This window comes from Megalobrama amblycephala, linkage group LG9 (assembly GCF_018812025.1).
Source record: "Megalobrama amblycephala isolate DHTTF-2021 linkage group LG9, ASM1881202v1, whole genome shotgun sequence".
Lineage (NCBI taxonomy): Eukaryota > Metazoa > Chordata > Actinopteri > Cypriniformes > Xenocyprididae > Megalobrama > Megalobrama amblycephala.
The window spans coordinates 41,490,835-41,635,013 of NC_063052.1; the positions used below are offsets into that span (position 1 = coordinate 41,490,835).

At 36.9% G+C, this 144,179-nt stretch overlaps 6 protein-coding genes, 2 long non-coding RNA genes and 1 other non-coding gene across 16 annotated transcripts; 7 read left to right on the top strand and 2 right to left on the bottom strand.

Moving 5' to 3' along the window:
- Positions 1-2,202: 2,202 nt before the first annotated feature.
- LOC125274625 lies at positions 2,203-7,630 on the bottom strand. The gene is made up of 3 exons (XR_007186299.1): positions 7,341-7,630; positions 6,917-6,963; positions 2,203-2,432 (listed from the first exon to the last, which is right to left on the bottom strand). It is a non-coding gene; the product is annotated as an uncharacterized LOC125274625 (long non-coding RNA).
- Positions 7,631-23,447: 15,817 nt separating this feature from the next.
- On the top strand, positions 23,448-28,625 carry LOC125275957 (NADH dehydrogenase [ubiquinone] flavoprotein 1, mitochondrial). The gene is made up of 8 exons (XM_048203323.1): positions 23,448-23,645; positions 23,778-23,961; positions 25,663-25,852; positions 26,838-27,050; positions 27,140-27,306; positions 27,672-27,753; positions 27,854-27,999; positions 28,140-28,625. The coding sequence occupies exons 1-8, from the start codon at positions 23,464-23,466 to the stop codon at positions 28,215-28,217; spliced, it is 1,242 nt and encodes a 413-aa protein (XP_048059280.1). The 5' UTR covers positions 23,448-23,463; the 3' UTR covers positions 28,218-28,625.
- Positions 28,626-28,824: 199 nt separating this feature from the next.
- Positions 28,825-45,148, top strand: LOC125275958. Of its 3 annotated transcripts, none has more exons than XM_048203324.1 (10): positions 28,825-29,248; positions 30,945-31,073; positions 32,899-34,442; positions 34,731-34,921; positions 35,073-36,772; positions 39,441-39,569; positions 41,444-42,982; positions 43,324-43,515; positions 44,314-44,501; positions 44,588-45,148. In XM_048203324.1, the coding sequence occupies exons 2-3, from the start codon at positions 30,947-30,949 to the stop codon at positions 33,777-33,779; spliced, it is 1,008 nt and encodes a 335-aa protein (XP_048059281.1). In that variant the 5' UTR covers positions 28,825-29,248; positions 30,945-30,946; the 3' UTR covers positions 33,780-34,442; positions 34,731-34,921; positions 35,073-36,772; positions 39,441-39,569; positions 41,444-42,982; positions 43,324-43,515; positions 44,314-44,501; positions 44,588-45,148. The 3 variants fall into 2 exon arrangements, with proteins under 3 accessions (XP_048059281.1, XP_048059282.1, XP_048059283.1); XM_048203326.1 differs by lacking the exons at positions 28,825-29,248; positions 30,945-31,073; positions 32,899-34,442; positions 34,731-34,921; positions 35,073-36,772 and adding an exon at positions 36,782-37,441.
- A 480-nt stretch (positions 45,149-45,628) lies between these two features.
- On the bottom strand, positions 45,629-45,701 carry trnam-cau. The gene has a single exon. It is a non-coding gene; the product is annotated as a tRNA-Met (tRNA).
- A 1,761-nt stretch (positions 45,702-47,462) lies between these two features.
- On the top strand, positions 47,463-80,125 carry kmt2ba (lysine (K)-specific methyltransferase 2Ba). Of its 2 annotated transcripts, none has more exons than XM_048203327.1 (37): positions 47,463-47,833; positions 52,979-53,045; positions 54,454-55,923; positions 56,045-56,232; positions 58,120-58,227; positions 58,319-58,475; positions 59,503-59,713; positions 59,860-59,912; positions 60,185-60,430; positions 60,881-60,975; positions 62,394-62,504; positions 63,240-63,353; positions 63,513-63,659; positions 63,845-63,937; positions 64,049-64,166; positions 65,478-65,591; positions 65,677-65,864; positions 65,988-66,086; positions 66,316-66,426; positions 67,109-67,185; positions 67,650-67,750; positions 67,837-67,919; positions 67,999-68,133; positions 68,515-68,673; positions 68,776-68,893; positions 68,986-69,064; positions 70,144-70,304; positions 70,460-70,615; positions 71,960-74,411; positions 74,758-74,877; positions 74,958-75,067; positions 75,167-75,295; positions 75,398-75,650; positions 75,768-75,875; positions 76,813-76,896; positions 78,024-78,153; positions 78,286-80,125. In XM_048203327.1, exons 1-37 carry the CDS (start codon positions 47,543-47,545, stop codon positions 78,559-78,561), a joined length of 8,712 nt encoding a protein of 2,903 aa, XP_048059284.1. In that variant the 5' UTR covers positions 47,463-47,542; the 3' UTR covers positions 78,562-80,125. The 2 variants fall into 2 exon arrangements, with proteins under 2 accessions (XP_048059284.1, XP_048059285.1); XM_048203328.1 differs by having other exon boundaries at positions 67,870-67,919.
- Positions 80,126-87,045: 6,920 nt separating this feature from the next.
- On the top strand, positions 87,046-97,961 carry LOC125275961. The gene is made up of 18 exons (XM_048203331.1): positions 87,046-87,179; positions 87,291-87,356; positions 87,554-87,695; positions 87,770-87,868; positions 90,523-90,597; positions 90,707-90,763; positions 90,935-91,018; positions 91,796-91,888; positions 92,083-92,178; positions 92,275-92,367; positions 92,455-92,541; positions 95,730-95,834; positions 96,085-96,237; positions 96,345-96,452; positions 96,550-96,648; positions 96,823-96,909; positions 97,108-97,203; positions 97,328-97,961. Exons 2-18 carry the CDS (start codon positions 87,305-87,307, stop codon positions 97,395-97,397), a joined length of 1,596 nt encoding a protein of 531 aa, XP_048059288.1. The 5' UTR covers positions 87,046-87,179; positions 87,291-87,304; the 3' UTR covers positions 97,398-97,961.
- Positions 97,962-98,982: 1,021 nt separating this feature from the next.
- si:ch211-288g17.4 lies at positions 98,983-107,358 on the top strand. Of its 2 annotated transcripts, XM_048203329.1 has the most exons (18): positions 98,985-99,154; positions 99,367-99,514; positions 100,249-100,350; positions 100,520-100,606; positions 100,833-100,889; positions 101,056-101,139; positions 103,701-103,781; positions 103,957-104,052; positions 104,461-104,553; positions 104,672-104,755; positions 105,015-105,119; positions 105,354-105,506; positions 105,693-105,809; positions 106,173-106,265; positions 106,496-106,582; positions 106,747-106,833; positions 106,936-107,031; positions 107,116-107,358. In XM_048203329.1, exons 1-17 carry the CDS (start codon positions 99,106-99,108, stop codon positions 107,018-107,020), a joined length of 1,608 nt encoding a protein of 535 aa, XP_048059286.1. In that variant the 5' UTR covers positions 98,985-99,105; the 3' UTR covers positions 107,021-107,031; positions 107,116-107,358. The 2 variants fall into 2 exon arrangements, 1 of the variants encoding a protein (XP_048059286.1); XR_007186556.1 differs by lacking the exon at positions 107,116-107,358 and having other exon boundaries at positions 98,983-99,154; positions 106,496-106,637; positions 106,936-106,991.
- Positions 107,359-107,508: 150 nt separating this feature from the next.
- LOC125275962 lies at positions 107,509-127,130 on the top strand. Of its 4 annotated transcripts, XM_048203332.1 has the most exons (19): positions 107,509-107,972; positions 109,095-109,211; positions 109,322-109,387; positions 109,582-109,723; positions 109,816-109,914; positions 116,665-116,739; positions 116,847-116,903; positions 117,073-117,156; positions 118,823-118,915; positions 119,108-119,203; positions 119,295-119,387; positions 119,511-119,585; positions 123,071-123,172; positions 123,407-123,559; positions 125,568-125,687; positions 125,890-125,985; positions 126,175-126,261; positions 126,460-126,555; positions 126,676-127,130. In XM_048203332.1, the coding sequence occupies exons 3-19, from the start codon at positions 109,336-109,338 to the stop codon at positions 126,743-126,745; spliced, it is 1,590 nt and encodes a 529-aa protein (XP_048059289.1). In that variant the 5' UTR covers positions 107,509-107,972; positions 109,095-109,211; positions 109,322-109,335; the 3' UTR covers positions 126,746-127,130. The 4 variants fall into 4 exon arrangements, with proteins under 4 accessions (XP_048059289.1, XP_048059290.1, XP_048059291.1 ...); XM_048203333.1 differs by lacking the exon at positions 109,582-109,723; XM_048203334.1 differs by lacking the exons at positions 107,509-107,972; positions 109,095-109,211; positions 109,322-109,387; positions 109,582-109,723; positions 109,816-109,914 and adding an exon at positions 110,722-111,302.
- A 3,614-nt stretch (positions 127,131-130,744) lies between these two features.
- LOC125275964 lies at positions 130,745-131,752 on the top strand. Its single transcript, XR_007186557.1, has 4 exons — positions 130,745-130,797; positions 131,080-131,172; positions 131,401-131,487; positions 131,650-131,752. It is a non-coding gene; the product is annotated as an uncharacterized LOC125275964 (long non-coding RNA).
- Positions 131,753-144,179: the final 12,427 nt, after the last annotated feature.

Consider the following 144,179-nt stretch of genomic DNA (forward strand, 5'->3'; position numbering starts at 1 on the left):
ATCAGATAATATAATCAGAACCAGAGCCAGAACCAGAGGCAGAGTCAGCAGAACGCCACACACGGGCAAAACCCAAGACGCTACAGCTGGAAGGAGGAAGGTGGGAAGAGAGCGCAATTTTTAAAAATATTTGTTCTTTCTTAAAATCACTGCTTAAAGATTTTATAAAGCTCTAAATGACTGTTTTACTTACTAGGCTTTTTATTGGGTTTGTTCTCCAGTGTTCCCTTAGATTCTGTAGATGATATTGAAACTTAAGTAATTCAGTTAAGCATCAATTTACTGTTCAAATCATGATGTAAACTCATCTATCCACTTTATGAATAATATCTCTGATCATCCACTGATCTTCTCTCACCTGTGACTGTGACTGTGATCCAGATTTCTCCTTCAGAGTCCAGAACTCTGTATGTTCCAGTGTCAGAGACTGTAAAATTACTAATGGTCAGATTTCCATCTCTGTCGGTCAGTCGATCACTGCTGACCCCGTGACCTCTCGTCCACACCTCTGTCCACTCTCCTCTGGAGTTTTTCTCCACTTTATCAGCATTGATCAACAGAACATCCATCTTCAGCTGCTCTCCTGTTTTCACAGAAATCTCACCTGAGGAGAAACAAACACATTCATCCTCAATCATTATAATGGTGTCAATCAATTAAGATCATAAGCTCAGATTTCGGATCAAGGGGACCACATATAATTTAAAAATCAGCCACTGAAAACCCCAATCTTAGAGACGACTATCTGAATATTAAACAGGACGTGTCACATTCAGAGTCTCTGCTGCTACAGGCCTTTATGTAAGACCAACACAATTAAAGGAAAAGCAGAAATCTCATGATGAAGATTTGATCAGTTTTGACTTTACTATGAACATGAAGATGATACTCCAGTTCCCACTGAGCAAATTATGTCCAGAAGACGTCTTTTTGAGGTCTTGTCTCAGGTTGAAAAGACGTCCACTGAGGGGCCAGAATGAAAGTTTTTATGATGTCTTTTTTTGACGTCTTCTGGACATCCGATATAGACGAACACGCACAATCACCAAAGGAGAAAAATCACAATTTTTAAGCCACCATCGTGGAGATGAGTGTTTGTTTTAGTTGGGCTCTTGACCCTTGCCTTATTCATATTAGAGTTTGTTTGGGCAGTTAACTGAGTCATAACAGCCAGACAAGTAAAGAGAAATGATCAGGTGTTGGTTATGTTTTCACATAATCATTATTAGACCTGAATCACTGAACTCATTTAGAGCCCAATCTCTGAGTTAGATTTACATTATTGATTACAGCAGCACTGTGATTCTACAGCACAAGATCAGCTTTATCAATATAATATAAAGGATTTCACATGATAAAAAAAAATTTCTCTTAAGCACACACAGACATCAAGAATCAGCCTGTGAATCTCAATGACGGTGACAAGCAACATATTCTGATCAACAGATCAACTCTGAACATTAAAAAACAAGCTACTAAAAAGTCGCATAAACAGAACAAAATAAAATATGAGAATAAAGGAAATTACTAAGACAATTAAGCTCATAATTTATTCATGAAGCAATGCATGATGGGAGCCATGGATGAATTTTGATTGGTGGCTCCCAGAATGCACTGCAACATGCTTTTTGATGGTCACCACTGTTGAGATTCATAGGCTGATTCTTGATGTCTGTGTGTGCCTAAAATGAATGCTTTTTTTTTTTTGTTCAACACACCTTTTCTGAAATCATTTGAATCACATTGTAAAAGCTGATCTTGTGCTGTAGAATCACAGTGCTGCTGTAATCAATAATGTAAATCTAACTCAGAGATTGGGCTCTAAATGAGTTCAGTGATTCAGGTCTAATAATGATTATGTGAAAACATAACCAACACCTGATCATTTCTCTTTACTTGTCTGGCTGTTATGACTCAGTTAACTGCCCAAACAAACTCTAATATGAATAAGGCAAGGGTCAAGAGCCCAACTAAAACAAACACTCATCTCCACGATGGTGGCTTAAAAATTGTGATTTTTCTCCTTTGGTGATTGTGCGTGTTCGTCTATATCGGATGTCCAGAAGACGTCAAAAAAAGACATCATAAAAACTTTCATTCTGGCCCCTCAGTGGACGTCTTTTCAACCTGAGACAAGACCTCAAAAAGACGTCTTCTGGACGTAATTTGCTCAATGGGTTCTCTCTGATCATTATAGTAATAAATATTCAGAAAGTATTTCCCAGCATCACTGAAGATCAGATCCTTGATGATGACGTCACATGATCCTTCTCTAAACACTCGGCCATTTTCACTTTCACATTCTTTATTCTGACAAACAAGGATATCTTTTGACCTGCTTAAAACAATATCTGAAATCTCTCTGTCCTCAAATTCACATGACAGGGTGACTCTGCTTTCTGTTTGTCCTGTCACAGATGCAGGGGCGGATCCTGCAAGTACAAACAGCATAAAATTAATCCAATACAAAGAATCAATGCTGAATAAAACATGTGTTGTTTCCCTATTCATCATAAACTATTCTTATATATAAATATATATATGACTATAGTATAGTGTAAAGCAGTATCAAATGTGTCAGTGCAGCTGTGAGCATATTCATGAACAATGTTTATTAAAGCTAAAGTCCGATTTTTGGCCCTCTAGCGGTTAATAAACAGAACTGCACGAGTCTTGTGGAAGAACATTCTAGCCGGAGCTACTTTTCTCCCCCTGTGTCTCAATCAGCTCCCTAGTTCAGTAGTCAGGGCACTGACCAGGGAGTCGGCCATTTTAAGGGCTGTCTCAATTGCAGAATCCTTCCAGGGCACTGAAACGTTCGCATCGATGCTCACTATGCTCCCTTAACGGAAGTTCTGAAGCGCGAAAATTGAATCACGTGAGCCAACTCACTACACATAACGATACGCGATAGATGTTTTTAAAAATACAAACCGTTATTTTATTATATTTCAGCATAAACATACATCGCTAGACAGGTAATGAACAATCTAGCTAACATTTATAATTTATTCCCGGCTGAAATGTTGCATGTATATGTAACAAGCAAATAATGAATCATAATGTACTTTAAATAACATTACAAGTAATGTCAGAAAATATAAGCTCTGTTGTTGTTCATAAATACCAGTAGTGATGTTGTACAATGAGGACGTTGTCACGTCGCCGGAAATAGAGTCATAAGTGTCCCAATGTGTAGTGAACCAGCATCTTTTACTGTCCTTACCAGTGCCCGAATTCGTGTACACGATATACTGATTCACGAGCTCGGGAGCTAGGGAACTGATTGAGACACACCCTCCGTGTATGTATGTCTCAAGCGGCAACCTCCCCCTTTTTCTCGTGAAGCCAATACGGAAGTGACTTAAACTGCGATTCATCAACTGGCCGCTAGGGACAGGCTCCAAAAGAGAGCAGAATCTCATAGAGTCCCATGTTAAATTGGCCAAGTTTACAGCAGAAAAAAACATGTTTACAAGTTGGTTCAAATTGTGGTTTTGGTCTATACTGCTATTTTGCCCTTCATGACAACTCTGAGGGGGGTGAATTTTTTTCTAACTCATTCTTTTAAATTATATTAAGCCTTAAAGTTCTGCATAATTAAGGGCGTGGTCACTTGAGTGACAGGTAGATGCCGCTGTTGTCTGTGGGCCGTCACTCACTTTACCTCAGCTAATTCCAGCCGCTGAATTTGGCATCTCAGCCGTATTTGTGCTCGATTATTTTATACAATTATAAAATATGGCTTGCTGTATAATATTCGAGACTGATGTGTGTCTGTGTAGATGTGCATGCATGCGGAAGAAATAGAACACACGTTGTTGGATCGTGGCATTGGCTAAAAGTTTTGTTTGTGAGATTTACTACAATGACAATACCAGGAGGATATACAACTCTGACAGCACTGCTTGGATATTACAACTAAAACTGCTGCTCTATTTTGAAAAAATATGCTTTGGACACGGGCTCATTTGTTGTTTGTTTTGCAACGGACATTTATATTTTACCCAAGTGCTACAGATTGGATTCATCTCGCGATCTCTATTATAAAGGTATGAAGTCCCATTTTAATTTTCCATGTTGTTATTTGCACACCCAACACAAATTACTGGTGTTGGAGCATCTATATCTTAAAAAAACACTGTAGATTGACAGTAAACCTTTAGAACTTTCTGATGATAAAACTTATCTTCATTAATAATTTAGATAGTATCTAGATAGATAGCTCCTTTGCTTGCTAAAGGCCCTTTCACACAGGACGCGGCATGCGCTGCGCTCGCCGCTGGGTTCAGCGCAGCCCTTCAGATACAAAGCGATTTGCGCTGCGCTGGCCAGAGCACAGTAGGCGGAGTTTTCCAAACATGTAGCGGGAGTTTTATACATAGTCATTTGATTGTTGTTCCACCTTTCGGTCAGCAGTAAAGTATATGTCCCGGGCCGTGCTAACTTGTATTGTATAGCTCTGGAAATTACAACTCAGTAAATAGCTGTTCATCCATTTTGCTTTCCGATTGTTTAGATGCTCCGTTTCTATTGGCCGCGCGGGTAATCGTCACAGAGCGCAGCGGCAAAAGTTGAACTATTTTGAACTTTGACCGCGGCGTGACGCCGTCCTCGCGCGGCGCAAGCCATTGAAATGAATGGGTTTCATAGCGCAGCGCATACCGCGTCCTGTGTGAAAGGCCCTTAACATGGTCACGTCGCGCTAGGCGGGTGTGGTTTCAGCAACCAGTCACATCAGCTCAAACCACCTCCCCGCCTCTTTGCCCATTTTCAGTTATCCGGGAGTGACGTGCGGTGACGCGCAGCTAAGATGGCCGCGGCCTCATTTAAGCGTCAAAACTGCTGTTCAGAAATCTATGGGTGACGTCACGGACACGACGTCCATATTTTTTTACAGTCTATGGCAGGGATGGACAACTCCGGTCCTGGAGGGCCAGTGTCCAGCAGAGTTTAGCTCCAACCCTAATCAAACACACCTGAACCAGCTAATCAAGGTCTTTAGGATTAGTACACAGCAAAAACTGCAGTGTTAAATTAACTCTCCTGGGAGTACATGTGAGACCATACTCAAGAGTGTTAAAGTGTTAAAATAAGAGTGTTAAAAGAACACTGAAAAGTGTTAAAGTTAATGAGATAATTAAGTGATTAATTGAGTGATGATTGAGCATTATTGAAGACACCTGATGATAACAAGCAGAATCACCAAAGGAGAAAATCACAATTTTTAAGACACCATCGTGGAGATGAGGGTTTGCTTTAGTTGGGCTCTTGACCCTTGACTTTTTAAAATAATGTTTTGTTTGGGCTGCTGTAACTTGAGTTATAACAGCCAGACAAGCAAATGAGAAAAAATGATCAGGTGGTGTTGGTTATGTTTTCACATAATCATTATTTGAATCTGAATCACTGAACTCATTTAGAGCCCAATCTCTGAGTTAGATTTACATTATTGATTACAGCAGGAACTGTGATTCTACAGCACAAGATCAGCTTTATCAATATAAATCTGAAAGATTTCTTTTAAAACAGTTGTTCTGAGCAAAAAAAGAAAAATCTTTCTCTTAGGCACACACAGACATCAAGAATCAGCCTGTGAATCTCAATGACGGTGACAAGCAACATATTCTGATCAACAGATCAACTCTGAACATTAGAAAAACAAGCTACTAAAAAGTCACATAAAAACGGAACAAAATTTAAATAGTGAGAATAAAGGAAAATTACTAAGACAATTCAGCTCATAATTTATTCATGCAGCAATGCATGATGGGAGCCATGGATGAATTTTGATTGGTGGCACCCAGAATGCACTGCAACATGGTTTAATTATTCTCACCACTTGTTGAGATTCACAGGCTGATTCTTGATATCTGTGTGTGCCTAAGAGAAGGATTTTTTTTTTTTGCTCAAGAACAACTGTTTGATGAAATCCTTCAGATTATATTGATAAAGCTGATCTTGTGCTGTAGAATCACAGTGCTGCTGTAATCAATAATGTAAATCTAACTCAGAGATTGGGCTCTAAATGAGTTCAGTGATTCAGATCAAATAATGATTATGTGAAAACCATAACCAACATTACCTGATCCATTTTTTCTCTTTGTTTGTCTGGATGTTATAACTCAGTTAAAACAGCCCAAACAAAATTTTAATTTTAAAAAGTCAAGGGTCAAGAGCCCAACTAAAGCAAACCAATCATCCTCCACGATGGTGGCTTAAAAATTGTGATTTTCTCCTTTGGTGATTCTGCTTGTTATCATCAGGTGTCTTCAATAATGCTCAATCATCACTCAATTAATCACTTAATTTATCTCATTAACTTTAACACTTTTCAGTGTTCTTTTAACACTCTTATTTTAACACTTTAACACTCTTGAGTATGGTCTCACATGTACTCCCAGGAGAGTTAATTTAACACTGCAGTTTTTGCTGTGTACTAATCCTAAAGACCTTGATTAGCTGGTTCAGGTGTGTTTGATTAGGGTTGGAGCTAAACTCTGCTGGACACTGGCCCTCCAGGACCGGAGTTGTCCATCCCTGGTCTATGGCGAGTCACGCAGTTACTGTGATACTCCGCGGTGGGTCCGGTCTGAAATAATCCGAATATAAACACTTATTATAAGTGTACCATAATGATTCAGGGTAAGACAAAATCACGGTTTGGAAAATGGATTCATGTTGTACATTCTCATTATAAAATATCTGTAAAAATTTGAGCACAAAAAAAGTTACGGACAGCAGCTTTAATAAATCAACTGCATAGAAAAGTCAGTGATGAAGGTGTGTGATGATGGTGGGAAATTAAATTTCAACCAAAGTTTCTTGAGTCACATGACAGAGAAACATTAGACTAAACTCTACCTGGAACTGAAAGTCAAAATGGTTACAATTTATAAATAAAAATGATACTGACCGCTAGAATTGATGAAGCAAAACAGCAGAAGAAGAAGATTTGAAAACCTGTTGAGAAACAGAAGCGCTGGATTATTTCACAGACACAGACTCACATTACTCAAAGACATTTATAGGCCTGTTGAGATAAAATGCTTTGCTGATTGATGGTCAAATATTATTTAACTTTCTCTTTCATTCTATCTGAATATATTTAACATTTGTGGACTTTATATGTCTAATAAAAAACATCAAACTAATGATACCTGAGTAACTGAAAATGATAATCTAAACTCAAACAAAACAATAACAGGCTTTAGAAATAAAAACCATCATCATAATCACACATCTGCTGTAAACATGAGGATGCATTATTATTAGCAGGTTTAGTTTTCCACAAACAGAAACACAATAATAACACAAAAACACATAGGCTGAAAACTTACATGGTGAAAGTTCTGTGTGAGTATTATGTTCATCAGATGTCAAAACCACAACATGTTTCGCAAGATTTAAATGTAAGAAATAAAACTGAAAGTACAGTGAGCAGTGTTTTATTGTCAAGAAGCTTTATTTTGGACAGTGGAATAACAGGGAGTGTCTCCAGCTGATCCCCCTATACACAAGCTGCCACCAGGGGGCTCCCTTGATCATCACTATATAACAATTAACATTATAAGAGGACTAATGGTTGATTAAACATGATGAATGTATTTATGATTATTAATTTCCTGGATTAAACACTTCAATACACTCTAAAAAATGCTGGGTTAAAAACAACCCAAGTTGGGTTGAAAATGGACAAACCCAGCGGTTGGGTTAAATGTTTGCCCAACCTGTTGGGCAGTTTTATTTAACCAAAAAAATTGTTTAAAAATTACTGTATTTCTTGCTTAAAATGAACCCATAATATGTTGGAAATTAATATTTATTAATATGTTTAATAAACAAACATTTGAATAATACTTAAACAATAAACATTTATTAAATTGCTTATTAATAAATGCTCATCTTTTGATTATTATTGTTGCCTCTAGTAATTATGTGTCTGATTTTTAATTTCCAACCTATTTTGGGTTCATTTTAAGCCAGCTGTACAGTCATTTTTAAACAATATTTGGGTTAAATAAAACTGCCAAGCACATTGGGCAAACATTTAACCCAACCACTGGGTCAAAACAACCCAATCGCTGGGTTTGTCCATTTTCAACCCAGCATTTTTTAGAGTGTAGAATCAATAAACAGTACTGTTAATATTGTCATTAATATTAATATATATAATAATTTAATATTAATAGATATTATTTTATATCTAAAATGAATAACCTTCAAGATGGGGTTGTTTAACCCAGAAATTGGGCTAAAGTATAAAACCCAACAAGCTAGGTAAAAATAACCCATGTGTTCTGTCCAATATTTAGTGCTGGGTTGCCAAATAACCTGAATTGGGTTGTTTTTAGCCCAGCACTGTTTAGAGTGTAAAGTGTGGCACAGTGTGGCATAATTATAAAAACATAACTTCATTAACTGACTGGTTTGGTTGAGCGACTTGATTAGACCTCAGAAGACTCTGAGAGAATTATTGGTTCTCCTCTTCCCTCTCCAAGAACTGAACTCATCCAGAATGAGGAAAAGGGCCCAGGAAATCCCTTTGGATTCTTCTCATCCAGGTCACATCTGTGTCTTGTTGTTGTCATTCTGTCTGTGGAGCTTCTGTCACCAACACAAATTCCTAGTGTGTATAAAAGCAATAAATCTGATTCTGAAAACTGATAACTCAGTACAAACCAAGTGGTAAACTTTGACTAAATGTTATTTTAAATACTATATTAGTGATTTCATGACGTCTAAATATGAATCAAAAACCAGAGGAATATTACGGAGTAGAATGAGCCATTAAGGGTGCGTTCACACTTGTCATGTTTGGTTCAATTAAAACGAACCCTGGTGCGGTTGCTCGGTTAGTGCGGTTCATTTGAACATATGTGAACGCTGCCATCCGAACCCTGGTGCGCACCAAACAAGCGGACCGAGACCGCTGAAAAGATGGGTCTCGGTCCGCTTCCAAACGAACTCTGGTACGGTTCGAATGATATATGAACGCAACACGGACCAAAGACATGTAAACGAACCAAAAACAGGAAGACGGGACCCTAAAAAGGACAGAATCCTCACGCATGTCGGTTTTTCCTGTCATAGTCGCGAGTTTACACATCACAGGCATCAGACGCGCGTCTCCACGCAGCAGATCGTTTGTCTGTGACGGATGGATTCCCGCCGCTGTTTACACATTTTATAAGCTCTTCACGAGTTCCCAACTGGCCAAAATACCATCACATGCAGGCTATGCACCGCTACACACACACAACGAGCGCATTTACCTCAGCACACAGCGTTGTTTTGGATGTTCGGTAAGTTCCGTCTCAAAATAGGCAGTACGTCATAAAATCCGACCAATCAGGTTGTGAATGTGTCCCTACCCACACAGCATGGGACTCCATATAGACAGGTGTGTGTCTTTCCAAATCATGTCCAATCAGCTGAATCTACCACAGGTGGACTCCAGTCAAGCTGTAGAAACATCTCAAGGATGATCAGTGGAAACAGGAGCTTCTGAGCTCAGTTTTGAGTGATTTGAGTGACAAAGATTTCAAACAAACTTCTTTCACGGTTGTCATTATGGGGTATTGTTTGTGGAATTTTGAGGAAAATAATGAATTTGATCCATTTTGGAATAAGACTAACATAACAAAATGTGGAAAAAGTAAAGCGTTGTGAACACTTTTAGTTCTCTATTGCAAGGTTAATCATTTTCTTAATTAGCAATCAACTATAAGTATACTGTCAAAATAAAAACAACCTAATTCTGAAAAGAAACATGATATTAACATGTTTTTACTGATTTTGTAGCAGTAGTGCATCATATTCATGTTCATCAAAAGTTTACACAATAGTAGCTATGACAATTTTAGGACCTTATTATGAAAACTAACAAATGCTGGGTGTTTCTGAAACATATCAAATAGTTTGTATTATATTGGCTTTCTATTATTTCTATTCTATATGTCATTCACTGTATTGCATCAGTGAATGACATCCATCTGTGTCTCCAGTGGCTCACATTATTGACTGTTAGATGATTCATTTACAGCTGAACACAACAGAACATCTATACTCTCATGACTGAAAACATTATTTTTCTTACATTTCATCATAAACTCAGACAAGCTCAGTACCGACTTGTTTTCCATCAGTTTATTTTCATGAATTGGAATGTGTGCAAAGGATTGTGGGATTCATCCGATGTGTCCTTCAAACTCAGCCAAGGATTCTTCTGATTGAGGTGGCTTTTCCATGTCTGGTCATGGATCATGTGACAGGATGAGCCATTAGAGCCGCATGGGTCACATGATCTGAAACTACAACACAGCAGAAGTGTAATTTCTTCATTCCTCTTCTGTGTCACCAACCTTTTTAAGCCCAAGATCCCTGACCTCGACCTTTATGAAAGACAAGATCTATTGAAGAACTGATAGAAAAAGCCAAGATTGTATTTAGTATTTTTATGGCCAATTCAGATTCTGATTTATTTATTTTTACAAGCAAATTGTCTGACAGACAGACAGGCTGAATGAGATGCAAAAGTTATTAAGTAAAATATCTTTCTTCTGCCAAGTAAATCATGGACTAATTTTAATTTTAAAGTGAACTAATCCTTTGCAGACATGTCTCTCAGTGTCATGGATGGATTTACAATGGAAAACAGCAGGATCTCTTTGTCACTGGAGTATAGCTGGCGATTGTGTTTATATGTGCCGTTATCTTGGTCCCTCAAGAAGAAGATGATGTAAAAGATGCAAAAGTAAAGCAGCCAGCAGGATCAGGAGTTTGTTAGAGAGATTCCAGTCAGCACCATTCAGCTCTGAAAAACAAACAGAATTTGCTGCATTAAATCCCTGTCCACTAACACTGACTGTTCACATGTGCACTAATCATGTGGATCATTTACAATGATCAGAAGGATTTAATGGCTCTAAGTTGTTTACATGACAGGCGTAAACCTATTCACCAACATGCCATTTTCAGTATTCTGATTATTCACTAAGAATTGTGGTTATTTTTACTTCAATTATTCAAAAATCCCAATTCACAGCACAGGTGATGAACTCACATACAGCCGGAGTGTTACTATTGTAATTAAAATAAATTTAGCATAAGTTTTACTAAGATTATGGTTTCCTAACTGCTTCAATTTGATCCAGTATGGTGTTTACATGAGGTATAAGTTTAATTGCAATATTGCTTAAATCTCATTATGAGGGTGCATGTAAACATAGTCATTATCTCTTGAATAATAAAGAAATAACCTGAGTTTTAAATGTAGGCAGAAAACGTTAGGTTATAGATTTATATTTTTAATATACAGTAACTTAAAGGAATAGTTCACTCAGAAGACACATTCATCTTCAAGTTACACAGAAGAAAGTAAACATCAGTTAGAGGTTAAAATTAGCTTCTGTAAGTTGTACTTTATACAATATAAATGGTGCATAACAATAATTCAGTGTTCAAACCTTTGATTAGCAGTGTATAAAAAATACTCTGACATCAAAAAAATATTTAGCATCACTGAATCAACCTAAATACATTAATTTATACCAACAAAATGGTAAATAAATGGTAAATCTAATCAGATGAATATTGATCTTTAAGGTAACCATTTTACCACTTTTTACAGTGATGGCAACGTTTACAGTGGTTTTAAGCACATAAAATATGTTTAGCATTTAAAAGCATTTCCCCAGCCATAAATATGTGAAAAACTGAAATGTGTTACCCTCAATCTCCAGTCTGATGGGTTTGTTGAAGTGCATCTCTGGAGCGTCAGACTTTGTTCCACAGAAATAAAGACCAGAATCTGACTCTGATACTCCTGAAATAGTTAGAGAGACTCTGGTGACCCAACTGTCCGCAGTGATTTTCAGGCGAGTTTTGTTCTGATTGTAGTTGATCAGAAGTTTTCTTCCAGTTTTGTCCTTCTCTGCAGAAATCAGCAGAACGAGCTCTTCAGATCTGAGATGATACCAGGCCACTTCATATTTGTGTCTCATGCTGCAGTTCAGAGTGATGTCTTCCCCCATCTGAACTTTTAACAGATCAGAAGATACTGACGCATCTGGAGACACATTGATAAACACAGAAGCTTTAAGACCATTGATAATGATAATTTGAGGTTGACATGTTATTTTCATGAATGTTTGAAAAATAGTATATATTTACCATTGGACATGATTTGCACAATCCAATAAGAAAATACACAGAAGAAGAAAATGACTTTGTCCATTGTTTCTCGTTTGTTAACCGAGTTATCAGAGCTATTTATCTTACCAATGTGTCACTGAGTCTGTGTGCCATGCAGTTTTGCTTCCTAAAATGACTTCTCCACCCTCAAACAAAAGGATACACCCAATTCAGCCCATCATTTCATTGAACAGACATGTCAGGTGATATTATATGTATATATTTTTGTATTAAAAATTAAAGGGGGCAAGGGTGAGGTCCAAAAAAAGTGGTTTGTTGCCTGAGGGCAACACTATGAGACAAACAGAGTTAAGGCATATGTTTTCTTTGAGCCTGTGGGTTTTCCCTAAGGGATTGGCTTCTTGTTGAAAATGAAAGTAAAAGTTCTGCTGTAATCAATAATGTAAATCTAACTCAGAGATTGGACTCTAAATGAGTGATTCAGGTCAAATAATGGTTATGTGAGACCATAACCAACACCTGATCATTTCTCTTTACTTGTCTGGCTGTTATGACTCTGTTATAGTTAACAGCCCAAACAAACTCTAATATTAATAAGGCAAGGGTCAAGAGCCCAACTAAAGCAAACACTCATCTCCACGATGGTGGCTTAAAAATTGTGATTTTTCTCCTTTGGTGATCAATCATGACAATTGCTTCATGAAGCTTTGGTGCTTTATGAATCTTTTGTTTAAACTCGTCTGTTCGGCGAGCATTCATTATAAAACACTCACAGTACATTCATTTTGACAACTACACAAATATATTGAAATGTGTTCATGCACAAATACAATATTATTGCGTGAGTCGAGAGGGCATATGTGCAGTTTGTTTGCGAAAATCCTGTTAAATCAACTCTACATATGGTCCTTCTCTAAATAGTGTTAAAGTAACACTGAAGCAGAGTTAAAGTCAGTTGTAGTTTTTGTTTCTCTCTTTTCTTCAGTGATTCTGCTTGTTAACAGCAGGTGTTCATCACTAATGCTCAATCATCACCTAATTAATTGCTTAATTATCTCCTTAACTTAAACTCTGCTTCAGTGTTACTTTAACACTATTTAGAGAGGGACCATATGTACTCTGAGCAGAGTTGATTTAACTCTGAGGATTTTGCTGTGTAATAACAGACTAACGCATGCCTTATGAACAGATTATGAGGTCTGCGGAACAAAAGTAGGCGTTTCTGTATTTGTGGGTGTTTTCAAACTGGTGGGTGTTTATATGTTATGCAATGAAAATGATCCCCTTCACCCGACCCGACCCGACCCCTAAACCTTACCCACACTCTGACGTGGGCAAATCAGGTAACGCTCTCAAAAACGGCCCGCTGTCTATGGCCTCGCCCATCAATCATGTCCTGCAGAGACCTGTACTTGTACGAATGACTCCTGTATGTTACCGTAATCGTCTTTCATTACAGTCGTCATCCATCAAAACCTTTTTAGCGACACTGGTTTTCTTTTTCTCACCGTTCAGTCTGTATTTCACAGCAGCACGATGAGAAACGGCCTGGGCTGATCCAAAACAATCACAGAATATGTAGAGAGGTGGCGCCTTATTTTAAATGTATTTTTAATTAATTTCATTTATTTTTTAAATGTAACATGTTAATTAAATTAATTAATTACATTAATATATTTAAATTAATTTTAATTTATCTCGTGGCCCACCTGGAGGATTACTGAGGACCCCTAGTGGTTGGGAACCACTGCTTCAAACCTACCCAATAAACACTTTTAATATTATTAAACACTCATTCACAGTTTATTTCCAGTTTTAGAGCATTATTTTATTTTTTATTGAAAATAAACGTGAGCTCCGCAAAAGGTGGATTCAAACCCATGTTAAACGCGTTGAAATCTTGGTCTGTGATAATTGCATTTTTGAGGGCCTAAACATGCTCATATGTAAACATGTTCATTTTTGAGTGAACTAACCATTCAAGATGACGCTGAAGAGTTTTTTTCTATCCCTACACCCTTCATCCCTTCGAAGCTCTCACTCCGGAGGGTAAACCCTTTGAAGGGATCAGGGCATAGGGATGAGCCCTTCCGAATGGAATGCAGGGAAGGTAGAACAAAGGCTAAACAACACTCACCAATAAGTGTGTGTTTGAGTGAAGCTTATAGTGTCACTGATGGGCAACAGGTGTGAGTGTGTGATTAGTTCCTAGGTGGGGAATTGTGGGAAATGGAGTCCATATAATCAGAATAGAGCACAGGACAAGGACACAAAAACAATAACAATCATCACTTTAATTTATGGCCCGCAATGTCATACTTACCCTGTAACTACATGAAACAAAAGTATATTTCCCATGTATTAAAAAAATATTGCAATAGTTATTTTTACTTACAACAACTTAATCAGTGCACTTTCTCGCTAAAGTGCTCCCAAATGTAAGATTGTCTATAATAATAGTGTAAGTACCCCCTTAGTTTTAAAATACTTACAGTATAAATAATTTATTTTCCGGGTTGTTACTCTTTTATTCCCAAGACTTTACATATTGTTCCCCCTATACTTACACATACTTACTTTATAGGTGCACTGTGATTATTAAGAGTTACGCTGTAAATTCGTTGTAATCTTCGGCTGTAATCTTTCTCCCAACATTGAAAATTAATGCGAAGATTTCTTTTTCTGCCTGTGTTTAGGTGGTGCTGACAGGAACTTCTTCAACACACTCCTGATCCTGCTGATTTTCGGCTGTTTTGTTGTTTTGTAAATTCCTGCCAAAGAAAAGCAGCCATTTTCAGCATCACACTTTTGTACCTCAGTCCAGCGCAAGACTCACTACAGAACTTTTCTCAGTCTTTTCAGAAGTTGTGTTGGGTGTTTAGCTCAGTCTACTGTAAGCTCTTGCACACTCACACTTTTGGTGCTCACACAGGTTCATTTTTACGTCAGTTTGTTCCAATGAAATGTGTTCTGGGTACGGATCATATGAACAATGATATGATTTTCTGAATATATATATATATAGTCATATTGTTTGTCAAATATATAATCAACTACTTTAAATGAATAATTATATATTTCTCTATTATTTTTAATTGGATGTCATTTTTGGCAGCTCATTCACGGCAGCTATGGATGCAAGTGCCATTCTGTGAGCTATTTATTGATTTAGCATTGATTGAATTGGCTGCCCTTGTGATGATGCAAATCATAGACAGTAAAAACACAGTATGAACACAATCCAGTGGAGGCAGCTGGAGCAAGCGAACTGTTTTGGACCAAGCCACTGAACCAAGTGTGAAAGCACCTGCATATTTTTATCTTCATTTTTCTATTTTTATGTCTTTTATGTCCTATATGCTTATGTTGCACTTTTTGCACTGCTATAGCTTTATTTTTCTGAAGAAACATTCTGAATATGAAATTATGGACTTTCATTTACTGCACAAAATGAACTTAAATGACTGAAGGTACATGTCTAGTAAGTTCAGTAACTGAGATGTTTTATTTTTTTTTTTCCTTACTTGAACTATGCATCAGGTCACTACTGAAATAAAAACTTGATCTGTGATGAAACCACTATTAATGTGATGAGTATTAAAGTATGTTTGTTTGTGATTTTTACATTTCAAATTCTGGGTTTATAAGAGATGAAAGAAACCTATAAAAGTTGAATATGAAAGAAGCTTTGAGTACAGCCTCATTTATCATGTAGATTTGATTACAACGCACACACACAGACCACATCCAATAAAATGTGTATTTTCATTATGTGATTGCACATAAAAGTTTGAAGCATAAGTGATGAAACAGTACGGCTGTGACCAAACCCATCACTAGTTTAAGACTGGGAAAGGAAGTGAAGGAAACACTACTCTCTGCATTGCTCTGAAACCTGTAGTTTGATCGACACCAGTCAACAGACAGAATGGAGAAATTCATATACCTCTGTGTTTTTTCTTCCTGGAATATGCAAATAATTACCAGTGGTAAGAATACTCTTTAAACTTGTGCTTAACTCACCACTTTTCCTCAAATACTACAGTTATTTTATCAAAACAATTTCAGAGAATTGATTTATCTTTTTTTTCCAGATGATTCAGAACATGGAGTGACTCTGTTAAGAGTCCAGCTGAACAAAAGCATCAGTCTGAACTACAACATGAGCGACAGATATGAAATCGCCTGGTTTCACCAGCATTCTCAACAAATAACACAAATAATATCTGCAAAAACAAGCAGTGCAGCAGGAAAAAAACTGGTGCTGCTGTGATCTGATCAAGCCTCTTTCACTAAGCATTAAAGATGACCTTGTCTTTGTGTTTGATAAACATATTTACAATATTTTCAGGTAAGCTGGCAGACAGAGAGGACAAATGTAATTCTGTCACAGAAACGCCAGATGTTGTTGAGGTCACAGGTGAGAGCAGATGTTATTCTTGATTGTGTGTCATTTCCTCACAACTATTGATTTGTCAAGCATGTAAATCAGAATTCATTCTGCAAAATGTTTTTCTGTCTCTGTAGATGGAGTGACAGTGACGGAGCGTGTGTTGATGTTCGGTGGTGTTGGACTCGCTGCTTTTGTGTTTTTTCTGGCTACATTCATCGCAGGAGGAATCATTCACCATCACGGCTGGCAGAAAGGATGGAAAGAAGCCAAACGTGTATCTCTGATGAGTCAAAAATCAGCTAAATGACAAACTTGTGTGCTTTATTGTACAATATAACTCAATATATCCCTGTCAGTTAAATCAGCATTGCTGTAGGGAAACACATTAAAATAGGCAACTGAGATGTCTTTTTCTGTCTTGTCTGATCTTACTTTCATTATAGAGGAACTGAGATGTTTTTGTGACAAACTATCACAGCTAATACCAGCAAACTTATGCTTTAATATCAAAATGAACATTATTTGTCTGGCTATAACTTTAGACTTTATCTGGAGGAGCATTAATATGTACATATAAGTTGTTTTCAAGAGAAATTATAAATGTAAATCTCTTCTGTGGCATATAAAGCTTGATTTATTAAAAATGTCAACAGATGTCTTCAATGATAAATGTGTTGATCAAATAAACAGCAGTAAAACAAATTATATGTACATTTTCTGGCAGAAAAGCCTGATCATTACCAAAGTGAAACCTCTTGAAACTATGTTTAAAGTCAGATGTCAGATCTGTTCTTACACTTTCAGAGGAAACGTGTCACATCATTGTCGTCCAATGCAGACTAATGATTTCCTGATGATGCAACTGAACCATACAGTTACAACAAACCAACTATTGTTGACACTGAAAGGGCACTATGGGAAGAAGACAAGCTGGTGGAGGCAGTGTGATGCTTTGGGCGATGTTCTGCTGGGAAACCTTGGGTCCTGCCATCCATGTGGATGTTACTTTGACACGTACCACCTACCTGAGCATTGTTGAGACCATGTTCACCCTTTCATGGAAACAGTATTCCCTGGTGTCTGTGGCCTCTTTCAGCAGGATAATGCTCCTGACACAAAGCAAAAATGGTTCAGGAATGGTTTGAGGAGCACAACAACAAGTTTAAGGTGTTGACTTGACCTCCAAATTCCCCAGATCTCAATCCAATCGAGCATCTGTGGGATGTGCTGAACAAACAAGTCCGATCCATGGAGGCTCCACCTCACAACTTACAGGACTTAAAGGATCTGCTGCTCACATCTTGGTGCAGATCCCACAGCACACCTTCAGGGGTCTAGAGGAGTCCGTGCCTCGACGGGTCAGGGCTGTTTTGGCAGAAAAAGGGGGACCAAGACAATATTAGGAAGGTGCTCATAATGTTATGCTTGATCGGAGTAAGACTTTGACTACATGTATTTATTAATCACAATGGATCATAGGATCATGTGACATCTTCATCAAGGATCTGAAACTGAGTGATGCTGGGAAATACATTCCCAGAGTCCATTACACTGATGCCCGGACAGAAGTGGAATGACAAAACGGAAAGTGCGGACAGAGATGATGACAAACTAATGACACTGAACAACATAGTAAGTAAAACAGGAGTCAATGAGAGATTCACAAAAACATGTTTAAACAGTGAGTTTAACTTTACATTAGTTAAAGTGACCTAGATTAAAAGATCAGTGGCCGGTTGTAGTTTATGCAAGTCATACATATCCTATTTTAAGATTGGGTTATAAGTTTTCAACTCTGTTACATAAAAATTAGATTGGTCTTTGAATATGAAAAATAAGACGAATTAACTGGACAACAACAATATGGCATATCCTGCTTTTAATGCAAGTTGACATTTATTTAGTAAGCTCACTTTAAATTTCTATGTAAATGTAAACCATATTGCAACCATTTAGTGTCTCTGTATCGTGGTCTAATGATAAAATTTAAACGTCGACATGTTTTGAACTTTGAGCGGCCAAATGAAGAAATGACATTTCTTCCGGATATATTTTCATGTCAGTCACGTGACACGGTTCAGTTCTTCACCGGTAGGATGTGTGAGATCGTTTCAGTTTTTTAATCATTCTTCTTTCCTTGTCGACGCTCGCTAAACTTGCAATAATTTATGAAGTTTTGATGCCTGATCAAAAGACTCAAGCAGAACCTTTAACATGTAAGTTTTCATGGTTTAAGAATCCAGCATGGGTGCTTTTGTGTTGTTTTAGTATATAGTTTTTTCTGTGTGGAAACTAACGTTACTTCTGCTAGAGATGCGGAAATGATAATCAGCTCGTTTCTATGAATGTCTCCGTTACTGTGATGATAATGGTGGTTTTTGTTAGTGGGGTTATTAATATAATTATTAAATTATCACTGAATTTTGAAAGCCTGTTATTTGTGTATTGACTGGTTTTCAGTATCACACAGGAGGAATCATTTATAAATCCAAAGATGTGTTAAATATTCAGACTAAAGGAAAGTTGAATGTTTAGTAATATTTTATCACTCAGGAAAGTGTTTTGTCTCTGTATAAATGTGTTTTGTGATGTGTGTCTGAAATCAGCTCATGTTTCTTCATCAGGTTCAGATGGTTGAATCTTCTGCTGCTGCTGTTGTGCTTTATCAATCATATCGGTCAGTATAATATTTGTTTTTAAATTGTAACAATGTTTGATCTTCAGTTCCGGGTAGAGTTATCGTCGATTGTGTGTCGTGAGACTGTGGTTGATGATGAAAATTCCCCAGCATGTCACATTATCATACACTAAACCTCCATTTCATTCCTAGCTTTCAAAGGCCAATAAGCAATACTGTCTTTTTAGCTGAACAAGTTAACTGAAGAAAGTGAGAAGATTGTTTCATTATTTATTTTAAATGATTATATGGAGAAGGTGATCATGGCTCGAATCAACAACCTTAATCTTTCCTTTTCTGATGTTAAATATTGGAGAAACTCTTACATCATCACTTCACAATTATTGAATCCACTTGGATGTGACTAAAATAACTCCTAAATATTTCATGATGACCTTTATTACTGAGAATAGACAATAATGTGTTTTTGTTCAGTTGAATGATTTATTCTGTCTGTATTTGCAGAATCCTCCACTGTAGGAAACATCTCTATACATGTGACAGGACAAAAAGGAGAAAACGCCACCCTGACATGTGATATTGGGCCAGAGACATTTTTCTTGTTATTTTATCCACTCTGTCAAGAGACATCCCTGTCTGTGAGATGAAAAACTGTAGTGGTCGAGTGTTTAAAAAAGGATCATGTGACATCTTCATCAAGAATCTGCATCTGAGTGACGCTGGGAAATACATTCTGAGAGTTTATTATAACACTGAAGTGGAGCGACAAATCAGGACGTACCATCTTCATATTCATGGTAAAGTCAAAACTGATCAAACTAGCTTTCCGTAATTGTGTTGGTATTATCAGAGACACTGAATGTGACACGTACCGCCTGATATGGGTTTTTCCAATGGCTTGCTTTGTAATATTGGAATATAGTACCATAGTGATTCTAAATATGTGTTCACAGTCTTGATTGATTGACATAATTATAATAATGATGAATGTGTTTCTGTTTCTCCTCAGGTGAGATTTCAGTGAAAACAGGAGAGCAGCTGAAGATGGATGTTCTGTTGATCAATGCTGATAAAGTGGAGAAAAACTCCAGTGGAGAGTGGACAGAGGTGTGGACGAGAGGTCACGGGGTCAGCAGTGATCGACTGACTGACAGTGATGGAAATCTGACCATTAATAAGTTCACGGCCAGTGACACTGGAACATACAGAGTTCTGGATTCTGAAGGAGAAATCTTGATCACAGTCACAGTCACAGGTGAGAGAAGATCAAATATTTGAGCTTATTTTACAGCTGAGGTTTATTCATCATGATTTGAACAGCAAATGCAAAATGTTATGACTAATATTTCAGTATCATCTACAGAATCTGGTACACAAACAGTGGGAGAAAGCAAGGATGGCACTGAACATAGTAAGTAGGACAGAAGTCATTGAGAGCTTTACAAAATCTTTTAGTGCTTTAAAAAACAACATTTTAAAAAACTGTATTCTCTTCCCATCTTCCTTCTTCCAATTGCAGTGTTTTGGCGTGTTGGACTGCCTGTGATTCTGGCTCTGGTTCTGGTTGGTGTGACTGTCTTTGTTTTCATCAAGAAACGCCGGCGTCTTATACAACACCGTGTTTATACAACATTCCGGTGTTGTTAATCAGTCAGTCAAGTGTACGGATTGTTTTATTAAAGGGTTAGTTCACCCAAAAATGAAAATTCTGTCATTAATTACTCACCCTCATGTCGTTCCACACCCGTAAGACCTTCGTTAATCTTCAGAACACAAATTAAGGTATTTTTGATGAAATCCGATGGCTCCGTGAGACCTCCATAGCCAGCAATGACATTTCCTCTCTCAAGATCCATTAATGTACTAAAAACATATTTAAATCAGTTCATGTGAGTACAGTGGTTCAATATTAATATTATAAAGCCACGAGAATATTTTTGGTGCGCCAAAAATACAAAATAACGACTTATTTAGTGATGGCCGATTTAAAAACACTGCTTCAGGAAGCTTCGGAGCNATTATGAACATATACTGCAATATATTCCACAGCCTCTCATAATATGTGAAAATTAAAAGTAGGGTCACTTGTCCTGTTACCTCTGTGTATGTGTGTGTACATAAACCAAACATTATTCAGATATTTTTATATATTTTTACTAGTGGGTGCAGGACACTATAGTTAATTTATGAGGATAGCAGTTAAACTGTGACGCATTATACCCAAAAATTCTTCATACAGTGGAATACCAGTAAAATTGATAACAATTTGGGACCAAAAATTATTCAGACACTTTGACCTGACCATGTTTTGCTTAAGTGTTATCTGACATAATTAAGATTAATATTTCCTGACACAGTTTAACTCTGTCTGAATACATTTTGGTATATTATACACACACACACACACACACACACACACACACACACACACACACACACACACACACACGCCTCTGATGCTCACCAATGATGCATTTATTTGTTCAAAAATACAGTAGAAGCAGTAATACTTGCAAATGTTATTACAATTTAAAATATTTCCACTGAAAATTCCAGTCTTCAGTGTCACATGACCCTTCAGAAATCAAATCTAATATACTAATTTAGTGTGCAATTATTATTATTGGTGCTCAGTTATTAATAAGAGTTCTTATTATTATTCTTATCTTTTAAAAAAAACTAAATTCAGTTTTGCCATCACAGGAATTTATATAAAAATATATTAAATAAATATATTACAAATAGAAAACTATTCTTTTAAATTTCACAATATTCACAATATTACAGTTTTTACTGCATTAGAGACTTGTTTAAAAAACAATTTAAAAATCGTAATTATTCCAAACTTGACCAGTGTGTGTGTGTGTGTGTGTGTGTGTGTGTGTGTGTGTTCATATATATAATATATATATGCTTAAAGGTGCTAAAGAGGATGTTTTGTTTTATACATTTTTGCAATATTACTTGAAACTGTCTTTACTAACTGATAAAAGACTATTTATTAGGTGCACTGAAAGGAATATACATCATCTGTGCACGAGGTAGGGCCTTAAAAACATCAGCCAATCGCGTAAACGATTGTCCTTCTGGCTTGTCAGTCACTGCCGTGACGTTTCTTGTGAGAGACGTGAGCGGATTGACTCTCTGGCTTGTCAATCACTGCCATGACATTCCTTGTGTGAGACGTGCGCGGCTGCGCGCTCCAGTAACTTTCCACACTCCACAGGCGCCGCATGCGATGTTTTTGTCAGGAGACAGGAGTAACAACTGGGCCCAGTTTTTCAAAAGTAATCCACTAGGATTTTGGATAACGGATTGGATCAAATCTTGAAAATGTGTTTTTCAAAAGAAAAAACGGATTACGTAATCGGATTAGATCACGTAATCCAATCTTGGTTTTGATCCGGATCAAACCTTTAGTTTGGGTTTTTCAGAACTTTTTTGTAGGATTTGGATCACTTTGATCCAAAAAAACAGGATTATCCTGATCCCAACAGGGGGTAGGATTTCAAGGTGGATTCCAGGAGGAAAATGTAGTAAAACTTTAAAACTAGTCAAAAAATACAACATTTTTATCATGTAATATACATACACATTTTTATCTTGCTCTTGATTAGTTTAACTGTTAAAGTAATAAATTAAATGCAGACATTAGTCTACATATTTAGCCTTTCGGTAACCTACTCTAAAGTAAAAAGAAATTTTGGTGCCATAAAACAATCCCCAAACAGCTGTAAATATCCAACAAAAATATATTTAATTCAAAACCCATATTCTTTCTATCAACATGTCCCTTTAGGGCCTCCGTAGAGCACTGGAAATCCAGATTTGGTGATCCTGAAAAGTTCCTATCCGGATCAGATTGATCCAATCCGATGTTGCTTTAAAAACTGGCTCCAAAAGTAAACTGGATTACGTGATCACGGATCGCAAAAAAAGGATTACTAAATCCGGATCAATTTTATCCGGATTAAACCTTTTGAAAAACCGGGCCCTGCAGATTATGAGTTACATGCGGTGAGTCCGACATAATGAATCCACTAACACGACACAGCGTATGCCGGTGGTAAACACTCGTGTTCCAATACTCGTGCACGAGTTTTGGGAGGCGTTCCCTGGAAATTCTTACGCATGCGCTCATTTCAAAAACTCAGTAACAGTCTTTGGTTTCTCAGTCGACGAAAAGATCCTCTTTAGCACCTTTTAAAGCATTATTATTATTATTATTATTATTATTATTATTATATTATTTTTATTGTTGGTGCATGTGCTTTCCATGTTTCTCAGGCTGAAAGGTGCTCTGAAGAGAGGTGACTGGTACAAGACCAAGGAGATTCTGGATAAAGGAGTGGACTGGATCCTGAATGAGATTAAGGTCTCAGGGCTGCGAGGCCGTGGAGGTGCTGGTTTCCCAACAGGGATGAAGTGGAGCTTCATGAACAAGCCCAGTGATGGCAGGTAGGTTTATATCTCCACAAAGAAGATTTATATAACTAAGATGCACTCATACATCACAGATTGCTGCAGATGGATCCACATTTAGCTTTTGTTATTTGGATCAAATCAGGTCATTCTCTTTTTTCCGCTCAGGCCTAAATATCTGGTGGTGAATGCTGACGAAGGAGAGCCCGGTACCTGCAAGGACAGAGAGATCATGCGTAATGATCCCCATAAGCTGATTGAGGGCTGTCTGGTCGCTGGCCGAGCCATGGGAGCACGTGCGGCGTACATCTACATCCGTGGAGAGTTCTACAATGAGTCGTCCAACCTGCAGGTGAAAAACAAATATCTGCGTACCTGTGTATCCTCACATCTGTATAATAAGGATCATTTTTTAAAGGGACAAAGAAAGGAACATTGTTTATTGCTAAGCACTGTTCCAAAAAATGAGCTCCCTATGCAGGCAGCAGTTTAAGGCCTCATAATCACACTTCTGATGTGAAGACTTTCAAAAGGCCAAAAAGACAAACATCACATGTAGGAAATTCATTGTGAAAAACTTTGTGAAATAATAAATCCAAGATTTAGAACTGAAATGAATAAATAAATACTAATATCATGATTTTTATATTGCAATACTCTACTAAAGCATTTCTAATAAATAAATAAAAAAAAAAAAAACATATTTTTATTCACTTTAAACTGGTCGAAAGTGACAGTAAAGATATTTATAATGTTACAAAAGATTTCTGTTTCAAACAAATGCTGTTTTTTTTTGTTTTTTTTAATTCTCTATTCATCAAAGAATCCTGAATCCAGAAAACTGTTTTCAATATTGTTGAGCAGCAAATCAGCATATTAGAATGATTTCTGAAGGATCATGTGACACACTTTTACTGTATTTTGATCAAATAAATGCAGCCTTGGTGAGCATAAGAGGTTTATTTTAAATATTACTAAAAAATCTTTACAAATCTTACCGACCCCAAACTTTTGAAAAGTAATGTACATTATTAATATTACACTATATATTTTGATTTTATAAATAATTTAAAAAATATAACGTATTAAAGGTGATGGAGAGGATTTTTTCGTCGACTGAGAAACCAAAGACTGTTACTGAGTATTTGAAATGAGCGCATGCGTAAGAACAGCCCCCCTCCTTCACAGCTCATTTCAAAGGAACGCCTCCCAAAACTCGTGCACGAGTATTTGAACACGAGTGTTTACCACCGGCATTCGCTGTGTTGTGTTAGTGGATTCATTATGTCGGACTCACCGCAGGTAACTCATAATCTGCAGCTGTGCACGTCTCTCACAAGGAACGTCATCAAGCCAGAGGGCCAATCATCGCGTAAACGATTGGCTGATGTTTTTAAGGCCCTACCTCGTGCACAGATGATGTATATTAATATTATTCCTTTCAGTGCACCTAATAAATAGTCTTTTATCAGTTAGTAAAGACAGTTTCAAGTAATATTGCAAAAATGTATAAAACAAAACATCCTCTTTAGCACCTTTAAATCTACTTTGTTAATTTATGAATAGAATTGATTGAAATGGTGTATTTTATTAGTAGTTTATTACTGAAAGCTGCTGTCCGTGATTTTTGGCCCTCTAGCGGTTAATAGACAGAACTGCACGTGTCTTGCGGAGTAACATTCTAGCCTACGTTCGAGTCCTACCAGTCTGGTCTGAAATAGTCCAAATATAAACACTTATTATAAGTGTACCATAATGATTCAGGATAAGACAAAAACACAGTTTGGAAAATGAATTCATGTTGTATGTTCTCATTATATCATTTTTGTAAATTTTTAACACCCAAAAAGTTGCGGACTGCAGCTTTAATATCTATATGTGCTATGTTTTATTTGCTTATTAGTGTTGTTCGCATTGTCAAACGTTATCAGAATGAATTGTGAGTCAAATCCTATGTGTAAAGGGGTTCATTTCAGTAAATGTGATAAAATGCTGTACACAGTAGTTGAGGGAGTGATGTATTGACTTTGTGTTTATGTGTGGTTTCATTCAGGTGGCCATTAATGAAGCTTATGCAGCAGGGCTGATTGGCAGGAACGCATGCGGCTCAGGTTATGACTTTGACGTGTTTGTGATGCGCGGTGCGGGAGCGTACATCTGCGGAGAGGAGACGGCTCTGATTGAGTCCATCGAGGGAAAACAGGGAAAACCTCGTCTGAAACCCCCTTTCCCTGCTGATGTGGGTAAGTCAAAATTGCTTTAAAAAAATAAAAGAAATGATATTTGTTTTTTTTTTTTATATTTTATTTTGTACATGTGACTTGTGATTTTAATGTATTTTTGATACTTTTTTTTAATTTTTAAATGTATTTTATTTTGTATAAGTGGTTGTTATTTATTTATTTTTTTTTTTAATTTATTTCTAATTTATTTTATTTTGTTTACATGACCTAATATAAATGTGACTTTTATTTTATTTTATTTTGAATACATGACCTGAGATAAATGCCATCTTAATATTTATTTATACATATTAATATTCTTATTATATTATTATAGTTATTTTATTTATAAGTGACTCAGTTATGTAATGTAACCTTTATTTATTTATTTATTATTGTTATTTTATTTTAACCTGATATAAATGTGACTTGCTTTTAGTTTAGTTTAATCAATTTTTTTTTTTATTATTAAAATGCGTGACATATAATAAATGTTGTTGTTATTATTATTTTATTTTATTTTATTTTAGTGATTTTATTTATTTCATTTATAAGTGACCAGTTATAAATGTAACAGGTTTTTTTTGTTCATTTATTTTATTTTAATTTTGTTTTATTTTTAATTTATTTTATTTTGAATAGATAACCTGATATAAATATGACTTTTTTTTTTTTTTTTTTTTTAGTTTAATCAATTTTATTTTATTTTGAATATGTGACCTAAGATAAATGTTGTATTAAAATTGTGTGTGTGTGTATATATATATAATATTATTAGTTATTTTATTTTATTTTATAAGTAACCAGTTAAAGATGTAACCTTTATTTATTTTTTTATTATTTTATTTTTTACCGGATATAAATGTGACTTTTAAAAAAAATTATTTTAGTTTAATCAATTTTATTTATTTATTTATTTTTTTATACGTGACCTGAGATAAATGTTTTATTTTATTTTAGTAATTTTATTTGTTTTATTTATTAATATAGCATGTTCTTGTTGCAGGCGTGTTTGGCTGTCCAACAACCGTTGCCAACGTTGAGACTGTAGCTGTGGCACCAACCATCTGCCGTCGTGGTGGCACATGGTTTCTGAGTTTCGGTCGAGAGAGAAACTCTGGCACGAAGCTCTTCAACATTTCGGGCCATGTCAACAACCCCTGCACGGTGGAAGAAGAGATGTCCATTCCCCTTAAAGAGCTGATTGAAAGGCATGCAGGTACACCTCATACTGTCTCTACATGGACATTTTTGTTCATAGTTGAATCATGTCCAATTATTGAGCCATAATTCATATGATCTCTGCAGGTGGCGTCCGGGGTGGTTGGGATAATCTCCTGTGTGTGATTCCTGGTGGCTCTTCCACGCCCTTAATCCCACGTCATGTGTGTGACACCGTTCTCATGGATTTTGATGCCCTCATTCAGGCTCAGACGGGTCTCGGCACAGCAGCACTTATTGTCATGGATAAATCAGTGAGTCAATTTGTTAAAAAAAACAAATGGTTTAGTTTCTGTGGACACAGACCACTTTGAAACTTTTTAATTTCTCCTCTCTTCTTCACTGCAGTTTCCTATTAGCATTTTTTACAATAAGAATATTTCTAAATTGGTGAAACACAATAGGCTAGATATCTTTTTTTTTTTTACTAATCAGACATTGTACTGTCTATACTGTAGCTTAAGCATTCAACAGCATAGGATCTTTCAAATTGAACAGCACAAAAGCTCGAGACATTATCACCAAACTATCAGCATAGATGTCATTTTCATTAATAACAGATTGTATCGGCAGAGGAATTTAGTATATTATGATTAAAAGAAGTTTTGCCCCTTCACAGACTGATGTTATTCGAGCTATTGCCCGCTTGATTGAATTCTACAAGCATGAGAGCTGTGGGCAGTGCACTCCTTGCAGAGAAGGTATGATCATTTATGTCAATGCATATTTTTCTGTTTTTACCTGCGCAATATGTTTTATTACAGTGAATATTTACTAGTCTTTCTTTTCTGTGCCTCTCAGGAGTGGACTGGATGAATAAGATGATGTGGCGCTTTGTGAAAGGCGATGCACAGGCAGCAGAGATCGACATGATCTGGGAGATCAGCAAGCAGATTGAGGGCCACACCATCTGCGCCTTGGGAGATGGAGCCGCATGGCCAGTTCAGGTAAAGGCAATTTTATTTTTAATTTATTATTTATTTTTTATTTCAGTGTTAAGTTATTTTAAAATATATCACCATGATTAATCTAAACTGCTATAAATGGTTTAAATAAAACTGTTACATTTATATTTCGTTGTTCTTAGGGATTGATCCGTCACTTCCGCCCTATAATGGAGAGCAGAATCGCAGACTTCAAACAGAAACAGCAGGCGCACGCTTGAAGGCCCCCATATCTGTGTTCGTTCTTTCTCATCCCATCACTTATTTAAGCAAAACCAACATTTTCTCTCGCTCACTGATGTGGGAACTGCTGGCATCCATCTTTAGTTTCTATTACATATATCAGTGGCATCTTTGAACCTTTAAATAGTTTTAGCAGAGCCTATCCCATCATGGTGATAGACTCAACAGCATACTGAGCAGTCAGTGGATGACTTATGACACATTATAGAGTGGAAACTGTTTGAGCAGATAACATCACTCATTTACAGTAACATGTAGTGAGTACATGGTTATGGTTGATGTAATTATATTAAATCCCATTATGATGTTCAAACCGTTTTTCTCGGTAAGAAAATCTTACACTGTATAAACATTTATTTGTGAAAATAAAGAGCCTAAAACTTAAATTAGTGTTTTTTTGGATTGGTCATGAACAGAGATTGAATCGGGGAGACGAATGTAAGTTTATTTTTTCTTGGTATTCATAAAAAAATAAACGGGGAAAGGGAACATAAAGATCATAGTTTTCTCATTATGTTTGTGATGTCCCATTGTGATGTTAATGTAATTATACTTTATATAAAGTTGGTGTTCCCACCCATTTTGACCAATTAATTTCTCTGACTTTTCCAGTTGTTCACAGTTACTGTTTTTAATTATAATTTTTATCATTTCATTTAGATTGTAATGGAGGATTTTTATTGAAATCCTTGAAATTAATAATTAAAAAGATGTCTTTATTTAATGCTCAATTTTTGAGCCTCAATGCAGAACATAATCAGAAAAATTAATTAATTAATTTAAAAATAAATACATTTTCCTGGCGTTTCCATGACTGGAAACCACATGAAAGGGTTAAGTTGAAGTCAACACAAAGAATAGAAATGATGAACCAACTCACAAAACCAATACCAAGAATCAGCCAATCAACGCCACCGTTTGCTCTCGACCAACCCGGGAACATCAGATAAACGCTTCAGCTGTTGCAGCCTCGATTTTACATTTGTGCCTTTTTGTTCCGTTGTCAAAGGTAAGATAATCTGTTTCTCAGTACTTGACCGAGTTACTGTGATTGTTTTTATGGACATGATTTCGTTGAAGTAAGTTCAGTGGGTTTCCAAACGCAGCTGCTCAATCCTTCAACTGTTTTAGTATATGAATGAAGTGTGATACTGTTCAGAGCAACGATTCACAATCGTTTTTCCTTTTCAATGAATGATATCCAGCAAGTAACGAAGCGAACCGCAAGTTTTTATGACACTTGATAATTGTTTGTAAATTGCATATAGCAATATTGAAAGAGAGATGTGGGATGTTGAAGATATAGGAACTGTAAAATTTATTAGAACTTTTTTTTTTTTTGGTGACTCTTGCAAAGCCTGTGAAAAATATAATTTCTTTGCATCCCAAAATCATAAAAAATTTTTAATAAAGTAAAATAAGACTTCATATTAATCCTACATTTTATGTTTTCAGCACTATGTAGCATGTTATCCCCCTAATTCTCTTTATCATAGTTTATCTTGACTTTCTCATACTGTTATAATTTTCAGTATTTATTTTAATTACAGAAATACAGTCATTTCTAGCTGTATATCATTAAATCACTGCTTGTAAGAAAAAAAAATCCCACAAACTTTGCTCTGTTGTTCTGTCTGTGCTGCTTCAGATCCCTTTTTTTTTTTTTTTTTTTTTTTACGTGGGCCCACATGGGAAGAATGAGGCATACACACACAAAGTTTATATACCTTTTCAAGGTAAAGACTTTAAAAATTGATTAGATAATCAAATGAACAGGTTATCATAAGGTCCCATTTTTCAGTTTACATATGTACATTTCAAGATCATTTTCATCAACCTTTGTCTTCCTCAACATCTCACTATGTGATTACCTTGTGGATGCAAATTATTTTTCATTGGGAACATTTTATCTGACTCCCTAGAGACTCCCCCAAGACAAACTGACCTTGACTACAGAAAGAAGCATTATTCACCGTTTTATTTCTCACAGCATTTGGATACAGAAAGCAGATACTTGAGAAAACAGAAGGGAAAAAAAAAAAAAGGGCAAGGCAAAAAATATCTGAGTCTTTTCCAAAAACCTGTCGACTTAATATCCTTACATTGCTGTTAATATTTTCCAGGCAGTACAACTAATACTACCATGCTGTTGAAATGCTTTATTTTTTTTCAATTTACAGTGAGATTTTTTTTTTTTTTTATTATTTGTGAATTTTGGGGGGAATTTGCTTAATTGTCATAAAAATAAAGCCATAATCTAAAAATCTATGCTTTTTTTCAGTGAAATAAAACATATTTATTTATTCTTTTGATTCTGAGATGTTTAATGAGTCACCCTTTTACTTAGAATTTCATTAATATGTTTACCCATATGTTTATCAAAAACACATCAGTTTTGTGATTTAGTTTTAATTTTTAGAATGTGCTTTAAATGTTAAGCTGTCAGAAAAAAACATGCTCAATTTAGAAATCAATTTATTACATAAATCTGGATCTATGAATAGCTATTAACAGTGCAAGACTGATAATTTTTATGTTAAATGTTCTACTGTATATATTCATAATTCGTCTCAACAATAGAACTGTGAATTAACGGTATCAACACCCAGATTCCAGAAATTCAAGTATATATTTCTGACACTGGCATTATTTTTCCTATATCAGTGGTTTCTTTTTTTTTAATGTTCAGTCTTTTTATTTAAAAGAAATGAAGCCAAGCAGATCAAACAGGCGACACAGAAACTTTTCGCCAATCTTGAAAGCGAAGGACATGGCTGGAGGCTCATCTTGCACCCCTGAACAAACTTCTGAGCTGCTGGTGTCACGAGTATTTAGTGAGTATTCTGCTTCTTTTGAGTATTTAAACTATTTGTTCACAAATGGGTCAAATTTTATATCTTTAAATTTACTTTTCTCCTTACATCAAAAAGTAATCTGATTACGTTATGCATCTTACTTGGAGGGAGCATCTGAATTGGGTTTCCACAGTTTTACCTTGACAGGTTGTAGAGATCTCTGATATCAAAACACGAGGACGTGATTCCATCAAAGATACACAAAGTTCAACTGCGTTTGCAGTATTTCACATATATATATATATATATATATATATATATATATATATATATATATATATATATATATATATATATATATATATATATATGAAGACTTCAGATGCAAAAGCCTCTAAGTGCCATCTGAAATTTTCTTCTAAAATGAGCATTTTTATCAAGCTTGTATGTTTATGTTCAGTTATTTCACTTTAATGGCAATGAAAAGGACCTATTATTTGCCATTAAAGTGAAATTACTGAACCTAAACATACGAGTTTTCACATGATTTCACATAATTTTATTTATTGGTGTGTAATAATATCTTATTATCATATTATGTTTAATACAGTTAATATCTCTTCAATTTAAAACATAAATGCATGCTGTCCACAGGATATCTGGAAATCTTTTAATAAAAATAAAAATACATTTCAAATCTTGTTTTTCATGCCCTAAGAGCAATAAGAACACAGGGGAAAAAATCCTGACTGAGGTTATAATCCATGCCTGAAAGGGTTAAAGTTAAATGGCGGAAGAGTTCGACTTAAAAGGTTAGTTTACCCAAAAATGAAATTTCTGTCATTAATTATTCACCCTCAAGACGTTCCATACCCGTAAGACCTTCGTTCATCTTCGGAAACACAAATTAAGATATTTTGATGAAATACGATGGGGTTTTTTTAGTCCCCCATAGAAAGCAACATAAGACATCTTTAAAATAGTCTGCGTGACTACAGTGGTTCAACCTTAATGTTATGAAGCAACAATAATACTTATTGTGTGCAAAAACAAAAATAACGACTTTGTTCGACAATTTCTTCTCTCCTTTGTTGTTGTCCTACGCTGTTTGCGTTGTATAGACAGTATAGGCTTCTGGGTTCTACGTCAGAATGCTGACTCTGTATTGGCCGGAATTTATTAATTGGCTGGAATTTACCTGTCGCCTTTGTCTGCGGCGTTGTGTTTTTTTCTCAGCTTTGATGATATGTAGCACCACAAGTTATAGGAAATTTGATCTCTTAGCCCTACTTTTTGCTCTTATACGTCTTCGTTCCATCTCGGAATCCCACGACACACAACAAAAATACAGCACCTTCTGTTCTCCAGTTGTTGACATTGTTGAACGCCTCGTTTAAATGACGTCACTGTTGGCCAGCTTACGTCGCTTCAGAGTTCCTACTGGCAGTGTGAATGCAACCAGGAAAATGGCTCTAGGCGAACATTTAGTTCTTGGGGAACCACCTTGGTGGCTAGTTCCTATAACTAAGAGTGGAAATGAAAGCTGATGCTCTCCCATATGTTTTTCCCATCGTCTCCATGCGCGTTTATATATAAATTGCGCTAACTTATTTCGTCCATTAGATTGACAGATCTGAAAAAATAAAAACATACGTTTTCTCGCCCATAGACACTCCCCTTGAAGAAACCAGAACAGAAGTTTCTATAACTATCTGGTGCACAAGTACCAATTATGACCCACATAATGTGCCCTGCTCCCTTTGAAGTCCCAACCTCAAGGGCTCTGTCCTTCGGAGTGAGTAAGGCAATGGTATGCTCACCTCCAACCGAATTTGCCCCTAGTTAATGACATTTATTGTTTCAGGTAAAAGAATTTGTCTTCCTCTGGGCTGGATTCGCACTTTGCCCCCTGCCAATCACACATGGGTGTCAAAGGCCCTGTTTAAGTGGTCTCCAGAAATGCAGCCTGAAATGGACTATGCTAGGATAGATAGGATGTGGTGGTACCCGCCATTCCTGCCTCTTACCTTAATAGAGGAGCCAGAGATGGGATGCTACTTTGGTCACGTATTGTTTCTCTGGATGCCACGAAAGCTGTGGAACGTCAAGCTTACCTGTCCACGTTCAGACTGCGTGAAGGAAGAGCTCACGTCAGCAGGTCTGCATCAGGAGCTCAGACAGGTAGTCGACATGGAAGGGTCATACTTCATGGCAACAGAGTGTCTGGTTTGTGGGAAATGCAAGCGGAAGGTGATAAGCTGGAGTCATGATGTAGTGTCACAACTTGATATTGGTCATAGAGTCCAGTACCCTTGCATTCTTGCATCACAGATGGCATGCGACATGAAGGTCATTCACCTTAACCGTCAGAGACATCTGGGGACCAGCATCAGCCAAATCCAGAAGAAACTGGAGGAACATCACACTGAGGTATGGCTGCAAAAGACTGTACAGTATTTGACAGATTGCAAAGGCTTTGCCCATCCTGTGATGTTTCAAAGCCCACCTGCCATGCTTCCACTTCCTAAACACTGTTGGTTGAGGCAAGTGTTTGCTCTGGATGTACTTCACCGAATGAACGAGATTAAGACCAGCATAACCTCGAAGTTTGGTCGTGTGCTAAAGATGGGTTCCACCAAGAAGTTTCTCAGGAACTTCTCAGGAACTTGGGTGACCAGTGTTGCCAATGAACAAGGGCAGGTTATCACGTCGGTGATTACGGAAAAAAAAGACTCAATGCAATGATCTCAGGTGTCATAAATAGGTACAAGGAAGCTGCGGTGGCTCCTCCTGAGGTTCTGTATGTCAACAGAGACTGCTGTGGGTCCAACTTTCTTAGGAAAACATTCAAAGAGTGGAAAGACATGGAGGTCAGGTTGGACATCCCGGAATTCATGAGACGGATTGCTGCAGGCTGTACATCAGAGTTGCATCAGAGATACGCGACCTTCATGGACCGCCTAAGCCATTGTGTTTTCGAATGGGATGAGGAGGAGCTGAAGCAGCTGAAGGAGGCGAAGCGTACTGAGCTCAAGTGCGAGATCATGCAGCCTTCTGATGATGAACTAATGCATCATCTCAGCAGAAGTGAGTTAGCCCTCCATTGTAGGCAAACCACGCGTGATGCGATGGACATCGAAGAACGCATCACAAAGCTCATTCAGCTCTATGATGGTGAGGCGGGATGGGATTTGTAGGGAGTGCCGCTCTTTAGTTCCAACAGAATGGCTGAGATATGGGCTTTAGAGAAGAAACATGTGGCGTGTATAGTGGATCCTATCGGTGTACAATTGTATGAGCAAACTGGGAAACTGGTGAAGGGAGACCACCTTCTGCCAACCTACAAATGTGTCAGAGATTCCAACTCTGTTGAATCCTTCCACCAGCATCTGAACCAGTTCATTTCAGGTAAAAACATTATTGTCAGAGTAAAAAATGTAAAAACAGATTAATATTTGATTAGAAAAGGTACAAAGACGTTCAAAGACGTTTGAACAAAGACGTTCAAAGACGTTTTGAACCTGCAAAAAAAAAAAAAATTTTAAGATTTTTTTTCTTGCCCCCTAACACGAGAGTCAAATGTCGCCCATGCTTATACACATTACAAAAAATGTGAAAACATAGTTTGAAACATTCATATGCTGTGCAAAATATGAGATATAAGAGACTAATTTGTATGTATATATTTTATTTCAGGAGAGCCAACTTGTTCTACATTTTTCCAAATCTACTTGTTGGATGCATTGGAAAGGTGGAATGAAACTACTGCTGCAACCTCGGAGAGTCTGCAGCAACCTCATATTTTCTTCAGCATGATGTCAACCAGCTTGAAGAGGTGGTGTTTCAACAGAAGGTTCTGTCTAATACTAGTACAAGTAAATACACTGGTAAGATATATAAGATATATAATTTATATATATTATAATATATTATTTCCACACAATTATTGAAACATGCAGTATATGCTAGTTAAAATGAATGTTTGTTTTCCTTGTTTCTTGCTGGCCAATTTTTATTTTTAACTTCTTTGTGTTTTAGGTGAACTGATTGGGTTAGAGTACCTGTTCCGGCAGAATGGCAATGCATTCCAGGACAGAAATTTTATCATTAGACAGATGGAAACCACTGACATCCATGTGGCCAAAGCTGAGGGCTATTCTGAACAAGAGGATGTCGGAGATTGGACGATCACACAGCAATCCGCCCCATCTCTGTTAAAACATTCTCCATCAATGTATACATAATATACTTAAGCTTTCCACAATGTTTTGGTGGTATGTCAAGGATACACTTTAAAATTATTAATGTGCACCATTACAGGATAAGCAGAAGTTCCCAGTTTAAGGTGGAGGATCTCGTTGAACCCAGCACATTCTCTCTGGCGAATGAAATGATGGCTCCAGAGAAGGTTGTTTCCATAAAAGAAAAGGAGAGTATGGAGTATTATTGTGATGACGTTATTATTGTTGATGCACCACCAACAGTGAGTCGCCATTCAGTTCCTGTTCGTAACACCACACGGCAGGACCGTCCCCCCAATAATTAGAAATGGCCAAACTGTCCCCCCCAGTATTTGAAATTCTTGCACTGCTTTGCTGCACTTCATGAAGCAGGGATCTGTATGTCATAAGGATGACGAAAAGGTTTAAAAGTTCTTTTTAGTCTGGTGACTAGTCTGCCTCAGCTCTCGTCAATGTCAAAATGATTGAGATGGCCAATCAAATCAAAGTAGGCGGGGTTTACTGTTCACAGAGTCCAGAATGTGAATGTTTTAATGTTGAAAGAGAGTGAGGTAAGATGTAAATAGCTAAACATTTAATTCATGTTTTGCGATAGAAATGTTAAAAGACAGACAGTTACATCTAGTGATGCAAACTATTCAACTTTTTCTCAAATATAGAGGTTTTGTAAATATGTATTAATGTGATTCATGTAATTCCTAGCTGATTGTGATGAGATACTTTTACGTTTTTGACATATTAGGTATACAAATAAAAGTAGCCTACATGTGTGCATATTTAATGCAAATATTATTTGCAAATAGTAAAAAAAAAAAAACAATTCCCAACTAGAATTTCCTTCTTCTTCCTCCTCTTGTTTCTTTATGCTTTATAAAAAAATGGGTCCCCTCCAATGTTCAACACATGCTCCTTTCATTTTAATTTTTAATTTCATTTGAACTATTTTTGTGATTTTGATGCTTCTAATATAATTACAGCACTGCAATAAAATCATTCTTTGCATGACAATGGATCTGAACTGGTTTGTAAACATTACTCAACACTTTTACATGAACTCTGAATTTCTTCATAATTGGTTTTAGGCAAAATTATTTATTAATGCTTAAAGTGTATGATTTATTGCAATTGGAACCTTATTACAAACCCTTCTATTAATAAGCCATAAAACAAAAAACATTAACACAAAGTTTAGCCTTAAAAAAAAAGAAACTATCTTAAGCTGAAATGCAACTTTACTCACAACTGCAAGCTTATTTTTATTTATTTATTTTTTTTATTATTATTTTTTGACAAAAACTTTCGTTAATAAGCTTTTATCTGATCAAGTTCTCTTGAAATGATGAACAAATCACAAAACTTGGAAAACCATACCAAGAATCAGCCAATCAACGCCGTTTGTTCTCGACCATCTCGCTTGTTTTAACGTTGATCAGGTAAACGCTTCAGCTTTTTGCAGCCTCGATTGTACATTTGTGCCTCTTTGTCGCGTTGTCAAAGGTAAGATAATCTGTTTCTCAGTACTTGACCGAGTTACTTTGATTGTTTTTATGGACATTTTGTAGTTGAACGCAAGTAGAAACGCAATTGCTCAATCCTGCAGCTTTCAGTTATAGTCTGTATAATAATGAAGTTTGATACTGTTCAGAGCGACGAATCCCAACAGTTTTTCCTTTTCAATGAATGATATCCAGCAAGCAGCGAAGCGAACCACACGTGCATATGACTGTAGAATTTATTAGAAATGTTTTGGTGACTCTTGCAAAGCATGTCAAAAATGTAATTTCTTTGCACCCCAAAATCTTAAGAATTTTCTGCATAAAAGAAGCCTTCTTTTTAATTCTACATTAATTTATTAGAATTTTTGGGTGACTCTCGCAAAGCCTGTGAAAAAATGCCTTTTCACCACAAATTCGTAAAAAAACAAAACAAAACATTTTGCATAAAGTAAAAGAAGCCTTCATATTAATCCTACATTTTATCCCTCTATGGCATAGTGTTGTCCTCAGGCAACAAACCACTTTTTTGGGGGGCATTTTTTAAAATATAATATCACCTGACATGTGTGTTTAATGAAATGATGGACTGAAGTGGGCGTAGCCTTTTGTTTGTGTTTTATGGAGCAGTCATTTTAGGAAGCAAAGCTGCTTGGGACAGTGCCACCAATTGGTAAGATAATTAGCACTGTTTAACATGAAATATCTTTTTTTTTTTTATAAAAAAAATATGTATGCATGTGCATCAATATGTAAAGAAGTATGTTTGATTGTTAAAAGACTTACTTTGTTTTTATTTATATACTAAAACTTTTTTTTTATTTGTTTGTTGCCTCAGGGCAACACTGTGCAGTTAGAGCACTTTTGTTCAGGCAATAGGCCTTCATGCTAAAGAGTGGATGCATATTGGAACCATATGGTGCATTCAAGTCCTTCTATGAATTTTATGTTTACAAGTTCTGAAAACTCAAAAGAATGTGCATTATGTGTCTAACTGATATTTATTTTATTTATTTATTTATTTATTTTTATTATGCTGCCACAGAGAATCAAGCCTATCAGCTCATAAATTGGCTATAAATTGAGTAGTCATTTGATGTTGGTTTACAGCAGTGTTGGGGAAAGTTACTTTTAAAAGTAATGCATTACAATATTGCATTACTTAGTTACTTTTTATGAAAAGTAATGCGTTACTTTACTTTTGCATTACTTTTTTTCACCTGGGCTGGACTTGCTTATTTTTTTTTATAACGGTAAATAAGTTCTGTTTTTGGCAAATACTTTATATACTTTTTTAAATACATAAAGTATATATTTGTGTAATTTAGCAAATTTTATGATGGATATTTTCAGGGATCCCCACGCTCCCAAAAAATGGGGTGAATTTTTTTTAAGTCATGTTTTCAGCACAATGTAGCATGTTATCCCCCTAATTCTCTTTATCATAGTTTATCTTGACTTCTCATATTATTATTATTATTATTATTATTATTATTATTATAATTTTCAAATGAATTTTAATTACAGAAATAGTCATTTCTAACTGTATATCATTAGATCACTGCTTGTGAAAAGCCTAATCTTTTCCCACAAACTTTGCTCTGTTATGTAAGTGCAGCTTTAGATCCCTTTTTTTTTTAATGTGAGCCCACATGGGAAGAATGAGATGCATACAAAGTGGTATATACAGAAAAAGTTTATATACCTTATTATTCATATTTATATATCATAGAACAAAGACTTAAAAAAGTGTTTAAATAATCAAATGAACAGGTTATCATAAGGTCCCATATTTCAGTTTCAGTTTACATATGTACATTTCAAGATCATTTTCATCAACCTTGGTCTTTCTCAACATCTCACAATGTGATTACATTGTGGATGCAAATTATTTTTCATTGGGAACATTTTATCTGACTCCCTAGAGACTCCCCCAAGGCAAACTGACCTTGACTACAGAAAGAAGCATTATTCAATAATTCTTTCTGACAGCATTTGGATACAGAAAACGGATTAAACCTGAAACCATGAGAGAGATTGAGAAAGAAAACAACATACAATACAAACATACAAAAACACAAGTGAAGGGAAAAAAAGGAAGGCAAACAATTTCTGAGTCTTCTACCAAGAGCATGTCCAGTTAATATCTTTACATTGCTGTTAATAGTTTTAAAGCAGTACAACCAATACGTAGTGTATTGCTGTAGTACATGCTGTTGAAATGCTTTTTTTTTTTTTCAATTGACATTGAGAATATACGTTTTTTGTTGTTGTTGTTGTTTTTTAAGTGAAATAAAAAACTATTTTTTTTCTTTTGATTTTGAGATGTTTAGTGAGTAACCCTTTTATTTAGAATTTCATTCATATGTTTAACCTATGCTTTATGCTTTAAACATTAAGATGTCAGAAAAACAATGTGTACATCATTTATAAATCAACTTTTTTTACATAAATCTGGATCTATGAATAGCTATTAACAGTGCAAGACTATTAATTTTTATGTTAAATGTTCTACTGTATATATTCGTAATTCGTCTCAACAGTAGAACTGTGAATTAACAGTATCAACACCCAGATTCCAGAGAGTCAAGTATATATTTCTGACACTGGCAGAATTTTTCTTATATCAGTGCTTTCTTTTTATTTTAATGTTCAGTCTTTTTATTTTAAAGAAATGAAGCCAAGCAGATCATATAGGCGACACAGAAACTCTTCGCCAATCTTGAAAGCGAAGGATGTGGCTGGAGGCTCATCTTGCACCCCTGAACAAACTTCTGAGCTGCTGACATCACAAGTATTTAGTGAGTATCTTAAGGTTTTGCTTCTTTTGAGTATTTAAAATATTTGTTCACAAATGGATCAAATTCCAAACAGCATTTTTGCACCTTGGCAGAGGACGGCATTTGCTGGAACGTTCCAAACAAAAGTGAACAACTAAATCCCTTTACGAAGGGCCCTTCCTACATGCCATGGTCCTCGCAATTCATTTTAAAGCTGTATGGTGGAAATGTTGTTTTGATTTGTTATAATATTTTACACACATTTTTGTCATGCATTTCATATGGAGTTTACAAAGTTTTATAGGTAAGAAATGTGTTTAATAGTAGATACAATTAGATACAAATATCTGTAGTGTTCAAACACTGCACACTATTACAAATTAATATTTATTTTCAACTATCATCAGCAATAGGAGATTCAGTTAATGGGGTGATGGACGTCCTGCTGGGTTATCACGGTAAAGTTCAAGGTGAATATAATGAGGAAATTATAGCCGCGTTTCCACCAAAATTACCCGGAACAATTTTGTCCCAGGAACTTTCTTTTCCCCCAGACCTATTGCTAGCTGCGTTTTCATAGTGGTCTAAAGTACCGTGAAGATAGTCCGGTGATGTAGGACTGCGCGCGACTTTCCAGTTCCCTCTGGATTTCTTCCTATAAGCTCAATAAAGCCTGAACCTTGTCATCAGTTCATAGGTCGTATTTTTTAAAACTCCATTGTTGATTTGAATAGCAAACAGCTCTTATTGCACACACCGCAACAGACTTAAAAAAAAAAAACGATGGTTGAAATAAAATGCTGCATGGAGTCAACCAATCAAAATGCTGCGGGAACTCAACCAGCATGTTCAACCCCTGAGTTGAAACACACCGAGTACCACCCCAAAGTCCCTAGTTCCTGGGGAAAGTTCCTGCAGTGGAAACGCGGCTTATGTTGTCTTTCATTGCTCCCTTTGCCAAGTGTATTACAAACGGCTTCATAAGGGGCTTTAGCACCAGAGGAACCTTTTCATAGTTCCTAGAACTAATGGACGGAAGTACCCACTTTTGGGGTAACTAAATTAGCTCCTACTTCAGAGTAGAATTAAACCCAGCACAAAAGGAACTACAAGTGATCTAAATGTACGCTAATTGCAAGGTTTTTAACCAAGAATATCCAAATGCAGTGTTACGTTTTTTTAAATGAATCTTAAACATAGCGCCATGAACGTAGCCATAGAAGCTGGAATGGCATTAAAAAAGGAAAGAAAGAAAATGTTTACTTGAACGCATGCCATATGAAAGAGCACACAACATTTTTAAAAAGCCATGTAAACGCGCACAGTTTTCACCAGGATAAACATACAGGAAGCTAATGTTAACAGGATTGACCTGTCACCTTTGTCTGGGGTATTGTGATCTTTTCTCAGCCTTGATGATATGCAGTGCCTCAAGTTGTCATAGAAGAGTTTGTCTCTAAGACCTACTTTTTGCTCTTTCCATCTTATAACTTATACATCTAATGGTCTACGTTCTCCATTATCACGAATTCCACGACACACAACAAAAACACAGCACCTTCTGTTCTCCAGTTGTTAACGTTGTTGAATGCCGCATTTAAATGATGTCGCTGTGGGGCAGCTTACGTCACTTCAGAGTTCCTACTGGCAGTGCGAATGCAACCAGGAAAATGGTTCTTTAGGAACATTTAGTTCTCGGGGAACTGCCCTGTTGGCTAGCTCCTATAACTAAGTTCCTATAACTACCTGGTGCAAAAGGGGCTATTATGACCCACATGTGCCCTGCTCCCTCTGAAGTCCCAACCTCAAGGGCTCTGCCCTTCAGAGTGAGTAAGGCATTGGGATGCTCATTTCCAACCAAATTTATCCCTAGTTTATCTCATTTATTGTTTCAGGTAAAAGAATTTGTCTTCCTCCAGGCTGGATTCGCACTTTGCCCCCTGCCAATCACACATGGGTGTCAAAGGCCCTGTTTAAGTGGTCTCCAGAAATGCAGCCTGAAATGGACTATGCTAGGATAGATAGGATGTGGTGGTACCCGCCGTTCCCGCCTTTTACCTTAATAGAGGAGCCAGAGATGGGATGCTACTTTGGTCATGTATTGTTTCTCTGGATGCCACGAAAGCTGTGGAACGTCAAGCTTACCTGTCCACGTTCAGACTGCGTGAAGGAAGAGCTCACGTCAGCAGGTCTGCATCAGGAGCTCAGACAGGTAGTCGATTTGAAAGGGTCATACTTCATGGCAACAGAGTGTCTGGTTTGTGGGAAATGCAAGCGGAAGGTGATAAGCTGGAGTCATGATGTAGTGTCACAACTTGATATTGGTCATAGAGTCCAGTACCCTTGCATTCTTGCATCACAGATGGGATGCGACCTGAAGGTTGTTCACTTTAACCATCAGAGACGTCTGGGGACCAGCATCAGCCAAATCCAGAAGAAACTGGAGGAACATCACACTGAGGTATGGCTGCAAAAGACTGTACAGTATCTGACAGATTGCAAAAGCTTTGCCCATCCTGTGATGTTTCAAAGCCCACCTGCCATGCTTCCACTTCCTAAACACTGTTGGTTGAGGCAAGTGTTTGCTCTGGATGTACTTCACCGAATGAACGAGATTAAGACCAGCATAACCTCGAAGTTTGGTCGTGTGCTAAAGATGGGTTCCACCAAGAAGTTTCTCAGGAACTTGGGTGACCAGTGTTGCCAATGAACAAGGGCAGGTTATCACGTCGGTGATTACGGAAAAAAAAGACTCCGGTCTTGAAGCAATGATCTCAGGTGTCATAAATAGGTACAAGAAAGCTGCGGTGGCTCCTCCTGAGGTTCTGTATGTCAACAGAGACTGCTGCGGGTCCAACTTTCTTAGAGAACGTTCAAAGAGTGGAAAGACATGGAAGTCAGGTTGGACATCTCGGAATTCATGAGACGGATTGCTGCAGGCTGTACATCAGAGTTGCATCAGAGATACGCGACCTTCATGGACCGCCTAAGCCATTGTATTTTCGAATGGGATGAGGAGGAGCTGAAGCAGCTGAAGGAGGTGAAGCGTACCGAGCTCAAGTGCGAGATCATGCAGCCTTCTGATGATGAACTAATGCATCATCTCAGCAGAAGTGAGTTAGCCCTCCACTGTAGGCAAACCACGCGTAATGCAATGGACATCGAAGAACGCATCACAAAACTCATTCAGCTCTATGATGGTGAGGCGGGATGGGATTTGTAGGGAGTGCCGCTCTTTAGTTCCAACAGAATGGCTGAGATATGGGATTTGGAGAAGAAACATGTGGCGTGTATAGTGGATCCTATCGGTGTACAATTGTATGAGCAAACTGGGAAACTGGTGAAGGGAGACCACCTTCTGCCAACCTACAAATGTGTCAGAGATTCCAACTCTGTTAAATCCTTCCACCAGCATCTGAACCAGTTCATTTCAGGTAAAAAAATGTAGTTTAATGCAGCAAATTAATGAGATTTGATTTGAAAATGCAACACATTATTGTAATAAGCTGATCCAGCAAAAGTTGGGTATGGTATCTGATTTGATTGATCTTCCACCTTTTGAATGCAAGCTGTTTTGTAGCTCAAAATATTTATATTTTATTTGCACAATATCAAGCCTTTTAATGTCCTAACTTTTTAAATGTACTGTATTCTGGTAACTTCACAACTTTGCCTAAAAACAGTATGTTTTTATTCTTACAATGTTACAAACATTTTTGATACTGCAAAATATGAGATTTAAGAGACTAACCTGTATGTATATATTTTATTTCAGGAGAGCCAACTTGTTCTACATTTTTCCAAATCTACTTGTTGGATGCATTGGAAAGGTGGAATGAAACTACTGCTGCAACCTCGGAGAGTCTGCAGGCAACCTCATATTTTCTTCAGCATGATGTCAATCAGCTTGAAGAGGAGGTGTTTCAACAGAAGGTTCTGTCTAATACTAGTACAAGTAAATACACTGGTAAGATATATATTAATTCCACACAATTAATGAAACATGCAGTATGCTAGTTAAAGGTCCCGTTCTTCGTGATCCCATGTTTCAAACTTTAGTTAGTGTGTAATGTTGTTGTTAGAGTATAAATAAAATCTGTAAAATTTTAAAGCTCAAAGTTCAATGCCAAGCGAGATATTTTATTTAACAGAAGTCGCCTACATCGAACGGCCAGTTTGGACTACATCCCTCTACTTCCTTCTTTAATGACGTCACTAAAACAGTTTTTTGACTAACCTCCGCCCACAGGAATACACAAGAGTTGCGTTTGTAGAGTGTGTTTGTCGCCATGTCGTCGAAACGCTGTTTTCATCCCGCAGTCCAATCACCGGGTCTGATTCCGGCTCAAATTGATAGGGTAAAATTAAAGACATGTTTACAATAACACTGAGCGCGTGCATCTCCACGTTATGGTAAGAGGCGTGACCTTTCCGGGCAAGGAGCGCTAAGCTGCTGTCGAATCACAACACAGGAACCGCTGGCACAATGAGAACTCGTTACGTATTTCTGAAGGAGGGACTTCATAGAACAAGGAAGTCATCAGCCCGTCTTTATGACAGTGGAAACAGCGGTATACAGATAAGTAAATTATGTGAAAAATACTGTGTTTTTTTACACGCGAAACATGAACACATGTTATATTGCACACTATAAACACAATCAAAGCTTCAAAAAACCACGAAAAACGGGACCTTTAAAATGAATGTATGTTTTCCTTGTTTCTTGCTGGCCAATGCATTTATTTTCAGTTTCCTTGTGTTTTAGGTGAACTGATTGGGTTAGAGTACCTGTTCCGGCAGAATGGCAATGCATTCCAGGACAGAAATTTTATCATTAGACAGATGGAAACCACTGACATCCAAAGCTGAGGGCTATTCCAAACAAGAGGACATCGGGGATTGGACGATCACACAGCAATCCGCCCCATCTCTGTTAAAAGATTCTCCATCAATGTATGCATAATATACTTAAGTTTTCCACAATGTTTTGGTGGTATGTCAAGGATACACTTTAAAATTATTAATATGCACAATTACAGGATAAGCAGAAGTTCCCAGTTTAAGGTGGAGGATCTCTTTACACCCAGCACATCCTCTCTGGCGAATGAAATGACGGCTCCAGAGAAGGTTGTTTCCATAAAAGAAGAGGAGAGTATGGAGTGTGATGACAAGCCTCTCATTTCAAACTTGCCTCTAGACACTGTGATGGAAAACAACAACACAACACAACACAAGAAAAAGCCTCACCAGTACAACCTGCTCCCACTGAAACCCAGTCAGGTTCATCCTTGACTTTGCCCCTCCTGCTTTCTGGTCCTTCTCTGTCAAAACAAATGATGGTGGTTTTAACACCTTTTGTACGAAGATCAGGCGCTATCCAGTGCAGAAAGTGCAATAAAGAGAGGATAAGGTCAACTCATCGGCAGTATTATGGTAACTGGTATTGTCAGGAGACGGAAACAAAACCCTTTGCAGTGTGGAAGGCTAAACTGCTAAAGCGAGGTTATGGGAGGAAGAAGTTCTGAAGGGTGGATTCACCAATGCACATCCAGCTACAATGCTCCTTTTATTTTAATTTCATTTAATTATAAGTATATTTGTGTTTTTGATGCTTCTAACCTCAGTATAATTACAGCACTGCAGTAAAATTATTCTTTGCATGACAATGGACCTGAGCTGGTTTTTAAACATTACTCAACACTTTTACATGAACTGTGAAGCATGAATTTCTTCATAATTGGTTTTAGGCAAAATTATTTATTTTATTTATGCTTAAAGTGTATTGTATTATTATTGCAATTGGATCTTCATTATAAACCCTTCTATTAGTAAGCCATAAAAAACATTAACACAACCTTTAGACTAAAAAAAGAAACTCTTAAGCTGTGCTTAAAAGAAAGATTATGCAACATAAATTAAATGTATATCCTACTGTAGTTATAGATAGAATATTGTCTATATATCTTTAGTTTTTGCTTATTGACCTAATATCAAAAATCTATATATCAGTATATCAACCTCATCACTTATATGAAGAAGATGCTCTTTCTAATTAATTTATACAAGTTAAAACGTTGTCCTGCCCCGTGTGAGGATCGAACTCACGACCTTCAGATTATGAGACTGACGCGCTACCTACTGCGCTAACGAGGCTGTGACGACACAGCGAGCAAAGGCTTCTGGGAAAAAATATAATTACGGCTAGTTCATGGGAAATATTTAATTTAAATGATTGTGTTTGATTATTTTTTGATGATTCTTCCTTTATTTATTGTTTTTTTTTTTTTTTAAGTCTTTTGATGAAATATTGATTGGTAGTTGCCTTAGAAGTTGCCAGATAACTGTGCGGAATGCGGATGATTACGCGTTTGGCGACCCCTAGGGAGCAGTCGAGAGAGTTGCCTTAGAAGTGTTATTTGTGTGCTCTATTTGTGAGTATTTTCATTAAATTTGTAAATATTTTACTTTTTCGCAACCCCACTAGTTCACTAGTATATTTGCTAATGCAAATGACAAAAAAAAAAAAAAATAATAATAATAATTCCTTAGGCTTCAAATTATTCACATTCACAGATAATAATAATTTCTTAAATGACTTAAGAAATTAGAATTTAATAACATCATATCAAGAGAGTCAAAGAACTACTAAACAAACTACAAAACTATTAACCTTATAAAGTCTACTATATCATATCTGATACCTTAATTTATAAGGCCTCTAAACAACTTTGCTGCAAAACCTGTTGCACACAATCTACATGCCTATTATAGAGTCCTCTTAAAAAACTGTGGTTCACATGTCTTTTTGCTGTGAAATCTTTGATTTTTGAAGTAAACATGAGAATAACTTGTATATTGTTACTAATATTTCAAGGTGAATATTTACTGGAGAGGAGCGACTTAGGTTTGCTTGATTATCAATACATAATTTTTAGACAAATCGTGTTAAATGTAAGTATCAGAAATGATACAGACTTCTGAAGAATTATTATTTGTACATCTATCAATCATCACTGAATTGCATTGCATTATTATGCTTATTATTTGCACTTTATTTTATACGTATTATCTTTTTATTCTTTAAATTCCTTTTCCTGTTTTTATTTCATTTTTAATGTATTTTATATCTTTTATGTATCATCTTGATTCTGACTTTTAATGCATTTTAAATAATGCGGTAAAATTCTCTGTTTTTACTGTTATTTCTATTCCTTATATTCTATTTTTATTATTATTCTTTATGTAAAGCACTTTGAATTACCATTGTGTATGAAATGTGCTATACAAATAAAATTGCCTTGCCTTGCCTTATTATTATTATTATTATTATTATTGTGTTTTACCAAGTTTTACCCCCCCCCACAATTAAAACCACATAGCTTTTAATATAAAACCATAAGCATTTATATATATGTATATCTAGCAAGATCTATTTTTGGGACATAAAGGGTGACAACTGATATTTACGTGTATATGTAAGTAGTCTGCTATACTGTTAAACATATCATTGATTTATATTAGGAGGTATCAGAGTTTTATTTTAATTTTTGGCCATATAAATAACAGCAATTGCACCAAATTTCATATTTTTGCTCACTTTAGGCCTCTAAATACAATTATAGTTGGTTTTTTGGATCCCTCCATGGATATAAAACATAAAAACACACATGCAAACTTTCATTTAGGTCTAAGATTTATATATATATATATATATATATATATATATATATATATATATATATATATATATATATATATATATATATTGTCTAAAGGTTCAAAACTGCTTTACAGGGTTAAACTGATGAATATATATTATTTATGAGTGTTTACAGAATGCTGCTTCATTCGTTATGTTTAATGGCAAACTGCAAAAAAAAAAAGAGAAAAACTCCATCTCCCATAATGCCTTTCGTTTCCTCCGCTATCTCGCGCCTTTCCATCTTGTTCCTCTCGAGAGCTCAGCGCCGTAGTTGTTGTTGTGGTATGTAATAATGGCGGCAGCAGGAGGCGGATTACCAGCCTCGGCTGTTGTAGCAACCATAATCACCTCCGCCACCGTTCGCTGCCGTTTCCCAGGTCGGCCATGGACGTCTCGGAGCCTGTTGAGGACGGAGAAACGCTCTCATATCGGTCGGGTGAGGGCTGAAGATAGAAAAGGGCCGAGGCCCGTCGACGTTGGAACTACGCTGCGAGAGGATCCGTCACTGTCGCGCTTGCTCGGGCTGGCGGAGAAACACAGGCGCCAGCGCGAGGCGGGATTCTGCACGAGCGGGAGCGATGAGGTGAGCGATTCGCTTAGTAATACAGTAATAATAATAATGCACAGCAAGTGCATCATCAGCATGTCGCTGAGTGGCTGATGTCAGTTCCTGCAGAGATGCATACACCTGATCACAGATGCACGGTCGTGGGCTTTACAGATTACAGAGATGAAAAGTATTTAAAAAGACGCCCGTCATATGGTGGGCTTTTGCCGGGCTGTCGAGCTCACATGGCGGGTGTTTAGCTGCGGTTGACGGTGTTGCCGTGGCTACTGGGATTGTGTGTGGGTCAGTGAAGGTGTGGTGTCCGCTAATTAGTTATGAGGGAGTTTGTCTGAAGTTTTCAGCTTTGAGACTTAATTCAGTGTTGCTGGCGGGCCTGTTTGTCTTAATAGTTAATGTTGGTAACATATGTTTAAGTAGGCGTGGTGTGCATCCGGATTATGATACAGTTACTATTTATGCATTCTGCCAGGAATCGCGTTTGGATGATTAAAAATATTGCATGTTTGTAAAGAAGAAAATCCTGGATTCATTTGTACAACGTCAGGCGGTATTGTTTACAAACAAGGTAATTGATTCATAGTAATCTTGTTAATCAGATGTTAGTGCGTTGCAATTTCATTTTCATTCTGTAAAATTTCTTCAGTAAAATTAGAGCTGCTTTATTTGAGTTTTATGTACTTGAAGTGACTATCAGAGTGCTTCCATCCACGAAAACTGCTAAGCTGTTTAACCCTGCAAAGGCAGGCATGAAATAATAGTCAGAAAATCGATTTTTTTTTTTTTATGAAACAGTTTGTCGAAACTTTAGAAAACATTTTTAAAACTTCATTCTTTTTATGATATAGATAGAGTACAATATGGAGTGCTTACTCGAGGAAGACAAAAACAACACTTTTGTTCAGAGGCCCAAACTGAGCAAAATAGTTTAATTTGATGCAGATTCTGTAATTTATATACCAAAAATATGATATTCTGATAGCTTTTAATGCAAATCAATTAGATTTTTTTTTAAGACGGTATAGCAGGCTACTTTCATAAAATGCATGAAAATGTCAGTTGTCATTTTGTATCTCCCAATAATTTATCTGTAAGGTGATATTTAAATGCTTAGTTTTCATAAAAGCTCTACAGTTTTGCGATGCACTGCAATAATAATTAAGAGATCTCTAATTTGACTTGAGTAGTTCTTAGGTTGTTCATTATAGTCACTGTGTTTCTTTTAGATAAACTACCAATTTCTTATCATGATTGGCCAGTACCGATCCCGAACATTCAAGCTTGTGGTTTGTAAGATTTTTTTTTTTTTTTTTTTTTTCTTCAAATAAAGTAATACCACAGATGTTGCCTTGGTCATCTTATTTACAGCTATGTTGTAATTGTTGTTTTAATTTAGAATTAAATAAGCACAGCAAATATTCATTTTACAATGAACATTTTCAATAGGTCTTTAAAAACAGAGCTTGCACAAAACTATCCATATTATGATACTTCGGCTTAGTAAAGAGCCTACAAGACTTTTAAAACGTAACAATTGTAGGCGCTCAGTCAGTGCAGTTACATTGTTACACCAGCAGGTGGTGGCAAAGGACTGTCTTTATGAGTGAGACATCATTAAAGGTGCCCTCGAATGAAAAATTTAATTTATCTTGGCATAGTCAAATAACAAGAGTTCAGTACATGGAAATGACATACAGTGAGTCTCAAACTCCATTGTTTCCTCCTTCTTATATAAATCTCATTCGTTTAAAAGACCTCCGAAGAACAGGCGAATCTCAACACAACACCGACTGTTACGAATCAAATGTAAACAATATAACAGTATGCAATACTCACATAATCCGACGCATGCATGCCGCATGCATGATGAACACTTTGTAAAGATCCATTTGAGGGTTATATTAGCTGTGTAAAATTTGTTTATGCACTGTCCAAGGCAAGCGTGAGCTCCGTGGGCGTGGAGCAGGAGAATTAAAGGGCCAGTAGCCCTGAATCGGCTCATTTATAATGATGCCCCAAAATAGGCAGTTAAAAAAATGAATTAAAAAAAATCTATGGGGTATTTTGAGGTGAAACTTCAGACACATTCAGGGGACACCTTAGACTTATATTACATCTTTTTAAAAAAAGTTCTAGGGCACCTTTAAACTGTTCATTCAACTAATATGCTTAAAAACATTGCTTCATTCATGAGTGAAACAAAAAGTCAAAATGAATTTAACTTTGATTGCCTCTTTAAAGGCTCAATCAATGTGCAATGCATCACCTGGGTAACGCTGAAGCTGATGTTTCACTTCAATGGCATTGATTCAATGCAGTGAACTGCGCTGACACCAGTCATGGGAAATCCCCTTAAACGTTGAAAGGATACCACGACAAAGATATCGCTTTCATCTTCTGACAGCTGATGGCAAACTGATTTTTTCACAAATATATGACACAGGTAACCACTGTCGCTGTCTGCTTTGTGTGTGTGTGTGTGGAGGAACTGCCTGAGACCTGCCTCAGACACTGAGAGCAGATGACAGAGGCAACAAATCAGGTTCGTTGTATTAAATCCTTAGCCAATGTTCCTATTTCTTTAGACAGGTCTCTGCGGCACTAAAGTTTGACGTCATCGCATGTTTTGAAGGCTTAGATCACCCAAAAATGACATTTCTGTCATTAATTACTCACCCTCATGTCGTCCCAAACCCATAAGATCTTCGTTCATCTTCAGAAGACAAATAAGATATTTTTGATGAAATCTGAGGGTTTCTGATCCACACATAGGCAGCAAAGTCATTGCACCTCTTTTGAGGTCCAGAAAAGAATTAAAGACATTGTTAAAATAGCCCATGTGACTACAATGGTTCAACCTTAATACTTCTTGTGCGCAAAAACAAAAATAATGACTTTATTTAACAATTTAAACTCCTGTTTACAGTTGATGTAGTGAACACAGTCTTTAGGTCAAATTGGGATCAGTTTGTATATTAGTGGGGACTTTTTCAGAAATTCCCATAGCTAAAACAGTGAATCATACTGCAGTCAGACTCAAAGCTGAACCAGTATAGAAATCATGTTGAGCTTTGACTTCACACATTATATACTGATGCAATCCGATTCTGTGCCTTGAAATTCTGAGGTATCTGCAATCAGTCAGCTATGCAGCATCATCCTTACCTGAGAGGACAGTTGCACTTTATGGGGATATGAAAAACTGAACTTGATTTCTGAAGTCTGAATCCTTTTGACTCATGAGTAGTGGTAAGTAAGGAGCACTGAGTGGTTTATGTCAAGAGAGGCTGACATGAATTGATGTTTCTCTGTGTAGACATATTTCCCTGATGTATCTGAGAGACTGATAGATTAGATAAGGTTGAAAGTTTAAAGATTCTATTTTAAGTTTCTGAAGTATTTTGGAAAAATCCTACCTTTTCCCATATTGCTAAGTTTGCTGATGTTATGAAGTTGTTACCATTAATGTAAAGTTGATGCTCTTGGTAAAATATATTGTAACCATTCACATTTTTGGTTTAGAAAGGAGTTGCTCAGTGTTTTTATTTTTTATCTTTTTTTAAGAGCAGCATTTCATGAGGAAGCAATTTTATTCATCTTTTGAGTTAAGTTCACTGAACTATGAAAACACTAACTTTCAGAATTCTAAACTAGGGATGTGCAAAACTATTCGACTGGTTGTTTAAACGATACTGCTGCTAGTCAATGTTTTATTTTTTTGCACATTTAATGTTTTGCTTTATGTTTTGACAAAGGCTACTTTCAAATTACCATCACATTAATGTTACATTTTAAAATTAATACATTATTGTGAAAAGTGTATATCTGGAATGGAAAACAAAATGTCATTTTATTAGATTTTCCGAGAAATGTCCACTCGGAAGATGAGCAAGGTGAGGGAGTATTAAACTTTCCTGTTTTCTTCTGTCATGTCAAACTATTATATAACCATCAAGCTTGCTTATAGGCTTGTTATACTACAGGTTATAATGTGCTGACTTACAGTGGACTAACTTTGTGGAAATTTGTCTATAAAAGGCTATTAGGTTTGAACTTATTGGTCCTGCTCTGCCTATATTGATTCGGTTGATTTGAATAAATATCTATAATGGCTAACGTTGCTGATGATTATAATGCAAGGCAAGCATATCACATGTATCTGACCTATTTTTTTAGTGGCATTTAGTATGGGATTTGACTGTTCATAGATTAAGTAGTCTATTTCAAATGGATCTCATTTACAGACCGTCTCTGGGGGGTGGGCATGCTAGGTTAGACTAGTCGGTTGCAAAATTTCCATTTAAGCCTTAATGAAATTAGTAGTTACACACATCCCTATTCAAAACCGCCTCCTCGGTGGAAAAAATAGTTTATTGACATCTTGTGAATAAATTTGAGCAATGTTATATCAGTGATGCCTATTTATTTATTTTTTTGGTTCAGATTCCTGAGTGTAGCACCTACTGCTCTGCATTTTTCTGAAAAGTCCTGGCATTAGAAATAAGATACTGATGTTTATTAGTATCACTGTCTAGGATCATGTCTGTCTGACCTGCATAGTTCATTTAATTGGAATTGTTTTATAAACTTATTGCTTGTAATGATGGATCAAGAATTAACACTGGCCAATAGGGCTGGGTTAAAAATATCAATTTTTCAATTTTAATCGATTCCCATTTTGATGAACCGATAACGATTCTTAAATCTAAAGAATCAATCTTTCAGTCTAAGCGGTTTTTAGTTGATGGATGAACAAAACGTTGTAACGTGCCTCCCATCTAATAAATCGCAATAAGCTTTCTGCTTTGTTACTTTTGATATGTCTCAGATTTCAGACTCTGTCAATTTTATTAACCTAACCTTTAACCTAATTTAGTACTGTGATGAGGACTGTTCTCTTCTGTGTCAGCATTTCTCACTGCTCAGTATATTAGAGTGATGGAAAAACGTGTGTTGTGTTTGAAGCCTGGCCTTAGTATCCATGGAAAGGTTGTTTTTGTTGAATATTTGTTCTGTATTATAACAGTGTTATCAGTCAAGCAGGGATTTTGTAATGCTAGATCGTCTATTCCTACAGATATTTTATATAATTTAATGCTAAATGATTAAAATGTAAAACATGTCGTTTTGTGGTGTTATATTTTATCCATCTTTCTTTCTCAGGAAGGAGACTTCACAGGCTTTAAAGTGGACGGTCAATCGTCCTTGCGTTCTGGACAAGGTTCATCAAGTGAGTGTTTCAGCTGTTTCTATGTCTAAGCAATTTGATGACTTAAACTCTAACATTAATTTGGGCTTTGCTTTTACATGTGCTAGCTTTTATATTAAACATTGTCATTCAGACCGAAATTTTTCTACTAAAGAAAAGTATTTTTCTTGTATTCTCCTTTAAGGTTTAATTAGTGTTACCTGATCATGCAGTCATCACTATTATTATTGTATACAATATCACTTATAGGCATGTGACGTTATAAAATTTTCATGTTATGATAATTGCTGAAGCTTTTTTCATGGTACATGGTATTATCACAATATTGAAATAAGTTGTCATACTATAACGGGTTTAGTAAATGCTTTTAAAAATATTTTCCATTGTTAGTTTGTTAACTAATGAATTAACTAATGTTAACTAATAGAACTTTATTCTAAAGTGTTACTGAACAGTAATAATCAGAATGTTTTCAACAAGTATGTCTTATTTCAGAACAGTAACAATTATAAAATTGACTGTTGTTTTTTAGCTTAAATTGTTGTAATTTCTTAATGACTGAAATGTAGTGGTCATTTTACTGAAATGATGTATGCGACTGACAAATGCGTCCTCCAGAGGAGACAGCTTTCAAAATGAGACACCACTAATGAATGTGCCTTTTCATTCAGTGCTTCTCGTTCACTCGTCTGCCATGCTGCTCATGCATGTTGGGCTTGTTTACATCGGAGTGCACATGCCTCTTTGACGCAACATAATGCAGTGTTGTAAATTTTAACTGGTTGATGGAAAAGTATTCTTAAAATGCATTCTAAAAATCAGAATAATTAGTAATTAATAATTATTCACTGTATTTTAGAGTGCACACGGTAACAATACCTTGCATGTTCATTATTGTGATGTATCGTATTGCCGTATATCAGCACTTCTGATCATTTATCAGTAATATGTGATTTTTATTTTTTATTTATTGGTTAGATATTTAATTGTGCATTAATTTCTGCACATTTTTAAATTAAAAAAATATGCAAAAATCAATTATTTAATTTCTGCATATTTTTACATTTGGATTACCTGCATTCATTTTAACAGTATTATCTGAATAACACTATTAAATGTGACCTTTTATTAGATTTTGAATTCACATATGCATATACACCCTTTTGTAGCATTTTATTTTTGTGTGTTTTTAAATAAATAATAAATATTCAATAAAATACATAGATATTTATATTTTTTACACAAGTGTATAATTTTAATATTAAAATATTTAAATATCAAAATTATTATTTGAATATTCAAAATGATTCATTACATGGATGATACTCTTTTGCCTGTGTTTCAAGGTTTATTATCTAGACTATTTATTAAAAATACTAAATACTAAATGTTTTAATACTTTTTTCTTTTCTTTTTTTTTTTACTTTAGATAAAAAATCATCACTATTGGAAAAACCTGAATTGAAAGGCAGAAGGTTTTCCAGAACGGACCAAAAATCTGTGAGGCCCAAATTGGTTATTAAAATGGCAGCCAAAAAGATGACCAAAAAAGAAACAACACAAACAAAAAGGCCATCTGTGGATCAAGATGGACATTTGAAACAGGGCAGCTCAAGTAAGAGAAATGGCAGGGTACTCAGGAACCAGAGAGATGGACCATTGGCCTCCTTGCAGACTGAAAATGATGAAAATGGGGTGGATGTGGCATGTAAAGAGGAGGAGATCCCTGGAAGGTCACAGAGACGTGGTTCTAGTGCAGCACAGAGCCGGAGGAGGCAGGAAAAATTAGTGTGGACTTTAACAATGGTTAAAGGAAAAGAGCGAGCCTCCAGAGTAAAAGACACCAAAGACCAAAGAGCTTCAGCGGAATATGCTAAGACCCACAGGAACAGGGCAAAAGAAATTGCTGGTAGTGATCAGGCAGGCGCTGTATCCTCAAAACCAGTGGGCAAACAGAGAAGGGGCAGAAGGACAGAAGCAAATGAGGAGCCTCTTGAATCTCTTGGTGGAGGCGAAGGAGCATCTTTAAGCGACAGTTCATTAAGTTCTTCCAAAAAGAAGCCTTTTGTAAGGCGACGAAAGCGTATATTTGGCCGTAGAAGGTTAGTGCAACAGGAAGTGCACAGCAAAATACTTGACAGTCAAGAGCAGACCTCTAGCATGCCTAAAAAGAGACAGCGACTTGGATGTGCAGATAAATGCTCTTCACATATACTGAAACGGGTGGAGGGACAAGAACAGCCTCTTGGAGAGATGGAGAGGTCCAAATCTGCAGTCCAAGCTGAACAACCTAAACACTCCGCCAGACCAATTGTTAGCGCTCGTTCTTCCCGCGTCATCAAGATCCCAAAGAGGTTCATGGATGACGAGCGCATGTCTGCGCTCCCAGAACGAGGTTCCCCAAAGAAACCAGCTCTTTCTGAAATCTCAATGGATCTCGGCAAACCGAATACAGATCTCCAAACCCTCGATTCTGGAAGCAAACTGAAGGCTGCCCAACAACCGCTGACCCTAAACAATGATGAAAAGAGTATTTCAGAAAAGGTGCAATCTCAAGGAGTCAAGCCTATTTTGAGTTCTTCAAGGCCTTCTGGTGGTCCTCGTGGGAGGGGTGGGAGGCTCGGCCAATCCGCGGACCACTATAAGATATACTGGAAGCTGAAGAAGCTCACGGCATGCCTGGCAAAACGTAGGATGCAGCGGATTGCCAGTACTAGCTCCAGGCTAACGGAGGAAGGTGCTGAGGGAGGGACACATGATGTGCAGGAAAGGAAGTCTGATCTCAAATTGCAGGACATGTATTCTCCAGGGGTTGTGCCAAAAGTAGTCATACGTGTTGGGGAACATTCGGATCAGACACCGTTGGCATCTTTGGCGGAAGTACCTGCTAAGGAGAATGGTAGGGTTTTTGCTGTCATGTTTGAAAATTGAAATTGATGTTTTTTTCCACCTTTCCAAGTGTGTTTGTCTGTTCTTTTGTTCTCCCATTAACCTTGAGGCAAATTGCTGTATTCATTCAGTAGAGACAACTAACCTCGAGGGAACTACTGAAACGAGTGCACAAAATACCCAGATGATGGTGGAGCAAGGTAGTAGCACACACAGGATGAGTCTTTCGGGTGCCAATAAGAGGATGTTCCACCTGCTGAAGAGAGCCAGAGTCCAACTGATTAAAATTGACCAGCAGAAACAGCTCAAATCAGCTCAGGTCAGAATGTTTAACAATTTTATTACTGCAAACAGTGCATTTTTATAATGCACTGTCAAGTCAAGTCAAGTCACCTTTATTTATATAGCACTTTTTACAATGCAGATTGTGTCAAAGCAGCTTTACATTGATAACTGGTACATAATTTGGCTGCACAGCAGCTCTTAAAGAATAGTGTCAATGCAGGCAGATCAGAAGCACTGTTGAATAAATGTCAAGAATACTATTGAATATCAAATGTCAAGTGTCCCCAACTAAGCAAGCCAAAGGCAACTTAGTCTCCATTTTAACACCTATTAACAAATAGGTGTTAAAATGGAGAAAAAAAAAAACCTTGGGAGAAACCAGGCTTAGTCGGGGGCCAGTTCTCCTCTGGCGAACAGTGCTTTGTCACTGTATCTGACAAGTTCTGACAGTATTCATAAGCTGGGTGAACACAGTGTTTATTTTCGAGGACATACTTGTGTGCATTTAGGTATTTCTATCCAGCATTGTTTATGCGATATCCCAAAATGCACATAAAAATAGGTGAATGGAATACAGGAATAAATACAATTTTTAAATATTTTAAAATAGAATTTAAATTTTAATATTTCACAATAAGGATGCACAATTAATCAAATTCATATTTGCAATTACGATTACGGATGCCACTTTCGTAATCGTTCAAAGGCGTGATTACAAAAAATATCCACTTACATTATTCTGCATGCTTAAGAGTTGTGTTTAGAGCATGTTACGTTGAGAGAGGCGAATCACGACTACTTCAGAGAGTAAAAGGTCTAACCCAGCACAAAAGGAACTACCAGTGATGTAAGTGTACGCTGATTGGTCGAACGCATGTGAAACACCAGCACCTGCCATTTTTAAAAAGCCGTGTACACTGCCTATATATTTACTCCACAAACTAACTCTACAAACATGGAAAACAGTGATAGATGGACCTCTCCACCTTACGCTAAAAAGAAAATCCAGCGCGACTTTGAGCGGACCAAGTGAAACATGATAATGTATTTCTGCTCAGTTAGCGACATTGTGCATCAACTACACGGCAAAAGCTAATACGTTTTCATATAATGTCTGCTTTCTTTGTATAACAGTTCTATCTAATAACATATTAGACAGGACTGTTAAACAGTTCGTAAACTAATGAAGATGTAGAATGCGAGCACTGTGTGCTCAGGCTATTGCTAAATTGTTCTCAAAGCCGTCAAAATAAGTCACCACAACAAGCGCGGTTTACGTCATTTCAGAGTTCCTACTGGCAGTGCAAATGTAACCAGGAAAATGGCCCTAGGGAAACATTAGTTCTCGGGGAACCACCGTGGTGGCTAGTTCCTAGAACTACATGGTGCAAAAGCCCCTGTTATTATTAATAATGCTTAATGCTATAGAAAAACAATAAAACATTTTTAGGAAGAGTGTTTTCAGCTTGTTTTTTTATTTTTACATAAAATATGGCATGCAGTTGCTTCAAACAATGGTATAAAGCTATTAAAAACATCATTCAATGTAACTGTGATCATCGTAATTAATAATCGCAATTATAATTTCTAAGAAAAAAATCGACAATTATGATTTTTGTCATAATCGTGCAGCCCTATTTCACAACACTGCTGTTATTTTAAACTATTTTACTGTAAATACAACCTTAGTGAGCAAAAGAGACTTCTTTAAAAAAAAAAAAAAAAAAAAAAAACTTGGACCCAGAACTTTTGAACGATGGAGTATTTATATTGTTTGTCACCTTTGGATACCTTAGTGTGAACAATGTTTTTGAATGGTAAATGATATTTTGATCAAACATAATATACAAGTCTTTTATATCTTAAGGAATGCCACAGAAATCTGTAGAATTATACAAACAGTGATGTTTATGCTCTGCAGCTTCTGTCTGGCTCTGTGAGAGTAAGAGATGGATCAGCCGCGGTCACACAGAGAGGCAGAAAGAGGGGCAGGAGAGCAGTCTCAACTAACCCAGAGGGGGCTTCACAAGTATGCTTCAATAAAAAAACGTTGCTTTGCAGATTTTTTTTTTTTGTTGGATCATGATTTTTTTTAACACTGTGCCCTTTTAACTCTGTAGGAGCAATTGATCGGTGGTCCACGGATAAAGCATGTATGTCGAGCAGCAGCGGTGGCACTGGGACAGCCACGTGCCATGGTTCCCGACGACATTCCCAGGCTCAGCGCCCTTCCTCTGCATGAGAGAGAGGGGATCACTGCTTCACCTGCCGAAGAGGGTACACACCTCTCCTTTGCTCATTCTGTCCACATCCATTATAAGTGACATTTGCTAATATCAGGAAGATAAATGGGCTCTTTTTGGCCTGTAAATTGTGTATTTTGTTCATGTTAGTTGCAGTGTAATTGTAATACAAGTTAACCTCATTATTTGTTCACATTTGGCTTGAATGCATAAAATGTATGATTTTCTTAAAGGCATTGTTAACAAATTGCATAAAATGTTGTATGATTTTAAATATGATAAATACAACAATGAAATGCAAATATTGTAAATATAGATATTCTATAAGAAATATTCTAAAATATTTCTAAAAATATTTATCTTATACTTAATGTACAATTACTAAAAGTATCTCTCTATTTGGGCTACTTTACATTTACACTATTATTTTTTGAAACCCAACCCACCAGGATATTATTGTTTATTATTATTTATTATTTTTATTAATTTAATTTAGTATAATTGCGTGTAATAATAATGTAATTTTGCATTAAACTCTTCATTTTAACATGATATTTTGTTTAGCTGAATATTCTCATCCTTTCTGGATATGGGAACATGTAATGGTTAGACGTTTTGTAATTAAGTGAATGTGAAAATAAAATGATCCTAGAGTGTGTTGCATTCATAATGCACAACATATGCAAACTGCGTTGTGGACTATATTCAGAACACCACATGAGATGGCCTGAGGTCATTTGGAAAACTCACATAATGCACTAAAAAACAAAACAAAAATAGAAACACAAAAATGTGCAGTTTACGGTATTTTATTTTTTGATTAAAAAAAATTCCCTTATTTGAATGCCAGTATGTGATTGCAACTTAGTCATTGCAATTTCTGAAATAATTGTAACGCCTACTTGCGGCAGCAGTTCACCATTATATCTAGTTGGTGTTCACTTCTACAACATTTCTTAGTTAATCAAACCTTGACATTCCCAAAATGCCCTTATTCTTATGTTAGATGCTTTCTTTTGCCTCTGTCTCCCTCTTCCACCGGCCCCTGCTGGCTCTTCAAGATGTTGCATCTCACTCAGAACCAGAGAGTGAAGAATCTTTTGAGCCAAAGCCGACATTTAGACGCAAGTATGAAAGCGCTGCTTTTGGCTATCGGCTAAAGCGCTGCTCGCGCTGCAAGGGCTGCAATCGGCTGGAGGACTGCGGGAGGTGCGTGTTCTGTCTGGACAAGCCCAAATTTGGAGGACCCAACAAGAAACGGCAGAGCTGTGTGTAAGTGTCCAAATAGTGTTAATTACAAGGTATTAGCAAACATTTCCTGGACTTTAAAGGAATCATATCATACTTTTTTCCCCTTTTTAAAAGTGTTTTCAGTATTTGTTCCTATTTGTGGACTTGTTTTTGTAATTTTTCAACAGCTTAAAGAAGTGTTCGCTGATTGAGCAGAACAAATTGAGACGATTTAACAAAGGTACTCTACTTGCCTCTTTAAAATTAAAATCCTTTTTAATTATTCGGTATTTCCAGTCATTTGCCTCTTGCCAATGCAAATATTATAATAATAAATAAAAAGTATGTGATTCAAATATTACAATTTAAAATACTGGTACCTAACAACTTTAGCAGATGAAGTTGGCATTAAATCTACTTAGACTTGACATGCTTTTTAGGAATCTCAGTCCTGGCCTGTTGGTTATGCGTATGGATTTGATCATTTTATTTGACCACCTCTCTTTGGCGCAGTCCAGATGAAGCGGCGGCGGCCATCAGCGGCCCATGCCATGAACAGCAGCGAAGAAGAAAACGAGGAGGAAGGGGGAGATGATGCAGGACAAGCCCAGTTCAGCCCCACCAGGAGGCAGCCCAGACGACAGGTCACTCCTCAGTCCTACAGAAAACTCCTGGGGTACGACTCCTCTGACACAGAGACGAAAAGTGTCAGCTCTGAGAAGACAAAGGCCAGCGGGACTCAAAAGACTCAATCCAGTGGTATAAATTTTATGTCAACTTTTACACATACACATATAACCCATATGTTTCTGTTAATGGGTGAAGATCCTCCTTTGTGCCAGAATCCATTATCATTGAAGCATATTTTGATGGATTGTGTTAGTTTGAAATCTGTTAGATCTCTTTATTTTTCTGTTGACTTTTATGAAAAGATTTTTAATGTAGTAATGCCTGATTTAGTTCTAGAATTTTTATCTAAGATTAAATTTAAAAATTTAATTTTTTTTTTTTTTTTTTTCCTTTTATTAAAAAAAAAAAAATCTCATTCTCGCCATGAATATAGCCGAGGTAGCTCGCATGGCGTTAAATCATAAACAAACAAATACACACGACCAGCTCTTTGTTTGTATTAAGAGTTGAGATATTTTGACATGATCCTGTGAAACCAGTGTCTATGAGACTAAACTAATACTTTACACTTCTTTCCAGAAATGGCTACCTCTGTAACTGTTCCAGAAGAAGCAACAAAGCAGAAAAGGCAAGGACTTTACAGAGCGTTTTGGGCCCAACGCAGAATTGACAAGGTATGGTAACTCGGTGTCATTTTGATGATCACAAAATGGACAAATTATCTGATGATTAATCGACCTGGGCTACGTTTCTCCAAAGCATTGCAAGTCTAATAGCTTGTTTCCACTGAGCGGAAAGATACAGTACAGTACGGCACACAATTATTTCTGTTTCCATTTTCAGACGTTGTAAATGGTACCAAAATACCAACTTTTTTGGACCCTTCCATTGGGGTACCTAGCACAGTAGTCCTGTACCGCTCAGTGGAAATGAGCCGTAAGTAGATCGTAGATCCATTGCCACCAGTGGTCTCTACGATAAAATGGGCTCATGGTGCTTTTGAGAAATACAGCCCTGGAAGATATATTTTGGTCTAGGGCTACACAATTTTACTAGGGCTACCCCCCCCCCCCCCCCCAAAAAAAAAAAAAATTATTAAAAAAAGCTCCAGGCTGTGGTGTTTTGCAGGGCTGCACAAGTTGGCCACAATTATGATTTTATAAAATAATAATAATAATAGCTATTATCTGATTATTTAAATCACAGCATTTGCCATTTTCATAATCACTCTTAGCCATGTTGCGAATTTGGATTTTTGATTAATTGTTTTATTATTTTGGTCTATTACTTATATAGCTCAATCCAATTGTTGAATCACCTCTGAAATTCAATGTCATCCTCTTTAACTCTTGTCTAATTGAATGCATTTGGGATTTAATTTATGTCTTTCTCTCTTTAAAATAAAACTGCTCTTGCCTTTTCTTGGATACGGTTCTTTCTGTCTTCTCCACCGTATAACAGCATGTCCTAACCAGGTGTTACATGACAAGTTTCTGCCATCAAGTGTTTTTTTCTGTCCTTGCCTAGTCAGCGAGATTATTAAAACCCAAATGTGTGACAAAAATGTCTTGTTGCATATTGCTTTTTGTGGTTGCCACTGGTTAGGACAAAACTCAACTCTTGTCTTTGTTCTAAACACATCTGATGGTGATGGAAATGTGTCCTGCTCTCTGTTGTCTTACCCTATCATTTCCCCTCATGCTCTGTTTGGTGACGGTCCTCTTCCCGCCCGGTTTATATCGATTCTTTTTCCAGCTTGAATCCACTGTAATGCTGCTTCCCTCGTATTTCCCCAATTCTCTTGGTGTTTTTGACATTTACACAGGAGCCACTTGAACCATCTTCATCATCATCGGACCCTCCAGCACCACCCCACCATCCCTTCACCCTTACAGGAAGTCCCTCCTTCAAGCCTGAGCGCAAGCTGCTGTTGCAGCTGGAAAGGCTACCAGCCAGTGTTGTGCAAGCAGCCTTGTTGGGCTTAGCAATCCCGCATACCAAATGCGACACCATACAGTCACTGAAAGTGATGTGCGAGGTGGTGGAAGAGGAGCAAGCTTTTATTCATTGCTCCTCTCTTACTCATTCTCAGAGTTCAGCAGAGCACACGCCTTCTAGTGTCCTGACTCCGCTGGCCAATGGCTGCACCCAGAAGGGCAAGTTCTCACAGGGGACGATGAACAAAATTCGCGTGGACTTCAAGGTCAGAGCTGAGATTTCTATGAAACCAAAAGCTGTTTTATTGGATGTTTTGGATGAATGTACAGTTTTGAATTTTTTTTTTTTAGTGCTGCCAGACAATTAATCCCGATTAATCGCATCCAAAATAAAAGTTTGTTTACATATTATATACGTGTGTACTGTGTATATTTATTATGCGTATATATAAATACCCACACACATGTATATATTTAACAAAAATATATTTATATATAAAATATTTATATTTATATATAATATAAATTATATATAAATATACATTTCTTAAATACATGTGTCTGTGTATTTATATATAAATAATATACACCGTACACACGTATATAATATGTAAAAAAACTTTTTTTTTGGATGCGATTAATCGTTTGACAGCACTAAAATTTATATAAAAATAAATAAAACAATAGTATGTTTTCTTGTATGAATGGGGAAAAAAATCCTAATTGTAATTCTTATTCAAAATGTAAAATATTTGTAAATTATGTAAATTATTAATAACGTAAAATGTCTAGTTTTGGGGTGATATTTAAGCCAGAAATTTGACACCCCTTTTTTTCCCCACTTCATTTATTTAATATTTTCCAAAGAAGAAAAAAATGTTATAAAGCTGTTAGGTCCTTTTTTAAGCCCGGTTATAATTCCCAAAAGTGACTCTCGCATGTTTTTATTTTGCTGCCTCTTTAATGTTATGTTAACAACGTCTTAATGTTAATTTATGCAGGAAGACTGTCACATCCAGAATGTGTGGTTGATGGGAGGGTTGAGTATTCTCACTTCAGTTCCCATCATGCCTCAGTCTGTGTGTCTGCTCTGTGCCAGCAAAGGCCAACATGATGTAAGATCCAGCTGTCAATGCATCACTCAATACCACAGAATAATCATCCATATTCCTTCTGTCGTAACTCACAAGTACTGGGGTCAAATTTCATTATTTGCAGAAGAATAAATGTTGGTCCTTATCTAATTTTGACTTTGACTTTGATCTTTTTTCTAGATGATCTACTGTCAGATGTGCTGTGAGCCTTTTCACCGTTTCTGCCTGTCGCCAGACGACTGCCCCAAGGAGGAGAACAAGGAGAACTGGTGCTGCAGACGCTGCAAGTTCTGCCATGTTTGTGGCCGCAAGAGCAAGCAAGCAAAGGTGCGTTACGCTTCTATTTTAGTACTAATATAGAATAGTTATGGAGGTGTGTCATTACTTTTCTGTTTAATCAGGCGTACAGTTTTCACATTGTAGAAGAGAAAAATATTGTAAACATACATTGAAGGAGCTATGCAAGTACTTATTTTTGACAGCAGCGATGTTCTGTTCTTCCTCATTTTTAGCCAGTTTTGCAGTGCAAGAGTTGCATGTACTGCTACCATCCATCCTGTTTAGGACCCACATATCCCAAACCTGTAAAAATGAACACCTCGTGGGTGAGTTATCTCTCTGCCATAGGGTGATGTCCTAAAATCATCATTTTAGTTTTCACCTAGTTTGAATGATTCACCTAGTCCATCAATAAAGTGTGCTTTGTTTCTTTGCAGATTTGTATGCTGTGTATCAGGTGTAAGAGCTGCGGTGTGACTCCTGGGAAGTCCTCCGACATGTCCTGGAACCGTGAGCTGGAGCTCTGCCCTGACTGTAACAAACTCCATAGCAAAGGTTTGACAATGCAAATGTCATGTCAGATTCTAGTTCATTCTGCAGATTCAGACTATATAGGAATGAATGTTTGATCTAATCTCTTTATTCCTGTATATAAGCCATCCTTTTAGCAAAAGATTAAAGTTTCTGCTCCTTTTCAATTATTTTTAAATATATTGATAACATAATTATTGCTTATTTTCATTTAATTATATTAATTCAGTTAATTTATGAATAATATCTATAACAATAACAACAAAAACATTATTATTACTCCTGCAAATTATGTTTATATTAAAGGTGCCCAAGAATGCTTTTTCACAAGATGTAATATAAGTCTAAGGTGTCTCCTGAATGTGTCTGTGAAGTTTCAGCTCAAAATACCCCATAGATTTTTTTTAATTAATTTTTTTAACTGCCTATTTTGGGGCATCATTAACTATGCACTGATTTTTTCAGCACGCCGCCCCTTTAATTCGCGCCCCCCTTTAACTCCCTGCCACATGAGCTGTCGACTATATTACAGTGCATTTACAAAGTTCACACAGCTAATATAACCCTCAAATGGATCTTTACAAGATGTTCGTCATGCATGCTGTATGCATGCTTCGAATTATGTGAGTAAAGTATTTATTTTGATGTTTATATTTGATTCTCTGAGTTTGACAGTGCTCCGTGGCTAACGGCTAATGCTACACTGTTGGAGAGATTTATAAAGAATGAAGTTGTGTTTATGAATTATACAGACTGCAAGTGTTTAAAAATGAAAATAGCGACGGCTCTTGTCTCCGTGAATACAGTAATAAACGATGGTAACTTTAACCACATTTAACAGTACATTAGCAACATGCTAACGAAACATTTAGAAAGACAATTTAAAAATATCACTAAAAATATCATGATGTCATGGATCATGTCAGTTATTATTGCTCCATCTGCCATTTTTCGCTGTTGTTCTTGCTTACCTAGTCTGTTGATTCACCTGTGCAGATCCAGACGTTACTGGCTGCCCTTGTCTAATGCCTTTCATAATGTTGGAAACATGGGCTGGCATATGCAAATATTGGGGCGTACACCCCGACTGTTATGTAACAGTCGGTGTTATGTTGAGATCCGCGTGTTTTCCGGAAGTATTTTAAACAAATGAGATTTACATAAGAAAGAGAAAGCAATGGAGTTTGAAACTCAGTGTATGTCTTTTCCATGTACTGAACTCTTGTTATTCAGCTATGCCAAGGTAAATTCAAATTTTGAATCTAGGGCACCTTTAAATGTTTGTTTTGCATGATTATGTCTAAGAATTTTGCATTGTTTTGTGTGTTTTCTCAGGGAACTTCTGCACTGTGTGTCTGAAGTGCTTCGAGGAACATGAGTTTGACAGCAGCATGATGCAGTGTGCCCGATGTGCCCACTGGGTTCATCCCAAATGTGAGGGGCTCACAGGTAGGAAGTGTCCATTTTCAGTGCCTTGCTGATCCCACACATTGTGCCCTGTCCTGTATTTCCTTCCTGTCTTTTTCATCTTCAGATGATCTGTATGAGATCCTCTGTCGTCTGCGGGGGAAGAGCCTGGTGTTTTCCTGTGCTCCCTGCAGTAAGAAATTCCGCAGCGGATGGCAAGACGTCGTGCAGGTAGTTTTGAGGAACGGTCTAGAGAAGATCATGGATGGATTGAGGAACCATCCGACCATCTGTCACCTCCTCATGTGTGCACAGGTGAGGTTTTCAGCAATCTGTACTTAGAATATGTCCCCTTTAAGAAATAGTTTGAATGATTTATTGGTTCACCTTTCTGTAGTGTCTTTGAATCGAATGTGTTTTATGTGTGTATCTGAACAGTGTGAGGCCTGTCCAGATTTCGAGGTTGTAAAGGAACGGTCAGGCTGTTGTTTACATCTTGTTGAGAAGAAGCTGGAGAATGACCTGTACACTACACTGGTGAGATCTTTTATACATGTGAAAGAACTTTCTAAATTTCTATATCCTTAATTCTCCAATAGTATGTATAGTTTACATTCAACTTAATTCTTTCCTATGCATTTACAGGAGAACTATTGAATTAGTCAGTCTATCAATATATTTAAGTTGGAAATCACAGTTTAGAGATTTGTTATCCGTTAAATGGGTATAAATCGGTAACTAAACGTTGTTTACTCTGTCGTTTCAGAAAGCATTTCATGAGGATGTGGTGATTGTGATGGTGGAAAGGCTGAGAAAAGAAGAATATCTTCCAGTGGCGCAAAGGCCCACATACCATGCCAAGTTGTATTATATAAAGGTAATGTTTTTTTTAATTTGTTTTTCTGTAGGCCTTCAATAGCTGCTGGTGCTCACATCAGCTGTTAAAGGTGCTAAAGAGGATGTTTTGTTTTATACATTTTTGCAATATTACTTGAAACTGTCTTTACTAACTGATAAAAGACTATTTATTAGGTGCACTGAAAGGAATAATATTAATATACATCATCTGTGCACGAGGTAGGGCCTTAAAAACATCAGCCAATCGTTTACGCGATCATCGTGAAAACTATTGGCCCTCTGGCTTGTCAATCACTGCCGTGACGTTCCTTGTGAGAGACGCGCGGCTGCGCGCTCCAGTAACTTTCCACACTCCACAGGCGCCGCATGCAATGTTTTTGTCAGGAGACAGAAGTAACAACTGCAGATTATGAGTTACCTGCGGTGAGTCCGACATAATGAATCCACTAACACGTCGTGTTCCAATACTCGTGCATGAGTTTTGGGAGGCGTTCCCTCGAATTGAGCTGTGAAGGAGGGGGGTTGTTCTTACGCATGCGCTCATTTCAAAAACTCACTAACAGTGTTTGGTTTCTCAGTCAATGGAAAGATCCTCTTTAGCACCTTTAATGGACATATTAAAGCAATGCCTATTTTGGCAGTGATATTTGCAGACTGCAGTTCATTTTAATGCATATTTTGTCATTGTTCTGTCTTTGCAGCTAGTAGAACAAGTATTTAGCTGGTTCAACAGTCAGGACCCCAAAACATGGAACTCTCATATGAAAGAATTTCCAAGGTATGAACCTAATTTTTCTTCTTTTCTTTTTAAATCAATAAAGTATTCCGGGTAAAGCACAAATTGTGCTGTGTAGACTGTCGATTACCATAGAAAATAACTTTGAGTCATCCTTCAGATTGCAAAAACCAACAAATATGTGTTTACCACTATCAGAGTTTAAATGACAGTTGTTCTGTTACAACAATATTTGAAGACCCCCCTCACAATATCTACTAAAAAAAATGTTCACAGCTTTGCATAACTAGCAAGATGTATATTCGTAATAAATATAACAAAATAAGAAATGCCTTGATTTTTAGTTGTTTTAGCCTATTTTCATGCTTGTTTTGTCTTATTTTAAGTAATGAAGTCATCTTGAGGCCCCTTTGGAAGTTTGTTGAGGCCTCCTGGTTGAGAACCACTGTGCCATCTGGTTGTGATGTCTTTAAGTTGAGGTCCATTTTGCCCTTTTTGTTTCTTAGTGGTATGCTCTCAGAGGCTGTAATTCCCCCCAGCGATGAACACAGTTATGCACAATGGCTCAAACAGCAGGACCCAGAAAAATCGCACTCAAAATCTCAAGGTAAACACGTTGTGTTTTTATCGTTATGGCTCATGCTCTCTCCTTGTTTGTATCTTGTTTTGTTAATTTGTGTCCATAAACCGCAGATCTGCAGAATGTGAACTCTCAGTCTTTCGTAGATGAAAGACAGTGCTCCCTCTGCCAGCAACTTGGAGATGCCAAACCGAATGTAGGTGAAACCTCGAGCAGTTCTGTGTTCAGAGTTGAGTATTATGTTGGGCTCAACTGATTTTTATTTGTATGTGTAGGATGCTGGTAGGCTGCTGTATATTGGACAGAATGAATGGGCTCATGTAAACTGCTGCATGTGGTCGGCGGAAGTGGAGGACGTCAAAGGAGCTTTGATGCATGTCCACAGTGCCGTTGCCAGAGGGCGCTTCATGGTAATTATCATCTTATAAAGAATAGTGTCATTAGATAGAAACCGAATAAAAATTTCGAAATAAATTACAAAATAAAATTTTAAGCCCAGGGTTCAGGGTTTCCATAGCCATAAAACATTTTTTTTTAAAAATCTTTAAAAGACGGTAATGTATAGTAACATTTTTCAGTAAGGAATGGAAATTCATTATAAACTTTTGTAGTTCATATGCCTAGTTATTTATTACATAATACTATATTTTATTCTGTTTTTTGCTACATATTGTTCTTTGTGAGTCCAGTCTCTATACTGTTTTTTTTATTTTTTATTTACTTTATTGCTTTATTACTTTAATACTGTTTTATACTTTAAAAATAGTTAAACGTACCTTTTTTTTTTCCAGCGCTGTGAACGTTGTGGCCAAACAGGGGCGACTGTGGGCTGCTGTCTTACCTCATGTCAGAGTAACTACCACTTCATGTGTGCTCGTGCCAGCAACTGTGTCTTCCAGTGTGATAAGAGAGTCTACTGTTACAAACACCGTGACCTCATAGATAACAAGGTTTGTATGTTTAAGTGGATGCGTAGCAAAACTGATATTTAATGTTTCACAGTTACTGTATAATTGAAGTGAGAAGAATGTAACAAGGTTTTCTTTTTGTAGATTGAACAAGGCAATGGGTTTGAAGTTCTCAGAAGGGTCTACGTAGATTTTGATGGAATCAGTCTGCGTAGGAAGTTTCTAACAGGCTTGGAGCCAGAGTCTGTAAATGTGATGATTGGTGAGTAAACGGATATTGTTTTTTGTTTTTTTTCTGTTGGTGTATAAAAATAAAGGAGAATTCAACATTTTTTTTATGCTGTACCCATGCAGGCTCTTTACACATTCAAAAACTTGGTGTTCTGACGGAGCTGTCTGCAGATTCTGGAAAATTGTATCCAGTTGGTTACCAGTAAGTAATAAAATCACTCAACTTTTATTTGATCATTCTTTTCATTTAATACCAGTGATTATCAGTTATCAAAGCATTAGTCACATAATTCCTTTTATAATACAATTATTGTCCAAAAATAATAAAGGACATCTTTTTTTTTTCTCCAAAAGCAAGGTTTAGCGCAACTTTGATTGTTAAAGGGTTAGTTCACCAAAAAATGAAAATTCTGTCATTTATTACTCACCCTCATGCCGTTCCACACCCGTAAGACCTTCGTTAATCTTCAGAACACAAATTAAGATATTTTAGTTGAAATCCGATGGCTCAGTGAGACCTCCATAGGGAGCAATGGACACTTCCTCTTTCAAGATCCATAAAGGTACTAAAAACATATTTAAATCGGTTCATGTGAGTACAGTGGTTCAATATTAATATTATAAAGCGACGAGAATATTTTTGGAGCGCCAAAAAAAAAAAAAAAAGGACTTATTTAGTGATGGCCGATTTCAAAACACTGCTTCAGGAAGCATCGGAGCACAGTGAATCAGTGTATCGAATCTGCTGTTCGGAGCGCCAAAGTCACATGATATCAGCCGTTGGCAGTTTGACACGCGATCTGAATCATGATTCGACACACTGATTAATTTATGCTCCGATGCTTCATGAAGCAGTGTTTTGAAATCGGCCATCACTAAATAAGTCGTTATTTTGTTTTTTTGCCACACCACAAATATTCTCGTCGCTTTATAATATTAATATTGAACCACTGTACTCACATGAACTGATTTAAATATGTTTTTAGTACCTTTATGGATCTTGAGAGAGGAAGTGTCCATTGCTCCCTATGGAGGCCTCACTGAGCCATCGGATTTCAACTAAAATATTTTAATCTGTGTTCCGAAGATTAACGAAGGTCTTACGGGTGTGGAACGGCATGAAGGTGAGTAATAAATGACAGAATTTTCATTTTTGGGTGAACTAACCCTTTAACAATAAACTAGAATGAGCTTTAGATTGTACATTCACCCTCAATGGTTGTTCCAGCTTGCTGATCTTTTCCCATTGAAATCTGTACTCATAATTTGATGTGGTTTCAGATGTTCTAGATGGTATTGGAGCACTGTTGATCCTCGCAGGCGATGCCGGTACACTTGTAAAGTGACAGAAGTGCGACCTTCAACACGGTACAAACCGCCTATTTCCCTGGTGGACCAGGGAGAAAATCACACAATTGTACACAGCCCAAAAGTTCACAATGGTGTGTATTGAAGTATATATATATATCTACATGCGTATTATTTTTTTAATATTTAAGCATTTAATTTAGAGCCTGTACAGTTTGATTTGTGCCAGCATGGTGTGAAATCTTTGTTCTTTGTGTTAATGGTTCAAAATCGTATTTCTGACCTATAGATGAGGATGGCACAGACAGCGAGTCATTTTCACCTGAGCTTCCTCCCGTCACACCCTCCAAGACCAAACAAGACTCAGGGGTCGCAGGTAAGACTCCTGGGTATCTACACAGCAGGAGACCAGCAGGAGGAATGTCCAGACCATTACCTTCCCCAGGTAATATTCTTCCATCAGTTTGAAGTTCTGTTCATTTATTAAATAAATAAATCAATTTCTGTTGTCATACACTCACCCTCATGTCATTCCAAACCCATAACAAATGCATGTGAATCCAATGGGGTATATAAGTTTAAAAATTAGGAGATGAGAAAGTATCATGAATTGACAATGATTTGAAGAGTTCATTTGCAAAAACAGTTAACTCCATTTTTATGAATTCTCACAAGTTTTTTTTATTGTGCATTCCAAGTAATATCAATCAAACTGCAGTTGGGTTGTTTTGATTAAGTAATAATAGCTCTAAAAAATACAGGTAAATTAAAAAAATTATAGTTCATTGAAAGTATGTTTTTTATATATATTAAAAGTTTGTTTCTTAGCAAAAGCAGACAACTCCAACAGTCATTTTTGGCAAAAGCAGATAACTCCACATTTCATGTTTCAGAGTTAAACAAAACCCAAGTAATTGCTTTGTAATTGCATTTAAAACACACTCAAACACACGTGTGCACACAAACGCGCGCACACACACATACACACACACACACACACACACACACACACACACACACACACACACACACACACACACACACACACACAGCCATCCACTCACTGTGCACACACACACACACACTAACAAATCAGCACACAAGTACACTCACGCGCACACACACACGTGCGCACACACACACGCAAAAGAACAACCAAGGTTTAAGCATGTAAGTAATGTATGGTGTTCAAGGACTTACAGGAGTCAAAATTATAAATCCTCGATCACTTTTAGTCAGCTTTGACAAAACTTCCCTCAGCTAGCGCGTCGTTTTGAAGTGACTAGAAGCCTTGTCACCTGACCTGAATACTGTGCGCTGATTCGCTAAAACGGACTTATCGGTTTCTGTACACAAACAACAAGGGCGCTTGTCGGCCTCTGCTGTAAAACGTGATCTTGCGATGCCTGACAGTGGACAATACCGGCTTTTCTGACAAAACGGATTTAGGGTACATGACGTGCTATATATGGAGAATAATGCTCAGCACTTAGTTCATTTTTTTTAAAAGTGGCGTTTATCGGTTTTTGCAAATGAACTCTTCATTTATTGGCAAGCAACATGTGCAGCATATTCCATTCCCTCTCTTCTGATTAGGAACAGCTTAGAGCTAGAACAAATATAGCAATCCTGTGAAAAATAATAATAATTAAAAAGTTTATCAACAGAGTAATCAAATATAAAATCACACTGCATAGTCTTCCCTGTATAAATTAAATACACATTAATCCAACTAAATCTATTAAAGAACAATGAGTGATTTTCTGACTTTTGTTGTTTAACATCTCAGGAAATGCTGTTTCCACATCCCATCACATTTTGACCATCAGTGACCTTGACGAGACACGACGTGCAACGAGGAGACTTTCCACACGTAGCCGAAATGCCTCTCCTCCCCCTGTGGTACTTTCGGGCCCGATGGCTCTGCGATCAGGGGGCACGATTCACCCTAGGTCGCTTTCATTCAGCCCCCCTGTCTCACCACTTGGTGCAACCGAGAACCTCATGAGCACCACTTCACCTCGACGAAGAGGGAGGCCTCCTTCATTGTCTTCCTCTAGCAACACCTCAGGACCCTCTCCGCCACAAGCAGCTCTCCGAAGTCCCTCTTCGACCGTACCTTCATCTGTCCGCCACTCCTCAAGACTTCAACAGCCTTTCAAAACCACAACGCATAAAACTGACGAGGGGGTTCAGGAGTTCTTTGCCTTGTCAGAGCCAGAGGAGGCTGCAGGTGCCCCAAGCCACAGAATTCCCACCACATCTGACAGGTCAGATCAAGATCTGCTCTCTGCGCACTTTGATCCGGACACAGATGTGGCGGTGGCCTCAGTGTTGAATGCAAAGCTTGAATTTGATGAGTCTTTGCTCAATGAAAATGTGGCTCTGGATTGTGACCCTCAAGGTAGTGAGGCAGATGTAGAAGAAGGAGCCTGCAAATACATCACTGGCAGGAATGACCTGTCATCCTCTGTGACTTCAGAGATGCAGATGGAAACAGATGATGAAGTTGCTGACCATTATCTAAATTTCTCTCGCACAGTTGTGGTCCGTGAGCCTGCCAAAGACACTACACAGGCAGGTCTTGCTGTCCTTTCTAACTCAGGGTCCATCTCACAGCTGGATGGAGCTGACAATGACTCGGAGAGCGATACAGGTGAAGCCAACGCAGATGATGATACTCAGGAAGTAGGGAGTAGTTTTTGTAGTCAGGATACTGAGCCATTAAAACACACTGGTCCAAACAAGGGCAGAACCCTTGACGACGGGCAGCTAGTTTGCACACAAACATCAATTGCAAATCCATGTACAGCAGATTCTGTTGATCAGAATGCTCAGCCAGAGACTCAAAACATCGACCAGGTTTGTGAAGAACAGGAAATAGGTACTTTACAAGAGAGCGGAAAATTGCTTGTTGACTGTAGCACTGACATATACAACCAAGAAGAAGCATCCTTCACAGAAGGACTGAAAGCAACAACCCCCATCCTTTACAAAGGCGGTGATCTTGTGACAAGCCAAGAAGTAGTCTTGATGGAAAATGAATCAACAGAGGGCTCGCAAGAAGTGTTCTTGGACCACACCAGTGGGAATTTTATATCCGCTGTTGACGGCAGAGTTTTGGACTTGACAGAAAACGCTGCTGGTCCTGAGGGGGCAAGTGATTCCTCACCAATAAACAAGGATGAATCTGTTTTAAAGAGAGGTTTGTCACCTATTGAGAATTCGGCAGCAGCCATGCCAGTGAGTGGTACTAGAACAATTCGTGTTGTTGCAGCAGCTACGCCCACAAAAAGACGTTATGTGACCATACAACCTGGTTCCAAACCAAAAACTCTTCAGATGGCAATACCTCCTGCCACCTCTCTGCCACTCTCCATGCCCGTAAGTGTTGTCTCGTCTTCTCCCACTATTTCTGTTGCGCCGCAAGGAACTCTGCTTACTCATGCCCCGGTTGTATTAAATGGTTTCGGAGCTCTGCCGAAGGAAGCCACAAAAGGTCGTACGATTGCCATACGCATTGCCACTCCAAAACAAGTGACGGAGCAGTCTCTGCTCCAGTGTTTGCCCGGTACACCCACTACACCTCAGGTTCTTCTGGTCAACCGTGCTGGACAGATTCTAGTGAAAAACCCGCAGACTAATACCTACCAAATGCCTAGTGCTAATTCCCCCTCGTATACCCAAATCAGCCAGATTGCAAAGATAATCCACAGTAGTAACGTTCTCCAGCGACCTGTCCCTAAGGTCACGGTGATACCAGTGCCGCAGGTTCAGGCTAGTCTAGGTAAAACAACTCCAACGCGTATCATATCTTACAGCAGTAGCAATGGAGCAACACCGTCAACCCAGGTTCTTATCAGGAGGATTCCTCAGAGTTATCCTGGAAGCCAATTACACAGTATCAGTCCACCAATAGAAAGAGCTGACTTGATTTCTGAAAGTGGGCAGAAGGAAATGGCCCAGGCGATAATTGACAAAGCAATGGCAAGTCACCGCGAAATGGCAAGTCCCACTGGCGTGAACCCCTCTCAGCTCCACCTTGATAAACGCCTCTCTCCTGAGTCGAAGGAATCATCAACTGGGATTCGTCTTCGGACTCAACCCAACATCTTGTCCCACTCCAGACCTCAAGTCAAGATCAAGAGAGCGTCTTCATTAACTAATCGAATTGGTGTGAAAAGATGCAGGACTGACTTCTTGGATCAAATGGATCCTTGTTTCCAGGATGACCACAGCAGGTATGGACAAATGTTTAGTCAAATCGGTCAGGATGGTTTTACTGTTGGATTTACTGTTTTTTTAGCATGCAAACAGTGCATCAGATATTACGCTATCATTTTTTGCAATAAAAAGTTATAGTAAGTGCTGAGAAAAAGGATTTTCTGTATTTTTGCATATACATGCATTACACTGAATATCATCAGATCTTCAACCAAAACATATGAATGCATATGCATTTCATGAAGAAAAAAAAATTCATTAAGACCGATAAAAATGTCATTGACCATCCCAACTGGATGTTCTTGTTAATTTATTTCTAATTTCATCATGTAATACTAATCATGTTATTTTTCTAATATTTAGATCAATTCGGGTTAGAATAAAGGCCCCTAGTGTAAAGGATGTGCTCGACTTTGATGACCCTGATGTTGGATCTCTTGACCAGCCGAAGAATGATGAATCTAAGGTTGCCGAACAAGAGAGGTCAGTACTGAGACTTAAAAATCACATTTAGTCATGTTTTACCTCACAAAATCACAATATTTTCCTTTTTTTCTTTTTAGAACTAGTCCAAATAATTTGGCGGCGCAGGAAAATGACATGCGAGACGGTGGTAAATCTCAGTGTATGAGCTCTAAACATAGCGATTCCGCTGACTGGGCCCCATATGCAGGTTAATATAGCGTTACCTTAGACACATTTGTTGTAGTTGCTCACACTAATTCGGTGAATAGTTTCATGAAAAGTTTATTTGCATGTGTAATTGTTTCAGGTTGGAGTTCAGATGAGGACTCTCCATCACCTGGCAAGCAGGATAAATGTGCCAGTCAGTATCAGCCCCACCTGCGTTTCCAAATCACCAGTGAGGATGGTTTTAGCGTAGAAGCCGACAACATGGATGGTCAGTTTCGAGAAATATTGTTCTAATACCATGAAAAAACCAATTGGGTTTATTCTGATAATAATTTTGGCACATTATAATACATCTACTGTGTTTCTTCAGTGGCGTGGACGGCAGTAATGGATGGTGTCCAGGAGGCACGGATACGCTGTCGGCTGGAGCAGTTGCCCATCAGCAGGGTAAGCGGTGCCAGGGTGCTGGGTGTCCTCCATGATGCTGTGCTCTTCCTGCTGGAGCAGCTGCAAGGTGCTTCCCTCTGCCAGAAACACCACTTCCGTTTCCACCAACATGAAGTGCCAGAAGAGGTGCTGCCAATCAACCCCAGTGGCTGTGCCCGCGCAGAGGTCTATGTGCGGTAAGTATCAGTAAAGTCTATCTGAACTCAAGTAGCCTTTGTCACATGTGACTGAGTTACTTCATTTGTTCATTTTCAAGGTTGGAAATCAAAAATTGCCTTTCCTTTACTCTCTAGAAAATCTACCTTTGATATGTTCAATTTTCTGGCGTCACAACATCGGCAGCTTCCTGAGTCTAGGCCATGTGATGATGAAGAGGATGATGTTATGCTCAAATCCAGCAGGTTAGATGCTCAGCAACATGTGAATAAAATATGTGAGCAGTATCATGTGACTATAATACACCTCCATTCAAAAGTTTGGGGTCGGTAAGATTTTTTTTTTGTTTTTGAAAAGTCTCTTGCTTATGAAGCCTGCATTCATTTGATCAAAAATACAGTAAAAACAGTAATATTCTGAAACATTATTGCAATCTAAAATAACTATTTTCTATTTGAATATATTTGGAAATGTAATATTCATTTGATGGTTGAATTTTCAGCAGCCATTACTCCCGCCTCAGTGTCTCATGATCCTTCAGAAATCATCCTAATATGCTGATTTGATGCTCAATTAGTATAATTTTTTTTTTCAGGATTCTTAATTAAAAGTTCAAAAGAATAGCATTTATTTGAAATAGAAATCTTTTGTAACATTATACAAAATCTCTTTATATCTCTTTACTTCACCTTCCAGCAATTCTTCTCATCCTTGCTGAATAAAAGTATTCATTTAAATGATTAAAAATGTCAATAATAAAAAAAATCTTACATACACAACTTTTGAGTGGTAGTATATCATGGTTTCCAATAAAACATTAATCAGCAAAAACTGTTTTCATCATTAAAAATAATAAATATTTTTTTCAGCATATTAGAATGATTTCTGAAGGACTCTGAAGACTGGAGTAATGATGCTGAAAATTCATCTTTGCCATCACAGGAATAAATTACAATTTAAATTTCAATAATATTTCAATATTACTGTTTTTCCTGTATTTTTGAGCAAATAAATGCCTTTGTGAGTGCGAGACTTCTTTCAGAAATATTAAATAATCGTACCGACTGAAACATTTTGAACGGGTAGTGTATATGTATGGGTGTATATATGCATGTATATATCTCATGAGTGTATATATATATATATATATATATTCATTCTTTTATTTTAACTTTCCTGTAGACGAGCGACAAGTACGGAGTTGCCAGTGGCTATGAGGTTCAGACACTTGGAGAAAACCTCCAAAGAGGCTGTGGGAGTTTACAGGTAATTCCTTCCTGAGTGATGCAGCACAAAAACTAGCTGTGTAAAATCTCTAATAACCAATCCCATGCCAATAAAAGAGATTTGGTCTTTAAAGAACAATAATGTTAATTTTGTCAGCTATTTTTTAATTTAGTCTTTTTAGTTTTTATCATATTTAGTCAACCTTGTCCTGTTTTTGTTTTGTCAAGTTTTAGTCGACTGAATGTCTTGGCATTTTAGTTATTTTGTTAAAAATTATAATCACAACCATTGTTGTCACTTGAGAAATTTACATTTCATCATAATTATTGCACTTTCACCTAGAAGCACAAATCAAGAAAATGTTGGTTTATTTTATCTCATCTTGTTTCCTAATTTATTTATAGGCTATTTATCATATAAAAGAACACTGTCTCTACATTATGAAAACTGGCAAAACCATAAACTTCTCTCTAAAATTAAAACGTTGAAATTCCTAATAGTAATTCCAAATGGCATTAAAGTTTTTCTATTAAAACGGCAGCAAAAAAGACTTCACACAGAGGTTGTGTAAGTGCATTTATTCCGCATCCACAATTGCAAACAATATTGTCGAGATTTATTACAGTTCATTACTAAAAAGGTTTGATTACACAGATTTAGTAGGAGCAAACAACTTAAGCGGCTCGTGAAAGAACCCAGACTGGCTGAATGACACATTCATTTAAGCAGAATGTCTCAATGAAGATCGATAAACTCCAGCTTTCTCTTTTGTTTGTGTTATTAGATCATCAGCAATTTATTCTCAGTGTAGAAAGAGCATGTGTGCTTGGTTGCCAGATTGAGAAGATTAAATAAAACAATGGGTAGAAAATGTATCCTTTTAAGTAGAAAACTCTGATTGGGGGATTTAAAATCTTGACATCTGGCAACTGTAAACATAAAATTTTGCAGCCTCTTTTTTTTTTGACAAAAATTGAGATTTAACAAAGGTTTTTGTTTTTTCTTCATTTTAGTCATTTTTTTTCATCAACGATATTGCATGTTTAATGATGTTGGTGACATTAAATAAAACAAAGGTTGTTGATGAATGTTTTTTGTCATAGATTTCGTGTTAAACGAAATTAACACTATATAAAAAGTAATCATTTTCTTTGTTTCCATGAAAGATCTGCTATACATGGTCGAGGTCTTTTCTGCAAGAGGAACATCGAGGCTGGGGAGATGGTGATCGAGTATGCTGGCAATGTCATTCGCTCAGTTCTCACAGACAAAAGGGAGAAATACTATGACAGCAAGGTAAATCTGATTTCTCCCAGTAGCATGCACTTTTCTTAAAATCCATTTATCCTTTTGCAGTTTTCATCAGGCTTATCTTATATAACTATTTTTTTCCTCTACTGTCTATTTCCTTCCTCTGTCTCCTCAAAGGGCATCGGCTGCTACATGTTTCGCATTGACGACTTTGATGTGGTAGACGCCACCATGCATGGAAACGCGGCACGGTTTATCAATCACTCCTGTGACCCTAACTGTTACTCGAGAGTCATCAATGTGGAGAACCAGAAGCACATCGTTATTTTTGCCCTGCGGAAGATTTACCGCGGAGAGGAGCTCACCTACGACTACAAGTTCCCAATTGAAGATGCAAACAACAAATTGCATTGTAATTGCGGGGCCCGGCGCTGCCGACGCTTCCTGAACTAAGGTCGTTGTGGTTTACTCTGGCACATGGGTGGGAAAAGGAGGTTTGTGAGGGGATATTTTGGTATGGGTGGCTATTTTTGAAGGAAGACACTCATTACAGGTGCTTAAGGGTACGGCGATGAAGGAAACGCCATATTGATATTGATTGGCCAGGTGTGTAACGTTTTTAGACCACCAGCACATCTTGATTGGTTATCTCATATGAGCTATATTTCCTACCCCAAAATTCGACAACCTGGAAAGTCCTGGACTGGATAAGGCAGATGATCGCTTTGATTTAACAATTAACCTCAAACAAATACCCTTTACTTAAATACTTCACCTGTCCTTATGCTACTTATTTCCCAGCATGCCTTTCAAATCTTGCCACTGGTGACTGGTAATGCAGTAGATCTATTCTGGAAGGATCTTTTAGCTGTCAGAACTAATGTACAGAGGTTTTCATAGTGGAAGATACCCTAAAGTTTGAAAGGGTGTGATTATTTTTGCTACTGAATCAGAGGAGTTCCTGTGATGGGTCGTCCTCAACAGCACCTTAATAATCTTTGCTCTTTTTTTCCCCCCAGAAATGTTAGCATTGTATATATTCTCCTTAACAGATGTACAATCTTGCCACACAATGTAGTTTGTAAACAGGGCGCTTGTATGTTTCCAGAACATTTACATTTGTATATTTCAGTGTTTTTACATGGGTGCAAATGAATGCCTCACTTAGAACACGCTTATTTTTAAAAAAAAAAAAAAAAAAATGAAACAAAACAAATTCCCTTGACTGCAACATTAATTTAAGTTAGAGTACCTTTGCTCTGAATGCATATACAGACAGTTTTGCAGCATTCTGGGTCATGTATACATTACCTTTCTTCATAAGACTTCACCCAAAGCCCAATTTTTGATAAATTAGTTTTAAGAACCCACTGTTTTTATGTGCTTTTATATCTCAAGGCCAGTCTGTTGGGGGTTTGTTGTAATATTATCTATATTAGGATTACTTGTGCAGTGTTAAACGTTCAAAAAAATCCCATCCTGATCATAACACGCACAAATATTAATGGAAAATACGAAACCATACTTATGAATGGCGGGTTTAGCTTGAAACAGCCGACTTGCTTCTAATAGCCATGTGTTTCTTTCGATACCTTTGCTCATGCAGCACGTTTAGGCCAACTCTTGTCTCCATTTCAGTCGACTACCTCAGTAGCTCAGTAAACCAGTGACAGCTAGTGAAGTTACAGTGCAAACAATAGTAAAAATTATGCTGGGATAATCCCGCACTAGCTTTGATTTTATGCAACGTGACTGTAGGGGTTGTTTGTTTCATTTGTTTGTTTTTCCAGTGAATTCCTGGATCCCTCTTCCCTTGTGCTTTTGTACAGAATTGAAGTGTGCTTATTAAAAATGAAGACTGAGGCTTGATTCCATCACTGAACGTGAACCAACTCAAAGTGAAACTTTGTGCATAGTTGTATACAAGAATTTCTAAATCTGTTAAATTTTTCTACGCACTTTTTTTTTTATTTATGATGTTCTGTACGTAATAAAGATACAAAGATATTTGAACGGAGTACATTCTTGAATTTTTTTTTCCTCTAAATATTTGAAGTTGACATGAAAATTAAATTGATCAGGTTTACTTTATTACAGCATGTTCCTCCTCTTTTACAAGATGTAATATAAGTCTCTGGTATCTGTGAAGTTTCAGCTCAAAATACCCCACAGATCATTTATTATAGCTTGTCAAATTTGCCCCTATTTAGGTGTGAGCAAAAACACGCCCTTTTTGAGTGTCCCTTTAAATGTAAATGAGCTGCTTCTCTCAGCCCCCTTTCCAAAATAAGGCGGAGCTTTAACAGCTTGCGCTTTGGTTGCTCAACAACAACAAAGCTGGAGAATCTCACGCAGCCAAAATGATGATTGTCAGTAACGGTGTTCAGCCTTACATTGTTCAAACCAGAATGACGACACTGATGGAGAGACTCAGGAAGAAGTTACAACTTTTAGAATGCAACTGGTTGTTTCTGAATGGTTAGTGAATATATTTATGTAGCCGCGGCTCATCTGGATGGGCAGGTGGGGCAGGCAGAGCCCCACCAAAATAAAATGAGAAAATAATCCATATTACATATAAAACAACACAATTATTACAAATTATGACATTAAAAAGAGCGCAAGTGACGCGTATTTCTTAAGGAACACTGCCCAACAGCGACACCCGCAGGTAAAGTTACACAAAGGAGTCATGCCTCCATAGACATCATATATGCCTCCCTTTCCTCTCATAGACAACCATATAAAATCATCAGACCCCCGGCGTGCGGTGGGTTTTGTGGGGGGTAATTGAGAACGAATGGGGGAAAGTCACGTGAGAGGAGGCAATGTCTCCATCGCGCTGTCATTGGATGTAATTGGTTATGATTGGATATGATTGGTTTGTGCGATAAATCCTGCCTCTTGTTGACGTGCGCGTTCCGCGAGTCAGTTTGACTGAACAAATAATGGCGTCAATCGGAAGACTAATTGAAAAGTAAGTAAACAGATCACCCAGTTAGATATCACTGCTTTATGTCACGTCAAAATCAAACTTGAAATGGACTGAAAGCATGATGACTGCGGGGTTTTTTAGTGCAATCAGCTTGGTGAAATTAAAAATACAATTCGTGTCTGTGACAGACGGTGTTTACGGAGCATGACTGATGATCCAAATATCCTAGATTGACAATTAAAAAGAAAAACCGCAATACACAAATGAAATACATTGTTTAAATTATTATTGCATTCAGTTATTATTTTGGAATGAATGTAGAAATGCTTAAAACACTAACTTGATGAGATTGACTTGTAATGTTCATTTAACAAGGAAGATGTGTCAACTTTAAGAGTAAAGGTGCGTTCACGCGGCCTCGTAATTCCTGTAGTTACGAGATTCCTGCTTGTAAAAAGCATTCACGTCCTCGTAGAGCTCGTAGTTACAGCTTGTAAGCTGGGAGTTTTCTGAAAGCTCCCACATGTACCACGTGGCCGCTGTACCACCTGACCGCTGTAGATTAATTTAGGCGTTGATAGTGGTGCCATGGAAACGCATAATTCCCAGTCCAAGGACCAAAAGGACGTGAACAGCTCCGAATATAACGTCACGTGTTGTCATTTCAAGAATCCGGTAAATACAAGGTGACGTGAACGCAGCATTATGCACACGAATTTACATTGATTCATAAAAAAAAAAAATGTGCCTCTTCATTTCAGAACACCACTGCACGCCACTGATTAAGTCTGTCAATCATCAGTAGAGCGCCACCCTCAGGCTGAATAACGCAAGGACAGGACATTAAAATTCTGACAAAAGTGTTGAGCGATTAGGATATAAAGCTTACAAAATGTTTAACATAAACTAGCGCCAAGACCAGAATCTACGTAAATTTATGGCCAGGAGCCGCTAATGTTACTGCATTTATGTAGTTGCTGTAGTTGATTCAACTCATCGACTAGCATGTGTTGTCGTGTTGTCATGTTAAAGGGTTAGTTCACCCAAAAATGAAAATAATGTCATTTATTTCTCACCCTCACACCATTCCAAACCCGTAAGACCTTCGTTAATCTTCGGAACACAGATTAAGATATTTTTGTTGAAATCCGATGGCTCCGTGAGGCCTGCATAGCCAGCAATGACATTTCCTCTCTCAAGATCCATTAATGTACTAAAAACATATTTAAATCAGTTCGTGTGAGTACAGTGGTTCGATATTAATATTACAAAGCGACGAGAATATTTTTGGTGCACCAAAAAAAAACAAAATAATAACTTATATAGTGATGACACTGCTTCTTGAAGCTTCGGAGCGTTATTAATCTTTTGTGACAAATCATGATTCGGATCACGTGTTAAACCGCCAAACTGCTGAAATCACGTTGCTTTGGCGCTCCGAACCGCTCATTTGATACGCTGATTCATAATGCTCCGAAGCTTCATGAAGCAGTGTTTTGAAATCGGTCATCACTATATAAGTGTTTTTTTTTTTTTGCCGCACCAAAAATATTCTCGTCGCTTTATAATATTAATATTGAACCACTGTACTCCCATGAACTGATTTAAATATGTTTTTAGTACATTAATGGATCTTGAGAGAGGAAATATCATTGCTGGCTATGAAGGCCTCACAGAGCCATCGGATTTCAAATAAAATATCTTAATTTGTGTTCTGAAGATGAACGAAGGTCTTAAGGGTGTAGAACGACATGAGGGTGAGTAATAAATGACAGAATTCTCATTTTTGGGTGAACTAACCCTTTAATCTTTTGTGCAAATCCGGTGTTGAATTGACCCTCGTTTGTGAAGCAGTCCGACGTAAATTATAACAACACTCTACTACCCCTCAGGTGCTCTTCGGTCATTTCTGACCGAAGAATTTTGCGTTTTGAATTATTAAAAATCACTGCTTCATCGGAACGTTACGAAACTTGGGGACTTTTGTGGCATTTGGGGTGTGAACACACAAAAAAATTGACGACATGATTCGAGCATGCTAAGTGGTCGTGAAAAAAATAGTAACACTGGTGTTCTTCGGTCAAAAATGACCAGCCCATAGAGAATGAATGGGAAATTTACAAAAAAAAAAAATTTTCATGAATTTTTGTCTGTACAATCTACAAATCGGCCACGATTCTGAAAAAAAGTACACAGCAGTAAAGGGGTGACACTCTAGAACATCAAGAGTGTGATTTAGACACACCCACTCACACACAAGCGCACACACACACACTTACACACACACACACCCCCTATAGACCACTGTCTGTAACACAGAGAAAAGTTTTAATAATATGTGAAATCTATTCAATAATTCAGTTATAATGCAGGAAAAGCTCACAGAATTGAAGAAGTGACACTCTAAAACATCAAAAGTGTGATTTAGACACACCCACTCACACACAAGCGCACACACACACACTTACACACACACACCCCCCCAATAAACCACTGTCTGTAACACAGAGAAAAGTTTTAATAATATGTGAAATCTATTCAATAATTCAGTTATAATGCAGGAAAAGCTCACAGAATTGAAGAAGTGACACTCTAAAACATCAAAAGTGTGATTTAGACACACCCACTCACACACAAGCGCACACACACACACTTACACACACACACACCCCCTATAGACCACTGTCTGTAACACAGAGAAAAGTTTTAATAATATGTGAAATCTATTCAATAATTCAGTTATAATGCAGGAAAAGCTCACAGCATTGAAGAAGTGACACTCTAAAACATCAAGAGTGGAATAAACACACCCACTCTCATGCACACACACACACACACACACACACACACACACACACACATGATATTCCTTTGGTACAATATAAAATAATAAAAAAATCTTAATTTTGAATATTTAAAAAACTGTAGCTTCATCAAAATGGGTTGAAACTTGGTGACTTTTATGTCAATTGGTGTGCGAACACAGAAAAAAAAAATAAGGGCATGATTGGAAAAGTCTAAGTGGTCGTAAAAAATGACCGACCATAGGAAATCAATAGGAAATTGCCAAAAACACAAAAACTCAAAGAATTTTGGTGTGTACAATCTACAAATCGGCCACAATTCTGAAAAAAAGTACACAGCTGTAAAGGGATGACACTTTAAAACATCAAGAGTGTGATTTAGACACACCCACTCACACACAAGCGCACACACACACACTTACACACATCATACCCACTATACACAGACACACATGAAATGTGCACATGGAAATACAGGCTTGTTCCTTTGTATGGTTCTGAGAATTTTTTATTTTATTTTTTGCACGTGGCATTATTTTATGAATTCTAAATAAAAAAATGGGTAACAAAATGCTTCTTTGTGTTCTCTTTCTAACACAATGTTTAGGTTTGACTGTAATCATAAATCAAACACTAACACTTTGATTCAATATTTCTTACAAAAATATATCTAAAACTTGATAAGAAATAGTCTTTGAGATTGTCTTAATATATATTCATATCCTCAACCTAAAAAAATGAGGAAAATATGTCCAGGGATTCACTTGGGATTCACATTTCTTTCAGTACAGCTCTATGAAGACATCTAGTGTTCACAGGGCATTAATGCACATAATTGCTATATGCTGCCAGCAGGGGGCGCTAAAAAAAATATAAAAAAAAATAATTTAAAAAGCCAAGACCCTGAAATAAACTGAAATACAGCAGTATTCAAAAAATAGTGAAAAAATATTAGGAAAAAAATTTTTTGTATTATTTTCAATGGGAAAAATTGATCATAATTATTGCATAAATATAAATTAATATCATGAAATTCTCTCAAAATACAAAATAAAAAAGTAAAAATATTATTGAACAAAAATAAATTACATTGGTTTTGCTGAGGGATAAAAAAATTAAATTTTAGGGCTCCGGTCACTTTTGACCGCGAAGAACACCAGTGTGATTCCTGAATGTGGAGCACCTGAGGGCTACAACTCTTCCTCCTTCCTAAAACAGCCCAACATGGTCTATCCCCCTTCTTTTGCATATTCCGAGGAGCAGGGTTTATGAAAATGTTGGGGTTAGTTATGTCACCAACCCAGGAAGAAGCTCGTTTGTAGTCCCTACCAGCTTTTTGTTGTAGTCCTTAAAGGTGCCCAAGAATGCTTTTTCACAAGATGTAATATAAATCTAAGGTGTCTCATGAATGTGTCTGTGAAGTTTCAGCTCAAAATACCCCATAGATTTTTTTAAATACATTTTTTTAACTGCCTATTTTGGGGCATCATTAACTATGCACTGATTTACACTCGGCGCCGCCCCTTTAAATGCTCACGCTCCCTGCCAAACGAGCTCTCGACTATATTACAGTGCATTTACAAAGTTCACACAGCTAATATAACCCTCAAATGGATCTTTACAAGATGTTCGTCATGCATGCTGTATGCATGCTTCGAATTATGTGAGTAAAGTATTTATTTGGATGTTAATGTTTTATTTTGAGTGAATTTGAGGCTATATGCTCTGTGGCTAACGGCTAATGCTACACTGTTGGAGAGATTTATAAAGAATGAAGTTGTGTTTATGCATTATACAGACCGCAAGTGTTTAAAAATGAAAATAGCGACGGCTCTTGTCTCCGTGAATACAGTAAGAAACGATGTAACTTCAACCACATTTAACAGTACATTAGCAACATGCTAACAAAACATTTAGAAAGACAATTTACAAATATCAGTAAAAATATCATGTTATCATGGATCATGTCAGTTATTATCGCTCCATCTGCCATATTTCGCTGTTGTTCTTGCTTACCTAGTCTGATGCTTCATCTGTGCACAGATCCAGACGTTACTGGCTTGTGTAATCCCTTAAACATGGGCTGGCATTATGCAAATATTGGGGCGTACACCCCGACTGTTACGTAACAGTCGGTGTTATGTTGAGATTCGCCTGTTTTTCGGAGGTCGTTTAAACAAATGAGATTTATATAAGAAGGAGGAAACAATGGAGTTTGAGACTCACTGTATGTCATTTCCATGTACTAAACTCTTGTTATTTAACTATGCCGAGGTAAATTCAATTTTTGAATCTAGGGCACCTTTAAAAAGCGATTTCTGTAAATGAAAATATCTCCCTTTGCATTGGACTTTGAGGATCATAAATTTGCAGATGTTGTTTATGCTCAAACAGCAACATTACACACTAACTAAAGTTAACAAAAGTGAAATCGTAATCAAGGACCCCTTTAAATTTGGAGGAAAAAAACTCAGAAGTCAAAAGATATAATATTTATTAAAAGGAAATATATGTAATTTAATTACATGTACATTAAAATATGTTTTATTACTCATTCATTATCAACCTATATGCTATTTGACAGGAATCATTTCATTTTTATATTTGTATATAATTTTCAAATATTTCTGTTTATTTCCCTTAATAATAAGACAGATGACTTAACCAGGGTTATTATCGTTAACTAAAACTAAAACCAAAACCATAAAAAATTGTTACTTGAAATAAAGTTAACTGTAATAAAATGAAATATAAAAAAAGCAAACATTTTATTTCACCTAGCTGCCAAGGCAACATTTCTTAGTTTTTGTTTAGTTGAAGTACTAGTAATATTTCTAAAACTAAACTAAAACCTAACACTTAATAAAACTATATATACATATTAAAAATGACAAAAACAACCAATTACTAAATCAAAATAATAACAAATTCTATAATAGTATATTGATGATACTTAAATATCACTGAATGCAGCATCATCTTGTCCATGCTAAACTAATCTTTAACTATATTACAATTTAATTACATGCACATTATTATTTATTAATAATAAAGATTTCACCCTAGTAAATGTACTTTTTTTCCAATTTAGTCTGAGGAAATTTAACCTGAATTGACACCATCAGTAAGAACCAATGGACAAACCACTCAAATATTAACAGATAAATGTTTGTTTTGTCCCACATTGCTACCCATCTGCCCTTCTGTACGCTCAGTGCTGAAAGGTACACACGTTTGCTCTCCTGTGGACGGTTGACCAAGTAATGACCCATATAAGCAAGAGTCAGACAGTGAAGTATATTTAGTACACACACAGACTTGCGGATCAAAAAGTAAGTGTTTGTCTCTTCTGTTGTCAATAATATTCAGTACAAACTAGACATCCATTGATTTTCTTCCCTAATGGCTTGTTTAGTACTTAGATTTTTTTTACTCTCTTTTAGCACAAGACGCAAACATGATTAAAGTTTTGGCTGTTGTAAGTTTAACTGCATTTCTCAGCTGCTATGGTATGTTTTTTCCTCTCTTTGTGGTCCAACAATTAAAACAAACCTTTAATCTTGAATAGCCAAAAACAGCATTTATGTGATAGCCATAATAATAATATTGTTCTGGACATACTGACAACAATTCACATTGTCTTTTGTGGTAGTAATACTTTTTTTGAGTTTCTCTGTAGTTGTTAATGATTCTGTCTTTGTTGAAGGCGTGCACAGCGCTGAACTATCATATAATGACTTAAGTGAACAAATCGTCAACTCTGGGACTGTAGTCTTTTTAGACTTCCTGGAGAAAGTCAGAAATGCTACAGAGAAAATAGTGAAAGATGATCAGTTCAGAAAAACTAGGTAAGACCAGCTATGGATGATATACCTTAAACTTCCTGATCATAACCTTTTTTTTCTTTTTCTTTCTTTTACAGGATCACTGTCCAAAGACTCGTAAAAAACTTAAATGATTTTGCTAAACCAATGAAAAATGCTGAGAGTGGGAGTCAGGATAATTCAACTATATCACTACAGTAAGTCTGTCCAACGGTCACAAATACTGTGTAATGATATTAACTTTATGTTTATTCTAAGCACAAGTCATGAATATAAATCACAAATTAACATGTTCAAAGTTCAAAGTTTACATGATTCTTAATACTGTGTGTCGTTACCTGGGTGTTTTGTGATTGATGTTAATGAGTCAGTTAAACTGCCTGTACTTCATAAAAGGTCTGCATCTTCTGCATATTTGAACCTCTTCCAACAGTGACTGTATGATTTTGAGATCCATCTTTTAACACTGAGGACTCATACACAACTGTTACAAAATGTGCAAATGTTCATTGATGTTCAAGAAGGCAACACAGGGGTGTAAACTTTTAAACAGAACGATTGGTGTGAATTTCTCATGCTTTGTTTAATGTTCTTTTTTGTTGTTTAGGATGGCCCAAGCTTAAGATGATATATACTTGTTTCATATTTAATTAAGTCAGATTTATTTATATATAGTGCTTGAAAGATTGTCTCAAAGCAACTTCACATTTTAATAAACAGGAAAATAAGAATGTGAACATACACTGTAAAAGTAATATGCTCTATATACTCAATAAAATTGTGGCAACAGATTACAAGCAATATTATTAATTAAATTCAACATATAAGCATTAAGTTGAAATTAATCAAATGAGTTCCTTAAAAGTCAACCATTTAAAATGTGTAAAATTGGAAAACACCATTACAAAAACCACAAACGGACATAAAAAGCAAAGTCAAACTTCCCAACTAAATGAAACACTGATCACCATAATGGTGATCAAACATTTTCAATAAAATCAACATCAACATCTAAACCTCAGTTCATTCTTGTGTTTCTCTTTCCTTCAGTGATTCTGCTTGTTATCAGCAGGTGTCTTCAATGTTGGCAATAAAAAATAAAGAGTTCTTAATTCATCTTTGACGTCTGTCTGTTATTGAGATATTTTTGTTTAAATTTTACCTGTTTTAAATGGTTGACATTTAAGGAATTAATTTGATTAATTCTATTAAAATAATTATATTATAATAAATCTATAAATCTATTATAAATAATTAATTCTATTTGTTGAATTTAATTAATAGTATTGCTTGTAATTGGTTGCCAAAATTTTATGGAGTAGATACAACGTATTACTTTTTACATTGTAAAGTTAGTCTATTATGAAACAAATAGTGATGAAAACCAAAATATTAAATGTCACAGATGTATATTTACTGAGTAACCCACTATTTTGTAGAGAGGGGTCAAAATGACAATTTTCACCTGAGATTTGGAGCCAATTTACAGGGGTGTAAAAATGACTTTAAAAAGATGGCAGCATCATTATTTTATTTTTACACAGATATTGGTAGGTCTGGTTGACTTTAGCGATCTTTGTTTCATTATATGCCAACAGTGACCATTCAAAAATGGCAAAAAGCACTTCTTGTGTTTTTTGCCTCAAGTTTGCATGCCTGTAATTCAAGAAGTATTAAAGATATCTTAAAATCTTTTTAGATTCTGGTTCTTAAAAAAAACTTTCCTTTTGGTATCTTCATGTTAAAGGCCCTCAGTGGTTCAATCCCAGAGATATGGAGATCTTAAAGGTGCTAAAGAGGATGTTTTGTTTTATACATTTTTGCAATATTACTTGAAACTATCTTTACTAACGGATAAAAGACTATTTATTAGGTGCACTGAAAGTAATAATATTAATATACATCATCTGTGCACGAGGTAGGGCCTTAAAAACATCAGCCAATCGTTTACGCGATCATGCCCTCTGGCTTGTCAATCACTGCCGTGACGTTCCTTGTGAGAGACGAGCGCGGCTGCGCTCTCCAGTAACTTTCCACACTCCACAGGTGCCGCATGCAGTGTTTTTGTCAGGAGACAGGAGTAACAACTGCAGATTATGAGTTACCTGCTGTGAGTCCGACATAATGAATCCAAAAAACACGACACAGCGAATGCCGGTGGTAAACACTTGTGTTCCAATACGAGTGTTTACGAGTTTTGGGAGGCGTTCCTTTGAAGTGAGCTGTGAAGGAGGGGGGCTGTTCTTACGCATGCGCTCATTTGAAAAACTCAGCAACAGTCTTTGGATTCTCAGTCGACGAAAAAATCCTCTTTAGCACCTTTAATGAGGCTCCATGAGTAAACTGGTAAATTGTACATATTTTCAGTGGTCAAAAAACAGATCTGGGTCACTTTGCATACAGCTGATAATTCTTTTATTTTAAAGATGAATGTCTGAAGAACAAATAATGTTGAAACTAGAAATGTATCTCATGTTTTTCTATCATCTCAATTGCATAACATACCTGTCTGAGTGTCATAAATATTCCTTTTCCAAAGTTTGCATGCCTGTAACTCTACAAGTATTTAAGATATCTTAATATCCTTCTAGATTCTCATTCTTAATAAAATTTCCTTTTGAAACCTTCATTTCAAGGCCATATAGTTCAGTCCCATAGATATGGGGATCTCAAAGCAGCTCCATATTAAAATTGTTGAATTTTTAGAATGATTTTTACCACCTCATGGTTATAGTTATCATTCTTGGTGTGAACAGGCCAATATAAAGAACAAATTTGTCTTATTTTATTTATGGAGGATTTTTGATGATTTAAAAATATATATTTATATTGCCTGTTCTCTGTTTCACAGGAGATTTTTTTCGTTCATGGCTGATGCTCCAGTTGGGGCAACGATCAGGGAGATCTCTGACAAGTTTTTCTTTCCGTAAGAGCTTTATTATCCTTACTCGTTCTTAAAACATTAAATTATCTCGTTTAATTCAGAAAAGTTCTCTGAAACCCAACATAATACTCGGGAATGTGCTCTTCTACAGGTATATGAACAGTTACCGTCAGAGCTTTAAAAACGAGACGATGGTGGAGATCTGGAAGTAAGCATGTTCATTGAGAGTGGAGAACACAAGATCCAGTGTTCCTTTGTCAAAGTTCTTGTCTAAGATGTGTTTGTGCACTCAACATAATGATCTTATAAATCCACAATCCACGCCATGTACCTTTCAGGTTTTGCTCTTAACTTGATTTATTCATCTGACTTCTTACAGAGAAATGGAGTCATACTATCTTCCAGGAGCTCCTCCAATCTACAGTAAACCCATGGAGTTCTGCAGTTACCTTCTGGGCAAGGCGTAAGACCTCACTCTAACTTCATTTGAACTTATTTAATGCTGTATTTAAAACATTATTAGCAATAAGCTATGAGCAGATTCTACAGAGCCCCTAAAGGGATATTGTTAAGGAAAAATTATGAGATTGGAAGAATGGTTTTGTGTTCTCTCGCAAATGTTTTGCGTTCTCCCGAGAAACTTTCGTTTGCTTCCAAAGAACACAAAAGTTTTGCAAGCAGATGCAAAGTTTCTTGAGAGAATGCAAAGGTTTTGTGACCGAACGCAAAATTCCTTGGGAGAATGAAAACATTTTGCGAGGGAACTCAAAGGTTTTGCAAACAAATACAAAGTTTCTCAAGGGGGAAAAAAGTTTCTCGTGGTAGCACAAAGGATTTTCTCGAATGATAAGTTTCTCGGGGGAACATAAAACTTTTGCACAAAGTTTCTCAGGGGAAAGGGAAACTTTTGCGAGGGAATGCGAAGGTTTTGCGACGGAACGAAAAGTTTTTGGGGGAATGCAAAGGTTTTACGAGCGAACGCAAAGTTTCTCGAGGGAATACAAGTGTTTTGCGAGTGAAAGCAAAGTTTCTTGGGGGAATACAAAACCTTTGCGAGGGAACGCAAAAGCATTGACACATTTTTTCCTCCAATATAATTTTTTTCCCTCACCATATCCATTTAGGGGCTCCGTAAATTCTGTGATGATTAGTAAAACGTGCGTTTTACAAAATAATTTTACTTGTAGTTTTACAGTGTTGTGTATTAAAAAGTGACATTCTGTATTTTGACATCTAAAAGGGTGGTGGGATCCCAGCTGGTGAACATGATTGGAGCTGGGGTGGAGACTGTTTCAGACATTGGAATAATAAACTTTAACCAACTTCATGAGGAGTAAGAGCTGTTTTAAAACCATGCTGTTACAGCAAATAGAGACTATACTGGATTAATGATGCAATAAAATAGATGCATTTTATATTATTGTCCTCCACACTTAAGTGTTGGGCTAAAATGCACACATAAGCCCATGACAAAAATGATTACATTTCATAAAGTGTCATTTTAACTATTCGTTGTCTCCTCCGAAGAGTGCAGGTGGTTATGGATCAGATTAGACAGAAAGCCTTTGAAATTTCAATTTTGGAAAGGCAAAAAGAGAAGAATGATTTCCTTATATCATTAAGGTAAGAACCTTTGCTAATGTTAATGACAAACTTCAGTATTGTAGGCTACTTAATGACATCTCTAAATAACCATTTTTATTTTCTGTGTTTTTCGAGAACTGCATCTGGACTGATTGTTTTTTACTGGGATAAAGTTTTGGAACACACTGGAAGTCCGTTGTTCTATGCGATATACTTGGATTCTATGAAGTAAGATTATGATATAATGCAAAAAAAGAAAAGAAAAAAATGTATTTAATCAGCAAATATTGATTAACTGAATTTTTTATGTTACAGGCAATGGGCAGAGCTGATTGAGTTGAGAAACACAAGTGAAAAGTATCATGTGCTTTTAGACCCGGATACAAGGAATTGTTTATTGAAGTAAGGAAGATAGATACTCAACTCATTTAAACCACTACATAATTAATACCTAGGCATTTCTCATATTTTCACGCTACTAAAACTAAATTTCATAATTATCATTAGCACCACTTTAACTGTCACGATCCTTCTATTGTGTTTCCCTGAGAAATATAGTTTTTCCTCCCACCTCATGTCTTTTCCATCAAAAAAGTTTTGTGAGCGTACGCAAAGTTTCTCGGGGGAATGTGAAAATTTAGCGAGTGAAAGTAAAGTTTTTTTGGAGGAATGCCATACTTTTGAGAGAGAATGCAAACGTTTTGCAAGTGAGCACAAAAGGATTTAAATAATATAATTTTTTTTATTATTTAAATACAGTGGGTACGGAAAGTATTCAGACCCCCTTAAATTTTTCACTCTTTGTTATATTGCAGCCATTTGCTATAATCGTTATATTGCAGCCATTTGCTTTAATCATTTTTTTTTCCTCATTAATGTACACACAGCACCCCATATTGACAGAAAAACACAGAATTGTTGACATTTTTGCAGATTTATTAAAAAAGAAAAACTGAAATATCACATGGTCCTAAGTATTCAGACCCTTTGCTCAGTATTTAGTAGAAGCACCCTTTTGATCTAATACAGCCATGAGTCTTTTTGGGAAAGATGCAACAAGTTTTTCACACCTGGATTTGGGGATCCTCTGCCATTCCTCCTTGCAGATCCTCTCCAGTTCTGTCAGGTTGGATGGTAAACGTTGGTGGACAGCCATTTTTAGGTCTCTCCAGAGATGCTCAATTGGGTTTAAGTCAGGGCTCTTCAGGGCCATTCAAGAACAGTCACAGAGTTGTTGTGAAGCCACTCCTTCGTTATTTTAGCTGTGTGCTTAGGGTCATTGTCTTGTTGGAAGGTAAACCTTCCGCCCAATCTAAGGTCCTGAGCACTCTGGAGAAGGTTTTCGTCCAGGATATCCCTGTACTTTGCCGCATTCATCTTTCCCTTGATTGCAACCAGTCGTCCTGTCCCTGCAGCTGAAAAACACCCCCACAGCATGATGCTGCCACCACCATGCTTCACTGCTGGGACTGTATTGGACAGGTGATGAGCAGTGCCTGGTTTTCTCCACACATACCGCTTAGAATTAGGGCCAAAAACTTCTATCTTGGTCTCATCAGACAAGAGAATCTTATTTCTCACCATCTTGGAGTCCTTCAGGTGTTTTTTAGCAAACTCCATGCGGGCTTTCATGTGTCTTGCACTGAGGAGAGGCTTCCGTCGGGCCACTCTGCCATAAAGCCCCGACTGGTGGAGGGCTGCAGTGATGGTTGACTTTCTACAACTTTCTCCCATCTCCCGATTGCATCTCTGGAGCTCAGCCACAGTGATCTTTGGGTTCTTCTTTACCTCTCTCACCAAGGCTCTTCTCCCCCGATAGCTCAGTTTGGCTGAACAGCCAGCTCTAGGAAGGGTTCTGGTCGTCCCAAACGTCTTCCATTTAAGGATTATGGAGGCCACTGTGCTCTTAGGAACCTTAAATGCAGCAGAATTTTTTTTGTAACCTTGGCCAGATCTGTGCCTTGCCACAATTCTGTCTCTGAGCTCTTCAGGCAGTTCCTTTGACCTCATGATTCTCATTTGCTCTGACATGCACTGTGAGCTGTAAGGTCTTATATAGACAGGTGTGTGGCTTTCCTAATCAAGTCAAATCAGTATAATCAAACACAGCTGGACTCAAATGAAGGTGTAGAACCATCTCAAGGATGATCAGAAGAAATGGACAGCACCTGAGTTAAATATACGAGTGTCACAGCAAAGGGTCTGAATACTTAGGACCATGTGATATTTCAGTTTTCTTTTTTAATAAATCTGCAAAAATGTCAACAATTCTGTGTTTTTCTGTCAATATGGGGTGCTGTGTGTACATTAATGAGGAAAAAAAATTAACTTAAATGATTTTAGTAAATGTCTGCAATATAACAAAGAGTGAAAAATTCAAGGGGGTCTGAATACTTTCCGTACCCACTGTATAATAGGGCAGAGGTGTCAAACCCTCTTGGAGGACCACTGTCTCTTGGGTTTATTTAGGGACCGTTTCTTAATGTGTTCATAAGCGATCTTGCGTCTTTGTGTTCTCGTTCTACACCATGATCAACCGTCAAAGTTAAATTCCAATACTCAAGAACGCAAGTACAGAGGATGCATGAAAGTACCCGGATGTGTTCTTGATATGGAGGATGCATCGAATGCAGACTTGAGAGAATCGAACATTTAAAAATCCCAGAAGACACTGCGGGCAGACAACATACTTTAAACTTCTCGTTCTCACTTAAGAGATTCCCGTTACAAGCTTGCAAATACGTGACGTCTCGTGAAAGTAAACATTTGTCCACTTGATTTGCTTAATTTTAATCAAGTAATAAAGATCTGAAGAAAGACTGAATTGTTTTTATTATCATATTAAAAAGAATCTTAACATTGACAAAGCATAGGTAACATTAAACATCCATACCCATTTTCACAAATACACTAAAATATCAAATTATATGAAAATAAATGTCTATAATAATAATGAGAAAGAACTGTTTTCATAGGTTATGACATTTGTTTGTGATGTTATGTTGTATTTATTGTGCATTGGACGCTACTTCTAATAAGCTGAGACGGTCAGTTGAGCAACAAGATCGCAGTACCTCTCAATTCTCACAAGGATGCGCTCTGTGTCCTCCTGAGTTCGTTCTTTCAAGGTTTCCTGGCAAGACCAGTCTCCACAAGAACACAAGTCCATTCTTTGCATTCTTAGAATTGAGAAAGTGCCAGGGTTTAGCTCCAACCCTAAATAAACACACCTGAACCAGCTAATCAAGCTCTTCCAGGCAGGTATTTTGGAGCTGGTTGGAGCTACACTCTACAGGACAGTAGCCCTCCAGGAGTGGAGTTTGACACTTGTTATTCAGAGCTTCTGTAGAAGACTCCACTAAGTCACTAATTCCAGTATAACTTGAGTAAAAGTCTAAACCCTGGTTTGACAGACAAGGCTTAAGCCTAGTCCCAGACTAAAAGTAGTCAAAAAGATACTTAAGTACAGTAACTAATTACATTTACTCAAATAAATTTACCCAAGAAGCCATGGTTTACAGTGAATTTAGTAGAGTTATGGGCTGTTGTTAGGTAGGAAGCTTGTAACTGATTCCATTTTTCTTTTCTAGTTGGACTGAACGTCATTTTGATAAATTTATTGACGCCTTGGCCCTGGAATATTATAGTCGTGGAAATGAAGCTATTGGTTTGGACAGATTCAATCAGTCTAACTGGTAAATGGACATCTGCACTGCATGAAATTAATTGAACATAATTTACAATAAATGAATATGTAACTATGTATCTGATACTTTAGATTTTATTTGTAAAGAGCTTAAGGAAATAGCAGTTCTTGATTCAAAAGTTGTTCAAGTATTGTTTCAGATATGAGTGAAACATAAACATGTAGATAAACTTCATAAACATCTGTCATAAACATCGGTAAAAAAAAGATCCCTCCATTTTGTTCTGCACATTTCACAGGGCTATTGTCAAAAGCACTGTTGTTTGCTCTCTTCCTGTTTATAAACAAATGTCTGAAGTCAGCTTTGGGATTACTGAGATCAACAGGTTTCTTCACAGAGTTAATCACATAACCCTTATTCTTGAAGGGAACGATGCATCACCCACTTTCAGGTCAGGAACAAGAAACATTGCTCCTATTTAATTATATCACATTGAAATAATATGTAAATCTTAAAATAGTAATACATTGTTTTTATTTGTTGTTCTCTGTCTTGCAGACAGACCTTCTTGGAGGGCATTATTAGGGGAATTTTGGAACTGCTTAGTCCAGTCATTGAAGAGGAGAAATCCAAAAGTGAAGATAATCAACTGTTACTGCCTTTGCGGTAAGACAATGTGAAAAAGAAGCCTAATGGTTTGTGCTCTGTATGTAATGCATATATAATATATTCCTCTTCATTAATTGTCCTTTGTTTGCTATAGTGTAATTAGGAATGTGGTCCTCTATATGTGGAGCTTTTTTCTCTTCATCATTGATGAATTCGGAGATTTTGATCATGCTGAACACCAGCAATCACTGAAGTAAGAAATGTACAGTATTTTTATCCTCTTTAATGTGGGGAGTTTGGAAATCTGGTAAAGATTCTGATTCTGAGATGTTTTGTTGACTGAAATTTAGCATGTTATGATTTTTGTTAGTTTATGAAATGAGTGATCAAATAATAAATAAGAAATTATATAACTTATATTTGACAGTGAACTGAACCGTGTGAGGAGCGACTTCATTAATGAGCTGTTGAAAAGTAAAGCATTTACTCGAGAGCAGCTTGAAGATGCACCAAAGTAAGAGGAAAGATGTTATTTTAGGAACAATGATATATTTATGAATGCTTTGCTCTAAATCTGAAAATATAAATATGTAGATTCATGTATTCTCTTCATTCCCCTTTTTGATTTAATGATTTCAGCTTTGTTTGACCTTTTTGAAATCAGTTCATGTTTGAAGCTTTCTTTTTGCTTTTTGGTGTTTGAATCATAAAGGAACTTCATTCAAGCCATTCATCAGATCCTGGAGAAACTGAAGCAATATACTGACCTGGTTGATGGCTTTGATGAAAAGATTGATCCAACTGCTTTGTAAGATTTATAATTTTCTTACCATATTTGTGTTTGAACAGAAGCCATATAGATATTAATTTATATTGCAGGTACCACTGATGTCAAGTACAGTCTAGCTTCACAATTTTTATTTTTCCCTCAGAGCCTTCGAGAGGTCACTTCATCGCACAAACAAAATGTTTCATGAAGTCTGGGATCTCCTGTTGGAGTAAACTCTCTCTATGAAGGAAAAGTCAGGATTGCATGGAGGCTTGTTTCCACCATGAAAAAAAAAATGTAATTGTGACTTTTTATCTGACTCTTTTTTTTAGCACTTGCGAGTTTAAACCTCACAATTTTGACTTTTTTTCTCAGAATTAGGAGATAAAAACTTGCAATTGTGAGTTAAAATCCGAATTGTGAGATATAAACTCGCAATTCTAAGTAAAAAAGTCAGCTCACAATTCTGACATTTTCTGGCAATTGCATGTTTATATCTCGTAATTCTGACTTTATATTGCAATTGTGAGTTTATATCATGCAATTCTGAGAGAAAAGTAAGAATTGTGAGATAAAAAGTCGCAATTATTTTTAAATTTTTATTCTGTGGCGGCAACAAGCTTTTTTTCTGATTGCAACTGCTGCCAAAGTAGGATTATACCAGCAATGTATTAATATTAACATGCTGTTATTGAGATGAAACAATACTACAATAATTACATTAGTAAATATGGAGTAAAATAAGTTTGTTACACTGTTAACTTAGTTTTTACAGTTTTAATAAAACTGTCTATTTAGATTTGTTTTATGTCTTTTTTGTTATCACATTAATTAAAAAAGCTTAATATCAACTATATCTACTATGTCAACTATATCTGGATCTATTTTCATGTGTTAACAAAAGTGCAAATTAGTGCAAATGCTGGTTGGTAGCATTTTACTGACTCTAAAAACTGCTGTTGCCTGGAGAAATATTGAGCACACATAACCATGGACTTTCACACTGACCTACATTATTAGTGAAGTGCATTGAACTGATGGCCTACATTCAATTTAATATTGACAGATTGCATTTCTTGCACAAAACATTCATCAGCCCTTGCAATCTGACATTGTCAGAACCATATTTTCTGTCAAATATTCATACTGTTTATTATATATATGGTTACACTTTATTTTGATAGTTCACTTTATACATTTTAACTATAAGTATCTTTGACGTGTCAACTAACTCCCATTAGAGTATTAGTAAACTGTTAGGTTAGGGTTAGTGGAATAAAGGCCAATTCACACTGCACCGACAGATGCCGACATAGGGCAACAGATACTTTGTCGGGTTTTGTCGGGATCTGTTGCCATCTGTCGGAGCTTGTTTTCACCAATTGAACTTGCTGAATCAGTGTTAGAATGTCTGTAATCTGCTGAATGTCGCCGTTGGTCTGAGTCTGTTGGTGCAGTGTAAAATGTTGACATGAAAGTTACTTATAGTCAATGTCTGTTGGAGGACCATCAAAATAAAGTGTTAGCAGATATTAAAGAGAGTCTATTAATACTCTGTCTGGTAGTTAACAGGTAGTTGCAAAGTTATTTATAGTTAGTAGAATGTCTAAAGTGGAATATTGAAATAAAGGTTTGGGTCAGGTTGAAGAGGGCCTGATCAAAAACTTCAACCTGACCCAAACCTGATGTTGATAAACTTTCAAATAAACATGTACTGTCTGCTCTACTGTGACCTTACGCTCTCTTCAGAGAAGAGTTTACATTGAATCGATTCCCATGATTGCAAGGTAAATTCAGTAGGTTTGTGCACAGATGAAAGTTCATCAATGGAGATAAAGTTCAATCTAGGTTTTGACTCTGACGTTAACGGACAGTCTACAGTGGACATGTTGTGATCTTTTTCTCTTATTCAGTTTTTTGTTCGGAGAAAGAAACAGCAATATGTATAAGTCACTGTCCATCTTAATCTTAGCTGTTCTTCTTTCTAAAGGTAAGCAAATGTTCTTTTATGTTTTACAATTCATTGTAATCAGGTGGTATTTGATCTCTTATTAGACACAGCGGCTCTCTTAAAAGAGTGGCAATCTTAATCTCACAATGTTTTTTTTTTTTTTTGTGCTGTGGTCATATCGAGCACTTGAAAAAGTCATTGAATGTTACTATTGCTTATTATAATTTAGTTGATTCTGATTTCTTATACAGGTGTGGAGAGTGTGAGACTAACAGATGAAGACTATGAAATGGCAGACAAACTCTTCGCATTGGGAGCTGAAGGATTTTTGAAATACTTGGACAATTTAAAAAAGGCAGCAGAGGTGGTTGTGAAAGAAAATAAGATCATCAAAAAAGGGTAAAACCAGAGATGTATGAAGCAGGGTTATTATGTTTATGAAAATATTTATTATTAAAAACATTTCTGTTAATTGAAATAAAGCTGGAATAAAATAAAATATAAATATTAGAAAAATTAGAAATGTTGCCTTGCAATAAACTGAAATAAGTTTAAAATTATTAACTACATATAAATAAAAACTAAAAAAAAATTAAAAAATAAACCTAAATAGCAATATTTAAAAAAAAACTATCTAAAATGTAGCATAAATAGCATTTAATAATTATTGCTATTTTCACTTAGTGTAAATAGCATCTATTGCTATTTGCACCGCTGCACTAAATTGATTAATAAAAACTAAAATTAAATAAAAAATTAAGCATAAACAGCATTATAAAATGACAAAAGCACATCACGAAATTACTATAAATTAAACTATAAAAATTAAAACTAAAAACTCAAAATAAAAGCTAATTTATAATATAAATAAAACTAATATGAATACTAAAATAATGGGAGGATGTACAGTTAAAATGCACTGTAAGAAAATAAATTGTTTACAGACATTTTCTTCAACTCTAAAACAACACAATGCAATGCTTAATATAAAATCCATGAAAACACCTGTGACAAATCAATACGGAAAATTTCTTCACATTAATGTGTTACATTAGACCATGTTTTACAGACTTTTCTTAGACCCTGGAGTGGAAATTCAGTACCTTCTAACATAACCCTTGTTTGTTGTACAGAACTGAGATGCAAGACTTGTGGATTTCTCTGAAGGATATGGTCGAGAGGATCGCTGCTGAGGAAAGAGTTAAAGGACAAGATAAATTCATTGTGTCGCTGCAGTAAGTAGAAGTAGACAGTTTGCATTTTATAATTATATACTGAACTTGAAATGCTGATTAATAAGGCTGAATATGAAGATTTAAGGAACACTTATATTTTCTATTACTGAACTATTTCAAACCATCCTGATAACATCTGTTTTTTTTTTCCCTTATATGTGTTTATCAGCATTTTTCACAGACTGGGTAGGCTTTATGGAGAGGGTCTGTTTCGCCTGTTATCAGCATATCCTAGAGACAGTAATGGGATTTCTCGGTATGAGGGCCATTTGGCCAATTAACATATATTATTATATTATATATTTTTTTTTATTTTTAAAACATGCAAACAATGCAAAGAAATTAATGCAAAGCATGCTGATAATGAATGGGGTTGAATGTGTCTGATGTTGCTGAATTTATTTTTATTAAAAATAAACTTGAGTAAATGTCCTGACTCGTGTCTCAAAAGCCTCATTAATATGGCTCTGATCTTCTTACAGAGAATTAAGCGTCTTCAAAGGGATCATCAAAAAGGAGACATTGGTGGATCTCTGGAAGTAAGCATGTTTTTTTTGTCTGCAAGTCAATTGAAAATATTTGATAAAAAGATGTGTCCACTGAACAGTTCAAATCGACCACCTCTAACATGCAGATCAACCTTCTCAAGATTTATTTTCAATCATTGATAACTCGAACATAGCTCATCAGTTTTGTTTAATGCAGATATGTGGAGTCACGCTACCTTCCAGGAGCTCCACCAATCTACAGCGATCCCGTGGGGTTCCTCGGTCATCTTCTGTCCAAGATGTATGACCTCAAGCTTCTTTCACACTCTTTTTTGAAATTAGGGCTGCACGATATATCGCATGAGATTGTCACGCGCATTTCGTCAGTAAAGCCGGTTCCCTGATTACCGCTAAATCGCCATCACCTGCTTTCAAATGGAGTGGAGATTTAGCGGTAATCAGGGAACCGTATGGTGGCCCAGTAGTGCACAACACAACGAAATTAAAAAAGCAAACAAGTTCACAACACAACGAAATCGAGCCACAACGCAGCGGAATAAAGCCACAACACAACGGAATCGAGCCACAACACAACGGAATAAAGCCACAACACAACGGAATCGAGCCACAACACGGAATCAAGCCACAACACAACGGAATAAAGCCACAACACAACGGAATCGAGCCACAACACAACGGAAATGCTCCCGACCACTAGGGGGCTCTCAGAGCTCGGTAAAGTTAGTTTTCCTTGCCACTGTTCTATAGAGTCGGCGGTAATATCGATACCACAATTAATTTAAACAGTATGTAACCACCGTATATCGACATGAAATATTAATTCAATATCACCTACGTGCAAAATAGCTTCATATTTATACTTGTGAATGATTTGACGCGCTACCACGGCGCATGACGAAAGGAACGTCTGCCAATCCCACCAAGTGGTTAAAACGTATAATTTGTATTCATTAAAATTACTTTTAACATTTAAAAATAGACATATTCAAATTCCAAAGCTTGCCAACAGGAACTAACAACATTTGGAATTTGAACATGTCTGTTTTTAAATGTTAAAAGTAATTTTAATGAATACAAATTATACGTTTTAACCACTTGGTGGAATTGGTGGATGTTCCCTTTATCATGCGCCGTGGTATCGCGTCAAATCATTCACAAGTATAAATATGAAGCTATTGTGAACGTAGTTGATTTTTAATTAATATTTCATGTCGATATACAATGCTTACATACTTAAAACTGATCATGGTATTGATATCTTTGTAAAACTGTCGACTTTATAGAACAGTGGCAGGGAATAGTAATATTACCGAGCTCTAAGAGCCCCCTAGTGGTCGGGAGCATTTCCGTTGTGTTGTGGCTTGATTTCATTGTGTTGTGGCTTGTTTCCGTTGTGTTGTGGCTTTATTCCGTTGTGTTGTGGCTTTATTTCATTGTGCTGTGAACTTATGTTTGCTTTTTTAATTTCATTGTGTTGTGCACTACTGGGCCACCGTAGAACCGGCTTTACTGACGAAATGCGCGTGACAATCTCATGCAATATATCGTGCAGCCCTAAATGAAATAATATACATTATATGACAAAAAATACATTATGTTGCGAAATTAAACTAAGGTATAACGATCAGGCATAACATTATGACCACTGACAGGTGAAGTTAATAATGCTGATTATCTCTTCATCACTGCAGCTGTTAGTGAGTGGGATATATGAGGCAGCAAATGAACATTTTGTCCTCAAAGTCGATGTGTAAGAAGCAAGAAAAATGGGCAAGCGTAAGGATTTGAGTGAGTTTAACAAGGGTCAAATTGTGATGGCTAGACGACTGGGTCAGAACATCTCCAAAACTGCAGCTCTTGTGGGGTGTTCCTGGTCTGCAGTGGTCAAAAGTGGTCCAAGGAAGGAACAGTGGTGAACCGGTGACAGGGTCATGGGCGGCCAAGGCTCATTGATTCACGTGGGGAGCGAAGGCTGGCCCATGTGGTCCGATCCAACAGACGAGCTACTGTAGGTCAAATTGCTCAAGAAGTTAATGCTGGTTCTGATAGAAAGGTGTCAGAATACACAGTGCATCGCAGTTTGTTGCGTATGGGGCTACATAGCTGCAGACCAGTCAGGATGCCCATGCTGACCCCTGTCCACCGCCGAAAGCATCAACAGTGGACACGTGAGCATCAGAACTGGACATCTTGGTGCCAGATACCACAGCACACCTTCAGGGGTCTAGTGGAGTCCATGCCTCTACGGGTCTGGGCTGTTTTCGCAGCAAAAGGGGGAATACAATATTAGGAAGGTGGTCATAATGTTATGCCTGATCGGCGTATATACTATATTTGTGTAATATGTTTGTCTAAAATTTAAAAAAAAAACATTATATATTGAAATGTCTTCACCTGAACTTTGAATTTTTTTTTTTTACTATTTTTTGAATAAGCACATTTACTAATACATTATTAGTTTCAAAAGTTGTATTTGGTAATAGTTAATGGATGTGAAATAACAAAGAACAATTGTGTTTTTAACTAATGTTGACAGATTTATAGGTTGCACTTTACTTACGTGTTCTTACAGTTTATGTACCTAAGAAAATACTGGGTAATATAAGGTAACTACAGGGGTTAAGTTTAAGGGTAGGTTCAGGGTTAATACCTAGTTATTACCCAGTTACTGTAATTATTGTAATAAGTATTGTATGTGCATGCGGAACATCTATGCTACCGATTAATAAATACTGTAATTGCTCATTTTTAACAAATGTTGACTAATCAAACCTGATTGTAAAGCGTTACCAACAAGTTATTTTTCATGTTGACAGGAAATTGTTTTCTTTGTTGTAACAGGATCACACATCCTCGTGTGGTTGAACTTCTAAAAGTTGTTTCAGAAGTTGGAAAGATTGACATCAATCAACTTTTTGACGAGTAAGACAGGTTTTGTTATGCATTGCTTTGTTACAGCACACTAAATCAGAGACACTTCTGTCATTTAAATTGTTTCTTTCATGCAGGTCCTTTTTCCTGTAGAGTAAAATGCACTCGGATGACAAATATAGATTTTTTTGTAGTTCATCATTTAATTCTCAATAATATTTTTTAGTGTACAAAAGGCTATACATCTGGTCAAAGAGAAGGCCATGGAAATTTCCACCTTAGAGAGGCAGACAGAGAAGGATGAGTTTCTAATAACATTGAGGTAAGGACATTCATTAAGAGCAAGACTATATTTGTGTGTGTTTATATGTTCTATATAAGAAATCCCTACAATTGTTATACCAGACATCTTTGTCCTTGGGATATTTTTTGGTCCCCATGACAAAAACAGCTTATAAATCATACAGAATTATATTTTTTGAAAATGTTCTGAAAGTTTTCTGTGAGGGTTGTGTTTAGGGTTAGGGTTAGGGGATAGAATATACAGTTTGTACAGTATAAAAACATCTATGGAGAGCACTCGTATGGAAACCCAACATGTCTTCGTATTATTTATATAGAAAATAATTTATTTACATATATTTTGTTCTCATATTTATCGTTGAGCTGTTAAGTTGTATGTTTGTTAATAATAGTTATTGTAAAATGTGACCTGTCTGTAATTTCACAGAACTGCCTCTGGAGTTCTTGCATTTTACTGGGATAAACTTTTGGAATACACTGAGAGCCAGCCATTCCATAACAAGTATTTAGATGCTGTACGGTAAGACTGTGATCATATTAGTATATCTGATACAGGGTAGTCTTAAATAAAACAAAATGTGAATTGATAAATAATTGTATAATATAATAAACAGAGTTTTGAGTCGTTTGTGTTGCAGGAAATGGAAGGAGTTAAGAGTGTTGAAAGACACTAAAAAATATCACATGATTACTAACCCAGAGACAGGACTTCAAGCCTGGACGTAAGAAAATATTACATGTATAATTTTTGTAATTTCAGTTCAGTTGCAATACCATTTTACAACTGTTTGGTGCCTGCTAAGAAAAAAACACATGAAAAGTCTCAGGATTTCAGGAAGTTGAGTTTGGGTTATGAGCTTTTCTCTGTAAAGAGAAAACTGTATCAGAGCAATGGCACTGTTTTTGTGACTGCTGTCATAAAAGTTGTAATAACTATGTAATAATAGTTGTAATAACTATGACAAACTCCTCTTTATCTAGTTGGGCAGATGAGCGTTTTGGCGATCTTTTTGACAATGCTGCACTTGAATATGATCGATGGGGTAACGGGATTTTTGGAGATGACAGATTCAATCAATCCAATTGGTTAGTATCTGTACTTTTCATTCAATGCACACTGTACATAATAAATGACTGTAAATGAATGACTAATAACTTACTGAGACCACAGACCTCAAGGCATGATTCAAGTAAATATGCATGGACTAAAATCCATTAATCATTTATAATGCTGTTACGCTCATTGTGTGGTTATGAATGTGTTGCATTACAGTTTAATAGTCTGTTTGAATATAGATGCATAAATGTATGATTTCACAGGGCCATTATGAAGATGGCGACAGTATATCCTCTTCCAATTTATGAAAGATTGTCTGAAAGTGGCCTTGGGATATCTGAAGTCAATGATTTTTTTATCAACACTGATGACACACTCAATGAGTTAGTAGGCGAGGACATCTTGTACAGTTTGAAGTAAGAACACACGTGTTTGAACTGTTAGATCAATATGTTATAGAGACCCATATACAAAAATATTTGAGCATATTGCACCTGTACAAATATAATAATGTACAGATAAACTAATCTTACAAATATATGATGAGTCATCATTATCATTTGATCATAAATGCAATACTTTCCTTTTCTGTCATCTTCCAGGGGTGTGCTTAATGAATTATGGAATATTATTAGCAATGAAATTTTGCATGTCTCCATAAACAAGAAAAACCAAATGACATCAGATGTGGAATATGAGGACCCACTGCGACATTTACGGTAAGATATGTAAAGCCCTGATGTTTGTTTGTTTGTATATGCTTAACTGTTTACTTGATTCCTCTGAGATGCCAAAACAATTTATGAAGAATTTGTATGAAAACATTATTTTGATGGTCCACTTTAGACATTCTACTGACTATAAGTAACTTTGCAACTACATGCCAACTTAATCTGCTAACCCAAACCCTAACACCCTAACCTAACAGTCTACTGATACTCTAACGAGAGTTATTTGACATGTAGTAGCAAAGTTACTTATAGTTGGAAGAATGTCTAAAGTGGACAACTGAAATAAAGTGTAGCCATTTGTTCTAATATAAAACTGATCACAACAACTTTCACTCTTGATGTTCGCAACAGCAAAATTAAAGCAACATGCTTTGACATCTGGGACAGAGTTCTCATAGAGATCAACAGAAATATCAATAATGATGGACTTGAACAATCAGCAAGGTAAAGCGTGAATATTTTTGTGTTCAATCAACCTGAATGAAAATCCTGAATGCTAATACATTTCCAGACAACACATTATGACACTGCAGCAAGTTGTGATTTTTTTCTTTGTTTTTAAATGTCCTGACATTGAGGATTTTACAACACTTTTGAACATTTAACCTCAGACTATATGATAATAAAGAGAGATCGTTAAATCGTTAAACAAATTTTTACCTCACATTTCATAGGCACTGGGATGAAGTGAGGAGCATTTTCATTAAAGAATTAACTGACAGTGGAAAATTAACTCAACAGAAGCTTGATGGAGCACGAAAGTAAGGAAAGAATCTTCAGTTAAAAAAAATTGGCAGCTGCACATGTCGGCTACATGTATGTGTTTTAGAAATGTCTGAAAATTGTATTATTATTGTATTACTATTACAATTATGCTGTAAATTAACAAACTAAACATTATTTTGTTTTCTTCATGGTTATAAAGAACCTTTAGTAGTTTCACACAAATGGTCTTGGAGAAATATGTAAAAAAGGTTGATGGTCTGGAGGAAAGGATCAGTGCTTCCACTGAGTAAGAACTTATGCTTCATTTCAAAAGTTCTGAAATATTTAATTCCAAAATTAGTTATGAAAATATTCTATCATATATAATATATCCATGTTGTTCTTTCAGAACTCTTGGCAAACTGATGCTGAAGACTTTTTCTGCCACAAATACTGTCCTGGTTAATACTCTGGGTTTTCTGCTGTCTGATTAATCTCTCTCAAGGTAAGGAGTAAATTCTGTTCTAAATGCTTCTGCCGTTCTGTGTCCCATTATTAATCCTTGCACCTTTCCCTCTTCTTTTTCTAGTATAATTGCCAGTGCTCAATTTCTGAAGTTGTTGACTGAATGCTAATAGTGAAGACCCGACCCTAACCCTTTTCTGGTGCTTTCTGTCATTTTGCTGAAATCAACCCTGATGAAATCTGACCTGAGAGCCTCTCTTTGATTGTGAGGATCTGATGCTGGTTCTCAGATGTGTTGACAAGATTTTGACTGGTTTAGATACTGCTGACCAGATTATATATTTCAAAATAAAAATAATTAACTACATATATTTCATTTGATTATATGACTTTTATTTATTTATTTATTTTTTAAATGTAATCAGAATGAAGTTCTAGTCCACTGAAGCACCATGCAAAGATGCTGGCATAAGATGGCAGCAGTGAGTCTGAGAAAGTGGCTAATATCTGTTTGTGGATCTACCAAGTCAGCAAAAAAGGAAAAAAGCAACATGCATCAACACTTGACTGCCCTTGGTTGTACTTTTGAGTGTACATTTAATCTTTTTTAGTTGTTATGAGACAAATTATATAAAGGGGGGAAAGCTAGTTCATTTCACCTTCATCTTATTTCATGAGCCACCATCAACCAGCAGAGGACGCTGAAATTCTGCTTCCACAACCTGCACTACATGGACATGAACCAGAACCACATTCTTTTTCCGCCATTATAGACACAAATGAAAAATCATGCCGTCCGACCTTATCTGTTTTAGTCAGAGGATATGATTTGTAATATTGTTTTATTTTGATGTTGGCTTTAGATCTGTGTGGCTGGATTTCTGAGTAAAATGACAGACACTTGAAGCTCCCAAGCAGCAGAAGCTGTCAATCTGGAGCTTTCTATTGCATCAGCTCACCTCTGTTTGCAGTACTGTCACGGTGACTAATTTGTTTGGAGACCAAGGGGAAGTAGAAGTGGCGAGAAAATGAGCATTAAGGCAACAAAAGATAGAAAAACAAACCCAAACTAACTCAAATTCATCATCTAACCTAACTAATGAAAAAAAAAAAAAAATCTAAACTGTACAAATTTATGACACTGAGCAAAAGGGCAGATTAACAAGTAACACAGATGCAAATGAACAGAAATGCCAAGACTTCCTGCTATGCTTTGCATTCATCCTGTCATGCTTTTAAATGCTGGGGGTAGACAGGAAAGCTTGCCACATTTTAATATCTCGTACATAATACAACTATATAGACATTAAAAAACTATTAAAAATGACAAAAACAGCCAATTACTAATTCAAAATAATAAAAACTATAGGCTAATAGTACACAGCAAAATCACCAGAGTTAAAACAACTCTGCTCGGAGTACATATGGTCCCTCTCTAAATAGTGTTAAAGTAACGCTGAAGCAGAGTTAAAGTTAATGAGATAATTAAGCGATTAATTAAGTGATGAATGAGCATTATTGATGAACACCTGCTGTTAACAAGCAGAATCACTGAAGAAAAGATAATCCTCCTCTGCTGAGATATTGAGAGATATAATGTCTTTTATCTTCAGGTGATTTCATCTAAAACTGTGGCTTAAGTCAGGCTGAAGTTTTTTTCATTGATTCTGCTTGTTAACAGAAGGTGTTCATCACTAACGTTCAATCATCACTTAATTAATCGCTTACTTATCTCATTAACTTTAACTCTGCTTCAGTGTTACTTTAACACTATTTAGAGAGGGACCATATGTTCTCCGAGTAGAGTTGATTTAACTCTGGTGATTTTGCTGTGTATATCGATGATACTAAAATATCACTGAATGCAGCATCATCTTGTCCATGCTAAACTAATCTTTAACTATATTACAATTTAATTACATGCACATTATTATTTATTAATAATAAACATTTCACCCTGGTAAATGTACTTTTTTTTGTCCAATTTTGTCTGAGGAAATTTAACCTGAATTGACACCATCAGTAAGAACCAATGAACAAACCACTCAAATATTAACAGATAAATGTTTGTTTTGTCCCCATCTGACCTTCTGCCCTGCTCAGTGCTGAAAAGTACACACATTTGCTCTCCTGTGGACGGTTGACCAAGTAATGACCCATATAAGCAAGAGTCAGACAGTGAAGAATATTTAGTACACACACAGACTCACGGATCAAAAAGTAAGTGTTTGTCTCTTCTGTTGTCAGTAATATTCAGTACAAACTAGACATCGATTGATTTTCTTCCTTAATGGCTTGTTTAGTGCTTAAATTTTTTTACTCTCTTTTAGCACAAGACGCAAACATGATTAAAGTTTTGGCTGTTGTAAGTTTATCTGCATTTCTCAGCTGCTATGGTACGTTCTTTCCTCTCTTTGTGGTCCAACAATTAAAACAAACCTTTAATCTTGAATAGACAAATGCAGCATTTATGTGATAGCCATAATAATAATGTTCTGGACATATTGACAACTATTGACATTGTCTTTTGTGGTAGTAATACTTTTTTTGAGTTTCTCTGTAGTTGTTAATGATTCTGTCTTTGTTGAAGGCGTGCAGAGCGTTGAACTATCATATGATGACTTAAATGAACAAATCGTCAACTCTGGGATTGTAGTCTTTTTAGACTTCCTGGAGAAAGTCAGAAACGCTACAGAGAAAATAGTGAAAGATGATCAGTTCAGAAAAACTAGGCAAGACCAACAATGGATAATGTAACTTAAAGTGACTGCTACTGAATTGTAATTTCAGCAGCTTCGTGATCATAACCATTTTGTTTTTACAGGATCAATGTCCAAAGACTCATGAAATCATTAAGAGAGTTTGCAAAACCAATAAAAAATGCTGAGAGTGGGAGTCAGGATAATTCAGCTATATCACCACAGTAAGTATGTCCAACGGTCACAAATACTGTGTAATGATAATAACATATTGTTTATTCTAAGTCATGAATACAAATCACAAATGAACAAGTTCAAAAGTTTACATATACGCTCAATTCTTAATACTGCGTGTCGTTGATGTTTTGTGATCAATGTTAGTTGAAAGGTAGTCCTTTGTCCTGAGCAGTTAAACTGCCTGTATTTCAGAAAAGGTCCTGCACATTCTTTGTTTTTTTTTTCCCCCCTGCATCTTCTGCATATTTGAACCCGTTCCAACAGTGATTGTATGGTTTTTAGATCCATCTTTTAACACTGAGAACTCATACACAACTGTTACAAAAGGTGCAAATGGTCATTGATGTTCAAGAACGCAACACGGGGGGTGTAAACTTTTTTGTGTTGATTGTGTTTGGTGATTGGTGTTTTGTTTGGTACTGCCCTTAAGAAGCTTCAGACGATATTTACTTGTTTCTCATTTACCATATTTAATTAAGTCTAGGGCTGTCAAATGATTAATCACGATTAATCACATACAAAATAAAAGTTTGAGTTTGCATAATATATGTGTGAGTAATGTGTGTAAATAATATGTATATATAAATACACACAAATTAATGTATATATTTAAGAGAAATATGTTATTTATGTACAAAAAAATTTATTTATATATAACATAAATTATATAAAAATATAAATAAATAAATATACTTGTAAATATTTCTCAAATATATACATGGATGTGTTTGTATTTATATATACATAATAATTACACACAGTACACCCACATATATTAGGCAAACTCAAACTTTTATTTTGTATGCGATTAATCATGATTAATCATTTGACAGTCCTAATTAAGTCATATTTATTTATATCCATCCATCCATCCATCCATCCATCCATTTTCCTAGTGATATTCACACTCATTTGCAAGGTCCACTTCATTCACACTTTGATGTGGCTCAGGTTTTACACTGGATGCCCTTTCTGACACAACCCAGCACTGAGAGTGCTGGGACACATTCACACTATCCTATGAAAATTTGGCATTTCCGATTCACCTAACCTGCATGACTTTGGACTGTGGGGGAAACCGGAGCACCCGAGGACCTGTGTAAAATGTTAAATTGTATGAGATGTACTCTAATATTTCTGAACATCTATTTTAAATTCCCAGTGATCCTCCCCCAATCTTTATCTTCATGTGTGCACGCCATATCTTTTTCCCAAATTATCTTAACTGGAGAACTAATCTGACCCATCTGGCCCATCTGACAAATAAGTAAGGAATAATATTTAGATGCCTTGTGGCTAGTACCTTCAGTACTTCTGGATCATCTTGAAAATGTTTTTACCCCTGGGAGCATATGAGGGGGAGGTAAAGATACTTGTGAGTATATGTCTCATCTGTAGATATCTCCTGAACTGATCGTTAGACAAGATGATTTTTTGTTTGTCTCTCCAAAGATATTAAAGGGTTAGTTCACCCAAAAATGAAAATTCTGTCATTTATTACTTGCTCTCATGCCGTTCCACACCCGTAAGACCTTCATTAATCTTCAGAACACAAAGATATTAAAGGGCATATTGCAGGTTAGAGCTTTAGTGATTCAATGTGTAGAAAAATAATGTATGAAATAGATTTTCTTGAAAAAACACGCATAAATACGCTACATAGGCTTCTGGAGTCGTTTTTTGTGAGAGAATTTTACTTCCGCATCTGAAAAATGCCAAATCGGACGTGACGTCACTGAAGGGAACGCGATCAATATAAACTATAGGAAAACAATGGATCGCAATGACAGTTCGGATGCTGAGGAAATTGTAAATGCTTATTTATACTCGTATAACTAATCACAGCCATACAATTAGCCTGCTATGTGGTCAAGAGAGCAGGGACAGGCCAGAATTAGACAGAATAACGGTCAAAAGAGACAAATTGAGCTGTTGTGTGAGAAGCAGTGGAGAACAGGACAGAGACCGGTGTTAGCTTATAGATATAACGTTAACGACATGTGCTCAGATCACAATATTGTACAGATTATTATCATGAATCAGGCAATAGCAAAGCTATTGGTCATCTAGGAGTAGGCCTAACTGATTACTATAACAGAAACGAATAACTTTGATCAAGCGTATGTCACACGCGTTAATATCCGTCCACACTAACGTTACGTGATATAGACGTTTCTCATCACGACTGATTTGGTAGTTAGCAAATGTAATAATCAAACACAAAACTTAAAATGTGCACCGTAACTGCATCTCTGACGGATCCGTGATCATGTCTCCCGCCGGCGGCCAAACATATAGTGTTAACTTACTGTATGTAGGCTATTTCATGTTATCCTTTATTCATTAATTCTGTGTTATGAGTTTATTCCGTGCCCATTCACTGATTGTGTGAGGATGTATGACGCCGTGATTATGTAGTTGTGTGAACTTGAATGTATATATAAGTTTACATACATGGCATGCATGAAATTGGAGTATTTACATTACCAGCACATCATTCAAAACTGTTTTGTGTGAGTGTGAGACTGTATGCATGTGTACATAATTTGTATTCATCAGTGTTGAAATTGATTCAAGTAAAAACGGTGAAGAAGCATAGCGTGTGTAAGTTTATTCATTTAATATAATCATTTACAGAAGTATTACAATGTTGAACTCCATCATATCGCCAGGATGATAATCCTCCAGTCTAAAATGAACGCGTTTTTCGACGCAGATGCAGAAGTGAAGTCCCGTCTCTTCACCTGCACAAAACAAACCCCGGCACAGAAGATAGCAGCGTAGTTTTTCTTGTTAGTAAACCTCTGTACTCGATGCCCTGACAGGCTGAAGTTTGTGCAACCTCCACAAACACAATAATTTACCATTACGATGATAAATAGAATACAAAAACTACCGAAAACACACTGATTCACAGCCGCTGTTGCTAAATACCAGTATATTCTGCACTGAATCAACACAGAGCAGGGCTGCCAACTTTTGAGTTAAGCTTAGAGTGAGATTTTGGGGGCGGGGCTTTGGTTGGGGTGAGGGGCTTATGGAGGGGCGTGGCTTTCTTTTGTACTGTTTTTCTTTATGATAAAGTTATTTAAAATAACTGCTCAGTGCTGCAAAACAGACAACTCTGCTAATGCTAACTTAATTCTATATAAACTATTAGGGGTGTGACAAGACAGGTATCTCACGAGACGAGACTCGAGATTGAGTTCACGAGACGAGACAAGATGGCGAAATACACGACTAGAAAAAATATTCTGCAGGTGTATTTGAAATGTTTTAACTAATCATCTTGTAATGAATGTCATTTCAGTTCTACTTTCTGACTATGAATTATCATATGCAGTAAAAGACAACAATACTCAAGTACTGTAAAAGGTTTTGCCACAAACTCAACTGACTGACTTCTCTTCTGTATGATTTCAGTCTCTTCAGACCTTACTGTACATGATTTATGATTTTTCTACAACTTTTGACCTCCTAACTGAACTCCTTTCCACAAACTGATCATAGAAATAAAACAGTATAAATAAAAATGTTAACACTTTACAATAAGGTCTCATTTATTAACATTAATGTATTAACCAACATCAACTAACAATGAGCAATATATTTGCTACAGTATTTATTAATCTTTGTTTATGTTAGTTAAATAAATAAAATAGTCATTCATTGTTAGTTCATGATAGTTCAAAGTGCATTAACTAATGTTAACAAATGAAACCTTATTGTTTGTGCTTAATGAGATTAAGAGAAAACTGTTATTCATTTTTATGGTAACACTTTACAATAGATGCAACCTTAATAGTCTCTCAATATTCAAAGTGCAAATAAGACCAATTTTTCTTTGATACAGAGCTAAGAGATGGTTACAACTACACTGCCCAGCCTTAAATAGCTTTCATATTGAGAGATATCTGTATTCGTCATGGAGCCGCTTTCAAATGCGGGGTATTGAAATCGCGTTTGAACGCGCGCTCGCGTTTACTTTCACTTTCGTGATCGCGCGTAACTCTGTAAATATGGAGCGGCGGCGACCGTTATCCAACTGAATTAAATGGTTTTTTTTTTATTTAAATACAAAGCAAAATGATAGTGGAGGCGTAATGTAAACGTAGCGGTGGCATATTCTTTCCTAATCATCCTAACACTCTGTCATGGCAACATCACAGACTACTTTTCGCCTCGACGAGAAATCTCGTCACAATTTAGTCTCGCTCGTCACTCCCCTATAAACTATGTAACAGCATATTAGGCCTATTAGTTACTAGTCTAAACTGGGCGGAGACACGGAGCGCCCTGTAACTCACTGACCTGCCTGCGTTCACAATTCACACGGTACAGATGGGAGGGAGAACAGAAGACACAGTTTATGGGAATAAATTGTGTATTTCCCTCACAATTGTCACAAAAAACTCACTGTACACTGTCTGTCTGGTCTCTCTGCGCGTTGCTTTGCGAGATCATGTGGCGCGATTTTTTTTCCCTCACTGCTGCACGAGTCTGCGTGAGAATATGGGGGTGGTATGGAGTCAAATTAATGCCTTAAAGTTTTGCACAAAAATAAAGTTTTGCAAAACACAAAAAAGAATTGAGCAATAAAAAAATGTTTTGCAAACAAAAATAAAGAATTGCAAAGGAAAAATAAAGTATTGAGCGGAAAAAAATAAGTTTTGCAAACAAAAATAATAAATTGCAAAATAAAATAAAGTAGTGCAAAAATAAAAATATAATCAATTACAAAAATCAATGACAGCTGTAATCCTATTTTATCTTTGCCACATATTTTTCATGCTCAAACCTACTAAATCATTTGCAACGCTCATTTTTATCTGCGTTTCAGTCAAGCGTGCGCTCACGATACCGGTTTTCTTTTGCGCTGCACTTTTCTGTGCGGTTCTCTTTATGGCACTGGTTTGACGTGGGGGTGGAGTCAAGAAACGGGGGCACACCCCCGCGAAATGCATTGGAGGGGAACGTAATCGGCGACAGGTGAAATAATTCTTTGACATGGTTAAAAATAATGAATGGTTTGTTTTTGTTGGTTTGTTTAGCATATGTTGTCGCCGATTACGACCCCCTCCAATGCATTTCTTATAGTAATATGACCCGCCTGTATCCACTTTTGTGTCCTTAAACATTCGTTTTTGGGGGTCGACAGCTTATAAAAACTTATTTCTGGGTTTTTTAGCTTGTTAGCTGTACACCTTGACACACAGCACCTTTTAGGCATTGTTCTGTTTTTTGTAATGAGTCAGAAAAGACAAGAAGGCAGCCTGGAGACAGTTGGATTGTTCAATAAATGCACTCTGCCTGCGTCTCAATGTGCATACTATCCATCCTAAATAGTATGTGACACTAGTAATATTCAATACTATTTAGGGTGGATAGGGTGGATAGTATGCACATTGGGATGCAGGGTCTGTCTCTATGCTTGATCTGTTCTGTTGCGATCTGCGTCTCCTGCCGATGACGTGTTTCGCGGGGGCGTGCCCCCGTTTCTTGACTCCACCCCCACGTCAAACCAGTGCCATAAAGAGAACCGCACAGAAAAGTGCAGCGCAAAAGAAAACCGGTATCGTGAGCGCACGCTTGACTGAAACGCAGATAAAAATGAGCGTTGCAAATGATTTAGTAGGTTTGAGCATGAAAAATATGTGGCAAAGATAAAATAGGATTACAGCTGTCATTGATTTTTGTAATTGATTATATTTTTATTTTTGCACTACGTTATTTTATTTTGCAATTTATTATTTTTGTTTGCAAAACTTACTTTTTTCTGCTCAATACTTTATTTTTCCTTTGCAATTCTTTATTTTTGTTTGCAAAACATTTTTTTATTGCTCAATTCTTTTTTTTGTTTTGCAAAACTTTATTTTTGTGCAAAACTTTAAGGCATTAATTTGACTCCATAGGGTGTGGCGTGAGAGCGTGAGAATTGGGTCAATTGCGTGAGTCTCACGCTGAATGCGTGAGAGTTGGCAGCTATGCAGAGCTCTGCGAACATCTCCCTGTAGTGACGTAAAATGACGCGACGCTGAAAAAAAGCGGTTTTTACAGAGACCGTCACTTTATCTACTAAATTAATGCCCTTATGTCTCGCAAAACATTTTTAAACCCTGCAGTACCTTTTTATATGGTATTTTTGTACAAGGTTATATATTCATCTCGAAAAAAAATGTTAAACCTGCAATATGCACTTTAAGATATTAATATTATAATGATTCATTTATGCTCCGATGCTTCCTGAAGCAGTGTTTTGAAATCGTCCATCACTAAATAAGTCGTTATTTCGTTTTTTTGGCTCTCCAAAAATATTCTCGTTGCTTTATAATATTAATATTGAACCTCTGTACTCACATGAACCGATTTAAATATGTTTTTAGTACCTTTATGGATCTTGAGAGAGGAAATATCATTGCTTCCTATATGCAGGCCTCACGGAGCCATCGGATTTCAACTAAAGTATCTTAATTTGTGTTCTGAAGATTAACAAAGGTCTTACGGGTTTGGAACGGCATGAGGGTGAGTAATAAATGACAGAATTTTCATTTTTGGGTGAACTAACCCTTTAATGCATCATCCTCATGAGGAGTTAGAATGATTTTACCACCTCATGGTTAGAGTTAGTTATCATTCTTGATGTGAACAGGTTAAAATTATTAGATAAAGAACAAATTTGTCTTATTTTATTTATGGAGGATTTTTGGTGATTATATTGCCTGTTCTCTGTTTCACAGGAGATTTTTTTCGTTCATGGCTGATGCTCCAGTTGGGGCAACGATCAAGGAGATCTCTGACAAGTTTTTCTTTCCGTAAGAGCTTTATTATCTTTACACATTCTTAAGACACTATCTTGTTTACTTCTGACAAGTTCTCTGAAACCCAATATAATACCCATGAATGTGCTCTTCTTCTACAGGTATATGAACAGTTACCGTCAGAGCTTTAAAAACCTGACGATGGTGGAGATCTGGAAGTAAGCATGTGTTCATAGAGAGTGGAGAACACAAGATCCAGTGTTCCTTTGTCAAAGTTCTTGTCTAAGATGTGTGCACTCAACATAATGACCTTATAAAACCACCATCCACGCCATGTACCTTTCAGGTTTTGCTCTTAACTTGATTTATTCATCTGACTTCTTACAGAGAAATGGAGTCATTCTATCCTCCAGGAGCTCCTCCAATCTACAGTAAACCCATGGAGTTCTTCAGTTACCTTCTGGGCAAGGCGTAAGACCTCACTCTAACTTCATTTGAACTTATTTAATGCTGTATTTAAAACATTATTAGCAATAAGCTATGAGCAGATTCTACAGAGTCCCTAAAGAAACATGGTGAAGGAATAAAGTGCATCCAGAAAGTATTCACAGCGCTTCACTTTTTCCACATTTGGTTATGTTACAGCCTTATTTTGTTATGGTACAGCCTTATTTCAAAATGGATTAAATTCATTTTCCTCAAAATTCTACAAACAATACCCCATAATGACAATGTGAAAGAAGTTTGTTTGAAATCTTTGCAAAAAAAGTGAAAAAATCACATGTATATAAGTATTCACAACCATACCATGACATTCAAAATTGAGCTCAGGTGCATCCTGTTTCCACTGATCATCCTTGAGATGTTTCTACAACTTCACTGGAGTCTACCTGTGGTAAATTCAGTTGATTGGACATGATTTGGAAAGGCACACACCTGTCTATATAAGGTCCCACGGTTAACAGTGCATGTCAGAGCACAAACCAAGCTATGAAGTCCAAGGAATTGTCTGTAGACCCGAGACCGCCATATATTTATATTAAATGTATCAAGTCTTTATAGTAAAACTGAGGTCAAAAACTGAGGCGTGAGTTCTAGACTGTTTTAATAATGTAGCCTATATTCAAGTTAATTACATTTTACATTACAAACAGTAACTTTGAAGTAATGTAAACAACGCCCTATAGGAAGCAATTTTACAGGATTATTCTGATATCGTTGCTTGTTTCTTGGCCAGTTGTATTGTAGCCTACGTTTTATCGCATCGATTAGCCTATACAATGGAGGGGGAGGGGGGGAGGGGGCACCGTATGTGACTCGTTGAAGTCGCTATCTGATTGCCTAATCCTAACCTCACCCCTAATCCTAAACCTACTAATAATAGGGGGTAATAATTTGGCAGGGGTAGGAATTCGGCACCACACCTGGCCACGACCTGTCCCCGAGAAATTTTGCATTTGTTTGGTTTCTCAAGGGCATGCAAAGTTTCTCGGTGGGAATACAAAACTTTTGCAAGGGAACACAAAGGTTTTGCAAGCAAACGCTAAGTTTCTTGAGGTAACGCATAGTTTTTGCAAGGGAAAGCAAAGAAACGCAAACGCATTGACATATATTTTTTCCTCCCATCTCACCATAGCTGCGTCTGAAATTGCATACTGTCTGAATAGGTACTGCATTTGAATTTAAATTTACTTCACGACCTTTGGAAAAAATATGTAGTATGAATGCATGTAGCATGAATGAAATCCGGACGTACTGTATCCGCCATGTTGTTACTGTCACATGACCTACCAGCATCAATTACGTCCCTTCAACTCCATTCATAAATCCTCTCCCGTGGCCTCATGGGATAGTAAAGTGTCCATCGTATGCGCACTTCAGAATCTCTTCGGAAGTAGTAGGTCATCCAGGTACTTTTCGCTTATGTTTTTCGAATACTATATGAATTCAGACATACTACTCTGTTCGCATACTGTTTTTCTTGTACTATAGAGAAGTATTCGATTTTGGATGCAGCACATTTCCCTAGGGGCTTTGTAAGATTCTGTGATTTAAACATGCATTTTACAAAATAATTTTACTTGTTTAAAAGTGTACTGTATTAAAAAGTGGCATTCTGTATTTTGACATCTAAAAGGGTGGTGGGATCCCAGCTGTTGAACATGATCGAAGCTGGGGTGGATACTGTTTCGAACATTGGAAAAATAGACTTTAACCAACTTCATGAGGAGTAAGAGCTGTTTTAAAACCATGCTGTTATAGCAAATAGAAACTATACTGGATTAATGATGCAATAAAATGGATGCATTTTGTATTATTGACCTCCAAACTTAAGTGTTGGGCTAAAATGCACACATAAGCCCATAACAAAAATGATTTCATAAAGCATCATTTCATAAACCACTTGTCGTTTTCTCCGTAGAGTGCAGATGGTTATGGATCAGATTAGAAAGAAAGCCTTTGAAATTTCAATTTTGGAAAGGCAAAAAGAGAAGAATGATTTCCTTATATCATTAAGGTAAGAACCTTTGCTAATATTAATTACAAACTTCAATATTTTACTTTATGACACATCCTAATAACATTTTTCTTTTCTGTGTGTTTCCTAGAACTGCATCTGGACTGATTGTTTTTTACTGGGATAAAGTTTTAGAACACACTGAAAGTCCATCATTCCATGCGAAATACTTAGATTCTAATAAGTAAGATACAATGATGTATATATTTGTATTTAATAGACAATATTGATTGTGTAGTTTAAAGACAGGTTGAGAAAATAAAGTAAAATGAGCATTTAAAAAATAACTTCATTTTGTGTGTTACAGGCAATGGGAAGGGCTGGTGAGAAACGCACTGGCAAATGGTGAAAATCAGTGGCTAGTGGAGAATTTTTTTAAATGGTAGGCTATGCTGGGTGGTGCATCATGTGTAAAAAAAAAAAAAAAGTGCCCGATGCAGACACATTGAATGGGTTTATAGCTAATAAGAGAGTCACTTGCATTCTCTCTAGACAGTTTACTCACTTACTCATAACATAGTAACACAGCAAAAAGTAGGCTATTTCTAATGTGTTGGACCTTTTATTTAGAGTAGCCTTTACCTGTTGAGACGTGCCTTTACAAGCAACCGTAAAACCAGAGCTTTTGTGCAAAAGGTGCGTTTAAAAAATATGATGTATTTTTGTAAGTCCGCTAGGTACCACTAGTGTCACAGAAACAACAAACTTTACCTTTAAAGGTGCCCTAGAATCAAAAATTGAATTTACCTTGGCATAGTTGAATAACAAGAGTTCAGTACATGGAAATGACATACAGTGAGTTTCAAACACCATTGTTTCCTCAATGGATATGCCAGCTCATGTTCAAGGGGGGGCAGGGAGCATGAGATTTAAAGGGGCCACGCGCTGAATCAGTGCATAGTTAATGATGCCCCAAAATAGGCAGTTAAAAAAATTAATTAAAAAAAATCTATGGGGTATTTTGAGCTGAAACTTCACAGACACATTCAGGGGACACCTTAGACTTATATTACATCTTGTAAAAACTGGTTCTAGGGCACCTTTAAATGTATCAGTTTAGGACACATTGAGATCTAAATCAGAGACGACAAATAAGAAACACCATGGCGTCAACTTAAATGTAGGCTTGTGCCAGAAGTACTTTTTAAATTAATAATTAACAATAAGTATTATATAATTAGTAGGTATAACCTATTATAAATAACTAAAATGTAATTATAATGAATATAAGTGGCCTATAATATCAGTTTTACTCCCACCTCATGTCTTTTCCATCACAAAAGTTTTGCCAGCGAATGCAAAGTGAAAGAAGGTTAAAGTAAAAGTAAAATAAAGAGTTAAAGTTTTTTTTTTTTCAGTGAAAAGCAATACTTTTGTAGGCAAACACAAAAATACTTGAATATAATTTTTAAATAAATTTTTTAAACCATGTTCATTTAGGGAAACCATTACTATGTCCATTTAATTGACTATAGGGAAACTTGCATTTGGGTTAGTTCATCCAAAATGAAAATTTGAATACTTTGTTCATCTTCGTAACACAAATTAAGATATTTCTGATGAAATCCATGAGCTTTCTGGCCTCCGATAGACTGAAATTGCCACTTTCAAAGAAAGGTAAATTTGAATACTTTGTTCATCTTCGGAACACAAATTAAGATATTTCTGATGAAATCCATGAGCTTTCTGCCACTTTCAAAGAAAGGTAGTGAAGACGTTGTTAAAATAGTCCATGTGACTACAGTGGTTCAACTCTAATGTTATGAAGTGATGAGACTACTTTTTGTGTGCAAAAAACAAACAAAAATAATGACTTTATTAAACAATTTCTTCTCTTCCATGTCAGTCTCCTATGCTGTCCACATAGTAAACAGTGCAGCACGTCAGAACCAGTGATGGGTAGTAACGCGTTACTGTAACGCAGTTACTTTTGACAGTAACTAATACTGTAACGCATTACTTTTTAAATAAATTAACTCTGTTACCGTTACCATGGTGCGTTGTACGTTACCTTTTTTAAATTAACTAATTTTGGCTGAAGTGTAGCCTACAGCATAACCTGTTTACAGCAGCGACGCACTGTAGGATTGGTGGATGCCACGAAGACGCACTGTGGCCGTGTTTCCATTTATTCAAGTATGTGCGGCAGTCATGGCGAGTCAAGGCGAGAGCAAGACTTGTTTCTCTAAGTGGAAAATGCTCATTATTTCACTTTAGTTGAGCATAAAGACAAAAACCTTTTAGTCAAATGTAAGCTGTGTCTTTCTGGTTCGAAGGTCCTATCTACTGCGATAAACATGTGACATGCTGGATCGAAAATATGTGAAATACGTTTTTCTAGTCGACTAGTTGTTCATTTAAGCCATTAGTTGACTAATCACATTTATATTCATTTAATTTCTTAAATACTGGAGAGAATAAACTAATAATGAGTGTTTATGTAATGCTATGCACTCAAGCGCACGCATAACGCTTGCCATAAAGAACCGGCAAAAGTAATGATTATGAATATGACAAAAAACAACAAGGAGACATTTTAATTGTTTATTAATAAAGTAATGTTTTCTGAATCAGTGTCGGCTGCAAAGATTAAATTGACATTGCTGACTCTCATCATCTCCGCATGTACTGGACGCGCCTAGAGAGAAAATGCACATTTCATTCAGATTACATAATCAGAGTAATAAGAGAATCTTTTCGTTTTTAATTATTTCGTTTTAAAGTACAAATTTCAAGCTTTCTATAGATATATTTCTCATGTCTGCGAGGCAAGCAGCCTATACTCTGAGTTTCGGTTCATTTAGCCTATAAGTCGCGCTCCAGTTCACGCCCCAGTGATCCCGCGCATCCATGATTATATTGCCTGCTATATTTGCTTCTTATTTATTAAATCCAGGCAATTGGTTGATGAAACATTGATTAAAATTAAGATACAATTTTTACAAAACGAAATTCACTTTAAAGAGAGGCTTTCTATAAAACAAAACTTAATGAAGTGGTCAAAATCATGTCTGACCCACTCCATGACTCCCGATATATTGCGCATCTTATGAGTCAGATCAAGAATTATTTATTCTTAGACTTATATTTAATATTGGGGGCATTCAAGTTATTTGACATTTTAATTTTTTAAAGTAACGCAATAGTTACTTTCCCTGGTAATTAGTTAATTTTATAATGATGTAACTCAGTTACTAACTCCATTACTATTCGTGAGAAGTAACTAGTAACTATAACTAATTACTTTTTTAAAGTAACGTGCCCAACACTGGTCAGAACCCTGGCTCAGTATTGGCCAACGCTGTTCACGTGAGCTGTGATGCTGACGCAGAACCCGGAAGTGCTGAACTGTGTTTACAACATCAACTGTGTAGGAGACTGACATGGAAGTAAAGAAATTGTTGAATAAAGTCGTAATTTTTGTTTGTTTTTTGAGCACAAAAAGTATTCTCGTCGCTTTATAACATTAAGGTTGAACCACTGTAATCACATGGACTATTTTAACAATGACGATGTCTTTAATACTTTTCTGGGCCTTCAAAGAGGTCGTTGTGTTGCAGTCTATCAGAGGCCAGATAGCACACGGATTTTATCAAAAATATCTTAATTTGTGTTCCGAAGATGAACAAAGTTCTTACGGGTGTGAAACGACATGAGGGTGAGTAATAAATGACAGAATTTTAATTTTTGGGTGAACTAACCCTTTAATCATTCTTTTAACTAAATAAATATTTATAGTGTGATAAGACGTTTATTATATTATTATTGTTTATTAATCATAACCAGTCAGAATCAAGGGCCAGAACAAACAGTGTTATAGTTTTATGTTTACTGTGCCTTGTAACTGATTCTAATTTTATTTTCTAGGTGGACTGAATTTCATTTTGGTAAATTCATTGAATTGGCCCTGGATTATTATAGTCATGGAAATGAAGTTCTTGGTTTGGACAGATTCAATCAGTCTAACTGGTAAATAGACATCTACACTACATGAAATTAATCAGACATTATTTATGATTAATGAATATGTAACCATGTATCTGATAATTAAAAAGTTGTTCATGTGTTGTTTCAGATGTGAATGACACGTAAACATGTAGATAGACTTCTTAAACATCTGTCAGATTTTAATGCCTAAAGCGATATTAATGACTAATTAAAGGGGGAAAAAATTATCCCTCCTTTGTTCTGCACATTTCACAGGGCTATTGGCAAAAGTGCTGTTGTTTACTCTCTTCCTGTTTATGAAAAACTATCTGAAGTCGGCTTTGGGTTTACTGAGATCAGCAGGTTTCTTCACAGAGTTAATAATATAACCCTTATTCGTGATGGGAGAAATCCATTGAAACCTTACAGGTAAGGAACATGAAACATTGCTCCGATTTAATTATATCACATTGAATGAATATGTAAATTTTAAAATAGTAAGCAGGGCCGCATTAAGTCTACAAGGGGCCCCTGGGCTTTACCTCTTGAGGGGGCCCTTCATCCACCAGAACTATTACCTACATTCACTCAATCTTCTTAATCACAAAGTTATCAGCCTTTTATTTTGCATGAATAAATGCCATTACCAAAACATACGAACCTATAGGTCTGTCATAATATATAAATATTACTGCATGAACTACATATTGGCACATAGTCTGAACTATTTGTATAGGCTACTCATTTCGAAGGCTGCATCCTCCGGGGGTCGCATTTGAAGGCTGTATACGTCATTAAGGCCGGCTCATTTAAGAAAAACAACCGTTGGATTGCAAAGTAAGAAAGAAAATACAGCATTTTGCACCTCACGAGGAATAACCATCAATTTTATTATGGTTACTTTTCTTAAATAAGACATCCTTAATGATGTATGCAGCCTTCAAATGCGAGCTCCGGAGTACGCAGCCTCTGAAATGAGACTCAGCTAGTGATTCGAACACTAACGAACAGTAACAAAAGGCGTCAGTTTTACCATTTCAATTCCAGCGTGAGTCCTTGTCTTTTGGAAGTGCATGCAAAGTGGATTTGCTTTCACACCGTAAAGATGTCATGTCAACATGTCAACAACACAAACCAAACTCTTCCAGTCTCAACTTTTTGAAGTCTCAGTCTTCCAGTCTCAGTGTTTGAAGGCGGGTCAAAATAGTTGTTGTTCGTGAGCAACCTGCTGCCATTACACAATTTTTTACATTGTTATGTAGGTTTGTAACAGGAAGTGAGACTGGAATTGCTGAAGACTCATTTCGGCAGTTCAGAATCAATTCATTCTTTAAGGCAAAAATTATTTTTTTATCCTGCACTTTGATCTTTAAAACAATGTGACAAAAACACACGTAAGTTCGACCCAAATGTTTAATGTCATGATTGTTACCATCTATTTGCATTAGTTTATATCCAGCTGGTCGCTTTAATCGATTCATTATGCAGCAAAGTTGCATAATTAAAACTAGTGTTTTGAGGAAGCAAACTGTATCGTTATGCAGCAGACATATGTAAACAAATCAGAAATGCATTCAATTTCAGTTCTCTTTTATCATCACAATACAATACAAATCTTATTTAAATAATAATCAGTGTTCTAAAATGGAAGCAAATAAAGTGTAAAATGGAAGCAAATAACAGTTAAAAAAAACACCGAGCTCTCAGCGCTTGAGCGTGAAAAAGACGCTCAGCGCCTCGTTACGCTCCTGGCGTTTAAAAAACGCCATTGAAAACAATTGAAAAAGTACGCTAGCAGCTGGAAAAAACGCTTTGGTGGACACACGGCCTAAGCATGACTGTTTGGATTTATATGAAATGGTAACACTTTATAATAAGATTCCATCTGTAAGGTTAATAAAAGTATTGTTCATTGTTAATTTCAGACGTGCAGAACCGTTGCGCTCGCGTCTTGCAGCATCTCGCGCATGACATGGTGTTCTAAAGCCATGAATCAGTTCAGCCAAGTTAAAATCAGTTAAAAAAAGTTTTAAAAAGCGTCTTGATACCTTGCGGTTTCCCCCATTCCTCTGCTCGCGTCTCGCGTTTTTCAAAGCAAAAACGCGTTCTGTGTGAACGAGTCCTATGAGTGTACGCACACAGGCAGCGCCACTCTGTCCGCGTTGTCCAGATACCGATACTGTGAGTTGCTTGCTGCTAGACGCGGCGCGTCTTGATGCACTTCACGCGCAGGAATTGAAACACCCGCACATGTATTCAAAGCAAAGCGATGTTAAAGGGACAGTCATCACATTATAAAATGCGGTTATATTTTTTCCGGCATCACCGGGGCCCTCCCTCAGCCCGGGGGCCCTGGGCTTAAGCCCAGGTAAGCCCGAGCATTAATGCGGCCCAGATAGTAAGACATTGTTTTTATTTTTTGTTCTCTGTCTTACAGATGGACCAACTTGGAGAAGGACCTACCTGTCATCTTGGAAATGTTCTCTCGGATGCATTTAGTCATTGAAGAGGACTACACCAATAACAAACATAATAATAAAATTGTACTGCCTTTACGGTAAGAGAATGTTAAAAAAAAAAAAAAAAAAAAATTTAATGAAAATAAATTTTAACCAGTAAAACAGAGAATAAATTCTCTTGTTATATGATCACCTTTCAGTAAAGATATTCTTGATACATTTATCTATCTATGCTTTTTGCTCTGTATGTAAGGCATATATAATATATTCCTCTTCATAATCATCCTTTGTTTGCTATAGTGTAATTAGGAATGTGTTCCTCTATGTGTGGATCGTTTTTCTCTTCGTTGAAGGATTCAGAGATTTTGATCATGCTGAACACCAGCAATCAGTGAAGTAAGAAATGTACAGTATTTTTATCCTCTTTATATATCCAGTGTGAGGAGGTTGGAAATCTGGTAAAGACACTGTCTGATTCTGAGACACTTTGTTGGCTGAAATGTAGCATGTTCTTGAGTATGGTTTTTGTTTATGAAGTGAGCAATCAAATAATAAATAAGAAACTGTATAACTTATATTTGACAGTGAACTGAACCGTGTGAGGAGCGACTTCATTAATGAGCTGTTGAAAAGTAAAGCATTTACTCGAGAGCAGCTTGAAGAAGCACCAAAGTAAGAGGAAAGATGTTATTTTGGGAACAATGATATATTTCTGAATGCTTTGCTCTAAATCTTAAAATATAAATATGTAGAGACACATACTCTCTTAATTCCCCTTTTTGATTTAATGATTTCAGCTTTGTTTGACCTTTTGGAAATCAGTTCATGTTTGAAGCTTTCTTTTTGTTTTTTGGTGTTTGAATCATAAAGGAACTTAATTCAAGCCATTCATCAGATCCTGGAGAAACTGAAGCAATATACTGACCTGGTTGATGGCTTTGATGAAATTATTGATCCAACTGTTTTGTAAGATTTATCATTTTCTTACCATTGCATTTGAACAAAGCCATATAAATATCAGTTTATATTGCAAGTGCCACTGATGTGAAGTACAGTCTAGCTTGACAATTTTTATTTTTCCCTCAGAGCCTTCAAGAGGTCACTGCATCGCACAAACAAAATGTTTCATGAAGTCTGGGATTTTCTGTTGGAGTAAACTCTCTATTAAGGAAATGCATGGATTGCATGGAGGCTTAACATTCCACCACGGGAAAAAAAAAAAATATAATTGCGACATTTTATCTTGCAAGTTTACATCTCACAAAACATTTTTTAAAACCCACAATTCTGAGAAATAAAGTAAGAATTGTGAGATATAAACTCACAATTCTAAGAAAAATGTCAGCTCACAATTCTGATATTTTCTCGCAATTGTCTGTTTATATCTCACAATTCTGACTTTATAACTTGCAATTGCGAATTTATATCATGTAAAATAAGAATTGTGAGTCGCAGTTACCCTTTTTATTTCATATGATTGCAACTGCTGCCAATAAGCAGGATTATACCAGCAATGTATTAACATTACCTGCTGTTATTGAGCTGGATGCTTGGATAATTACATCAGTAAATACTGAGTAAAACAAGTTTGTTCCACTGTAAATTTACAGTTTATTTAGATTTGTTTTACATATGTTTTTTTTTTTTTTTTTTTGCAGCTTAACATATTAATTAAAAGTTGAATATCTTGACATCAACAACATCTGGATCTATTTTCAAGTGTTAACACTTAGCAAGTGCAAATGAAATAAAAATGATAATTACTCATCAGAAATGTGTCTCTGCAATGTGTGAGTATGAAATAATAAAACAACAACAAAAGCAACAAAATTGATTTTATACTGGTAAATATTCATGAGTACTTTTTTTACACATCAAAATGATTTTATGTGACATAATTTTATGTAAAAAAAATAATAATCAAAAGTTAGGCAAATTGATCTTAGAAATGATACATCTTAATCAGCTCTATTTTATCAGTATGTAAAAATACAGGGTTATAAACAATATTATCACTAGTGGTAATAATATGTTTTAGAAGGAGCATCCTGGTTGGCAGCAATTTACTGACCCTAAAAACTGCTGTTGATTGAAGAAATATTGATCATAAGCACACATAACTATGAACTTTCACACTGATCTACATTATTGGTGAAGTGCTTTGAAGTGATGACCTACATTCAATTTAATATTGACAGATTGCATTTCTTGCACAAAACATTCATCAGCCCTTGCAATCTGACATTGTCAGAACCATATTTACTGTCAAATATTCATACAGTTTACTATATGGTTACAATTTATTTCAATACTTTATACATCCTACTAACTATAAGTAACTTTACAACTACATGTCAACTAACTCTCATTATAGAGTATCAGTAGACTGTTTGGCAATAAGTTGGCACGTACTTGGAAAGTTACTTAGGCCCTGTTTACACCTAGTATTTAGATGCGTTTTGGTCGATCGGATCACAAGTGGATGATGCTAAATACAGGAAAATATTTTAAGACCACTTTTGACCACTTCTAGAGGTAGTCAAAAATGCATTCGGCCAGATTGCTTTCATTGTGGAAATGCTCATTTAGTCGAATGTGTTCGAACAGCCACTAAAGACCACCTACTCACCACCTACTAACCTAATGTATAAACATTATGGGAAGTGTGCTAGCCGGACAGGATTTAAACTTTGTTGGCTGAAGACCCAAGTTTGGTTTGAAGATGAATAACCACAATGTTTGAACAGTTCAAATCCACCACCTCTAACATGTAGATCAACCCTCTCAAGATTTATTTTCAATCATTGATAACTCAAACATAGCTCATCAGTTTTGTTTAATGCAGATATGTGGAGTACACCAATATACAGCGATCCCGTGGGGTTCCTTGTTCACCTTCTCTCCGAGATGTATGCAAGTTTCTTTTAAAATCTTTCTTTCCCATTTGATTAAAAAATTCTTATGATTCTAAATTAAAGTAAGGTATAATTATGTATAATATTTTTGTTTAATATGTAAAAAAAAAATCTATATTGAAATGTCTTTAACTGAACTGTGAATTTTTATAAAATAAATATATAACATCTATATTAAATTTATATACACGAACCCAATTCCAAAAAAGTTGGGACACTGTACAAATTGTGAATAAAAAAGGAATGCAATAATTTACAAATCTCATAAACTTATCTTTTATTCACAATAGAATATAGATAACATATCAAATGTTGAAAGTGAGACATTTTGAAATGTCATGCCAAATATTGGCTCATTTTGGATTTCATGAGAGCTACACATTCCAAAAAAGTTGGGACAGGTAGCAATAAGAGGCCAGAAAAGTTAAATGTACATATAAGGAACAGCTGGAGGACCAATTTGCAACTTATTAGGTCAATTGGCAACATGATTGGGTATAAAAAGAGCCTCTCAGAGTGGCAGTGTCTCTCAGAAGTCAAGATGGGCAGAGGATCACCAGGATCACCAGTTCCCCCAATGCTGCGGCGAAAAATAGTGGAGCAATATCAGAAAGGAGTTTCTCAGAGAAAAATTGCAAAGAGTTTGAAGATATCATCATCTACAGTGTATAATATCATTCAAAGATTCAGAGAATCTGGAACAATCTCTGTGCGTAAGGATCAAGGCCGGAAAACCATACTGGATGCCCGTGATCTTCGGGCCCTTAGACGGCACTGCATCACATACAGGAATGCTACTGCAATGGAAATCACAACATGGGCTCAGGAATACTTCTCTTCGCCTCTCTGTGCTCATAGATAGCTTTCTTTTCAGAGAGCTCCACTGAAAAGACTCCGGCTTTTCAGTGGAGTGGTTCCCACCTCAGTAGGGAGCAAGGACACTCACGACCCTGCTTCGAGGTGATAACTTTGCTGGCGCTGTGGAGATGGTTCCACAAGCTCAGAGCGAGTCAGGCTTCTACAGCCGTTATTTCCTCATCCCCAAGAAGGATGGCGGCCTTAAGCCCATCCTCGATCTCAAGGACCTGAATCGCCCCCTTATGAAACGGACGTTCAGGATGACTACTCTTGGAACGCCTGAATTCAGTGATTTGGAGTGGTGCTCCAATACTTTTGGCAGTATAGTGTATGTTTGAGCCCCTGATTAGGGTAACACCGCCCTTATACTTGGTCCCTCTAGGCCCTTATTAGTGCTTAAGGCAAGTTATCACACATTCAGACGTTCCTCAATCATAGCACGGCGCGATTGAAATGATTCCCCACCACGCCTAGTAATGCAGTACGAGTATCGAAAGGGAACGTACTCTGTTACTAACACAACCTCGGTTCTCTGAGATACGGTAACGAGTACTGTATTGCAGGCCATGCTATGTCGCTGCACAACTCAGAGTCATCGCTTCAGTCGAATTAACCTGAGGATCTTATGCCAGAATGCCCGCTTATATAGCCAATGACCCCGTCCATGGACACAATGGACATAAGAAAATATTACATGTATAGTTTTTGTCATTTCAATTCAGTTGTAATAACATTTTACAGCTGTTTGGTGCCTGCTAAGAAAAAACACATGAAAAGTCTCAGGATTTCAGGAAGTTGAGTTTGGGTTATGAGCTTTTCTCTGTAAATATCATCACAGTCGAACCAAGAACTGTATCAAAGCAATGGCACTGCTGTCACAAAAGTTATAATAACTATGTAATAATAGTTGTAATAACTATGACTAATTCCTTTATCTAGTTGGGCAGATGAGTGTTTTGGTGATCTTTTTGCACTTGAATATGATCAATGGGGTAACAGAATTTTTTTAGTATGACAGTACTTTTCATTCAATGCACACAATAAATGACATGATTCAAGTAAATATGCATGGACTAAAATCCATTAATCATTCATAATGCTGTTACGCTTATTGTGTGGTTATGAATGTGTTGCATTACAGTTTAATAGTCTGTTTGAGTATCCTTTGAATATAGATGCATAAATGTATGTCCATTCAGTCTGTTCTTTTATTTCACAGGGCCATTATGAAGATAAGACAGTATACCCTCTTCCAATTTATTGATGATTCATCATTATCATTTGATCATAAATTCAATCCTCTTCTGTTGTCTTCCAGGAGTGTGCTTAGTGAATTATGAAATATTTTTAGCAATGAAATTTTGCATGTCTCCATAAACAAGAAAAACCAAATGACATCAGATGTGTAATATGAGGATCCACTGTGACATTTACGGTAAGATATGTAAAGCCCTGATGTTTGTTTGTATGTATATGCTTAACTGTTTACTTGGTTCCTCTAAGAATCCAAAACAATTTATGAACAATTTGTTTGAAATCATTATTTCGATGGCCCACCTAACAGTCTACTGCTACTCTAATGAGAGTTAGTTGAATGTAGTAGCAAAGTTACTTATAGTTGATAGAATGTCTAAAGTGGACCATCGAAATAAAGTGTAGCCATTTGTTCTAATATAAAACTGATCACAGCAACTTTTACTCTTGATGTTCGCAACAGCAAAATTAAAGCAACATGCTTTGACATCTGGGACAGAGTTCTCATAGAGATCAACAGAAATATCAATAATGATGGACTTGAACAATCAGCAAGGTAAAGCGTGAATATTTTTGTGTTCAAACAACCTGAATGAACATCCTGAATGCTAATACATTTCCAGACAACGTTATGACACTGCAGCAAGTTGTAATTTTTTTCTTTGTTTTTAAATCTCCCAACATTGAGGATTTTACAACACCTGTGAACATTTAACCTCAGTCTATGCGATAATAAAGAGAGATCGTTAAATCGTCAAACAAATTTTTACCTCACATTTCATAGGCACTGGGATGAAGTGAGGAGCATTTTCATTAAAGAATTAACTGACAGTGGAAAATTAACTCAACAGAAGCTTGATGGAGCACGAAAGTAAGGAAAGAATCTTCAGTTAAAAAAAATTGGCAGCTGCACATGTCGGCTACATGTGTGTTTTAGAAATGTCTGAAAATTGTATTATTATTGTATTACTATTACAATTATGCTGTAAATTAACAAACTAAACATTATTTTGTTTTCTTCATGGTTATAAAGAACCTTTAGTAGTTTCACACAAATGGTCTTGGACAAATATGTAAAAATGGTTGATGGTCTGGAGGAAAGGATCAGTGCTTCCACTGAGTAAGAACTTATGCTTCATTTCAAAAGTTCTGAAATATTTAATTCCAAAATTAGTTATGAAAATATACTATAAAATATCAAAATAGCTTAAAATCTAGAAATTTAAATAGCTAACATATCCATGTTGTTCTTTCAGAACTCTCGGCAAACTGATGCTGAAGACTTTTTCTGCCAAAAATACTGTCCTGGTTAATACCAAAGACTATAGAATAACACAAGACATGTCATTCGTATTGTTTTGAATGGGAGAAAGTGTAACGCACAATATGGCGGAATAAGTCCCGCCTTCAAAATAAGAGCCAATCGCCGACTGGTAAAGTCATCGCGTCACTGCAGCGCACTGGTTTCTATAGAAACAGTCAGACGCGCGCCTCAGAAATGACGCACAAAAGACGCGCATTTAGGTCTGCGCATGCGCATTAGCTTGATCTAGCCTAAAAAAATACAGTTTTTTGTCATGATTCGAGCGTTTGGAAAAAAAAAAAATGAGACAGTTGTTGTCAGATTTCATTGGTGATTTCAAATATGAAATTTAATCGAAAGCTTTAAATCAAACAGCTTTGGAGAATTTGATGTTTCCCCATTCAAAGAGATAGGAGCTGCATGGATGCCCAGGATGCCCGAGAGGCGTTTCAAAGATGGCCGCTGAGTGAAATGACTTGTCTTAAAGGGACTTTGTTAATACTCTGGGTTTTCTGCTGTCTGATTAATCTCTCTCAAGGCAAGGAGTAAATTCGGTTCTAAATGCTTCTGCCATTCTGTGTCCCATTATTAATCCTTGCACCTTTCCCTCTTCTCTTTCTAGTATAATTGCCAGTGCTCAATTCCTTAAGTTGTTGACTGAATGCTAATAGTGAAGACCCGACCTTACCCCTTTTCTGGTGCTTTCTGTCATTTTGCTGAAATCAACCCTGATGAAATCTGACCTGAGAGCCTCTCTTTCATTGTGAGGATCTGATGCTGGTTCTCAGATGTGTTGACAAGGTTTTGACTGGTTTAGATACTGCTGGCCAGATTATATATTTCAAAATAAAAATATTTAACTACATATGTTTCATTTGATTATATGACTTTTATTTATTTATTTATTTATTTATTAAATGTAATCAGAATGAAGTTCTAGTCCACTGAAGCACCATGCAAAGATGCTGGCATAAGATGGCAGCAGTGAGTCTGAGAAAGTGGATAATATCTGTTTGTGGATCTGCCAAGTCAGCAAAAAAGGAAAAAAGCATCATGCATCAACACTTGAATGCCCTTGGTTGTTGCCATCTTCATCTTATTTCATGAGCCACCATCAACCAGCAGAGGACGCTGAAATTCTGCTTCCACAACCTGCACTACATGGACATGAACCAGAACCACATTCTTTTTCCGCCATTATAGACAGAAATGAAAAATCATGCCGTCCGACTTTATCTGTTTTAGTCAGAGGATATGATTTGTAATATTGTTTTATTTTGATGTTGGCTTTAGATCTGTGTGGCTGGATTTCTGAGTAAAATTACAGACACTTGAAGCTCCCAAGCAGCAGAAGCTGTCAATCTGGAGCTTTCTATTGCATCAGCTCACCTCTGTTTGCAGTACTGTCACGGTGACTGATTTGTTTGGAGACCAAGGGGAAGTAGAAGTGGCGAGAAAATGAGCATTAAGGCAACAAAAACAAACCCAAACTAACTCAAGTTCACCATCTAACCTAACTAATAATAAAAAAATCTAAACTGTACAAATTTATGACACTGAGCAAAAGAGCAGATTAACAAGTAACACAGTCGCAAATGAACAGAAGTGCCAAGACTTCCTGCTGTGCTTTGCATTCATCCTGTCATGCTTTTAAACGCTGGGGGTAGACAGGATTAGCAGCAGAGGCAGTGACGTCAGTCAGGTTAAAAGGGTTAGTTCACCCAAAAATGAAAATTCTGTCATTAATTGACCCTTCGCTGGGAGTTTGATTGACAAGCGATCTAAACAATCAGAACGCCGCATCCGCCATTTTGTCCGACAAAGCAGCCAGTAGTTAGATTAACCTCAGTGGAGTTAAACTTGAAAAATTGTGTATATTGATGTCTCTATGCGTTTGAAACAACATTCATTCTCATGTTCATTCATGTTTATTTGACGCTATAAATGACTAGTAGAATCGGTTAACGATCTTGAGCTGAGGCACTACAGCAATCTCTCACGACATATTAAAGAGCCACAAAATGTTTTTTATTGTTTGAATTTCTTTAATAACTACACAGTTTGAAAGCTGGGACTTTGTTTAATATCATAAGTGTAAGGTTAAATATATATAATTGTATTAATGGGAGATCGTGGGTTAAAGTCTGGAATCTGTGTTCTTGTTCAAAAAGCTTGGCGAAACCGCCTACTTCTCTACTATTTAGTAGGGGAAAAGCAGTAGGCGAGCAATTAAGTATGTCCGAAGCAAAAAGAGTAGGCGAAAATTACCTAGGTGACGTAATAATTCTCGCGAGATTCGGACGTGCGCCTACTTAAAGTGCGTCTGAAACCGCCTTACCTTCTTTATAATAGGGAAAAAGCAGTAGGCGAGCAATTAAGTATGTCAGAAACCTCAGTAATCATTAATGAGTAGTCGAGGAGTTCCCGGATGGCCTACTACTTCCGCCCAGATTCTGAAGTGTTCCTCGCTGGATACTTTTCTATCCCAGGAGGCCACGGGAGAGGATACGTCATAATCAAACACTTAGGAGAAAAGCGGCGCGGATGCTGTCAAATGTGAGTATTGAAAACCAAAAACACATTTGTTGAACTACTGTAGAGTAAACTGCTGAATGTGTAAAGATGCTGGACACTATAGTTGTGATTTTACTGTAAAACACGATTGTTTATGTATAGATAACAGGAGATCTCTTATAAACACACATAACTTAATTCTCCATAGTTGATTTACATATCCTAAACCATATACATCTTAAAGATGCTTATTAAATGTTTATTTAACCTTGACAGGAACATCTTTAAGTATTATGACTTATGAGTGATGGATTATGTATTATGAGTGATGTGTGTGTGCTATTATTCACTGTTGTCAACACTGCTTACATTACATGAATGAAAATAATGTAAATAAATAAATCTACAGTAACTACACATAAGTTTAATCTATTTTATTTGTCCGTTAGTACTGTTGGTAAATTAAGGAACATTTGTATTGGATAAGAAGTGAGTTAACACATCATCAACATGTGAATGTAGATTTGAGCACATAAATCTCAGAGGAAACTTGAATCTTGTCTGATGTTACAGGGACGATCACACGTGTGTTTATCCGGTAGAGGAATGATGCCATGATTGCCATCAAAGGCTTTGAGTGAGGATACTACAGAAATGAATACAAAGTCTATTTAAATCTAAAGTCTAGTTTATTTTAATTATTGTAATTTAAACAGAGTTATTACAGCACTTTTCTGGTTCTTGATGTCTGTATATGTTTGCTGCAGAGCTTTTGTGGAGCAGGACCTGCAAGAAAAGGTGACGGCGGGATTTGTTAGAAACAAAGAGGAAAGCCTGAAACAAAATATAAAGTAAGATCATTTTGTTACTTCTAATACAGAAATCAAATGACACTGTTAAAATGACTGCTTTTGTATTATATTTGTGCATTATTGTAGGATGTGAATGTCCTCAGACTGGTGTGAGCACTGAGGATGGAGAGCCACAGCAGATCCTGGAAATGGTACAGTGTCATGGATGAGACCCTCCATCACTCCTCCTTCCAAGTGACTCGATCAAGGACACACTGGAGGTGACGCTGCAGAGATCGAACCAGCAACCTTCTGCTGACCAGCTCAGTGGTTTAGCCCACCACACCACAAATGTAATGAAGCTACGACAAAAATTAGCAAGTAATTGTAAAAATATGAAATGAAATATGGCAAGAAACAGAATGCTGACATGAATGAATTGTAAAATGTTTTAATCTGCTGATGGAGAGCACATGAATGTTTGCAGCATCCAGATTGTCCCGCACATCTTCTCCCACTCCTGCTTCAAGGTTGAGGGGTTCAGGGGTCCATCATCATCATCATCTTCCTCATCCTCTGGATCAACGACGTCTCCATTGAGAAGAGCAGCAGTGAGGGACATGATGATGAAGGTGTTCATCAACTGCTTGATCAGAATAAAGCTGCAGAATTGGCAGAGCTGTGTTGAGATGACAACAGGACTGTAAATACATGATTGTTAGATCAATACATTTGAATAAAGCTTTGTTTTGTGTGTTGTTGACTTGTATATGCATTTATTTGTCATTATTACTTTTATTAATCCTTTACTTATTTATTAATTATGCTATTATCAGTCAATTTATATACTTTATTAAGCAATGAATTAATGCATGAATTGACTGTAAATGGAGATGTATTCACATCAGCTGTATTTGTCTAGTGTGTGTTCATGCACAGCTGTGTCATGTGGCAAAACATTGCATTTTGCTTGTTTTACTAAAGAAGTCAAATGAAAAGTAATTATAATTAAGTTTTGGTCAGCATTTATCAATACTATTGTGTGTAAGTGTTGGGATGTGCTAGCAGAGCAATTCATTCTGGAGTAATCTTAATTTTAAGTAGTTTATACTTACATTTTTTGAGTGTAAAATCAGTCTTCTCCAAAGGTGAGATCTTCGAGCAGCTGTTGATGTCTTCTTTGGCTTCAGACATTGCTAACACTGAGGAAAACCGCTCTAGGTAGGGTTGAGTTACTGGTGCTGTGAGGTGTTAGTGCACCTGTCACTCATATCTTTATTTTTATTGCAGGACCTATAATTACATACAAGATCAGGGAAAATACCATGGTGTATCTTTAACAATGAACAATAATAATGACAAAAAACAAACAAATATGGGTTTGTATAAATCATAGTTTGAGATTATATACACAGACATAAAGCATGATGACAAGATTAAATATTTTGAATACATCATAATGCATAAACGTTATTTATTTGTTTATAATTTATAAGCCTGAGGGGTGAAACTAGAGCTAATTCAACAAGAAAAAGTGGAAAACAAATTAGATTTATGCCACTTTTGCTTGTGGATGGACATTCTTGCATATAAAATAAAGAAATTAACAATATATTCACGCGAATTTGGGTTTTTGTAACAAAAAATAAATCACATTAGTAGTTAAAAATATAAGAACTTTAAATTAACCCAAATATATATTAATTGTACTACAATTACAAAATTACTGGCAGCTGTGTCTTCAACAAGACCACAAAATAAGCAATTTGATCAATATCAAGATATTTACAGATAGATGAATTAAACCTGTCACTCATATCTTTTAAGTTGTTGCGCTTGCGATAACGTCGTAGGTCACATGATAACGTCAACATGGCGGATTATTCTCGGATCTCATTCATACTCAACGAGATTTGGCTGTTAAGTACCTACTCTTTTGGCGCTCGTTAAGTAAGTACTTATTGAAATTAAGTACCTACTCATTGAGCCGGACGCAGCCAACAATTTATTCAGTGTTTATCTTTGTGTTTCCTGATTGGCTGAATTACAAGTTGGTGTTGTTTTTTCTCAGCGCTGAGCATGTGAGTGAGTAAAACAGACGACTGTTCATGAGCTGCTTCTCTCCGGTGATTTATTTTATTCTTTTGAGTGTGTGTCACGCAAAGTTTACGAACCCAACTTTACATTTGGTGGCAGCTGGGTCATTATTTTGCATTTGTGGCGCTTTATGTGGAGTTTTATGAACTTTTTCGGCACGCGATAGTGATGCCATTTGGGACATTTCACTCTTATTGTCACCGGCTGTGTAAAAGAACTATTGCGCAAGAACTAAACTAAACAACGCAACGCAGCACGACGCAAGGGTGAGCTAAACAGACAAACTACCAGGATGTCTGAGAATGATGATGGTGCTGCGTTTGCTGACGCTGCGGCTGATCCGCCTGGCGCTAGCGGCAATGCAAATAGGACGCTGCCTCTTGCACTCACTGCCGCGGGCAATCTGCATATCGAGCTTCCAGCAGCTTTTAAAGGTGATGGCACTGAATCATTCTCCAGGTGGGTCTGTACCACCACAAGGTACAGACTTTGTGAACATGTTAGCTTCAGTGTTGCCAACATGGCTCTCAGATGCTGCTTTTTTGTACTGGGACAGTCTTCCTACCTCTGTAAAGGCTAACTACAATGCAGTGAAAGACAAACTAAGGCATGTCTTTGGGCTTCAACATTCATTACCGTTCTTCCAAACTCATGTGAATGCTTGCCCCCGCAAGATTGGTGAAAGTTTAGAAGTTTATAGTGCTGATATTACTCATCTCATCCTGGAGGCTTTTCCTGATTATGATCGTACTGCCCAGGAGGGTGAAAAATTCAGACGTTTTGTGGCTGGCTTAGATCCAGTTTTGCAAGCGAAGATTCATGAACAAGGAGCTGTGAATATTGACGAGGCTCTTCTTGTTGCATGCCGCTGTGAAAGGGCCCGTGCAGCTATGCAACTTCATGGGGGTTCAACTCCAGTGCCCCAAACCCAAAATCAAGTGGCTATGGTGCATTCCGATCACACTGATGAGAAATTACTTGAGGCAGTGGAACAGTTAACATTGACCGTGAAGGAGCTGAAAAATGATGTGCGCCAGTTACAAGACAAAAATGCTCATCTTACAGAATGTTTAGAGTTCTGGGAAAGGAACAGAATTTCTTTACTTAAAGAGCAGCCCAGGACGGCCCATAGCCCTTCTCCAACATACCACAGTTCACGATATCAACCTGATAATACCTGTACACCTAATAGACAGCACAAGGATGTTGAAGTGTTGCATGACTGGCAGCACACAATGCCACGTGACAGCGATAACGTGTGGGGAGATGACAGAGCTGGGCCCTATTATCCTCCAGGAGGTGCCCCTCGCTCTCAAGACCGTAGGTATCATACTGATGACTACAGACAGTCCCGCAGCCCTAGTCCTGTCTGGCAGTGGAGAAGAGATGGCAGCCCTTAGAGCCGACGCAGTGTGCGTTTTAGGTCCCCTGACAGCCAGCAGTCATTCAAACAACAGGGAAACTTCCGTTAGCTGATGTTGATGGGCAAACATCAGCTTCAACCTCCCGGCCCCACACTGATTTTACAGCATTTAATACAAATGAGGAGCACACACAACCCCCTAACAAGGTGTCAGCAAATGTTTTGGCAATTGTGGAAGGGGTGGAGGTTTCTGCTCTGTTGGACACAGGCTCTACTATCTCCATTGTGGGGGAAGATTTTCGACATTCTCATCCAATGTTAAAAAAACGGCCTATGAAAACTTCCATGGTACTTGCACGTTCTGTCACTGGGCAATGTCTGGACACTTTAGGTGTCTTAGTTCTTGGTATGAGACTTGGTAAAGAGTTGCTGCATCATGATTTCCAGGTGGTTAGAGGTGCACACCATCCAGTCATCCTTGGGTGGGACTTCCTACAAAAACACTTCCTACATGCTGTCCTTGATGTCGAAAATCAGAAATTGTCTTTATGGAATGTTGAGCTCCCTCTGCTCCCGACAGGACATAAAGCTGCAGCTTGTTGTAATGTTTCTGTGCTTACATCTACCAAATTACCGGCATGGAGTGAAACAATTATCACAGCGTGTGTGGCAGGAGCGACGGCTGTATCTCCTGTGCCAACTGACTACACGGGTATCCTGGAGCCCAACCCAGCTAGTAATGTGGCCATTGCACACACCCTCAGTGAGGTCCAAAATGGCCTTACTGTAGTACAAGTTCTGAACACCACAGAAGAAGACATCGAACTCCATGCAGGTCAACATCTTGGTGAGTTTTACTTTCTTTCTTCTAATGACACAACAGTTTTGGAGGGAGAATGTTGTAATGTCCTGTCTGATCCCTGTAACACAGCCCCACCCGTATCCATTGATAATTCTAACCTGTCTACATCTCAAGTTGAATCCTTAACAGAGCTGCTAACTAAGTACTCAGATATTTTCAGTAAGAACTCTGATGACAGAGGTAGGACTGGAATAATTAAGCATAGAATTTGGACAGGGGAGGCCATGCCAATCAAACAAAGGCCCTATCATGTGACACCTGACCAAAGACAAGAAATACAGCAACAAGTGACAAAACTCTTAAAAGCAGATGTCATTGAAGAGAGTTATAGCCCCTGGGCAGCGCCCGTAGTTTTAGTGCGTAAACGGGATGACACGTGGCGATTCTGCCTGGATTACAGAAAACTAAATGTGGTAACCATAAAAGACTCTCATCCCCTTCCAAGAGTCGACGATGCATTAGATGCATTATCAGGATCTGCTTGGTTCTCCACGATAGACCTGCAACATGGCTATTGGCAAGTGGAGCTGGCAAAAGAGGATCGTGAGAAAACTGCTTTCACCACAGGTAGTGGGCTGTACCATTTTAAAGTTATGCCCATGGGTCTGACAAATGCTCCAGCAACTTTCCAAAGGTTAATGGAGATGGTACTTCGTGGGCTGCCTTGGAAAACTTGCTTGGTGTATTTGGATGATGTCTTAATTTTCAGTAAGACTTTTAAGGATCACCTTCAGCATTTGGAGGAATTTTTTTCCAGAATCAAATCCTGTGGGTTAAAGCTCAATCCCTCCAAATGCTCGCTTGCTAAGAGTGAGGTTCAGTTCTTGGGTCACATTGTATCTAAAGACGGCATTCAACCTGATCCAAGAAATGTTCAGAGTGTTCAGGACTGGCCTATTCCATGCTCACCTACGGAAGTGAGGGCATTCTTAGGATTGTGCTCCTACTATAGGAAATTCATTAAGAACTTTGCTCACCATGCAGTCCCTGTCCATAGATTGACAGAGAAAAATGTTGGGTTCCATTGGACTGCTGAATGTCATGATGCATTTGCTTATTTGAAACATGCCCTATCTCATCCACCTATTCTCTCTTTCCCAGATTTTCACCGACCGTTCCATTTGTATACAGACGCCTCTGCATCAGCTATAGGTGCTGTCCTTGCCCAGGAAAAAGGGACTCGAGAAACAGTGGTAGCTTATGCCAGCCATGTCCTCACGAAGGCTGAAAAGAAGTGGTCCACGTACGATAGAGAGCTTTAGGCCATTGTGTGGGCTGTCAGACATTTCCGCCACTATTTGTACAAGCAGCCCTTCTTCATCATTACGGACCACAAACCCCTCTTGGGCTTGAGGAAAATCCCTATTGACAGTGATTGCACTGGTCGGCGGGCACGCTGGGCCCTTGAATTAGATCCATTTGAATGGACGGTCATACACAGAAAAGGACAAAGTCACGCCAATGCCGACACCCTATCACATCGTCAAGACTCAGAATCAGAATTTGGAAACACAGCCTCGTCATCTGATCGACCCGATCAGTGTGCACCACTGTCAAATGGCAGCTGTCAATTAGCAAATATTCAGGGACTGAAAGACCAGGTTCAGTCAGTCGGCATGACCCATGGTATACCAACATCAGCTGCCTGTGTTGAACAAGAAACCGAGAGAACCTCCTCTTTCATTCTGCAGTTGGCTACCTCTGAATTGAGTTTCAAAGAGCAGCAACGACAGGATCCAGTTTTAAAGGAAGTTGTGAGTTGGAAACTCAAAGGCCGCAAACCACCATATAGGAACATGAACAGACGGTCGCCAGAGGAGAGAATTCTGTGGAAAGAATACTTCAGGCTAACACTACACAATGGGCTCCTCTGTCGTGAAATTGTTAGTCCAGGCACCAAATCTGTGATTTTTCAGGTCATTGTACCTCAAACTTTAAGGGAGCAGGTCCTTCAGTCCCTCCATGGCAACCCTGTTGCTGGTCATCTATCGGCCGAAAAAGTCTTGCAACAGGCACAGCAACTCTGCTTCTGGCCTTTTATGTCCCAGGACATACGTGAGTGGTGTAAGAAGTGCGTTCCTTGTGATGCCAGGCGCACTCCAATCCCTGGTCATAAAGCACCCATGAAGACAGTGGCAGCGACAGCACCGCTTCAGAAAGTGGCTGCAGATATACTGGAACTTCCTGTTACAAGTCAAGGAAACAGGTATGTTCTTGTTATTCAGGACTATTTTTCCAAACATGTTAACCTGTATGCTATTCAAGACCAGAAGGCTACAACAGTGGCTCAGTGTCTTTTTGAGAATTTTGTCTGCGAGCACGGCATTCCAGAGGTCTTACATACAGACCAAGGGCGGCAATTTGAGTCAGACCTTGTTAAACATCTCTGTCAAATGTTGGGTGTTCATAAGACCAGAACCAGCCCATACCATCCACAAGGTGATGGTATGGTTGAAGGTTTCAATAGAACCCTCATTAATCAGCTGGCCAAGGTCCTGCAGCAACAACAAGGGGAATGGGATGTCTATCTTAGCCAGGTGGCTTTAGCGTACAATACTAGTCCCCATTCGTCGACTGGCTTTACCCCCTTTTTCCTTACCCATGGTAGAGAAGCCAGATTGCCGACTAACCTGCTGTTACCGAATTGTGTACCGCGTTCTCCATCTAATTCACCAGCAGATTATGCTGCAGACCTGATGTGTAAGCTTCAAGATGTATTCACTGCTGCAACCCAAAACAGGGAACATGCATATCATCAACAAAAGCGACACTATGATAAGGGACTGAAGTTTACCCCTTATCAACGGGGGGACTTTGTGTGGCTGCACAACCCTACCACAATCAGGCAGAAACTTGCTCCCCACTGGAAAGGGCCGTTTGAAATAGTGGACTGTTTGGAGTCAGAGGATGATGTGGGTGTCACTTACAGAATACATTATCTGTGAGACGAATCAGACAAATGTCAAATTGTCCATTATAACCGACTGAGACCATACCATGCACCTGTCCCTCCAAAAGAGAAACAAAATACCCCTTCAACTCTTTCCCCATCCTTGACTGCTCTATCAGGTGCCTTACCTTTCAAACCACCACAAATTGCCCTGTGCACTTCTAAGGGAACATTTAAGGACTCCATCCTGCCACAGACACCACTTGCTCCTGGACCTCCCCCTTTCCTGGCAGACCCGCTGCCTGCTAGCCCTCCTCGTATTCAGGGTTCAAGCTCTGGTCCGGTTGCATGCCTAGGTCGACGTTAGGTTAAATTACCTAGGTATTTAAAGGACTATGTCTTGACGTAAAAAGTCTAAATGCCTGTGGACGTGGTATGACTTGCATTTTACTTTTTTTTTTCTCTCATTCCTTTGTTTCTGTTTCCTTAGCACTTATTTGCCTTTTTTTAATGGATGTAACTGTAAAGAAACGGGGACGTTTCTTAAGTGGGTGGGGGAAGAAATGTAAGGTTAAATATGTATAATTATATTAATGGGAGATAGTGGGTTAAAGTCTGGAATCGGTGTTCTTGTTCAAAAAGCTTGATTTACTTCAGTGTTCATCTTTGTGTTTCCTGATTGGCTGAATTACAAGTTGGTGTTGTTTTTTCTCAGCGCTGAGCATGTGAGTGAGTAAAACAGATGACTGTCCATGAGCTGCTTCTCTACGCTGATTTATTTTATTCTTTTGAGTGTGTGTCACGCAAAGTTTACGAACCCAACTTTACATAAGTAACCTGCTCTGTCGTGTCTGTCGACGTGTTGTCAGTGTCCTCTTCGCTCCACTATGTATTTTTCACTGCGTGTGGTGTGACAGCGCCACGGCTTGTCAGACAAAGCAACAGTAACTAAGGGGGGCGGGTCTTTGCGAAGGGTCAATTACTCACCCTCATGTCGTTCCACACCTGTAAGATCTTCGTTCAGCTTTGGAACACAAATTAAGATTTTGAAGATTTAGCTGTCTGACTCCTCAAAAGACAGCAATTTAACCACTGCTTTCAAGGTCTATAAAGGTACTAAAGACTGTTAAAATATTTGATGTGACTGCAGTGGTTCAACCTAAATTTTATGAAGTGACAAGAATACTTTTTGCGTACAAAAACAAAACAAAAAAATGTAGCCTAAATTGCGTGCATCAGGGAGCTCGCATTTTACTTTCGCTTTCGAGACTGCACATACTCTGTGTGTAGGGAACGGCGGCGCTGAGAGTGCATTCTACAAGATAAGATTCTACAAGATGCTTTGGCATCGAATCCTCCGCCATGGTCTCGTCAGTCATCTCGCCTTACCCTCGTCTCGTGATCAGTGAACTGTGATTCCAGCCGCACTATGTGTGACTGCAGCTCATGCTGAATGAGCAGAGCAGACGTTTACAATAGTTTACAATTTAAGCAACCATTATACAACTTAATTAAATGGTTTTTACTTCTATTAAAAGCAAAATTACAGTGGAAGTAGTCCTGCGGTGGGCACCATAATGTAATTCAAACATAGCAGTGGCATATTCTATGCTAATTTCGCCCTCACACTCTGTCATGGTGATATTGGGAGACAACTTTTCACCTTGACGAGAAAGCTTGCCACATTTTAATATTTCATACATAATTCAACTATATAGACATTAAAAAAAAAACTATTAAAAA

What these genes read in the sequence shown, in the direction of transcription:
- LOC125275962 (XM_048203332.1), top strand. Translation starts at nt 109,336, where the DNA reads ATGATTAAAGTTTTGGCTGTTGTAAGTTTATCTGCATTTCTCAGCTGC. An exon ending in AAATACTTAGATTCTAATAA is followed by an intron (nt 119,388 to 119,510) that starts GTAAGATACAAT and finishes TGTGTGTTACAG; the next exon opens with GCAATGGGAAGGGCTGGTGA. An exon ending in AATCCATTGAAACCTTACAG is followed by an intron (nt 123,560 to 125,567) that starts GTAAGGAACATG and finishes TCTGTCTTACAG; the next exon opens with ATGGACCAACTTGGAGAAGG.
- LOC125275958 (XM_048203324.1), top strand. Translation starts at nt 30,947, where the DNA reads ATGAAGCCAAGCAGATCAAACAGGCGACACAGAAACTTTTCGCCAATC. An exon ending in GCTGGTGTCACGAGTATTTA is followed by an intron (nt 31,074 to 32,898) that starts GTGAGTATTCTG and finishes TTATTGTTTCAG; the next exon opens with GTAAAAGAATTTGTCTTCCT.
- si:ch211-288g17.4 (XM_048203329.1), top strand. Translation starts at nt 99,106, where the DNA reads ATGTATAAGTCACTGTCCATCTTAATCTTAGCTGTTCTTCTTTCTAAA. An exon ending in GACAGTAATGGGATTTCTCG is followed by an intron (nt 100,607 to 100,832) that starts GTATGAGGGCCA and finishes ATCTTCTTACAG; the next exon opens with AGAATTAAGCGTCTTCAAAG. An exon ending in AGATTCAATCAATCCAATTG is followed by an intron (nt 105,120 to 105,353) that starts GTTAGTATCTGT and finishes ATGATTTCACAG; the next exon opens with GGCCATTATGAAGATGGCGA.
- LOC125275957 (XM_048203323.1), top strand. Translation starts at nt 23,464, where the DNA reads ATGTTTCTCAGGCTGAAAGGTGCTCTGAAGAGAGGTGACTGGTACAAG. An exon ending in GCTGATTGAAAGGCATGCAG is followed by an intron (nt 27,051 to 27,139) that starts GTACACCTCATA and finishes TGATCTCTGCAG; the next exon opens with GTGGCGTCCGGGGTGGTTGG. An exon ending in TTATTGTCATGGATAAATCA is followed by an intron (nt 27,307 to 27,671) that starts GTGAGTCAATTT and finishes GCCCCTTCACAG; the next exon opens with ACTGATGTTATTCGAGCTAT.
- LOC125275961 (XM_048203331.1), top strand. Translation starts at nt 87,305, where the DNA reads ATGATTAAAGTTTTGGCTGTTGTAAGTTTAACTGCATTTCTCAGCTGC. An exon ending in GATCAGTTCAGAAAAACTAG is followed by an intron (nt 87,696 to 87,769) that starts GTAAGACCAGCT and finishes TTTCTTTTACAG; the next exon opens with GATCACTGTCCAAAGACTCG. An exon ending in TCTGACAAGTTTTTCTTTCC is followed by an intron (nt 90,598 to 90,706) that starts GTAAGAGCTTTA and finishes GCTCTTCTACAG; the next exon opens with GTATATGAACAGTTACCGTC.
- kmt2ba (XM_048203327.1), top strand. Translation starts at nt 47,543, where the DNA reads ATGGCGGCAGCAGGAGGCGGATTACCAGCCTCGGCTGTTGTAGCAACC. An exon ending in CCAGCAAAGGCCAACATGAT is followed by an intron (nt 63,354 to 63,512) that starts GTAAGATCCAGC and finishes TCTTTTTTCTAG; the next exon opens with ATGATCTACTGTCAGATGTG. An exon ending in CAGCCCAAAAGTTCACAATG is followed by an intron (nt 70,305 to 70,459) that starts GTGTGTATTGAA and finishes TCTGACCTATAG; the next exon opens with ATGAGGATGGCACAGACAGC.